The following is a 144179-nucleotide window of genomic DNA, read 5'->3' on the forward strand; positions in this document are numbered from 1 at the left end:
TCAGTTCTTGCAGAGTGAACTCACTTTATTCAAGTGCAGGGGATGGAATCATGTCCCCTACTAAAGACATGTACGAATCATAACCCTTATTCCTGTGGGTGTGAACCCATCTGTAAATAGTATCTTTGAATATGCTATTAGTTAAGGTGTGGTCAGACCGAATGAGGGTGAGTCTTTGTCCAATGTGGCTGAAGTCCTTAGAAGGAGATGACTGAGCAAGAGGAGTAAAATCAGCCAGTAGGAACCAGAAGAGGCTACACAAGGAGAGTCAGATCACATGTGACAGGATTGGCAGAAAGCCACCTCCAGAATGCTATAGATTTTGGGGAAAGTATGGCATTGCTGACACCTTGATTTTGGACTGATAGCCACCAAAAGTGTGAGCCAATAAATTCCTATTGTTTAAGCCAACTAGCATTTGATATTTGTCATAGCAGCCCTGGTAAAATAAGACACTGAATTAGAATGATTCTATCATTTCTGAAAATATGATTATTGACCTGATTTTAGTAGCCAGATTTTGACAGTTTCACCTAAATACAGGGTATCCTTAACTTACAAACAAGTTATAAGTTCATTGTTTGGAACTCAGAATGCATTTTCCTTTAGAAGAGTTACAAATATGCTTTAAGTAATGGCTTCAGCATTATGAGAAAAAGTTCAAAGTAAGATGAACGATTAGAGTATCTACCATGTGTGAAAAAGCCCTGTTAAGAACTTTCAATTATTACATTTAATCTTTGCAACATTTGTTAGGGTAGTTGTTACTCCAGGTTATACAGATGGAGCAACTGGAGTTCAAAGTGATTAAGTACCTTGCCCAATGTTATGGAAATAAATATCAGGACTGTGAGTCAGATCCAGGTAAGTTTAATTTGTAAGCACATGCACTTCCATTTTTACTAGATTGTAGTCCCTAGAAGTCTGTTTAAATAGGGGAAAGGTGCACACATAGATGTGTATTGGTATGCTTTAGGTATTATGCTATTTGCCTCTTCCTCAAGTAATCTTGATACTTGATACTTTACCATTTCTTGTTGGTTTAGTACAACATTTCCCACACCCTTGGAAATGTCCCTTCATTAAACTTTCTTTGATCACACTTTTGAATGTGCCATTTATTTCCTACTGGACTCCCAACTTATCCAGAAATGAAGCCAGGATTGCTTCCAAAAATGTATGCTCAAAATCCCTCAAAATGGGATTCTGTGATTGGGTTGTTGATATATTAGATGAGGACACAGATAATCCCCTTGTTATGGTGCAATGGCTCACAGGAAATCTACGGCAAGTGGTAGCATAACAATTGCTCAAATTATCAACAGCTGTTGCCGGGGATGAGTGCAGGTAAAGGGCAAGGCTTTGGGAACTCCTGACTGTGGCAGTAGTTGTTATGGTGACAGGTGATTTAGATTTTATAGGTTGTGATTACATAGGCTGTACCATGAGGTAGCTACCTATTAAACCATTGACAGCATAAACAGAGAAAAGGACAAATTACCAATTTTGAATGCTCAACTCTGGGCATAGTTGGAAAATCAAACAGGCTCTTTGGCAGCTTTTGTTTGTTTGCTTGTTTTAGCTTTTTTATTGTATAATATAACATAATATAAAACAAAGAAAGAACAAAGCAGTAATTTTCAAAGCACTTTTCAACAAGTAGTTATAAAACAGATCTCAGAGTTTGTCATGGGCTACCATTCTATCAGCTCAGATTTTTCCTACTAGCTGCTCCAGAACACTGGAGGCTAGAAGGAATGCATATATTTAATCATCACTATCGACTTTTTTTTTTCCTTTTTGTGAAAAATAACATATATACAACAAAGCAACAAATTTCAAAGCACATCACAACAACTAGTTGTAGAACAGATTTCAGAGTCTGGCATGGACCACAACCCCACAATCTCAGGTCTCCACCACCAGCTGCTCTAAGATACTGGCAACTAAAAGAAATATGATACAATGACTCAGCAATCACACTTCTCTGTAACTCCACCACCATCCCTGATCCCTCTCTCACTCCCTAGGGGCACTTGGGCCATACCCATTCCAACCTTCTCAGGCTGGAAGGGGCTGTCAACAATATGGGATAGGGGGATGAAACCAGTCGATGCTCTGGAGAGGCTGGCCCCCCAGCATTTCAGGACTTATCTGGAACAGTGACTACTGTGGAGGTTATAGGCCTCTGGAAACTCTGCAGAATTCCATATATTGCCCTAGGTATTCCCCAGGATTGGCTGGAATGGTTTTGGTTAGGGTTTGGCAAGTCATGGTAGGTAGCAATGTCTATCTGCAGTTTCTGTAAGAGTGACCTCCAGAGTAGCCTCTCCACTCTACTTGAAATCTCTCAGCCACTGTTACCTTATTTGTTACACTTCTTTTCCTCATTTTGGTCAGGATGGCATTGTTGATCCCATGGTGCCAGGGGTGTTTGGCAGCTTTTAAAGAGACTTTTACTTTCTGTAGCTGCAGGGAAAATATGGTTAGAGATCCAAGTTTGAGGCTGCAGACAGGTATGTCCATTCCCCTGTTACAAAGATTTCTAGGGCCGTGCAACTGAGTTGAGAAAGAAGGTGCATGTGCTGATGATTCAAACATACCTGGGACTGACTCTCAACTCTGACACTTATAATCAACATGGCATTGTGTTAATTTCTTAAACATTCTTGAAGACAGGTTATTGCATCAAAATGTGAAACACTACTTGGTCTCCTTGTTATTAGGGTGATGTTGGCTTCATAGAATGAGGTTGCTTTCCCTCCTTTTCAATATTTTTTGAAGAGCTTGAGCAGGATTGGTATTAATTGTTTCTTGAATGCTTGGTAGAATTCACATGTGAAGCCATTTACTCCTGGCTGTTTCTATTTTGGGAGTTTCTCGATGACTGATTCGATCATTTTTCTTGTGCTTGGTTTGTTTAGGTCATCTATATCTTCTCTAGTCAGTGTTGGTTGTTCATGCCTTTCTAGGAAATTGTCCATTTCATCTACTTTGTCTAGTTTATTAGCATATAGTTACTCATAGTATCCTCTCATTACCTCTTTATTTCTGCAGGGTCAGTGGTTACGTCCCCTCTTCCATTTCTGATATTATTTATTTGTATCCTCTCTCACTTTTTTTTGTCAACCTAGCTAAGGGTCCATCAATTTTTTAAAACTTTTTAATTGTATAATATAACATACATGCAAAGCAAAGAAAGAAGAAAGCAATAGTTTTCAAGCATTCTTCAACAAGTAGTTATAGGACAGATCCCAGAGTTTGTCATAGGCCACCGTACCATCATCTCCAGATTTTTTCCTTCTAGCTGCTCCAGAATATTGGAGGCTAGAAAGAATATATATATATTTTTATCATCACTTTTCTTCTTTTTTTGGTGAAAAAAAACATATATACTAAAAAGCCTTAAATTTCAAAGCACAGCACAATAATTAGTTGTAGAACAGATTTCAGAGTTTGGTAGGAGTTACCGTTCTACAATTTTAGGGTTTTACTCCTAGCTGCTCTAAGATACTGGAGACTAAAGGAAATATCAATACAATGATTTGGCAATCATATGTCTTTGTTAAACCCTATCTTCTCTGTGTAACTCCATCACTACCTTTGATCTTTCTATCCCATTCTTTAGGGTTATTTGAGCTATGGCCATTCTAAAATTTTCATGTTGGAAGGGGCTGTCAATAATATGGGGTAGGGAGATGGATCTAGCAGATGCTCTGGAAAGGCTGGGCCCTTTAGGTTTCAGGATTTATCTGGTCCAGGGACCCATCTGGAGGTTGTAGGTTTCTGGAAAGTTACCCTAGTGCATGCAAACTTTGTAGAATAATATATATTGCCCTAGGTGTTCTTTAAGATTGGCTGGAATGGTTTTGGTTGGGGTTTGGCAAGTCATGATAGGTAGCGCTGTCTAACTGAAGCTTGCATTAAGAGTGACCTCCAGAGTAGCCTCTCGATTCTCTTTGAATTCTCCCAGCCACTGATACTTTATTAGTTATACTTCTTTCCCTTCTTTTGGTTAGGATGGAATTGTTGATCCCATGGTGCCAGAACCAGAGTAATCTCTGGGAATTATCTCCCATGTTGCCAGGGAAATCTTCACCCCTGGATGTCATGTCCCATGTAGTGGGGAGGACAATGATTTCACTTGCAGAGTTGGGCTTAGAGAGAGAGATGCCACATTTGACCAACGAAAGAGGTCCTTCAGAAGTAGCTCTTAGGTATACCTATAGAAAGGCTAAGCTTCTCCACTACCTATATAAGCTTCATAAGAGTAAACCTCAAGATCAAGGGTTTGTCTTATTGATCTGGGTGTCCCTAATGTTTGACACAGTATCAAGGGATTCCCTGGTGGTAAAGTTTAATAGTTCTATATATTTTCTCCCATCCCTCAAGAGACTTTGTCAATATTTTTTGATTATCTGCCTAATATATTTTAGGATGAATCCAGGGATTACATTAAGCTATACAGGATTAAAGACCCTCATTCTTATTCTGGGTACCTGTGCTTCAGTTGTTCAATGAACTATCCAGATAGGTTGAATTAGATTATGTGTTACAAAAAATTTCAGTTCCAGCCCAAATAAACCTTTCTTTCTTTGGTCTCAAAGAGTAGGTGTGGTTCTAAAATATAGACAATGTCTTCCTTACCCCTGTGTTCTGAATTACTTTAATCCCAACCAGATTGGTTTCATTCTTTTTGTTTGTTTGTTTTGTTTTGTTTGGCATGAGCAGGCACCGGGAATCGAACCCAGGTCTCCAGCATGGCAGACGAGAACTCTGCCACTGAGCCACCATTGCCCACCTGGCTTCATTCTTATCTCTGAATACCAGGTTATAGATATATAAAATGGCCTCTCATAATCTAGAAATAATAATTACCCCTTTGGACTAAATGTGTCTGCTATAAGGGCTTACAATCTAGGCCCCTGTTTTCTTAAAAGCATTTACAATAATTGTTCTAAATTTCCAGCTTATTTTGCCTTACCGAATGTCTCAGAGGTTCATTCACATCATGGAATGCCTCACGATGTCATTTCTTTTTGTAGCAGCACAATATTAGATCATATGTATGCACCATCATTCACCAATCTACTTCTCAGTCAGTGTATCCTTCAGCCATCTGCATTCATTAAGCATCATGATAATTTCATTGTTCCCAAGAGAAAGATAACCAATAAACATACCCTCATCAAATAGGAAATCTAAACCTCCTCTTAACTCTTGTCACTCTCCCATTATTTACCCCTGCTGCTGCTGTGGTACTGCTGATGCTTTCCTATTAAACACAGCCCATAGCATCCAATAGCAATCCTTCTTTGTCTCTTTTAATTGTTTTACATTTGAAGTCTAATTTGTCTGATGTTAGTATAGCCACTCCTGTTCTTTTCTGGCTGTTTTTTGCATGAAATATCTTTTCCCAATCTTTCACTTTCAAAGCACTTTTTCCTTGGGTCTAAAGTGAGTCTTCAGTAGATAGCATATAGATGGTTCTTACTTTTTAATCCATTCTGCCAGCCTATATCTTTTGATTAGGGAGTTTAATCCACTAACATTTAATGTTATTACTGTAAGGGCAGTACTTTCTTCTATCATTTTGTCTTTTGGATTTTATATATCATGTCTATTTTTTTTTCTCTTTTTACCTTAACTGATAGTTTTCATTTCTACACTCTTCCAGACTTCTCTCTCCTGCCTTTTCATATCTGCCTGTAGTGCTCCTTTTAGTATTTTATGTAAAGCTGGTCTCTTAGTAATAAATTCTCTCAGTGATTGTTTGTCTGAAAACATTTTAATCTCCCCTTCCTTTTTTGAAGGACACTTTTGCTGGGAATAGAATTCTTGGTTGGAAGTTTTTCTCTTTCAGAATCTTAAATATGTCCTACAGCTGCCTTCTCATCTCCATGGTTTCTACTGAGAAATCCACACATAGTCTTATTGAACTTCCATTATATGTTATGGACTGCTTTTCTCTTGCTGCTTTCAAAATTCTTTATCTTTGACATTGACCGTCTGATTAGCAAATGTCTTGGAGTATGTCTGTTTGAATCTATTCTGTTTGGGGTATGCTGCACTTCTTGGATCTGTAATTTTATGTCTCTCATAAAAGATGGGAAATTTTCAGTGATTTCTTTCCTTCATTAATCTTTATTCTCCTTTTCCCTTTGCTTCTCCTTCTTTGTGTGCTTTATGTTGTCATCTAATTCCCTGAAACCATGCTCATATTTTTCCATTCTTTCCCCTGTATTTTCTTCTGTGCACTGGATTTCAGATTTTCAGTCTTCTAGTTCACTAATCCCTTCTTCTGCTCTTCATATCCATTGTTGTCAGTTTCCATTTTTCTTTTCATGTCTTCTATTGTGCCTTTCATTCCCATAAGTTCTGTGATTTGTTTTTTCAAACTTTCAAGTTCTTCATGTTTGTACAACATCTTATTTATGTTCTCTCTCAACTCATTGATTTGATTTTTGATAAGTTTTGCATGTCTGTTTGAACATCCTGAATTAGTTGTTTCAACTCTTGTATCTCATTTGAAGTGTTGTCTTATTCTTTTGACTGGGCCATATGTTCAATTTTGCTAGTATGATTCATTATTTTTTGTTGGCTTGCAGGCCTTTGATTTCCTTCCTTTGTTTATTCTGGAGGTTATTTTCATTCTTTTACCTAGGGATCTCTTGCTGGATGGTTTTGTCTTCTATCTGTTCTTTGACATTCTGTTTAACTTATTCTAAGACTCAAATTTTTCAGTTCTTATTTTTCTGTTTCTTGCCCTACCTGTATGGAGCTTTTCTTTTTTTTGAGGAGGGTCTCCTCAGATATTATAGATCCCAGTCAGATTTTCTCAGATCAGACAGGCCCATGTCTCAGTAGGAAAGAGTAGCTAACATCAGTTTTCTCTGAGGGTGAGACTCAGAAGGTTGTCAAAGTTTCCCATGAAGCCTCTAGACTCTGCTTTTCTTGTTCTGCAGAGCTTGTGGTGCTTCATCCACCTGAGGCTTCCCACCAGTTTAAAGTGATGCAGTGCCTTTAATTTCAGCAGACTCTCCCTTTCAGGGGTGCGGTTGAGACAGAGGCTGCAGTGGTAGGTGGGTCTTCATTGTTTCTGTTTTCCAGCCTCTAGGGAACATGAATTCCTTAAAAGAGGGATTTCACTTGAGCTGGACTCTGTGCCCCTTTTCTTGAGGGAAGATATGCCCCTCAGAGAATTAACCCCTTTCACATGACTTTGTGTCTCAAGACATGTCTTAGATCCTGTCTGTGGAGGTGCTGGAGCCTGAAAGTGCTTGCAGTTCCATCTAATGAGCTGTTTAGAAGTAAAAAAAAAAAAAAAAAAGAAAGTAAAAAAGCCTTTTCAGAGCCAGACTGCCCCTGAGGTTTGCCAGTCAAGAGCTCGAGTTGGTACATGGCTCTATGTGTCTCCAGGCTCTATATGCCCCTTTTCTTGGGATCCAGCCCTTTTCCAGTATTTTGTGCTGTCCAACTCAAAAAGCCTCTATGTCTTTCTCTTTTTTTTTGTCAGCCCCACCCCCTCTCTCTGCTGGGGTAAAAACTCCTGGTTCCTTTAGTGCTTATTGCAGGTTTATCTGCGCTGGGGGCCTGTTTTCAATAGTCAGAATTTGTTGATTAATTCTGCAATTGAAACTTTGTTGTGCTAATCCCTTGCTACTAGTAAAGTCTGTGTTTTAGTTTGCTAAAGCTGCCAGAATACAACACACCAGAGATGAATAAATTGGTGGGGTTTTTTTTGAATACTTTATTTTTGCTTCTCATAGATATTTGCTTCACTCTTTTTTTTTTTCCTTTTTGCAAAAAACAACATATATACAGAAAAGCAAAAATTTCAAAGCACATCACAACAATTAGTTGTAGAACAGATTTCAGAGTTTGGTATGCATTACAATTCCACAATTTTAGGTTTTTATTTCTAGCTGCTCTAAGATATTGGAGACTAAAAGAAATATCAATATAATGATTTAGCAATCATACTCATTTGTTAAACCCTGCCTTCTCTGTATAACTCCACCATCAACTTTGATCTTTCTTCCACTTTTGGCGGGTATATGGCCTATGGCCATTCTAACTTTTTCACATTGGAAGGGACTGTGGATAATATGAGATGGGGGATGGAACTAGTTGATGTTCTGGAAAGGCTGGCCCCTCTGTATTTCAGGACTTATCTGGTCCAGGGACTCATCTGGAGGTTGTGGGTTTCTGGAAAGTTACCCTAGTTCCTGGAACATGTGTAGAATCTTATATAATGCTCTAAGTGTTCTTTAGGATTGGCAGGAATGATTTTGGTTGGGGCTTGGCAAGTTATGGTAGGTAGCAATGCCTAACTGAAGCTTGCATAAGAGTGACCTCCAGAATAGCCTTTTGACTCTGTTTGAACTCTCTCAGACACTGATACCTTATTTGTTACTCTTCTTTTCCTCCTTTTGGTCATGATGGTATTGTTGTGGATCGGCTTTTGGGGAATTTATTTAGTTACAAATTTATAGTACTTCGGAGGAAAGGCAGGTAGGTAGCTTTCATCTGAGTTTCTGTGTCACATAGGAAAGCACACAGCCATGACCACTGACCTTCTGTCCTGGATTCTGGGTTCCAATGGCTTTCCCTGAGGCGATTCCTCTCTGCATCACCAAAGGACTGGGCTGAGCTGCGAGTGCTGAGATGACGTATGCTGAGCTGCAGAGCTCTCTTCTGACCTCTCTCTTTTAAGCTTCTAGCTAATTAAATTAAATCTCACTCATTGTGGAAGGTACTCCCCTTAGCCGACCACAAATGTAATCAGCCATAGGTTAATTTCAAGTACTGAATACTTAAGTCCACACCAACAGAACAATGGGGCATCATCACCTGGCTAAATTTGACACCTGAACCTAACTATCACAGTCTGTTTCCTTTCTCCTTGGGAAACCAGCCTGCTGTGCCTGTGGAGGAGGGGCACCAGCATCTGCAGCTTGGGGACTTACAGTTCTGTGTAGCATCTCAGCCGTCCCACCTGGTTCAGACTGGTGTACGCTGTGTTTCCAGTCATTGATTTCCCCCCAGAAGTTGTTCTGTACTGTTCCTTGCTATTTACGAGCTGCTCCAGAGAATGAACTAAATCCCATCCTCACTATGCTGCCATCTTGCACTGACTTAATCTCTTTGGAAGAGGCCTGGGTCCATGAGGTATAGGATGGGACTTTTGGAGAGACACAGAAGAAACTGAAACTTTGAACCTCCAAATTCTCTGATCCTTCATTGCTTGTGGAAGAAGCTCCTTTTTCTCCCTCCCCCATATCTAAATCTTTCCATGATTTCATCTCTCCAATTGCCTAACAAAAGGGATGCCAGATCTCCTCAGAACACCCCTCCCAACACCCATCATTCCTTTCAGGCTTCAAAAGAGAGTTAGATCCCGGCATATCACAGCATAATCCATGCACCAAAGACTCTTTCTAATTTGTAGTAGCAAAAACCAGGGATGAATAAATGGGAGTGGGTTTTAAGAGCATTAGCTCAAAGAACAAAAAGCTATATTAGGTTAGACTGAATTTATCAATGAGTACATGCACCTGGGATTTGGGATTTAGCATGTCTGTTCAATCTCTTTGGAACTGTCATTAAAACTCAGCAAGGTGGGTTTATTGAAGCCTGGACTCAAAAATAGTTCAGTTAGGAATGCCAGTCATCCTGGCATATTGTAAAGGAGGACGTTTGAAGATTTGGGGTGGCAGGAATGTTGAAATGGGCATATTGCGTGCAAACTTCTCCACTTCTCCTTAATCATAGTCTCATATGGGTCTTGGGGACAGATCTTTTTCAAGGCATTAAGAACAGTGCATTGGTGAGGGAAACAATAGAATTCTTGAAAACCTCTGCATTGGCTGTTCTTTGCAGTCTGGAGATGAAGATGGGTGGAGGAATTGTTACCTTATAGTATTGAGATGCCTGATAACAAAAGGTATAGTGGAACTTGGAGTTGTCCAGGCCAGGTGGCATTATATAATATCTGAAACACAGTGGGAGGAGTACTGGTCACCAGAAGTCACAGAGATGAAGTGCTCATAAGAGTGTTTTCATTTGTAGGGATCTGTGACAAAATGTAATTGATTAAATTCCTAGGAATGACATTTATGGGGCAGCTTATACAAGTTGCTTGACACATATAAATAAAAAATATTCTGGATCTGGTGTACAGAAACCCGATGCAAACTTACTTTGATAAGGAGTCTTGGCCTCTTTCCTGGTTGCTAAATCTAAGCCAACTTCTAGATCCTGAGCCTACTGAATGAAGAAGGATGGCCAAGTTTTTTAGTGGAAAGACCTTGCAACTTGCTGACAAGTGTATAATCTGATTCTTCCTTTAAGGCTTCCCCAGTGGGTTCTGTGTTCATTTACCAGATTGAATGTGAACTGGGAAAGGAAAATCCCCAGATTTTCTAGAAGTTATTAGATACTGGCTCTGATCTGATGAACCTCTATACACCTGAAATGCTGCCACCACCATAGTTTATCATACAGAGTGAGGGGTTATGGAAATTAGATGGTAGATGGTTTCTTGGCTTTACTTCATTTAAGAGTAAGTCCAGTGAGACCATGGTCCATATATTTATTTCTTTAGTCTAAAAATATACAGCTGCATATATTATGACTGGCAGAATCCCCACATTGGTTTCCTGACTTATGGATAATGGATTTTATGGTAGAAATGGCTAAGCAAAAGTTCACGTCATTGAGAAATCCCTTTACTCTCTACTTTGGTAACAACCCAGAAAAAGTGCCACATCCCTTAGGGAATTGCAGAGATTAATGCCACCAATAAGGACGCGAAAAGTATGTAGGGTGGTGATTCTTACCATATCCCCATTTAATTTTCACATTGGTTGGTGAAAAACCAGATGGCTCATAAAAATGACCTGACTATAAATTAAGTCAGATTGTAAAACTATTCTCAGCTGCAGTTTTCAGATGTGTTGTCTTTACTAGATACAATTAACAGCACTTTCTTTTCATTTCCCATCAACAAATATGATCAGAAATAGGTTCCATTCATAGGGCAAGGGCAGCAATACATCTGTATCACCTTACCTCAAGGCTATGTCAACTCTTTCCCTTCTTGTCACAACATGGTTCCAAGAGACTTTTTAAGTCTCTTGTTATTCCACATAATAGCATCTATCTTGTTATATTGGTGACATAATGATAACTAAACCTGGTGATCAGTATCTGGTGTTCTAAATGACTTAGTATGTTAGAGTTAGAGATAAAGCCCATGAGAGCTCAAGTATATGCCAGGTTAATGAAGTTTCTAGGTGTCCAAAATTCTGAGCATGCCTTTATAGTTCTTCTAAAGTGAGAGGCATGTAACTACATCCCGTACCACCCACCATGAAGAAGGACAATGCTTAGTGGACTTCCTTGGCTTTGAAAACAGCATAACTACTTTTGGCTCTGCTACTATGATCCATTAACTGAGTAATTTGTTAGTGTTGAGTGTGAGTCATAGTAAAAGACTTCTATGCCCCGGGTTCAGGTTGCAGTGCAAGTTGCTCTGTCACTTGTGACTTAGGATAGAGCATCCAGTGATATCTGAAGTATCTGTGGCAAACAGGGCTATTGAAGTATGAAGCCTTTGGCAAGCCCCATTAGAGCATCATAGTTTAGACTATTCTACAGGTAATGATAGCTATGCCTTCTTCTACAGGTAATGATTCTCCCTTTGAACACCTCTGCCTTATAACTGGGCCATAGTGGAGACTAAATGCCTGACTATGGGAAATCAAGTGACCATGTGCCCTTAGTTGCACATAGTGAACATGATACATTTGACCCATGATCCATAAAGCTGGGTATGTTCAACAGTAATACACCAAGTGAAAATGGTTTATAAAATATTGGATTGAACAAAAGCCAAGAAGTTCAGATTCTTTCAACAGCCACTCCTGATGCATTGCCTCCTCTATCTCAATTCACATTATGGCTTTTTGTGGAGTTCCTGGAACCATGTGTCTGGGGAAAAAATCTTGGGCTTGATTTATCTCTGTTTTATGCTGGCAAAAGCCAGAAGTAGGTATTCATTGCATTGCAGTCCCATCTGGGGTGGTCTGTCAAGCCATGGTGAAGGGAAATTTTCTAAAGGGTAGAATTTAAGTGTTACATTTGGTTGTTTACTTAGGTCACTGGAAAATAGTCTAGGGCATTGTATTAGTTAGGGTTCTCTAGAGAAACAGAATCAACAGGGAATACTCGCAAATACAAAATTTATAAAAGTACCTCATGTAACTGTGGAAACTCAGAGTCCAAAATCCACATGGCAGGCTGTGAAGCCGATGATTCCAATGGAGGGTCTGGGCGAATTCCACAGGAGAGGCTCACTAGCTGAGACAGGAAGACCTGTCTCTTCTGAACCTCCTTAAAAGGCCTCCAGTGATCAGATTAAGCATTACTCATTGCAGAAGACACTCCCCTTTGGCTGATTACAAATGTAATCAGCTGTGGATGTAGCTGACATGATCATGATTTAATTCTACGAAATTAAATCAGGCCAGCACAGGTCAGCACTTGCCCAACCAGAGAAACAGGTACCACCACTTGGCCAAGGTGACACATGAACCTAACCATGACAAGCATATATTTACTTCTCCACAGATAGTGGCTAACAAGTTAACAAGTTGGTCAGGGACTTGAAAGGAATATGATTTAAAGATTGATGACAAGGTAACAAGATTGTTGACAGATATATGAGGATAGATTTCTCATAATGGGCACAGAATATTCTTTTACCATACAGATAAAAACACAGAGCATTTCACTGTGGAGAGGTACTTGATAATTAGGTGGACAACATGAAATCACAGCCAAACTGGTGGTTGCTCATTGGGCCTCTCATACAAAGTTGCCATGAAGCATGGATGAGGTGCAGCAACATGAATTTCCCCTCATCAGGATTGATCTGGCCTCTACCACTGCTCAATACTTAACCTGTCAAAGCAGAGGCCAACACTGGGCTCTTGATATAACATAATTTCCTAGGGGGACAGACCTGCCACATCATATTGGAGCCCTTTCACCATTTTCCCCACAGATATTTTATTCTTTTCCCTTAATGCTCCTGCAAGCATCACCATTCTGAGACTTACAGAATGCTTTATTTCCCCCTATTTTATCCCACTGAAATCATTGAATGGAAACTAAAGTATAGGAATGTGTTCATACTAAATTCACTGGTCTTACTAAATGTCCCTCAATTATAGAATTGTGAAATGAACTACTGCAGGCCCAGTTGCAATTACAAGAAGACATTGAGACAATGAACTGTGAGGTATATGCCTTAAACCAGAAGCCAAAGTATGGTACCATCTCTCCTACAGCCAGATCCACGGGTCTAGAAATCAAGAGTGGAATAGACCCTTTTCACTATTTTATCTAGTAAGCACCTAAGGGATTTTTGCTTTCTGTTTCCACAAGGTTAGGGTTGGTAGGTTTTGGAGATTCTGGGATCTGAAGATATGGAAGTGAAGATAACAAAGCCTCTTCTTACAACCTTACATAACAAGTCTTTTCAACTGGGGCCACACTTGCCTTATTCGGTACACTTTTTGGTAGGAGCTTAATAAATAATTATTAAATTATTAAGGGCAAGGGTTGGAGAAGTTATAAAAATATAGGCAAATTACAGGTAAATAGCATTTCCTTACAATTTGCTCAATGCAACACTGACCTATTGTCTTCCCCAGAAGGGTTTCATTGTGTATACTCAATCAGGCTTTGCTGGGTTTCTCTCAATTTCAGGTCAAATATCTGAAAGGTTTCTCTCAATTTCAGGTTAAATATCTGAAACCATAAGAATATCAGTCTAGTTGTGTGTTGACTCAGAATGTGTCTCATGGCCTTCTCAAGAAAAAAAATCTCTCATCTCTTGCTCCATGACTCGATACTTCTGCTTGGGCAAGTTCTGTTGAGACCACTGCTCCTTAGTCTTCCAGTTCTTAGTTCCTTCTCAAACCTCTGTTCAATAGGACTCCCATTCTCTGAGGCGCTCCACTAGAATCATTTCATTCTTTCCCTTGGTTCATCGCTTAGGTTTTAAATCTCATCTCCTGTCCCCCACTTCCTAAATTATTGTCTGTTTTGTATCTCCATCAGCCTGCCCCACCACATTGCTGTCATCAGTCTACTGGGAATTCTGTTGATGGACAGATGGATGATGTGTCAACAGACTCATTTTGTTAAATGGAGAGTGAAAGCAACCTAAAACAGCAGAGTAAGGATGGAAGCTGAAATCATTTGTTCCTGGTACAGCTTGTTCCCGGTAGATCTCTGCTATGGTATTTCCTCCTCATACTGTTTATTTCAGCTCAAGGTCAAATAAGAAAAATGTACATGCTGAAACTCAATAGTTATGCCTTCTCATCGTTGAGGGGCTGGTGTGTAGTCAGGACTTTCAGGCCTTTGTAATTTTGGGTGAAAACTCACCATGACAGGAGGCAGGAGCGGAAAGACCCATGAGGGAAAAATCTTGCTCACGGTAGAGCTGAAATCAAAGGAATGCTTCAGGCTGTGAAAAATGGCTTCCCGTTCCCTGGCTTCAGACCATAAGCACTCACGCCTTGGAAAAGGTAATCTGGAAAAAGTGAGGTGCAGGGAGGATGGAGATTTTCACATTGCAGTAGAGGATATCCATAGTTTCTTTTCAGGTTTAATTGCACGTGGGTGGTGTACGTTAGAAGTGCTCGTAAATTGTCTACCTGATATTGAATTCGGCCCCCTCCAGATGTGTCCGCCTGAGCTGAGTTGAAGCCAGTGGAATGGGCCAAAATACACTAGAGCTGTAGCCAAACTGATGACAGAGGGCTTGAAAAGCTCGCTAGAGAAACTTGTGAACCCAGTTACTGGAGCAATAGATTTCTTGTCCTAAGCCTCTACACAGATGCTAATTTTCCTCTTTGGGGTGGGATATAAAATGAGAGGCCTTGATGGAGTAACTTACTTTCTTCTCTAGTTGAAAAAGTAGCACTGGAGAACTTAAAAAAATATTCAGAAACTTTAGGTAAAACTCATCACTCAGAATTCCATAGAATATTCAGATGGTCTATTGTAAGGTATATCTCCTTTTTTTTCTATCTTTTTTATAAGAATGGAAACATTATCAGAACAGCATTATTAATTTGCAAAGTAGATTGAAATCAGCTGATTTCCAACTTCTATAAAAATAGTAACGAGGGAAAAAGAAAGCACTTTCAACCCCCACAGAAAAGTAAAACAATCTCATGCTTATATTCTCCTGGGGGAGATAGATGTTAAATTAATAACTGTATTTATTACATTATCTGATAATAAATGTTAAGGAGAAAAATAAACAAGAAGTATGACTTCTTGTTTTCGTTCTTGCCTAGAGACGGCTTCACTTAGAATGTGACATTTAAATAAAGACCTGAAGCAGATGAGGTAGCAGAAAAAGCAATTCAGGCAGTGAGAACAGAAAATGCTAAGGCTCTGAAGTGGGAACATTCCTGGTATATTTGAGAAGTAGACAGAAAAAGGCCTCTATGGCTGGATTGAATAGTAGGTTTTAAGGTCAGAACCATCAGGTGTGTGTGTGTGTGTGTGTGTGTGTGTGTGTGTGTAGCAGTGATATAGTGCTAAATGTTTAATAACTGGCTTCTTTGGGGGGAGGGGAGCCCTGATTTGTATCATTTGCCAATTTTTTTGGTGTACTCTCATCATAACCATTTTTTTCATTTTTTAATAGTTTTATTTGCACATCATTCAATCCAACCTAAGTATATAGATATGCCTTCACCACCACAATCTATCTGAAGACATCTCTTTTCCTTCCACAAAGAATCCGTGCCCCTCCCCCACACCCCCTATGCCCCCCCACCTGTTGACATTTAGTTTTGGCAAATGCTTTTGTTACATTCAGTGAAAGTGTATCACAATGTTACTGTTGACTATAGACTCTAGGTTGCATTGATTGTACTTTTTTCTGTATACCATCCATTTTCAACACTTTGCAATGTTGATATTCATTTGTTCTCCCTCATGCAAAAACATTTTGTTATTTGTACCTTTAATCACCATCATTGTCCACTGTAGGCATTCCTAAGTTATACTGTCTCAGTCTTTATCCTCTGTTTTCCCTTCTGGTTTCACATGCACTCCCAGCCTTTCTTCCTCATCCATACTCATATTCAGCTTTGTTCAGGGGACTTATATTATCTATAATCAGGTAATATTGTGCGATCCATTTCTAAATTTTTACAGTTAGTCCTGTTAAACAATCTGTATTCCTTCAGCACTAAACACCCAGTCTCTACCCCATTTCTATCTCCTGATAACCTGTGTTCCTAACTTTAACTCTCAAAGTTCACTCATTAATGTTTCTTTATGTGAGTGAGACCATACGGTATTTGTCCTTTTGTTTCTTGCTAATTTCACTTAGCATAATGTCCTCAAGTTTCATCCATATTGTTACATGCTTCATGACTTCATTCTGTCTTACAGCTGCATAATATTCCATCGTGTGTATCTACCACAGCATGTTTAGCCACTTATCCATTGATGGATATTTAGACTATGTCCATCTCTTGGCATTTGTAAATAATGCTGCTATAAACATCAGTTTGCATATGTCCATTTATGTCCTTGCCTTCAGTTCCTCTGAATATATACCTAATAATGGGGTTGCTGGGTCATATGGCAATTCTATACTTAGCTTCCTGAGGAACTGTCAAACTGCCTTCCAGAGTGGTTGTATCATTGTATATTCCCACCAACAGTGGGTAAGTGTGCCTCTTTCTCCACATTCTCTCTCCAGCACTTAAAAATTTTCTTTTTATATTAGCCATTCTAGTGGATGTGAGATGATACCTCATTGTGGTTTTGATTTGCATTTCCCTAACAGGCAATGAAGTTGAGCATCTTTTCATGTGCCCTTGGGCCATTTGTATTTCTTCTTCTGAGAAGTGTCTGTTCATGTCTTTTGCCCATTTTTTAATTGGCAAAAAGGTTGTTTGCCTTTTTGTTGTTGAGTTGAAGAATCTTTTTATATATTCTGGATACTAAACTTTATCTGATATGTGGTTTCCAAATATTGTCTACCATTGTGAAGGCTTCCTTTTTACTTTCCTGGCAAAGTTCTTTGATGCACAAAAGTGTTTAATTTTTAGGAGTTCCCGTTTACCTATTTCTTTTTTCAATGTTTGACTTTGAATTTGTTCTAGCTTGCTAGCTGCTGGAGTGCAATATACCAGAAACTGAATGGCTTTTAAAAAGGGAATTTAATAAATTGCTAGTTTACAGTTCTAAGGCTGGGAAAATGTCCCAATTAAAACAAGTCTACAGAAATGTCCAATCAAAGGTATCCAGGGAAAGATACCTTGGTTCAAGAAGGTTGATGAAGTTAAAGGTTTCTCTCAAGTGGAAGGGCACATGGCAAACACAGTCAGAGTCTCTCTCATCTGGAAAGGCACATGGTAAACACAGTCAGGGTTCCTCTGTCATCTGGAAGGGCACATAGAGAACACGGCATCATCTGCTAGTTTCTTCCCCTGGTTTCCTGTTTCATGAAGCTCCCCGGGAGGCATTTTCCTTCTTCATCTCCAAAGGTCGTGGGCTGGTGGACACTACTTCTCATGGCTATATCGTTCTGCTTTGCTCTTTCTGAATCTCCTTCCTTCTCCAAAATGTTTCCTCTTTTATAGGGCTCCAGAAACTTCTCAAGACCCACCCAAATGGGTGGAGACATGTCGTCATATAATCCAATTTAACAACCACTCTTGATTAAATCACATCTCCAGGGAGATGACTGATTACAGTTTCAAACATACAGTATCGAATAGGGATTATTCTACCTTTATGAAAAGGGATTTTGATTAAAACATGGCTTTTCTAAGGGACATACATCCTTTCAAACCAGCACAGGGTGTAAGGTCTAGGAAACTGCCTCCTATTACTAGATTTATAAGATATTTCCCTACATTTTCTTCTAAAATTTTAATGTCTTAGCTCTAATGTTTAGGTCTTTGAACGATTTTTAGTTCATTTTTGTACAGGGTGTGAGATATAGATCCTCTTTCATTCTTTTGCATATGGATATCCAGTTCTCCAAGCAGCATTTATTGAAGAGGCTGCACTGTCCCAGGTGGGTTGGCTAGACCACCTGATCCAACATCAATTGTCCATAGATGAGAGAGTCTATTTCTGAACATTCAATTCATTTCTGTTGGTTAGTATATCTATCTTTATACTGGTACCGTGCTGCTTTGACCACTATAGCTTCATAATATGCTTTAAAGTCAGGCAGTGTGAGACCTCCCTCTTCATTTTTCTTTCTCAAGATATTTTTAGCTAATTGGGGTACCCTGCTCTTCCAAATAAGTTGGGTTGTTGGTTTTTCTATTTCTGCAAATTAAGTTTTTGGGATTTTAGTTGGTATTGCATTGAATGTATAAATCAATTTGGGCATAATTGACATTTTAACTATATTTAGTTTTCTAATCCATGAACAATGTATGCTGTTCCATTTATTTAGATTTTCCATGATTTCTTTTTAGCAATTTCTTGTAGCTTTCTGTGTATAGGTCTTTTGTATCATTAGTCAAATTTATTCCAAAATATTTATTGTTTTGGTTGCTATTATAAATGGATTTTTTTTCTTAATTTCCTCCTTGGATTGCTCATAAATAGTGTATAGAAACATTACTGATTTTGGAGTGTTGAGTTTGTACCCTGGCACTTTGTTGTACTCATTTATTAGCTCTAGTAGCTTTGGTGTGGATTTTTCAGGATTTTCAATACAGAATCCTACCATCTGCAAACAGTGAGAGTTTTTACTTCTTCCTTTCCAATTTGGATGCATTTTATTGCTTTTTCTTGTCTAATTGCTCTGGCTAGAACTTCCAGCACAATGTTGAATAAGAATGGTGACAGTAAGCATCCTTGTCTTGTTAATTAATTCTGCAAGTGGAGCTTGGCTGAGCTTAGCCTTTGCTGCTAGTAAAGTCTGTTTCCTTTCCACTTGGGGAACCAGCTTGCCATGCCTGTGGGGTAGCCTCCATGGCTTGGAGGACTTACAGTTCTGTGTGGGGTCTCAGACAGTCCACCTGGTCCAGACTGGTGCATGCTGTGTGTTTAGTCACTGATGTGGCCCCAGCAGTTGTTCTGTACTGTTCCTGGCTATTTACTAGCTACTCTGGAGGATGAACTAAATTCCACACCCCACTAAGCTGCCATCTTGCTCCCTCTCTCGATTTCTTCTTTTTGTTTGCCCAATAGCATCTTTTTTCCCCCAATGTCTTCTTTATATCCTCTCTCAACTTGTTGATTTGATTTTTGGTCAGATTTTCCATGTCTGCTTGAACATCCTGAGTTAGCTGTTTCTTAGTTTATTGTTTTCACTCTTTTATCTGGGATTGTCTTGCTGGATGGCTTTGTTCTCCATCTATTCTTTGACATTCAGTTCAATTTGTTCTAGACTTTATCATAAGTTCTGTTTAACTGATCAGAATTTTTCAGTTCTTGTTTTTGTTTCTTGCCCTGCCTACATGGAGCCTTTTTTTTTTCAGAAGGGTCTCCTCAGATAGTATAGACCCCAGTCTAATTTTCCCAGGTCAGACAGGCCCATGTTTCAAGAGGAGAAGAGTAGTCAGCATCAGTTTTCCCTGAGGGTGAGACCCAACAAATTTCAGACATTCCTGTGACGCCTGTAGACTCTGTGCTTTTTCCTATCCTGCCGAGTTTGTGGCACTTGCTGCCCTCAGCTTCTCACCAACTTAAAGTGATGCAGTGCCTGTAATTTTGGCAGACTTCCTGCCGAGGAAATGGTTGAGACAGAGGTGAGGGAGTATGATGTCTTTAATTGCTTCAGTTTTCAAGTCCCTGTGGCCTGAATTCCTTGAAGGAGGGATTGAGCTGGGCCCTTACCCTTTTTCTTGGGGGAAGATACACTCTTTAGGGGATTAATTCCTTTCACCTGACTACTTTGTCTCTCAGATAAGCTTAATTCCACGCTTGCCTGGGCCAGGGCTAGAGTCTGAGAGTGCTTCCAGTTCTATCTAATAAGCTGTGTAAGGAGTCAAAAATTGCAAAAAAAAAAAAAGCTCAGGTTTGTCAATCAAGAGCTAAAGTTGGTTCTATGTATCTCCAAGTTCTATGTGCCCCCTTTTCTTGGGGTCCAACCTTTTCCCATTATTTTGTGCTGTCCTACTCAAAAAGCTTCCAGTTTTTTTTTTCTGTTAGCTCCACCCCCTCTCTGCTGGGGCAAAAACCCCTAGTCTCTTTAGGGCTATTCCAAGTTTATCTGTGCTCGGAGCTTGTTTTCATTAGTCAGAATTTGTTAATGAATTCTGCAATTGGAGGTTGGTTGAGTTAAGCCTTTGCTGCTTGAAAAGTCTGTTTCTTTTCCCCTTGGGGAACCAGTTTCCATGCCTGTGGGGAAGGGGTACTGGCCTCCGTGGCTTGGGGAACTTACAGTTCTGTGTGGGATCTCAAGTGTTCCACCTGGTCCAGACTGGTGTACGCTGGGTGTCCAGTCACTGATGTTTCCCCTGGCGGTTGTTCTGAACTGTTCCTGGCTATTTACTAGCTGTTCTCCCTCCATAACCAATTTGAAGCAACCAACCTGATGTTATTGAACAGTATTGGAAAAAAATGCATGGTGGTAAACAGTTATATACCAAACAGTTATAATAACTATGAATAACCTTAAGAACATAAATAATAGTAAAATCTATAAAATTAATTAGGGATGAATTATGAGTCTTTATTATATTTGTTTTTAATGTATGTATTTAATAGTATGTTTATATAATTTAGTTTTAATAATGGCTGTTTGCCAATCAGCTTACAACGTATCTGAAAATCAGCTCTTGTGAGCTGGTATGAATTGACAACACACCTCTGGGGGGACAGGCGTAGATTGAATGAGGCTTCTTCGTTTGTTGCATCTGTCTGAGATGGGAAGGCATTGATGGTTTTGAGCAAAAAGAGTCATGATCTGACCATTAGCTCAATAGGATCATTCTGGCTGCTATGCTAACACAGATTGTAGGAAGGCAAGGATGGAAGAAAGGAGAACTTCTAGAAGGCTATTGAAAGAATATAGGCAAAAATACTGGTGGCATAGGCCAGGTAGCAGTGGAGGCAGTGAGAAGCTATGGATTTCTTTGCTGACTTGAAAAGGGAAGTCAAGATGATTCCAAGATTTTGAGACTGAGCAGTTAGAAGAAAGGAGCTAGAATTTACTAAGATGTAGAGACATGAGCAGAGCAGGATTTGGGGGAAGATCAGGAACTCAATTTTGAATGTGTTAAGATGTTAAGATGTGAAGTAGGTAGCTGATATAAGAACCTGGGATTCAGGTCTTGGGTAGAGATAGAAATTAGGAAGTTATTGGTCTAGTATTTACAGACATGCATCTACATAAAATCTTCAAGGGAGTAAGTGTAGATAGAAAAGTAAGGAAGTCCAGAGACTGGGTCCTGAGGACATTTAACATATAAAGGCACAAGACAAAAAGGACCCAGCAAAATATTCTGAAAAGAGCTGACCAGTGTCATAGAAGGACATCAGGAGAGTAGCATGATGTCCTGGGAGACAAATAGAGAAAAGACTTCAAAGAGAAAAGTGTGATCAACTATGTTAAATGCTGCTGAGAGATTAAGTAAGGAACCAAATAGTTTTTAGCAATTGGCAGGTTGTTAGTGATATTGGTAATAACTCTTTAGATGGAGTAGTGGGGATGACTAATTAATTGTCATGGATTAAAGAAAAAACAGGAAAAGAGAAATTGAAGGCAGTAGATATAGACAATTCTTCTGAGGAGTTCTGTTTTTTTTGTTGTTGTTCCCCTTATTATTTATTTTTATTCCATATGTTCTACTCTTCTGTTGATAAAGTAGATAAAAGGAGCATCAGACATAAGGTTTTCACATTCACAGAGTCTCATTGTGAAAGCTATATCATCGTTCAATCATCATCAAGAAACATGGCTACTGGAACACAGCTCTACATTTTCAGGCAGTTCCCTCCAGCCTCTCCGCTACATCTTGAACCACAAGGTGATATCTACTTAATGCATAAGAATAACCTCCAGGTTAACCTCTTGACTCTGTTTGGGATCTCTCAGCTATTGACACAGTCTCATTTCACTCTTCCCTCTTTGGTCGAGAAGGTTCTCTCAATCCCTTGATGTTAATTCTCAGCTCATTCTAGGGTTTTTCTCAGTCCCTTGATGCTGAGTCTCAGCTCATTCCAGGATCTCTGTCCCACTTTGCCAGGAAGTTCTGTTTTTAAAGGCAAGTAGAGAAAAGGAGCTATTTCTAGAGAGAGGTGGGATGAAGAGAGTTTTATTTATTTTTTTAATGGAAGCACAATCATTAGGGAAGTCACAGTACTCTATTAAGTGGCCGTCGTCCAGACCTCACGTACCCCCTACCTCCTTCTCTGGGGAAGTCACAAACACAAGTTAAGTCGACTTTTCACTACCCCACCTCTTTTCTACTGTGTGCCATTCCACAACCTGGGGGAGATGTGGAATCTAGTGAAAAAGTCCTGCGAGATGAGAGCTTAAACCCAGAAACCAGGAGTTAGCAGCCCCAGATGCTTATCAGAAAAGAAATTCTCCATGACAGACCCCTCCTCCCCACCACCACCCAGGTGGGTAACAGTCACACTCAAATAGTGTAGATTTGTCTTTCTTCTCTGGTGGGAAGTGGGGAGGCTGAACTACCAACCTGGAGCAGTTTTTGGCCACCTCAAGGGACCAGCCATGATGGAACTTCCTCCCCTGCTCTTTTGGACCATGTAAGTGACAAGGAGAACTTCCATTTCTGGACTCTTTTTTCTGAACAATAAAGATATTGTTTAGAACAAGTTTCTGTTGTGACCTTAACCTGCATCCTTAGGACACACGATTGTAGTAACTTGTTCCACAATCATTGTTGGTTGATAGAAAAGATCCAGCAGAGAAGGGGAAAAAAAGTGATGCAAAAGAAGTAAGAGAAGCTTGGGAGTATTGAATCTGAGTAGGTGAGAAAGGGCGGATCCTGTACACAAGAGGAAAACTGCACCTTCTAGTTCATCGATTGTTGCTGAAGAGAAAGCAGAGGTAAGGCACAGATAGACAGATAAGATGGTGGAAGCTTATAGATTTCACTTTCTAAGTAAAATAAGAAGCAAGATTAATGGTTGGTAGTACAATTGAGGAGGGAGTATGGGAGATTTGAGGAGGGAGAAGAGACATGATGGTAATATACCAGAGTGGAAAAATGGGTGGACCAGAGAAAGGCAAGACAACATTAAGGTCTGTGATGGTTAATTTTATTTGCCAACTCAGCTAGGTCATGGTGTCCAGTTGTTTGGTCATGGAAGCCCCGGCCTGCTTGTTGTTCACAGATGGTTATAAGTCAGTTGATTTCATCTAGACTGATAACATCTGCAATCAACAAAGGATATTGCCTTCAACAATGAGGGGAATCTCCCCAATCATTTCAGCAGTCAAAAAGAAGATTTTTCTATCTCTACTCAGCCAGCCAGCTTCTTCTGGGGAATTCAGCTTCATCAAGTTTCCAACTTGATAAATTTCCAAATTCTGTAGGAATTTGTACAGATTTGTCAATCTGCACAGTTATGTGAGCCAATTCCCATAACAACTTTCATATATATATATATATATATACATATATATCTTGCCAGTTCTGCTTCTCTGGAGAACCCTGACAAATAGAAAAATCTTTTGCTATTAAGGATTTTGAGGACAGAGTTCTCTAACACATTGTTGTTGGGAATGTGAAGAAGTGTTGCAGCTTTATAAAAACATCTCTTAAAATGGTGTCTACTACACATACTCTCAAAAACTCCTACTGAAATGGTTTTTACTGTCAAGTTCTACCAAACCTTTAAATAACACAGAGTTCCTACCTTATGAAAAGTGTTCCAGACAATAGGAAAACATGGAACTCTCCCCAACTTGGTTTATAAGGTCAAAATAACATTGATACCAAAACCTGACAAGGACAGCAAAAGGAAGGAAGAAAACCTGTGCACCAACCTCTCTTTTGAATACAGATACAGAAAATAAAAATTCTAAAATATTTTCTTACTGTTTCTCGCACTCTATGTCATGGGAAATACTGAATTTTTTTTATCCCACCATAAGGGCGGTATATGATTTTATGCCCAACGGAAGATTGAGGGAATGTTGTACAAAGACTGGGCTCTCTGGCATCCACACAACATGTCCTGAGGATGAAGGGCTTGTTGCTGGCAGCCACAGTGCATGGGTGCTGGCCATAGAAACCACAGATACTGCCGATGGGCCAAGTCTCTCTTCAAGAAGACTTGGAAGTGGATCAGGTTGAGGGGCTTCTCACTACCGCTGTGACTAAGAACCCCATGCTGCATGGAAACAACCTGGGGTACATAACAGTTTTAAACCAGTGCATCAATTTCTGAAAAATTCTCAGCCATTATCTTTTTAAATATTGTCACTCCCCCATTGTTATCAGTTTCTCCCTCTCAACTCTAAATAGGTATTGATTAGGTGTGCTGGTTTGAAATGTGCTGGTTTGAAAGGAAGTATGCCCCCTAAGAAAAGTCATGTTTTAATATAAATCCCATTTCTTAAAGGTAGAATAGTCTCTATTCAATGCTGTGTATTTGGGACTGTGATGGGATCATCTCCCTGGTTGATGAGATTTAGTTAAGAACGGTTGTTAAACTGGATTAGGGGATGATATGTCTCCACCCATCTGAGTGGGTCTTGATTAGTTTCTGAAGTCCTATAAAAGAGGAAACATTTTGGAGAATGAGAGACTCAGAGAGAGCAGAGAATGCTGCAGCACCACGAAGCAGAGAGTCCACCAGCCAGCGACCTTTGGAGATGAAGAAGGAAAACGCCTCCCGGGGAGCTTCATGAAACAGGAAGCCAGGAGACAAAGCTAGCAGATGATACCGTATTCGCCATGTGCCTGTCCAGCCGAGAGAGGAGCCCTGACTGCGTTCACCATGTGCCTTTCCAGATGAGAGAGAAACCCTGAACTTCATCGGCCTGCTTGAACCAAGGTATCTTTCCCCGGATGCCTTTGATTGGACATTTCTATAGACTTGTTTTAATTGGGACATTTTCTCGGCCTTAGATCTGTAAACTAGCAACTCATTAAATTCCCCTTGTTAAAAGCCATTCCGTTTCTGGTATATTGCATTCCAGCAGCTAGCAAACTAGAACATTAGGTCTGGTCATTTTCTATATCACAAGAGAGGACGTGCAAGACAGAAGCCAGTCTTTTTATAACCTAATATTGGAAGTGACATCCCATCACTTTTGCCATATTCTATTCATCAGAAGCAAGACACTAGATTCAAGCTATGCTCAATAACAAAAGATTACACAATAAGGTGGGATCTGTTTTGGTTTGCAGAAGCTGCTAGAATGCAGTATACCAGAAACGGAATGGCTTTTAAAGGGGGGAATTCATTAAGTTGCAAGTTTACAGTTCTAAGTCTGTGAAAATGTCCAAACTAAGGCATCCAGAAAAGATACCCTGATACAAGAAAGGCCGATGGGTCCAGAACACCTCTGTCAGCTGTAAAGGCACATGATGATGTCTGCTAGCTTTCTCTCCTGGCTTTTCATTTCATAAGAATTCCCTGGGGGTGTACTCCTTCTGCAGCTCCAAAAATCTCTGGCGGGATGACTCTCTCTGCTCTGTTGTCTTTAAAACTTTTTCCAAAATGGTTCCCTCTTAAAGGACTCCAGTAAGCAACCCCACCTTGAATGGGTGTAAACACATCTCCATGGAAACCAACTAACCAAAAGTTACCAACCACAATAGGGTGGGTCACATCTCCATGGCAACAATAAAAAAGATCCCGCCCAGCAAAATTGAATGAGTATTAAAGGACATGGTTTTTCTGGGGTACGTAATAGCTTCAAACTGGCACAGGATCCTTTGGGGACTATTTTAGAAGTCTGCTTATAATAGATTTCAGTTTTTTCTTCTGTGTGTGTGGTAGTTAGATTCAGTTGTCAACTTAGCCAGGTGAAGGCACCTAGTTCTGTTGTTGTGGACATGAGCCAATGGCACGTGAACCTCATCTGTTGCTGATTACATCTGCAGTCGGCTAGGAGGCGTGCCTGCTGCAATGAAAGATGTTTGACTGAATTGGCTTGTGCTTAAATGAGAGAGCTCAATGCAGCACAGCCCAAGCAGCTCAGCACACCTCATCTCAGCACTTGCAGCTCAGCCCAGGCCTTTGGAGATGCAGAAAGGAATCACCCCGGGGGAAAGTTGTTGAAACCCAGAGGTCTGGAGAGAAAGCCAGCAGAGACCATCCTGTGCCTTCCCACGTAAGAAAGAACCTCAGTTGAAAGTTAGCTGCCTTTCCTCTGAAGAACTAACAAAACGAATCCCCTTTTATTGAAAGCCAATCTGTCTCTGGTGTGTTGCATTCCAGCAGCTAGCAAACCAGAACAGTGTTTTTTTCCTCATGATCCTATAACATTTGTTTCAAAAACTTATAGTTGATCTGTCTGTGAATCTCATCCTGGGTAATATTTGTCTCATATATTGATTGAGAGATATAAATATATGTGTGTGGATATTATCTATCTAACTGGAGAAGGAGATGAGAGACATAAGGAAATCGTTGAACAGTTTTGTGCTCAAAAATAATTCTAATCAAAGAACAACTTTAGTGTTTATTTCTTTGTATAGAGTTCTTAGATATCTGAGGTAATATACATTTGAACACTGAAATCTATTCAAACTGGGTTTCTGAATTCTCTATTTTTGGAAGCTTTTCCATTCAAAAGTCAGGCAAAACCCAATTAGGTTTTTGTGTACTTGTGTACATGAAAGTCCATCCTTTCACAGAGAATATACATTTTGGGGGATGTCTCAGTTACACTTCCGCACCTCTTGGCAATCAAAGTCCCATTTCCACCCTCAAGTGGGTTTTAAAACTCAAGCTCAGGGTCAGAAAGATGGACACCAAACACCCAGCATTAAAGATTTTCTGGTATTCTATTCTTTCTTTATTTCTGGTTTCGGGGAATTTCTTTTGTTTCTTAACATCTCAGGTATGCAATTAGAAGAAGGTTCATAGAATTTTATCCAGTAATTTTAGATGTGTGTTGTAGAAAGTTTTTTCGTCTTTATCACATTGCCAGAATACTGAGGTGTAGCTTGTTGCCTTCCCTTTATTTTGTTTATTAAATTATTTTTGAAATAAACATGCACGTATGCACATAAAACATGCACAAATGATTGATAGGGAGTCCTACCAAACATTTGAGAATGCAGTTAGAAACCCCAGTATGAAAAACACTGCTTTAAGGAATGACTGGTTCCCAGAGGACTCTCACAGATCATTCTGTCTGCTCATATCTGAGACCGATCTCTGCATTATAAAACCATACTGTTATTTTTAGCATCCTTATAAATTTATGGTTATCAGTATCAACTCATGATTTAACTCCATTGGCAGGGCTATTATGTTTCCTTATAGTTTGCTTTTCCTTTCCTTACAACCATTGCAATCTTTCCCCATTCACTTTAGATCTCTGACTTCCTGGTCCTACTGTCCCTGTCCTATCAACACATGACCTTGCCTACTTCAGTGAGAGAAGCTGTCAGAAGGAATCTCCATCAAATTTCTTTTCCTCCTTGTTGCAAGTACCACACCCTCCTTTTCTCCTGTTGCAGAGGAAGAGTCGTCTTCTCTAAGGTATCCCTCCATCTTGCCCTCCACTCCTATATTCAGACATTGTACTATGAGCTGTCATCTCTCTTTCCTGTATTTCTAACTTTTCTTTTTCTATTGACCCCTCCCCATCAGAGTATAAACATTCTCAGGCCTCTTCCACCTTAAAAAATCCCTTCCTCAACACCACGTCTTTTACAAATGTCTCTCCCTAGTTAGGTTCCAGATCCCCTTCACAGTCAAACTGCTGGAGTGAACAAGTTAACAGTTCCTTACCGCTTACAACCTGTGAAACATATGCTAATATGAACTCTGTTTCATTCTGCTAAAAGTGCTCAGGTCGGTTACAAATGACCCACACTGTTGCTGAAGTTAATGGATACTTTTCAGTTTCTTCAGCTTTTTGGTAATATTTGTCACCACTGAGTACTCCTTTTTCAAAATAATTTCTTTGCTTGTCTTTTGTGACTCTACATCTCTCTCCCCACCCTGTCTCTCTTTCTTTCTTTCCATTCTCCATCCTTACCTGACCATTAAATATTGGAGCTATTTAGGGCCCTTTCTAGATCCTCCTGTACTTTTACTGTACACTTTAAACCTGGGTAACTTGAAATTTTAATTTATAGCCCAAATGGGATGCTTTTGAGAATGAAAGGAGCACTAAAATATTAATATTATATGATCATTTCAAATCTTTATTCACTGACATACATATATATATATATAATGGATTTATAATTATATTTAAAGACTATTTTCAAAGATAAAAGTTCTAAAGAATAAAATCTTCTTTAAATTTTCCAAACATTAAAAAATGACATCAGCACAATAATTATTCTTCCTTTATAATTATATTCACAATTGCATGTTTCTTAGCTATACCTACCTCTAGTGCTTTATTACTGGCATTTTTTTTTAATAAATGTATTCTTAGCAATATGATCTCAATCTTTTTTAAAGTAAAATCACTTAAAATCTTTAAAGCTGTGTTTTGTGACTAATAAACTCTAAATTAACGTTATTGATGCCTACAATAGACTTTTCTCTGAAGATTATAATAATTTTAATAAAAAAATTTTCTCTTTTCCCAAGTGCTCTGGTACCGGGTAAGCTCAAGAGAAAATTCTGCAAAATAGAAGATATTCCTAACTTTTAACATTTTCTATTGAAATTTGTAAATACTTTAACTGAATACTCCATTCAGGATACTTTTCTTTTACAAACATTTTATATTAAAAGATCTGTCAAATATGTCTTCTCCAATTATGATGCTTTTGAGTGTGGAGCTAAATTTAGATGCTGTAAAATTGTAGGCTATTTTAACTTTGTTTCATTCATTATTGAATATAAATTTATTCACTTAAAAATGAGAACTCCAGCCAAATATCTTTTCATGAGTTGAGATATTACAAAAGGCACTATGAAATTTCAATGATAGAATTTGTACATCATTTGAGGTCTCATTACTAAATTTGTTAAATTCCTTTTTCTCTTTGGAGGAATGATGAACCCTTGTTAATAAGGATTTATAGTTAAAATTTTGTTTTTGTGTGTGAAGTTTTTGGGTCTCCTAATTTCTATTAAGTATTTCAAAATAAGTTTGAATGCTGAAATTTAGAGATAGCAGTTAGAAAAAATTTAATATCACTGCAGGATACTAAGATGATTTCAAAATGGTTTTCCAAAGGCTCAAATATTTCTAAAATCTGATTGGAATTAGGAAGTAAAAATTGCATTCTATTATGCTCAATTTTTTTCATATTCATCATTGGTTTTGTTATGAAATATGTTTTATTCTTGTTACTCTGAACATACACAAATATTCATATGTTTAATATTGCAGCTTGTTTTGGACTCAACTATGAAGTGTGTGTGTATCACAATTAATTCTACATACATTTTTGCTTCTTAGGCTTTTTCCTTTAGTAAGAGCATTGTTTTACCGTGATGCTGTACTCCAGTAAAATTTGTATGCATATTAACAAAAACAAATGATTTTTTTCTTTAGTATTGAACTTTTAAACTGAATTTATAATAGCATTTTCATTATATATGTCAGATATTTTACCTTGGTTGAATGAAGTTCGATGAATTGGATGAAAACTATCCAATATTATTTGAACTAATCACATTTCAATTTGAAGCATCCAATACTATTATAATTAAAATTTAATAGTTTGTAAATTCTTCTAATGGAACCAATTGCCATTTAATTTTCCATACGTACCTAAGAAAACTGAGAAGTTTTCCATATGTACCTAAGAAAACTTGAAACTGAAAATGAATGAAATAAATTTTAAAAATAGTCATTTGATGTAAATGAGAAGTTATGGTTCCTGGAGTAATGTCAAAGACACCTTTGGACCCGCACATGTTAAATTAACTCTCCAGGCACAAGTTTTAAAATAACTGCAAACTCTTCGGCAGATACATCTTTTCCTATTTTCCTGTGGCCACTAGTATCATTAAGGCCCCTGATAGTGCTTTGGATGTTACATGTTGACGACCCTTTCATGCAAGATACCTATTCATCATCGACTTATGAAATAGATGTTTAGTGCTTAAATTTTTTAAACGCGTTTTTTAGCTCATTTCGACTGAAAGTCTTTATTAAAAAATAAATTTTATAAAACAATAAAATAGTTTTAGACTTACATCATACTGTAAATACAGATATCACTTTAGCAAGCCTTAGTCTAACAGACTCACCCTACAGTAATTTCCCCATGCAGAGTCTCCCCAACCCCTTAGATTAGGTTATGGCCTTCCATTAGGCACTTTAATTTTAAACTACTTTCTCCCTTTATCACATCATCACATGTGAATTAAAGATCTCTAAAGTACATGGTTGGGAGTAGGATGAAGGAGGAAGCATGTTTGTCTGTCATTCAATCCCCATGCCTGGCTCATACTGTGCTTAATAAATGATTAGCGGATAACTGCAAAGACATTCTCTAACTTTAATTTTCATAGAGTAAGCTGTGTCTTAGCCATCTTCAAATTCTTCATTTTAAATAGCCTACCTCTGGACAATGAGTTCAATTCCCAGACCATGCATCACTCCCCCTGCCCCCAAAGTCTATTTCTGAAAATCACCAAAATATGAAGGCTTGAACACTTGTCATTTGCTGCTTTGTGTCTGTATTGAGTTAAAGAATCCGCAAACTCAGAGTGAATTGAGGTTTCCTTAGAGGAATCCACGTTTCATTTTGACTGGATGAGGACTGGTGTTTTTGGTCCTATTTCAGTGAGGCCTTCTTCTTTCTTGGGGTCTTTTTTCAAATCTAGGATCTTGGCTCAGACTAGTTGGGACTTTGGGTCTGGATTTCTAGTGCATACCCTTTCACTTAGGCAGGATTCCATCTAAATTGGTTCAGATTAAATATTTCTAAAATGCATGTAGCATAAGAAAACCTTTTCTAATATCCTCCATCAAAGTGTATACTTGCTGCAAGAGTAGACTTTCTAATATTTGATCATAATTCTTCAGTTCCAGTTTGGATCCACTTCTCTTGTTTTCAGAAGTGGAGAATTAGTTGGCCCTTTTCCTCTATCCAAAGGCTCTTCCTAAACGTGTGAATAACTCATAAATCAACCTTTAGCCTTCTGGATGGTAAAGCCAAAAAAGTACCTCAGGGAATAAGCTCTATTCCTTAAGATGGCTTTTCTACTGAGAAGCCAAGCTCTGCAAGATTGAAAATGCACCATGCTTAGGGAATTTGAAGTCTTCTTTCCATGAAAAAATGCACACAAAAAACAACTGCATTCTAAGTCATGCTTTAGTTATGTGCTGGACGACTGAGAAGTGTTGTTCTCATGGAAGTTACTTAGTATAGAAAAGATTTTATAGCTATATTATAATTTGTGGTAGACAGAGATATTTCCTAAGGGCTCTCTAAGACTGCAATAATAGATGGAAGTCTGATATCCTGGCGACTCTGAAGGGCGTGAGCTTCATTTTCAAAATTCACAGGCTTCTTTGTAATTTTGCCTCCAGAATTATTTTTATTGGCTTCTACGGAATTCTACCTGTAGGGGACTGGGGGAATGGGTCAGGGTCAGGGGCAGGAGAAGGGAGGGGACGACTTGAAGCCACATCTATAACTATCTTTTTCTGTTTGTCTGATGTCTTGTCTCTTTTCTCTCTCAAATTTAATAAAATTCAACAGTCCCCAGACGCCCTGGACACAAGGTGGAACCTAAACAAAACATTTTCTGTGTGCAGGAAACTACCAAAACATCTCCCAGGAGTCCAGTAAAGAGCATTTAGTGAAAAAGTAAAGTAAATGGACCCATACTGAGATGTTGATGGTGTCTGTGCTGATGAAAGGCTCAGAGAAAGGGGAGTAGTTTCATCCCAATCAGGATTCTGCTTCAAAGGTTTGTCTTCTTATATACAAAGCAGCCAGTGGCTAGCCTGGTGCTAGTCTGCTTCTCCCAAACCTGGGTGAATGTAGCAACCTGGAGGTGTTGGCATATCAAAGAACCTCCCTGGACTTCAGCTTCTTCAACAGTAAGAAGAGAGGATTGGACCAACATGCTTTTCAAAACTAACTTCTTAGGGCTGTCATGCGCCGGTAAACTCTATATACAAGAAGTGAAGAGGAGATAAAAGTATATAGAATGGATCATGAAGAGGTGAATTTCAGCTATAGTTTCTGGATTCTATTAATTACCTAATGCTTTTTTTAATTCATATTGATATCATTGGATTTAGAAATCACCAGTGCTGATTAACTTGAATAGTACATGGGAGGAGGGTGCAGACTGAATTATACGTGTTAAAGCCTTTACCTTCTTCTTGCATAGTATTGGTACCTGATGTGAGATAATAGTCTGGCTTGAGCCATTCATAGCATCTGTAACTATGGTCTTGAGTCTAGAAGGATTCCACCTTTGAGTGTTAGATCTGTGATAATGCTACTAGCTGGGAGCTGGATCATTCAGAGAGGAGGGTATTTATACAGAGACAGATTTTATGGTGTTATTCTCCATATCTAGTATGTAGTTCATGTATATTGGAGTATGCACATGTGCATTTTGTAACTTGAGTCCACCTTGGAGAGAATAGGTCTGCACACACTCTCATACATACACAATTATATGAGCAGATTTACTTGCACAGGCCCATCAGACATGCTGGAGATGTGGAGGGAAGGCCCTTGGGACATGAAATGGTTTTGAAGACATGGTTGGAATACCAATGGAAAAATAGAAATGGGATGAGTGGAATATTGCACAGACACTAGTCTTCTCTAATTTTGGGGTCAAAGGACTTTGTCTGGGCAGGGGGCACAGCTTTATTGCCCTTTCTGGTTCTTCTTTTCTGTTGTACATCATCATTCAGCTTGAGGCATGGCACTGACTTTACAGAATCCATTACTGTCTTAGGAAAATAAATATATAAGTGGTATACATGCAGTCAAATTATAGGTACACAACCACGTTGGAATCCAACTTCATCCATGAGCAGTGCTAACAGATTAACAGACTTCATCTTGCATTTGATGCCCTAGTCTCTCTCCTCCATACTGGATATGCTAGGTGATTCCATATCATAACTCATAAATCTCACTCAGAAGCTTAAAATATCAAGTTATATGTACTGGTTTGAAAGGATTATGTGCCCTAGAAAAACAGTGTTTTAATCCTGATCCAACCTTGTGGGAGCAAGCATTTCTTTGAATCCCTATTCAATAATGTAGGCTGGAGTCTTTTGATTAGATTATCTCCACACAGATGTGACACAATTGATGGTGGGTATTAACCTTTGATTAGAGGGAGATGTGACTCCACCCATTCCAGGTGGGTCTTGATTAGTTCACTGGAATCCTTTAAAAGAAGAGATGTTTTGGAGAGAGAGCAGCAGAGCCATGAGAACCACGAGTGCCCAGACAGCCAGAGACATTTGGAGATGAAGAAGGAAAATGCATCCGGGGGAGCTTCATGAAATAAGAAGCTTGGAGAGAGAGTTAGCAGACGTCGCCAAGTCCGCCATGTTTGCCATGTGCCTTTCCAGTTGCGAGAGAAACCCTGAACTTCATTGGCCTTTCTTGATTGAAGGTAACCTCTTATTGGTGCCTTAATTTGGACATTGTTATAGCCTTGTTTTAAATGGGACATTTTCACAGCCTTGGAACTGTTAACTTGCAACTTATTAAACTTCCATTTTAAAAGCTGTTCTGTTTCTAGTATATCACATTCTGGCAGCTAGCAAACTAGAACACCATACTTCTTGCTCATAGTATATGTCCGTCACAGAATGGCAAGAGGAATGTTCATTGTGGCCACTTGGGATCCAGCTGATGGAAACTAAGCTAACTATCGCCTTCCATGGTCACAAAGTCAGGCAAAAGAGAACCTGGTAAACTATATTCTGGCTCAGAAAGCTTCTCCTGGAGATAACACACATCACTTGAACTTATATGCTTTGGTTTTAGCATGTCACATGGCCAAAGCTAATGTTGAAGGCTCAAGTGTACTCTTCTCCCAGGTTTGGGGAACAAATATTGGCAAACAATAATACTTTACTGCTTTCTCTCCATGGTGAACTCATCTCTCTAATCTACCTCTTCTCTCTCTGTTCAGGAACTACTCTTACCCTCCAAGCTGATTGTTCTTCTCTTAAGAGCCTACATCTTGAATCTCCCAAACTTCCTGATTTTTAGTCTCTTCTCCAAGAGACAAGAAATATGGCATTCCATCTTTGAGAGTATCATAATTGAAAATTTATCCCATCCTTTGCAAACTATTTCCATTCTAACTAACATTAGAATGTCTGGCAACCTTAGAGTTTATTTTTCAGATAACATGTTGAATGAATGCAGTGATTTTGGATGGTTCTTACCAAAAAAAGACATTCTTTTAATAAGCACAAGAATAAATTTATTTAAGGGGTATGTCAACAGAACTCCTGATTAGCTGTTTGATCCTGGAAAGGCACCTCATCTCTCTGGTAATATTTCCCATTAGTGGGATGAGGGATTAGAACTATATTTCCTAGAGTCTTCCGGGTCTGCGATTTATGATTCTATTATTTCTGTCTCAGTCTCCCAGAAATCATATAAGCTTCTGCCATGTATTGGAAATAGTAACAGTTTATACACTTTTGTGTATGAAAAGTTGAAGCTCATTATTGAGAATGCTCTGTGGAGATTAGATAGAATTACCTTTTGCAGGTATGGAAGCATCTGGCTCCAGATGCTTGAGTGGAACGGTGAGGGAAAAAACAAAACAAAACACGCAATTATATGGTACACACGCAGGAGAGAGCTAATGAATTAGCTGGGAATACAGTTGAGAAGAAACACACCCACCCAAATTTTTCTGTGTTTGACACAGGTCAAATTATCTTTATCGTGGACTCCTATGGTTAAAACTGAGAGACAGTGACCAAAATGATTTGATTTTAGCATCTTTGTAGCTACATGGCTTAACTTACATTTATTTTTTCTTCCTTCTTCCTTTAGCATACCAGACATAACAATTCAAGGAATGATGATAAGGACTCCTACATGGACTGTTTCTTATGATCCTCCTCTGACATCACCAGTTTCCTTCCTAGGACATTAGTCTTGGTGTACCTCTAAATGGCAAGAAGCTGAAATGGAAAACGCTTTGGAATCAAATTGTGGATCCTCTGATTAAACAAGTGAATAAGGTCAGTGTGGTTTCTAACTTTCATTCACTTGTCCTCTCACTCAACAAGAATTCATTGAGAACCTCCTGTGTACCAGGCACTGTGATGGGACTGGAGACAAACATCAGTCAGAAGCAGGAGAATTAGCCCCTGCCCTGGATGCTTTCACCTTCTTATCAGGGTATATAAAAAGAGGACATGTCCCTGATAGCGATGCATGGTCAGTGCTTGACGGTAGAGGAGGGGATGGTTTATTTCTTGGGTGAATCAAGAAAAGCTACAGAGAGAAGGTGTTTTGAGTTGGGTCTTAAAGTGCATGGGTCTGGCCAACAGAGACTCAAGAAGGACATTCCAGGCAGAGGGAACAACTCAGGCAAAGGAACAAAAGTGAATAGATCCTCTTAGTTTGCAAGCCTGCTGTGACAAATACTGCAAAATGGGTTGACTTAAGCAGTGAGGATTTACTGGCCCATGGTTTCAGAGGCCGGAAGTCCAACATGGAGGTATTGATGATGCTGCACTTTCTCCCCGAAGCCTGCAGCATTCTGGGGCTGCCTCGCCTCCATCCGTGGAGTTCCGTAGCTTGCATCTCTGCCTCCCTCTTCTCCTTTCCACTAACTTCTGGCTTCTTCCTCTGACATCTCATTGTAAGGCCTCCAGTAATGTGGATTAAGGCCCACCCTGATTCAGTCTGACCTTAACAGGATCTTAGCAGGTCCTATTTACCAATTAGTCAACATCTTAACTGATAATACATCTTCACTGGGTCCTGTCTGCCAATGGGTTCCCACCCACAAGAACATGGATTAAGTAATGAATTTGTCTTTTAATGGGGTACATTATCCAACCTACCCGTAGACCTAATTGTTTGGGGAATGTTGATTCCTACCTACGGGAAGCAGCTCTAAGGTATTGATAACCCATTTTTCCAAAGATGTCCTTTTAATTTCTTCTATATCTGAAAACAAGCGGGGAGAAAGTGTGGTGATGATCAGGTCAGGAAAGGGAGGCTTGAGTGCCGTAAGGGAACGTCCAGCCCAGGGAATGACCAGAATGGGACTGTGATGTGCCCTCTGGGAGCTGTGGAACTAATGGACAGAAGCCCAGGCCTGCTCGCTGTCAAATACTCAGGATCAGAAAAATTGTTCTGCCAGTGGCCATCTGTGTGATCTCAGGCATAACAACTCCTCTGAACCTCAGTCTCCTCCTCTATACAATGGAATGATAGTACCCACCCCATGGGGTTGCTGGGAGGAGTAACTGAGTCACACATGCAAATCTCTTTGACTGGTTCCTGGCACATATTAAGCACTGCCAGGTTTTGTTGATGTTGCTATAATTGTCAATTTAACAGTCCTTAAATTATATTCCCCCATTGTTACTGAGTGGTGACTTCATTTTCTTGCAGTGATTTTTCTGTTACAGTCCCAAACATTGTCATTTGGAAAGGAATAATAGGATCAGAGAAGGCTCTAATTAACTTCCTATGAACTGATTTGTTTTGGAAGAAAATAATTTTATTCTGATTAGTTCACATATAACAATATCACAGCAGCTGATTTAAGGAGGCCACACAAACACTTGTCCAGCCCCAACTCAATACCATCTCAGTGTCTTTTCTACAGTAGGAACACCCTCTTTCTTTGTGATTCTGAAGCAAGGAAGCAATAAATTAATGGTAGAGGAGAGGTTTAACTGGTGGTTTTACACTTTCTACTTTCACTATCAGTTACAGTTTTCTGCTCAATTAGCTTGGTCATGAGAGCAGATTTTCCATTTCTTCATTTTGAACTCCTTAATTAGGCTAATCCATTTGCAAATCTGCACAGCTTCAGCACCTCACTGAAACCCTCATAAAGCCTAAGGTCACTCCGATTCTGGGCGCACTCCAAAAACTTTCATCTCCTCGTGGCAAGGGCCAAACTGCTGCTGCTGCAGCTGCTGGTGGGACGTAGGGAGGCTCCCTGAGGCTCCTGGAATGTGACGTCCAGCCTTGAGGGCTCAGCATTTCTCCCTCCGCTGAAGATCACGGTGATGGCTTGACCCAGCGTGCGCCCAACTGCGGAGCCCACAGCCGCGCGGGCTGCAGTGCCTGCCACCTGGGCCATCGGACCTGGCTGCCGGGCGCAGCAGCAGGGGAGCCAACTGCAGGTGGTAGGGCTGCTGCTGGCGGCTGCGCTGCTGGAGCGGGCCTCCGGCGTGGGAAGCGGCTCTGGCTTCCACGCGGCATCACAACTACAGGACAGCTGGACTTCTAGAAGGATGCAAGTCAGGGGAAGGAGCCAGGCGGCTTCTGTGCAGAAAGACTCAACTAGTTCTTCTTTTGAGTATTTAACTATGAGCAAGGCCCAATGGTAGCTTCCTGAAACAGTGCATTATAAAGAAGAGAACTCTGGAAACTTGATGTTTTTTATCTTGGATCTACTTAAGAGTAGCCGTGTGGCTTTTTTGAGCTTCAGTTTACACGTAGTTTTCAGAGGCTAATACGACTTCTAACGTGTTGCAGTGGAGATGTGTTTTATGTGTGCTCTGGGCCAGGCATGGAGGATGCTGTGGTGCTAAGCTTGATAGCCTACCCACTTAAAAAAATATTTACTGGCCTACTATGGATCAAGGGGAAATCAAGGCTTGGAGAGATTTTGGAATTTTCTCCAGCTGCTTGTAAACACCACTCAAAATCATCGACTACCAAAAAGAATCTGCTTTTTTTTTTCCCTTTTGAAGCTAGAGGAGCACATTTTACATTCCTGTGGGTCCTCTCTTCTAATCTAAGTTTTTTTTTCCCCGGTAGCATTTTTAAGACTTCCCTGGTGTTTGGGTCAGATTTTTGGTATCATCTGAAGACTTCACCAGTGTGTTTTTTATTCCTTCTTCTGGGGACTGAGAAGAAATGGCCAATTCAAATGAAAGTCGTCACCCCCTGCTGCGTCCCTGCTTGCCTACCCAGCTGCTATCACATTTCACCACCCTGTGGTTTCTGTGCTTTCCTCAGTTCGCATCTTATTAAACCACACTCATGGCTTAGCTTCAGGGCTGGGAATGGAAATTATTCTCCTTGAGAAGCCTGATGCTGTTATTGTTAAGTAGCTGCAGACGTCCATTTGAAGGTCCATGACAATAATTGTGCACATTGTTTTCGCCTTTATTTCTTGAAGAGCCATACTTAGAAATTTCTACCAGCTGATTTATCTATCATCAGACTGTGAGGATCCCAATAGCCTATCTTTTCTCCTTCCAATCCAAGGAAAGCTGTATTTGAATTGTATTCAAATTCACTCACTGTGAGACATAAAATGAAACTCAGTTTCCCCATCTATGAAAGGGGGATTTATAATACTTACCTCTACAAGGCTAATATGAAAATCAGACAAACGATGTGGAATTATTTTATGATGTGCCACAATAATAGAAAAAAGTAATTCAGACTTAATAAGACAAGGTATTATTAATAACCTCTGACTAGTGACCTCTTAATCCCCTCCTCAACTCTCCTTCTGTCTGCCCTCTCTACCCTCATGACTCTCTAGACTTTTTTTGATATATGGGCCCTTGTGTTAATTCTAGCATCTGGCAGGAATTTGAGACCGGGGTTTTCTAAAATTCTGGTTGTCCCCACTTTTCATCTTAAACTCCTATCAGATCCCCGCTAAAGGCAAGTAGTACCAAACCGAAGACTCCGAGGATCAGGGGTTGTAAGTGATTTGAAGCAGAGACTTATCTGCAGAGTTGGGTAAATCAAGACCAGCAAGGCAACCGACCACTCAGGGCTTAAGTGGGAGCCATGCCAGAGGGAAAGTCCTGCCTTTGTTAGCACTGCGAATAAAGCAGGGCCAGTCTGAAGATAAAGAGAGGTGGAGAAGAGGGAGAGAGTTCATCTGATTGAAGAAGGCAGCTGGGTACTGAGTGTCACCTGCAGCTCATTTTAGTGCTTTCTAATACATCATTTTCCCTTTGTCTTTGAAAGTATCTCCTGGGGAGAGGCCCTTTGGCAAGTAGGGAAGCTAGCTAGGCATGCATGCTTCTCATCTTTTCCTCCATCCTCATCCTAATTGGAAACAAACAACTCAAAGCTGGTTGACTTTTTGGCTGATCCAATTTGTTTCAAACTCCACTTTCAGCCAATTCTTCATAGGCAAATTCTTCCAGGAAAGCTGAAACTATTCCATGGAAACTGTTGAGGAGATATGGCTTATGGATGGAGATAGTAGAGGTTACTGTCTTATAGAGTCTAAGCTCTAGAAAGGTTTCAAGAGGTCGTTTTACAGATGAGGAAACCAAGGCCAGAATGCTGAGTTGAGTTACCCAGAGCTTCACTTCCAAGGGTCCCGCCTTACTAACTCCTTTTCTAGAGGAGGAGAGGAATACAAAAGACTCACTGCCTCAGGAAAAGAAAGGGAGTGACTGAGACAGAATCTGCTAGGCTGAGCCAATCTTGTCAAAGGTTAGGTTGGAAGAGTGGGAGTGAAAAATGCCAAGACAAGTCAGATTTCTTAGAAATGGAGACACTACAGAGTAAAAATCGAGCTAGGACTTGGAATAAACAAGTCAAAACCAAGAGCCAATACTAGGTGGGGACAGAGTGACAGCTGAGAGTGATTTAGGGACAGAATGGTGAAAAACAAGCTGTCTTCAAGTTAATAAAATCAAACAGGAGTTACGTAAAGTAAACACAATACCTGGATTCTGTAATGGCTCCTCATTGTCTGGCACGAGAGACCTTCATGATCTACTCCCATTTATTTCCCTGTTTTCCCCTAGTATCCTTGATCCAACCAAGTAGAACCAATCCAGCTCCTATCCTGTCCTGTGTTCAGTCTCCAGGGCTTTTCTCAGGCTGTTCTCTCTGCTTGTAATGTGGTTTCCCCTCCTGTCCCTCTTCTCAAATCCAGGCAAATTCTATATATCTTTCAAAGTCCTGTTCCATCCCTACCATCTTCATGAAGCTTCTATGTGTCCCCGAATCTGTACTCAGCTCCCTCTTCTCTGGCCTCCAGTGGCAGCAGATACCCACACTGTTGGAGGTATTTATGCATAGGCGTTGTAGCATCATCTCCTCCTTCTTCCTGGAAAGTCCACAAGTAATTTGTTTTTGTACCCTCACAGGCCTTACCTGTGTGTTTCACACTTGGTAGCTGCTCAGAAATTATTTGCAGAAAGATTGGGCATAGATGAGAATACATAATATTGGAGCCAATGTATTTGGCTGTAGCCAGACTTACAGGAGCATCATGTCCCTAAGTAAAGGAAAAACATAGGGAAATTGGGAACATTCAGAGGAGAGCCACACAGATGATAAATACATTTAAAAATAGGCTAAAGGAGGTCAATCTAAAGAAAAATAAAACTTGGGACTTTTCCAGAGAAGTGAGGCACATTCATTGGTCTTTCTCCAGGCCCATAAAGGGCTTTTACCCAGAGAATTGACAGCAGCTGCTTTTCATCCCTGACCAAGACAGATTAGTAAGAAATTAACTTAAACAGAGGCATTATTGAGACCACGAACAGGGAAAATATTTCTGAGAAGGTGATTAAATTCTCAGATGAATCACCAAAGGGATTTGTAGACTTTAGGTCTCCAAAAGACTATTAAAAAACAGATTCTTGTGTGTCAAGGCTAGTTTAGAGGCTTCCTCTGGAATGCCATTGAATGAACTTGACAATCTGTTCTCTCACACCTTCAGGAACTGGCCAGGTGTCTGCCTTTCAAGGACCCAGCAGTCAGTTCCAGGTTGGTCCAGAAGGTGGCGGTCATGCCCAGTGAGAGCCCATAGCCAGAACTATCCAGAGCAGTTCACTGCCAGCTCAACTGAGAGAGTAAGTCTACGAGGTTTGGAAGTGCACAGATACCCAGGCACGGTGTGCGGAAGTCTAGTAAGCACCCTCCACGGGGATCCCAGGAAGCTTCCACCGAGGTGAGTTTTCTTACATTCTCCACTTCTGTCCCATCAGTGCTTCTGGGTATTATGAACAAAACGTGGGCTTGGCATCTTGGAAAAATCCTCCCTTCTAGATATGGCCTCACGGCCTGTCATTGCCATGAATTCTCGAGGGTCTGTGCACAGAGAACCAGTGGTGTTCTAAAACTCTTTCTGATCTGCCTCTACAAACCCTAGCGTGGGGAATAATGCATCACCCAAAACAAAGCCAAACAAAATAAAAAAGAATGGGTGGAAAGAAACAATGACAGATAATTCTGAAGCTATTTGACTTAAGGAACACACATACACAGTGCAGCCTGCCTGCTGCATTCATTACGCTCCTTCTGAGGCATCCTGCCCTGGTCCGTGAAGTTTCCTTGTGCTGAGGCTGTGAATTCGATGGCTCTGCTGCCACCCAACAGACCAAGCACTGGTGACTCAGCCTGAGACAACCTCTAGGGGCTGGACCGGTGGGCAGATCCCACCTGGGAAGGTGGTCTGGTCTAATGATTGTTCCAAATTAAAAGCGACAACCAATCAGATAGATCTTCTACCAGGGAAGGAATATGAGGGACATTCACACAATAAGGCAATGGGGAGTTGCTCCTGGACCCCTAAGGCTGTTATTGAAAAGTTATCCTGAATAAATAAGGCCCACTCCAGTCATGGAATTGTTGGGTCACAGAGTGCCAAACACTGCTGAGAAAGCTTCCTTTGTGTCCCCGCTTCCCTCATCCCATATTTAGTGTCTTCCCATCACCTCCGTGGTCCAAGCACATCTCTTCTGTGCAACTTGTAAGTGTGTAATAAACGGTGTGACATTGTCCTTGCCCCACACCCTCCACTCCCCACCCTTCCCCCTTCCCCCTGCTGTCTTTTGAATTTCATTTTATTTTTGCATCCCCAGAAGAGAGAGGTCAACCAGAATTCTAGGCGTCTGGAGCCCCAGAAATTATGACCATGCTTTGTTGGCAGGTAGAGATGCATGGGGGCCCTGGGGTGAAGGAAGAATTGCAGCAGTTTTCACATGGCCCTGACAATGCAGTAGACACCAAGCCAACATGTGGGGTCTGGCTGAGCTTGAATCCCTGCTCTAGTCCTTGTGAAATGAATAATCTCTTTAAGGGCCTCTTTCCTCATTTGCAAAACAGGGCTAGTAATACCTACCTTAGAAGGTTGTAGTAAGAATTAAATAAGATTATGTATATAAACACTTAGAAAAAAAATGCCTATCTGGCATAATGAATGGTTAATAAATGATAATTCTTGTACTATGGAATCACTCCGTCTCCTCCATTGGACTATGAGATCCTATTAACATTTATGTCTCTATTTCCCAGTAAGTGATCAGTTAGTGTGCTTTGAATGAATGTGGGAAACGAAGGTAGGAAACTGAGAAATTTGTGAGACATTTTGACCAAGTTTGGGTGAAATTATCTTTTGCTTTCTTGCTTTTCAATAGCACCTACTCTCAGCCCCCATGTGCATCCTAAGGTAAGTTACCTTTTTTTTTTTTTTAATGTCTCTACAACCCTATTCCATTCTGATACTCTTTGGATGAGGAATCATAACTTATCCTGCATTGGTTTAATTATTATATATTGAAATCCCACTACGTTGAATCAACTGAAAGAAATGGTGGTATTATTACCAACTAAAGGGAGAAGGATGGCCTGGATGTCTTTCAATAAAAAAGCAAGGAGTTTGGAACTTGGGGGCTGAACGTACGATATTGGTAGATGGGAGGACGGAGTGGGAAGATGGGATGCAACCAGGGGTGGATATCTTCAATATCCTATGCTTTGAAAATGTGGTGCTTTCTTTGGACCTATTTCAGATGTCAAAAGCAGCAGGGATGTCAGGACACAGCAGACCGTGGATTATGGCTGACTCTAATGACCATGTTCACTGTGTTCATTGTTCTGGATGTTAATATACACAGTAAATGATAGTCCTTTAATTAAAGGTTGGAAGTGCCCCATACTAAGGCAGCTGGGTGACATCATCACTGACCACTGAAAGGAAACCCAAGACATCTACTTGCTGGCCAGTAAATTATGGCCCTGAAGACCATTTAACTATTTGTGTATGTGGGTATGGTGAGTGAGAGCAGGCTCAGCAGCTGACCTCACCCTATTGGCAGTTCTTGATTTTACTGGGAGAAGAGAGGCATCATTCTGAAACTAGAAAAGTCCATTGAAATCTCAGTTAATCACATCATAAATCAAGTATTGTCTTAGTGGGGGTATTAGTCACAGTTCTCTAGGGATACACAACCAACAAGCGATATCTGTAAATATGAGACTGTATACAAGTGTCTCATGCAGCTTTGGAGGTCTTCGTTGATGAATTCCCCTGGAGAAGCTGGCTGGATGAAGTGGAGATGAAAGTTCTCTCTTCTGTGTGTTTTGACATTGTTACCTCTCTCCTAAAATCTCCAAGAGACTGGATTAAACCCAACTGATGGGATTCTCTCATTGCAGAAGATACTCCCCTTAGTTGATGGTAGATGGAATCAGATATAGATGCAATCAACTGACTGATAATTTCATACACCAGCCTTTTGGTTTATTAACCGGCCATGAAATGTCCAAACAGTAATGTTTAGGCGAGTGCTTGCTTGACCAGGTATCAGGGCACCATTACCTGGCCAAGTTAACACCTGAATCCAAATAACAGTCCACTCCTTGTCAACTTGGCAGCTACACACATCGCCTTAAACCATACTGAATCTCTAAATAGAACACAATAACAGACATATTTTTCACCTAACAATACTCAACTGTCTGTGCAATGGAAACACACTAAATCTCTCCAACATATAGTGCAAATCCTTGGGTAACATTCACTTTTAAGCTTGATATCCTATAACTTAAATACTATAACATGAACAATACAACTTATATCATATGATAAGGGGATAAAAGAGATAAGAATGTGAAGGTATTTGCTTTATGAACAAATACAAACATACTCTTAGCAAAGCAAGGAAGGGCTATTCATACTTTAAATTATTACATTATTACAGTCCTTGTTTCTGTAACTGATCATGTGGTTTTACTTCATATTTATTACTACCTTCTCCCACTACTCATTCCACGTTCCCTTTACTCTCAGCAAGCACTGCGGCTGGCTGTGGTTCTTTGCCTGAAGTTTCTGGGCCATTGGTAGTCCTGCCTGGGGATTGGGTTTTTGCAGTTTTCCATTGACTTTAATCATAGGGCATGGTAGTACTAATGGACGCCCTAGGGGGTCTGCTGTACTCCAGGAAAATTCTTCTTTACCTCCATTGTGTAGTTGCAGTCCTATTTCTTCTTCTTCTTCTTTTTTTTTTTTTTTAATTTTTTTTATTAATCAAAAAAAAGAAAAGAAATTAACGCAACATTTAGAAATCATTCCATTCTACAAATGCACTCAGTAATTCTTAGTATCATCACATAGATGTATGATCATCATTTCTTAGTATATTTGCATCGATTTAGGAAAAGAACTAGCAAAACAGCAGAAAAAGATATAGAATGTTAATATAGAGAAGAGAATTAAAATAATAATACTAATAAAATACATATATATATATATAAATAGGAAAAAGAAAAAAACAAAAACAAAAGATACCAACACACAAACAAACAAAAAACCATATTTCAGGTGCAGCTTCATTCAGTGTTCCAACCTAGTTACATTACACCTAGGTATTATTGTGCTGTCCATTTTTGAGTTTTTGTATCTAGTCCTGTTGCACAGTCTGTATCCCTTCAGCTCCAATTACCCATTATCTTACCCTGTTTCTAACTCCTGCTGGTCTCTGTTACCAATGATATATTCCAAGCTGATTCTCGAATGTCGGTTCACATCAGTGGGACCTTACAGTATTTGTCCTTTAGTTTTGGGCTAGACTCACTCAGCATAATGTTCTCTAGGTCCATCCATGTTACTACATGCTTCATAAGTTTAGTCTGTCTTAAAGCTGCATAATATTCCATCGTAGGTATACACCACAGTTTGTTTAGCCACTCATCTGTTGATGGACATTTTGGCTGTTTCCATCTCTTTGCAATTGTAGATAATGCTGCTATAAACACTGGTGTGCAAATGTCCGTCTGTGTCTTTGCCCTTAAGTCCTTTGAGTAGATACCTAGCAGTGGTATTGCTGGGTCGTAATCCATTCTGCCATTCTACGTCTTTTGATTGGGAAATTCAGTCCATTAACTTTTAGTATTATTACTGTTTGGATAATATTTTCCTCTACCATTTTGGCTTTTGTATTATATATATCATATCTGATTTTCCTTCTTTCTACACTTTACTCCACACCTCTCTTTTCTGTCTTTTCGTATCTGACTTTAGTGCTCCCTTTAGTATTTCTTGCAGAGCTGGTCTCTTGGTCACAAATTCTCTCAGTGACTTTTTGTCTATAAATGTTTTAATTTCTCCTTCATTTTTGAAGGACAATTTTGCTGGATATAGGAGTCTTGGTTGGCAGTTTTTCTCTTTTAGTAATTTAAATATATCATCCCACTGTCTTCTAGCTTCCATGGTTTCTGCTGAGAAATCTACACATAGTCTTATTGGGTTTCCCTTGTATGTGACAGATTGTTTTTCTCTTGCTGCTTTCAAGATCCTCTCTTTCTCTTTGACCTCTGACATTCTAACTAGTAAGTGTCTTGGAGAACGCCTATTTGGGTCTATTCTCTTTGGGGTGTGCTGCACTTCTTGGATCTGCAAATTTAGGTCTTTCATAAGAGTTGGGAAATTTTCAGTGATAATTTCTTCCATTAGTTTTTCTCCTCCTTTTCCCTTCTCTTCTCCTTCTGGGATGCCCACAACACGTATATTTGTGCGCTTCATATTGTCATTCAGTTCCCTGATCCCCTGCTCAAGTTTTTCCATTCTTTTCCCTATAGTTTCTGTTTCTTTTTGGAATTCAGATGTTCCATCCTCCAGTTCACTAATTGTAGCTTCTGTCTCTTTAGATCTACCATTGTAGGTATCCATTGTTTTTTCCATTTTTTCTTCTTTGTCCTTCACTCCCATAAGTTCTGTGATTTGTTTTTTCAGATTTTCTATTCCTTCTTTTTGTTCAGCCCATGTCTTCTTCATGTCCTCCCTCAATTTATTGATTTGGTTTTTGAAGACTTCTTCCATTTCTGTTCGTATATTCAGCATTAGTTGTCTCAGCTCCTGTATCTCATTTGAACTATTGGTTTGTTCCTTTGACTGGGCCATATCTTCAATTTTCCGAGCGTCATCCATTATTTTCTGCTGGTGTCTGGGCATTTGATCAGATTTCCCTGAGTGTGGGACCCAGCTGGTTGAAAGGTTTTTCTGTGAAATCTCTGGGCTCTGTTTTTCTTTTCCTGCCCAGTAGGTGGCGCTCGTGGCGCTCGTCTGTCTGCACGGTAGTCGGCCCGGGAAACCGCGCGTGAAGGCGGGGGTCGCTGGCCGCAGCGGCTTGGGAGAGTGCCGGTCCTAATTGCCCAGCTGGCCCGAAACGCCAAGCGTGACGGGAGGGCCCCGCTATCCAACGTTCCCAGTCAGACCGGGGAGCCACGTGCGTGGAGGGGACCCCTGTCGCCAGCCGCCCCAGCTGGGAAAATGCGCGCCCCTCGAGTATCTCACCACAGCGGATTCTCCCTGCCTGTTCAGCTGTTCCAGAGTGGGGTACGCTGTCTTTTTGGTCTCTGTCGTGACTCCGGGAGCTGTTTCGTATTGTTTCTGTTTCTTTAGTTGCTTTTCTGGAGGAGGAACTAAGACCCGCGCGTCTTACTAAGCCGCCATCTTCTCCGGAAGTCCCTATTTCTTCTTGATAGTCAGGATCAATCACCCCAGACAGAACAGTAATCTCTATCCTTGCCTGTTGATGCAGAGGCATGAGAAGCCTAAATTGGCCGGGTGGCCATCTTAACTTCTAGTTCAATGGCATCATCATCAGGTCTCCTGGTGGGAACACTCTGCCTTTTGGAACTAAGACCTGTAGACCAGTAGAGCTTAAGATTGCAGGGGCAGAAAGCAAAATGGATCACTAGGGGTGATAGTGAGTGGTGCCATTCCCATTTCTACCCCTTGATACCTGAAGCCATGGATCCTGGCTATGGGAGAAACAGCACCATACAGTGAACTCTGACTCAGAGCATACACAGCCTTCTGGAGAACACTGCCTCAGCTCTGCAAGGTATTGCCACCTAGTCGGTACCATAATCGGGTCTTCAGAAGGTCATTCCGCCATTCTATAAACTCAGCTGCCTCTGGATGGTGGGGAACACGGTAAGATCAGAGAATTCCATGAGAATGTGTCCATTCTCACACTTCATTTGCTGTGAAGTGGGCTCCTTAATCAGAAGCCATGCTGTGTGGCATACTGTGATGGTGGATAAGGCATTCTGTAAGTCCACAGATGGTATTTTTGACAGAAGCATTGCATATAGGGAAGGGAAACTCATATCCAGAGTATGTGTCTATTCCTTTAGAACAAATCATTGCCCCTTCCATGATGGAAGTGGTCCAGTGTAATCAACCTGCCACCAGGTAGCAGGCTGATCACCTTGGGGAATGGTGTCATACTGGGGACTGAGTGTAGGTCTTTGCTGCTGGAAGATTGGGCACTCAGCAGTGGCTGTTGCCAGGTTGCATTGGTGAGTGGAAGTTCATTTTGCTGAGCCCATGCATAACTTCTATGGGTAATGAGTCCATTGGGTAATGGCAGAAGTAGCTTGGGAAAGAGGCAGACTGGTATCCACAGAATAGGTCTTCTTATCCACTTAATTGTTAAAACCTTCCTCTGCTGAAGTCACCCTCTAGAGACATTCACATTCATGTTCTTTGCCCACTCAGAGAGGTCTATCCACATACCTCTTTCCCAGACCTCTTTGTCACCAATATTCCAATCATGTTCCTTCCAAGTCCCTGACCATCCAGCCAAACCACTAACAGTAGCCCATGAGTCAGTATACCAGTGCACCTCTGGCCAGTTCTCCTCCCAAGAAAAATGAATAACCAGGTGCACTATTCAAAGTTCTGCCACTGAGAGGATTTCCCCTCACCACCGTCCTTCAGGGACATCCCCAAAAAGGGCAACAGTGCTGCAGCTGTCCACTTTCAGGTGGTCACTGCATATTATGCAGAACCAACTGTAAACCAGGCTGAGTTTTTTCTTTCTCAGCCAACTGACTTAAGAAATTCCCCAAGAGGCCACAGCTCTTGTCTGGAGAAGAGAAAGTAATGTGGTAGGAGTTGGGGCCATAGGCATTTTGGTCACTTCCTCATGCTTCTCACTTATGCCTTCAGGACCTGCTCGAGCCCTTTCTCATATATACCATTTCTATTTTATGATGGAGTGCAGTTGTACACACCTAACTTTATGGTCAGACAACACCCAGTTCATGACAGGCAACCAGGTTTCATGGTAACTTGATGGCCCATGGTTAAGCGTTCAGTCTCAACTAAGGCCCAGTAGCAGGCAAAAAGCTGTTTGTCAAAAGGAGAGCAGTTATCTGCAGAGGATGGCAAGGTTTTACTCCAAAATCCTAAGGTCCTGCATTGTGTTTCTCTTATAGGGGCCTGCCAAAGGCTCCAGATAGCCTCTCTATTTGCCACTGACACTTCCAGCACTATTGTATCTGCTAGATCATATGGCCCCAGCAGAAAAGCAGCTTGCACAGCAACCTGTACCTGTCTCAGTCCCCATTCAAAAGTAGCAGCTTTTCTGGTTACTCAGAAAATGGACCAGAGTAGCACACCCAAATGAGGAATATGTTGTCTCCAAAATCCCAAGAGACCACCTATGTGTTTTGTCTCTTCTTGGTCATAGGAGGGGCCAGATGCAACAGCTTATCCTTCATCTTAGAAGGGGTATCACAACATGCCCCATATCACTGGATATGTAGAAGTTTCACTGAGGTGGAAGGCTCCTGTATTTTTGTTGGGTTTATTTCCTATCCCCAGACATGCAAATGCCTTACTAATAAGTCTAGAGTAGTTGCTGCTCCTTGCTTACTAGGTCCAATCAACATAATATCATCAATATAATGGACCAGTGTGACATCTTGTAGGAGAGAGAAATGAGCAGGATGCCTGCAGACAAGATTGTGACATAGGGCTGGAGAGTTGCTAAACCCCTAGGTAGGGTATTGAAGGTATACTATTGGCCATGACAGCTGAAAATGAACAGTTTCTGGTGGTCCTTTACTGATAGCTATTAAGAAAAATGTATTTACCAAATCAATAGCTGCATACCAGGTACCAGGGCATATGTTGATTGGCTCAAGCAATTATACACAACTAGAACAGCTTGGTCACCACCTGGTTAAATTTTTAATAATCCTCTGTCATCTTCCAAGACCCATCTTTTTTTTGCATATGCCAGATAGGATATGGTGTATGGAGTTGAATGGAGATGTAATAGGAATCACCACCCCTGCATCCTTCATGACCTTAAGAGAGGCACTAATCTCTGCAATCCCTTCAGGAATCCTGCATTGCTTCTGATTTACTATTTTGCTAGGTAGGGGCTGTTCTAGTGGCTTCTAATTGGCCTTTCCTACCATAATAACCCTCAATCCACAAGTCAGGGAACTAAGGTGGGGATTCTGTCAGTTGTTGAGTATGTCTATTCCAATTATGCATTCCAGGACTGGGGAAATGACCACAGAATGGGTCTGGGACCCATTGGTCTAACTGTGAGATGGACCTGAGCTAAAACTCCATTGATCCCCTGACCTCCATAAGCCTCTACTCTGACTGGTAGAGCAGAGTGATGTTTTGGGTCTTCTGGAGTTAATGTCACTTCTGAGCCCGTGTCTCATAATCCCTCAGATACCTGAACATTTCCTTTTCCCCAGTACACTGTTACCCTGGTAAAAGGCCATAGGTCTCCATAAAAAGCTCTGGGAGGAAGACTAATGGTATAGACTGTGGGGAGTGTAACAGGGTCTTTCCCCAAGGGCACTGGCTTTCATCTCATTTGAGGTGTTCTGGGTCTGTGAACTGTCTCAAGTCTGAGGATTGATTAAGGGGCCATGACTCTTTGTTTTTGTAATTCAAGTTAGACTTCTGTTCGTTTGGCCTAGAATTCTTCTGCATATACAGATCAAAGAAGAATTCAGTAGACTGCCCATCTATTTCATTACTAGGTCACCCATGCTCTATTAGCCAATGCCACAAGTCTCTGTGAGTCAGATTATTTTGATTTCTGCTTTGGGTCTACTGTTCATTGTGGTAGTCATGCCCACCTGTCTTTGGCAATTATGTGCTGCCACATGGCTTCTGCCAACTCAGGAGCCAGTCATCCCCATTGTATGAAGGGTTTCAGCTCAGTGACAGCAGTTCCCACAGTAAAATCTGACCTACAGAGAAGAGCGACTACGGAGCTCTTCAGGAACGATGGAGCTAGTCTCACAAATTTATTCCTTACAATCCTGGTAAATGGTGTGTCCTCTGGACATTCATGGGGTGTGTGAGCAGGTCTTCCATGATAAATCCACTCTACCGTTCCATTCTCTCTAAGCCATCCGATCCTCTCCTCTACATTATGCCAGTTCTGACATTTCAACCTCGGGTAATGTTGGTCACTTTCTAATCCATGTTTCAGCCACCATCCAAACAAACTGTTGACACCTGTTTTAGTTTGCTAAAGCTCTTGGAATGCAATACATCAGAAATGGACTGGCTTTTATAATAGGGATTTATTTAATTAAAAAGGAAGCTGGCTCCCCTCTGCCTTTTTGTCACATGAGAAGGTGCATGGTGATGTCCGCTAGCCTTCCTTCGTGGCTTCTGGGTTCAGATGGCTTTCCATGGGGCGATTCCTTTCTGCATCTGCAAACATCTGGGTCTGAGCTGCTGAGCTTTTTTTTGACCTCTCCTTCTAAGCCTCACTTATTGAGAAAGGTACTCCCCTTAGACTACTGCAGAGGTAATACACCATAGATGAAATTCAATGCTGATGATTTAAGTTCACAGCAACAGAACAACTGGGCACCATCACCTGGCAAGTTGACACCTGAAACTAACTACTACAACACCCTTTCTAATCCCTGGAGCTATAACACTGAATGCAGAATCTCTGCTTAGTGGGTCCATATTAATAAATTCAGCCTGATCCAAGTTTATATTCCTTCCACCATTATCCCACACCCTTAATATCCATTCCCACACATATTCCCCAGATTTATGTCTATATAAATTGGAAAACTCATGCAGTTCTGTAGGAGTATGCATACTTCCTCATGGGTCACCTTTTATACCTCATCTTTCAGGGCCTGTTTTGACTTCAGTTTAGTTATAGGTTCTGAAGAAAAGGTCCTGGTGGAGATGGGTCATGAAAAAAATTAGAAGTCCTTCAATCCAATCACCTCATGGTATTACACTGCAGTTTCATCTGGTGAAACAGGGTTAATTTCTCCTGACAGAGGAGTGAAGGCTGTTTCCCCAGGGGAGGAGGTTACATGTTTAGCAGGGTCTGAAGGGTTAATCACTTTAGGTGGAGGTTGGATGGCAGACTCCTCAGGGCAGATTGTAGGTCCGGAAACTGTTTCCTCAAGGTAAATTGGAGGTTGGGTAGCTGTCTCAGTGTAGGCTGGAGACTGGGTGGCTGATTTCTCAGGGCAGGCTGGAAGTGGGGGCAGAGGGCTGTTTCCTCAGGACAGACCATTGCAGGTTTATCTAACAAAGACTCAGAAGAATCCAGGATCCAGGGTTCCAGTGTCCTCCCCACACTGCCATCATTATCAACCCATATGTCCCCATCCCAATTTTCAGGACCCCATTCTTTTCTTCAACTGATTGGATTAAACCCAACTGATTGGATTCTCTCATTGTAGAATAACTCCTTGTAGCTGTTGGTAGAAATAATCAACTGACTGATGATTTCACAAACCAGCCTTCTGGTTTATTCACCAGCCACAAAATGTCTGTGCAGTAATGGCTAGGCCAGTGCTTGTTTGACCAGACAACAGGGTACCATCCCTGGCCAAGTTGACACATGAACCCAACCATAACAGTGCGTATATGAACCCATTAGTGGAGAAAGAGGTTGGTTTTATTCCTTGCTTTTTAAGCAATTTGAAGGAGCATTCTTCAGTTTAATTGAGTAAACAATTAATAATGCCTCAGTAGTAGTGGTTTAATAAAAATAATAACTTAAAATTATTAAGACCACAGCTTCTGAGTGATGAGAAATCTTGATAAGCTGAAACACCATTTCTACAAGATGACATATTAGTTTCTTACTGATACTATAACAAATAACCAAGAATTTGGTGGCTGAAGTAACAAATTTATTATCTTACAGTTCTGGAGGTTAAAATGGGTCTTATTAGGCTAAAACCAAGGTGTCAGCAGGGCTGCATTCTTTCTGGAGATTCCAGGGGATAATCTATTTCCTTGATTTTTCCAGCTTCTAGAAGATGGCTGCATTGCTTGGTTTGTGACCCCTTCTACAATTGTGTCACTGTGACCTCTGCTTCTGTTGTGACATCTTCTCTGATTCTCCTGTCACCCTCTTTTATTAACAAACACTCTTGTGATTGCATTGGGCCCACCAAGATAACCCAGGATGATTTTCCTATTTCTAGGTCTAAGTTTGATTAGCAATTTAATTCCATTGCAGCCGTAATTCCCTCTTGTTGTGTAACATAATGTATTCATAGATACCAGGGATTAGGACATGAAATCTAGATTGAAAGGTAAGGACTATTGATGGGAAAGTGCAACAATGACAAAAGGCTGCTCTATAAATCCTAAGAGTAAATTCAGGGAGGCATTATTGCTTCTTGACTAGGAACATAAGCTTTAGACTCAGAAAGAAAAGGGTTCAATCCTAACTCTGCTGCTTGCTGGCTGTGGGATTTTAGAGTCCTCAATAATGCCAATTAGTGTCCTTTACTGTAAAATTAAAATAATATGTGCCACATAAGATTGTTAAATACTTGTGACTGTTTAATAAATGGAAATTACACACTGAGAAGCATTCTGTTTCTCTATTTGACTTCTTGAGAGGCATGGCAAGGATGACCTATGTTATCCCTTAAGTCTGGTACTACAATCAAGGTACTGAAAATTAAGGGTGTAAGACTTTCATTTAAAAGAAAGGAAAGTCATCACTTCATGTTGGCTTGGAAAAAAAAAAAAAAAAGAGTTGCTTAATTGATTTCACCTTGACGTAGTTAACCATCACCTGTAGACAGGTGTGTTTGGTACTGTGCTGGGTGCTGGGGAGGGAATGAGCTACGGTCCCTGGTCTCCAGGCTAGCATGGTAGCCAGCCATACAGATGTCATAGCTGATAGCTCAGAAAGCCTTAAAGGAAAAGAAATTGAGGAGAGAGAGACAAAAGAGAGAGATTACTGGGGCAGTAGGAGAAGATTTCAGAAGAGGTAAGACTTAAGTTAGTCCTTCCAGGAAGGCAAAGATATAGAGAAACTAGGAAAAATAGCAAGAGTATTTTAGGTAGCACAATTCAAGGAGCAGTGACATGAATAAATATGCCATGTAGGGGTGACATGTTAAGGGATGAGGCAGCCGTTTTAGGTAGATAAGTAGTAGAGCAGGAATCTGCAAAGATAGATAGGACTAGACTGCCAAGGGCCTCAGTAGACTTAACCTCCTTTATCTTATTCAACTTTGTGTGGCATTTGGTGTCTCTAAGTACCATTTTTTTGGTCCTTACCTGAAATAAAGTATTTAGACCTAATTCTCTGGACAGAGAGGGATCACAGATAGAAAGGACAGGTGAAACTGGCAAAATGGCATTTTTGTATGAAGTCAATGGTGGGTAAAAATGGCTACAACAGGCAAATACTAGAAGCAGAGACCAATCAAGACACCATTTTTGATGTTCAGGAGAGGAAAGAAAGGCCTGATGACAGAATCGATGGAAAGAAAAATATGCAATACTAAATAGAAATTTTAGATATGAAAACAAAATTTAGAAATGATCTCAGTGTATCTGGAAGTCTCATGTAGGCGGGTTTGCAGAGTGGTAATAGCTTAGCTTATAGCTGAACAACAGTTACATTGATTCCTGATGTCCAAGAACAAAATTGGGTGTCCAAAAACAGAAGGATAGGTGTATCAGTTACTCTTACTGTGTAACCAATTAACCTCAAAATCAGTGGCTTAAAAGCACCATATATTTAGCTTACATTTCTGTGGGACTGGATGGGTCTTCTGATTCTGACTGGGTGTCTATGGTCAGCTACCAAGTCAACTGGGGGCTGGCTGGCCTCAGATGCCTCCATTGGTCATCTCAGTTGTTTCATGTAGTCTCTCATTATTTAGCAATATAGTTTAGGATCATCTCCATGATGGAGTCAGAGTTCCAAATAAGCTATCAGAAACTTCTTGAAGCCTATGCTTGGAACTGGATATTCACCAGATTCCATTAGCCAAAGCAACTCACACCGTAGAGCCTAGATTCAAAGAGTGGTGACACGGACCCTGCCTCGTAATGGGAAGAGCTACAAAGTCACATTGTGAAGGGTGTGACAATTGAGGCAATTTTTGTCATCAATCCAGCAAGTCACATTTGGGATGTTCTGCTACAAAATCTACCATGTTGCTTTGTTTCCATTCCAACTTGCCCAAGAATTCTGTGACTCCTCTTGGGTGATATGCCAAACATTCTTTGAAGGGAATTGCATGTTCCAGGCATGTCTCAGTAGTACATTTCAGTTAAATTTTGTATCTCCACTGTGCTTCTTGATGGCTTGGAGCACATCTCTGGCTTCTCCTGATTAGTCCCATAAATGCTGTAAAGAACTAGAAACATAGAAAGCATTTAAATACTTCTGTCTCATAATTAGATACAAATTTGCATAGGGATTTTAAAGGTAAATAATGTCACCATGACCCACAGGGAAAATAGAATGACAGGAAGGAAATATGCTTATTGGACCTTCGCTTTCTGATGGGAAAATGCACCCTGCCATCCCACTGATGCTCCTTAAAGGAAAAGTCCACTTTCTGTGCAACCACCTGACTATGGTTGCTGCATTTCCTCAGCAATCCAATACATTGAGCTTGGTGCATCATGACCCAAAATTTGGAGAGGAAAGTAGAACAACAGTGCTCGCTTCTGTACCTACAGGTGTTTGGAAATGAAAGAATTTTGAATTGCAGGGATCCTGATTGATTCCTACAGGGAACAGCTGGGGGTGTAATTAGTGCATTGTCTCTTTACCCTATCTGCAGTTTCACTAAGAGAAGTGGACATTGCTGCAGGTGAACAAGCTATGGAATAGGGAGCGGGTGGTACCCTTAGGTTATGAACCAGTTGCCAGGGCAAAAGACCCCTGCCACTGGGAGCCAGGAGCCAGGAGACTTCTTCTTCCTGAGACTTAGCTCTGCTGGATAGGGATAGATGTTGTTATTGAAAGCTGGGAAAAAGGAAGAGCAAGGAGGGCAATGGGCAGCTGGGGTAGTCCAGGGTATAGCAGCCTGACAATGGGCTGGGTAAGTTTGGCCCAACCCAAGTGGCCCAGGCCCAGGAAGAGGAGTTAGGAACTTGGAGTGCAGGGCATGCTGGTCTCTCTTGTGCCTGTTTCCTTTCTCCTCTCACTACCACCAGTGAGTTGGAGCCATACCATTCTGTGCTGCAACAACACCTTCCTTACTTTCCTTCTTAAAGCCTTGAAATGGGAACTACTGAGTGATTGACCGAGGTCAGTTAAACAAGCAAAGAAGGGAAAAAGTCCATTTTTGTGTGATTTTCGAATATCACTGACAGTGCACTGCGCATGAATTGAATCCTAAATGCATTTCTAATATTCCAGCTCCACGCCTGTGCTTAGATCATCCTCCCTGCATAGCTCTCTTTTTCCTGTCTTCTGGCCCAAATTTTACAAGATACTTAAGCTTTTGTATGTTGATGGTGACTTCTCTAACTATACTAGAATTGATAAGCTTTCTGTTTTCTGAATCTCATATGCCTAATAATCTGCACTATTTATCAGACACATGATATATGTCACTTAGTATGGACACTTTATCTTTTTTGTGTTTGGAGCCAGCATTCCATGCCTTTTAAAAGGCCAAGGTCAAAAAAAAAAAAGAAAAATCCAAGGCAATGCCTTTTACTTCCTTCTATCTATGACAGCACTTAGCTCACTATCTTGCATGCAGTAGGATTTTGATAAAAGTTTGTTGTTTATAGCACTTCAAATACCATTCTCCTTTCCATATTTACTATTGTGAATATCTCTCATATTTTGATCATCCAATATCCATTCCACCTTCCTAATAGCATCCTGATTTCCACTGGGGCTAATTTCCTCTCACTTACTGTGTGTCTTGTTGTTGGATTTCCATTAGGAATCCAAAAGTACAAGAAACTTCTTCTTGCCCATCCCCCAGTTTGATCCTAGTATGTGATGTAAGTTTAGCCAAGTAGCTGTTCTGTCCCAGGTCTCTGAAACTTGAAGGATAGGGTTGGCGGACACTCACTACAGTCATCCTTTGACTGAACTTGACTGCTCATACTATGTGAGGATCTCTCTTCCTCCTGTCCCATGCCTTTTGGAACTGCCATCATTATGATATATTTGCAGGCCTCATTCTCCAATCTCCCGTCAGTCAGGAGAGGCGACCAAATTCTTCCATGAAGATCTTTTAGCTTCAGGTAGCTAGAAGACTTGAATGTCTGTTTTGTTTATGCTGCTTAAAACCAAGGTATCCTAATTCATGCCTTATTTGGTAATTATCAACCCTCCTCTGGAATATTACAGCAGCCTTCTTTCTGGGCTCCTTATCTTCAATTTTACCTCCTTCAATAAGTTTTCTACATTCTTTCCAAAGTGTTATATGTAAGATAAAATGTTTAAATTGCTGACTTAATCTTGCTTTTAAAATAAAACATCAACTCCTAACTATAGCATATAAAAGGTTTTCTCTATTCCTGTTTCCACCCTATCTGCCTTTTACCTTATTCTCCAGCTCTACCAGAAACCTGTGGTTCTCAAAACACATCTATTATTAGCTGCCTCTATGCCTCTGTTCATCTGTCAGGAACGCCAGGCTCTGCTTCCTTGGCTAGCTAATATTTGCTAATCCCTTGAATCTTAGTTGAGGCAGGATATTTTCCTGGATGTTCCTCTTTGGAAATTTACCCCAACAATGAACTCTGGCTTACAAACAGACTCAGGGGTCAAGGTACTGGATTTGAATCCTGGCTCTGTCATTTAGTTATTATGTGACCATAAACAATTACTTAATGGCTCTGTTCCTCAGTTTCCTCTTCCAGAAGGTAGGGAACTGTGTTAGTTAGATTCAGTTGTCAACTTGGCCAGGTGAGCATACCTAGTTCTGTTGCTGCAGGCACAAGCCAATGGTACGTGAACCTCATCTGTTGCTAATTACATCTGCAGTTGGCTAGGAGGCGTGTCTGCTGCAATGAGTGATGTTTGACTTAATTGGCTGGTGCTTAAATGAGAGAACGCAATGTAGCACAGCTAGCAGCTTGGCATTCCTCATCTCAGCACTTGCAGCTCAGCCCAGGCCTTTGGAGATGCAGAAAGAAGTCACCCCGGGGAAAGTTGTTGGAACCCAGGGGCCTGGAGAGAAGACCAGCAGAGACCATCCTGTGCCTTCCATGTAAGAAAGAACCTCAGTGGAAAGTTAGCTGCCTTTCCTCTGAAGAACCAACAAAATAAATCCCCTTTTATTAAAAGCCAATCTGTCTCTGATGTGTTGCATTCCGGCAGCTAGCAAACTAGAACAGGAACATTTCCATTAACATCTATTTCATATTATTATTGAGTGCAATGAATAAATTAATATATGTAAAGTGCTTAAAATAGTACCTGGCACATGGGAAAGACTCAGGAGATGCTAGCTATTGCTTTTCTTTTTTAATTGTGAAAAATATATGCAAAAAAGCAATCAATTTCAAGGCATACCACAACAATTAGAAACAGATTTCGGAGTTCGGTATGGGTTACAGTTCTACAATTTAAGGTTTTTCCTTCTAGCTGCTCCAAGACAGTGGGGACTAAAAGAAATATCAATATAATGATTCAACAATCAAACTTAATTGTTAAACCCTACCTTCTCTGTTATAATTCCTCTTTCTCCTTTGATCTTTCTCCCAATATTTAGGGATATTTGGGCTATGCCCACTGGAACTTTTTCATGTTGGAAAGGGCTACCAATAATATGGGATAGGGGCATGGCACTAGCTAATGTTCTCGAGAGGCTGGCCCCTCTGGTTTTCAGGGCTTATCTGGCCTAGGAACCCATCTGGAGATTGTAGGTTTCTGGAAAATAACCATATGCAGTAACCCTTGTAGAATCTCAGATAAAGCCATAGGTGTTCTTTATCATTGGCAAGAATGGTTTTGATTAGGGTTTGGCAAACCACGATAAATAATAATATCTAGCTGAAGATTGCATAACGGTAACCTCCAGAGAAGCCTCTCAACTCAATTTGAACTCTCTCAGCCACTAATACCTTGTTACATTTCTTTTCTCCTTTTTGGCCAGGATGGCATTGTCAATCTCAAAGTGCCAGGGCCAGGCTCATCCCTGGGATTCATATTGCACATTGCCAGGGATACTTTTACCCCTGGATGTCACATCCCTTGTAGGGGGGAGGGTAAGGATTTCACTTGCAGAGTTGGGCTTAGAGAGGGAAAGGCCACATCTGAGCAATAAAAGAGGTCCTCTGGAACTTACTCTTAGGCATAACTATAGGTAGGCTTAGCTTCTCCATTACACGAGAGTAAGCCTCAAGATCGAGGGCTTAGCCTATTGACTTGGGAGTCCCTAATGTTTGAGGCAGTATCAGGGGTTTCCCTGGTGGTAAACTTTAATATTTTTTCTTCCATTCCTCAAGAGCTATTGCTTTGATGATAGATCCCTCCCCCCACATAGTTAGTGTTTCTGTAAGGAGCAAGAGTTGGCTCATGCCCTAAAGTTTGTAAAGAGACTAGAACAGAGGGTGGCACAAAACGTACTATATAATTGTTTGCTAAACAAGATACACAAAAACCTTACATAGCATACTGGTTGTGACATTATTTTAGTACTTACCAGATTGGGAATTATCTGCTTATTTGTGTCTCTCTCCTTTGTCAGGCCACAGTGATGAGCTTACTTTGTCTTCTGGTGGAGGACTCCAGGTGAGACAGAAAAATCCCTTGCTATGATCTTTTAAACTCTTTGTGGCTCATTCTGTATCATTTTTGATCTATTGCAATTGAGTGGGAGAATCCAGGATATTTAGGGAAATAACTGTATCTGTGCTCAGAAACAAGACTTTGATTTTGATAGCAACAGTTAAGCTAAGAACTCAAGTACTTTTCCTATCTATTCTTTTTCTTTTCTAGGTAAAGAGACCCTGTCTCTTTAAAGGGAAGCAAGTTAGTGCAGGCTACCTCCCAACCCCCAGCTTTCTTGGACTTGAGGCAAAAGATTTTTATAAAATGGATTTCTCCAGGATAACTGTTTTGGATATCTGCTGTACTTTCATATATCGTGAAAATCAGAGAGGAGAAATGCCTGCCATGCAGGCAGCAGTAACCAGGGCCGGACTCTGATTCCTCTTTCTCATTTTCCTGACTCTGTGCGTGTGCAGTGGAAAGGACATGATGTTTGGCCCTAGACTTGGGCTTGAATCACAGTTTAGCATGTGACCTTGCCAGTTCCTTAAACCTGTTTCATCATATGTAAAATGGAAAACATTTTACCTCCTGGGGTGGTTGTGAGGAGTCTATGGGACAAAGCAATTGCAGCCTTTGCAGCATGCCAGTTCACAGTAGATGCTGGTTCTTTTCCCTGAACCCTCCTTCTTCAGTTGAGCTTACTGTTCCTTCATGCATCTTGATAATTCTTGAATGAGCTTAAATGTCCTGGAGCTTCTCTAGGTTTGAAGATTGGATGGAGCATCAGGGTATTGTCTGCACTCTTTATGGATTAACAACTGTGCATGTCATTGTAGAGAGACCAGAGGGACCTAGAGGAAGAATCTGGCATGTTCTATTGAAACAAAAATATTTTCACTTGTGATATGCTAAGAAAAGCTATGCTGGTGGGAGAACAGCACTCTTTTCTATGAGGCATTTAATCTCTTAGGCAAGCATTCTTTAAAAATACGGCTGTAATTCAGAACCAGTTGCCAGTTTCTCAGTTCTGTCCTCTGAAAACTCAGCAGTTAAGAAATGACAGGAGGTGCACTCTGCATACTGAGTAAAAGTAAATGTCTCTACCGAGAGCCATGTCCTTCCACCCTCATTTTCCATGGCGCCTTCTCAAACTCTTCATATTTGAAATGGCCTATGTGTTACTGTTGCCAAAGATTGAAAGCAATGTAAGCTCATTATATACAGGAAGTTTGCTGAACAGAAGTGCTTTTCACTAGCAGCCGAAGGGGGCCATTTACTTTCTGCATCAGCGATAGCTTGATGGGACTCAAGAATCACTGTGCTAGACTCTAACATGGACTCACACAAGGAAGCACATAATTAAGGGGGATTTAGATTGCAAGGTAGGGTGGAAATATCTTCTGGTTGATATGCTAAACCAGCTAAAAAGACATCATCTCTGTTTTACAGTGGATTGCCACCCAAAATGCACAATAGGATATACAAATACCAGGACAGTCACAGAAGCGCTATTAATTGAGACCTCAGAATTCCAAATGTCAACTGAATAAGAGAGAACATCCCTCACAAGGGTGATTTGCTCTGGTAATAAATTTGTGTTTTGGCAGCATTTACCATCAGCCAGTAGGACAAGGTAGTAAAGGGAAAGGACAGATCCTGTGGGGGAGAAGAGGAGGAGGGCATTGTTGTATCACATGCCACCACCAAAGATTTCTTTGTAGCAGTGAAGCTTTGCTTTCTATGCTTTCCTTTCAAGGAGTGTTTTTGTTGTTGTTGTTTTTAGAATACTCTTGTCTGAGATCTTACTAGTTGTTCACAGGAGCTGCAAAATTGTCCTTTCTTCTGTTTCTTTACAACTCCCCTGGTTGCTCCCCATGGAAAGAAGCCCCAGATCTCAGCTGTGAAGTGCTTAGAGTTCCAAAGTTCCAACTCCACTAAATCTTCTGTCTCACATCATCTCAGCAGCACAAGCATGGGGGCCTTTCTAAGGAAGGCTGAAGCCAATGGCTCTCATAACTGCAGATCCTTGCTTCTTGAGCAGAGAAGGCCAGCAGGGACTCAGGCCAGTCCCCTCGGTGGTCACAGAGCATCAGGCATTCCAAGTTTAGGCTTGTGCTTCAGACAGCAGTCTAGGGTGGAAATTGCGTGTGTGCTAATTGTGAAATGAAATAAGAGTCTTCCTCTGTCCTTGGGAATAAGAATGCCATTGTTTGGCTTGTGTGACCTAGACCTGGCTCTGAGTGCCTTTGGAAGCCACTAATAATCAGGACTGTTAAGTGGCAGGAAAACGATGACATGGACTTCCCCAAACTTGGCCACCATCTCAGATGGGACATTCCAGAGGAAGACGGGAAAGCTCCAATGTTAACTCTTTTTCTGCTTACCTATCTAGGGAGGTGTGGATTGTAGCGTAACTCCTGGGTTCAGGGACGTTCGTTCCTTTTCTGTACTACCTCAGGGAAGATCTCTAGGCCCCAAATTACCCAATTCCATTTTATAAAATGCAATGTAAACGTTTCTATTTGGCATTTGTTTTACTTAGGTTGAACTTGAGGACTGGAGTGGGAAATGATGACTTTTGGCTGCTAGACAACCTGGATTAAAACAACAAGAAGAGAAGCAACAACATCAACAGAATTTCCCTTGAGTTTGTCGAAAGTCTGTGTTTTCTGCCACATCAAATTCATCTACATACCAAAATAATGTCTCTGACTTTTTTCAGGAGAGTTTAGGGGTGTTTGCCTCAATCTGAACATCAGTTCACCCACCATCTTTATTCCAGACATCTGCCCCTAAGCCAGTGATGTGTCCTCGGGCTGGCTGACTATCTAGTCTATGGCTGTGAAACTGAGTTTTGCTCCACATAGAGATCTATGTTTTCCATCTTACTAAGATGAAAGCATGAAATAATAGAAAGAGGTGGGGTTTAAGGCAGAATCCGGGGCTTTCACACCCAGTACTACTGCTTAATTCTGTGCATCAATTTTCTAATTGTAAAAAGGAAACAAAAGTTCATATTTCTCACCCTCATTTGAAAGAATCAGATGAGGTAATACATTAAATGTGTTTTGTTCATTGAAACGTCCTATACAAGTGTCACTGATCAATACCACCTTGTTCTACACAGTTTGATGAACTGGAGCATTTAACTCCTGTTAATACAGACATGCCAGATGGAAAGATAGATCTAAATTTTAAAGTGTTGGAGAATGAGTTAGCCTTAAGCATCCTTTCACATGACCTGCTCTTTATTTGGACATTTCTGAGGGCCAAAATGGTTGCCATATTACTAGAAAGTCATACAGTAAATGTCCTTGGTGCTGAATGACAAAAGAATTGAAATATTATTTCCTGACAAATTTCACATTGTTTTTTTTTTTTTGTTCATGTTTTCCCTAGCTTGGCCTTTCTATTGAAGTTGCCTTGATTTCCCATTAGGAAACCATGGAGACAGATATCCCTCCCACAATATGGAAAGATACTTATCTTTTAGGGTTTTTGTAAGGTTTATAAAGAGATACTTTCGTAAAGAAGATCCAATAAAACTTTCCCTAGTAGGCATGTCATAAATGTTAGCCCTCACTTTTATTGCTATTATTGCATTTATACTGTTGTCACTGGGTGAATCATAACTCATGATGGCCACATTTTCCCTTTGACCAGCCATTGGTTAAATGAATCTTCAAGTGCTATTGGAAGTAGGAGTGTGTGAGGTATCTAAAAAACTGGACATGATTTTAAGTTGTATAGCAGTAAGCTGATATGTCTAGGAATGTTTTTCTCTTCCTTTGGATGACTGAGAAGCTGTAAAGGTGGGAAAGCAAAGATGAAACATCACCAGGGTTCATCATACTCTGCTTCCAAGCCACTTGTTCTTGGTAAATGATTCTCATTCTTTAAAATAATCATTTCTCAAATTGAGATGGGGCTGACCTTTCATACCGGCACTGGGCACGTGTGCTGTTATACCAGGCTGTCGTGTTTTAACTTTAGGGCACAGACCAACTCTTGGTGTTTAGAGAAACAGTGATTATGGGAGGATAATGGCTAATATTTTTTAAGCCCTTCTCATTTGCCATCCATGTACTGTTCTAAGCATTTGATAAACATAAACTCATTTAATCCTTCCTCAAATTCTGTGCTATAATTAATATCATTTTCCAGATGAGGAAATTGAGGCATAGATTTGTTAGCTAACCTGCCAATGTCACCAGATAATAAGTGGTAGGACCAGGATTAGAATACGAGTACCCTCACTCTTAAACATCACCTGCTGAAGAAAGAGCTAAGTTAGAGAGGCCCATAGAGTGTAGATTTGTGGCAGTGCAACTTTAAGCAGGAAATATCCTCCTTATAAAATGTGGTGGTATATTGAGGCAACACTGAACTGAGAAATTCTTTAAGCATGGACCTGAATCTTCTCTCCAGGGTCTTTTGTGCAACCTTTTTGTGGACAAAGATAAATCTTTACTCCCCACAGCTGCCATCTTTTGTCTCAGGCTTGTGTTTGGGTTATTTGCTCGATAATACTTATGGATACAGTGCTTTTGCATGGATTTTGTCCTTGCTCCAACTCTGTGAAATCAGAATTCTTATGAGACAGATTTTTTGGGTGAGGAGAGTCTCAGAAGGTGGAAAGAATTTTCCAAGGTCAAGTGACAGCCAGTAAGTGACAGACCTGGAGCTTGAACCCAGATGTCAAGCTTTATACCCTGTTCTGTGGGGAACAGTTCCTAGTCAACCCTGGGGAATCAGGAAATCCTGGGAGAAGGAAATGCTACCTCTTAGGTCAGATTAATATTAACAGTTTTGGTAGAGGAAGAAGAGGGAAAGGAGTGGCAGAGAGATGGGGACACTGTCAGAAGACGTGTGCCATCCAAAGACATGCTGTGGAAAGCAGTCACCTCTGATGGACGAAGGCCAGTTCTCAATGCCCCCTGCACATATCAGGCCTGCCTTAGCACTCTTCTCTTGGTTTATTCCCGATGGCCTTTTAGCTGTTAGTGTTACCACTTCAGGAAAGTCTGACCTTACTAGGTTCTCGTAGGTGCTCCCACTCCGTGTTCCAAGAGCATACTGTGCTTTCAACTTCCGTAGCATCACTGCATTCTTTCCTCCATCTAACAACTGTTCACCCAACCCCCATGTGTTGGGAACTATTTTAGATGCCAGAAATAACAGCAGTTGAAAAGACTACATCTCTGGTGTCACAAGAGTTTATATTTGATTGGAGGAGACACCGAATAAACAGAATATAATATGCCAGAAGATGATAAGTGATAGGAAGAAACAGAGCAGAATAAAGGAGCTGATAGTGATAGAGGAAAGGGCATTCTGCTTTATGAAGGGGTCAGAGAAGGACTGAATGAACTAGTGACCTACAGGCATCCGGCGGAGAGAAGCTTTGCTGGTCTGGAAACTGCAAGCCCAGCGGGCGCTGCCTGGCATCCCATGCGATGCGGTTGTTACTGCTTAACCATGCTACTGTTTAACAGTGTGCAAGATGGCAACAGTGACAACTAATCTGCCAGAGAGGCAGGGGCCTCAGTGTCCTCCCTACCAGGGTCTCCCTGACACCTAGCACAATTTTGGACACATGGAAATCCAGCCATTATGAAGTAGTTGAATGAATGAATCTGAAGAATGTGAATAGATTTATTACACATGCTATAGTGAAACCTGGGGCCTGTGGCATTTCTGGAGTTATCTAAGATACTACTGTTTGGATTCCAAGACTTCTCCTTCTCTTTACTGTTTTTCCCCTTCTTTTCATTGGTTTTCTGTCTTTCCTTTCTTTTTACATAGATAGATTAAAAATATCATAAACAGGTGTTTTCTAGCCTACAGAGTTTTGAAGTGTGTTATCTGTGATCTGTGTTAGCTCAAATTCATAGATACATACCCGCGATTTACCAATCTTTAAAGTTTATTATTCTTATTTTGCAAAGTTACAAAAAATTTGCACGAATGGTACAAAGCTTTTTTCCCCTGAACAATTTGAGAGTAAATTGTTGACGTAATCTTTCGACACTTTAGTGTGTATTTCCTACAAACAAGGGCATTCTCGTCCAAAACCACAAAGCAAACCTCAGAATCGGCCTCCAAACCCCCTGCACCTACCTACGTGGAAGTCCCTGGCTCCACCCGGCGCCTTCCTGAGAGGGACACTCCCCTCGCCCTGTTTGCACTCTGAGGCCAGGCAGCCACTGCTCACCCACCCTGCTTAGCCCCAGTTAAAGACTTCACAGGAAGCAGCCAATCTAACAATTTAGAAGTCATTTTTAAATAGCAAATTGACAAGCGCTGCCGTCTCACGGGTTTCCTCAAATTGCCCCTCCTAAGTACCTAGGCCAGCCTTTTTACAACTGGTGGCTGTTAGTTTCCTTTTGCTGCCGTAATAAATCACCACAAGCTTGGTGGCTTAAAACAATGCAAATGTATTGTTTTACAGTTCTTGAGATGAGAAGCCCAAAATGGGCTCACTGGGCTAAAATCAAGGCATCTGTGGGGCTGCATTCCTTCTGGACACTCTAGGGGGAGATTCTGTTTCTTTGCTTTTTCCATCTTCTAGAGGCCACCTGTGATTCTGTGGCTCATGGAACACTTTCTCCAGCAATGCCAGCAATGGTGCATTGAGTCCTTCTCCCGTTGCGTCGGTCTGACCTCCTCTTCTGGAGGCAAATACCCCTCCGTCTCCCTCTTCTACTTTTAAGAACTCATGTCATTTTATTGGGTCCATCTAGATCATCCAGGATCATCTCCCTGTCTGAAGATCAATTAGCAATTAATTCCATCTGCCCTCTTAATTCCCCTTTGCCATGTGTATTAGGTTTCTAGGTCTGCTGCAACAAATGACCACAAATGAGGTGGTTTAAAACAATGGCAATTTATCTCTTGCAGTTCTGGAGGTCAGAAATCCAAAATTAAGGTGTCATCAGGACTATGGCTCTCTCTGCGGGCTCTAGAATCTTCCCCTGCCTTTTTTAAGCTTCTGGTGGTTGCCAGCAATTCTTCAACAAGCAACACTTGACTTGCAGGTGCATCACTCCAATCTGTGCCTCTGTCTATGCATGACCTTCCTCCGTGTGTGTCTCCTCCATCTCCAAACTTCCTCTCCTTAAAGAGCTACCAGTCGTTGGGTTTTAGGACCCACCCTAATCCAGGATGACCTCAGCTTAACTTGATTGTGTCTACAAAGGCCTTATTTCCAAATAAGTTTGCACACGCAGGTACCTGGGCTTAGGACTTCAACATATCTCATTGGGGGACGCAATTCACAGGTTTCAAGGATCAGATGTGGACAATGTGGGGTGGGGGCGGGTGAATGGGGCAGGGTATCGTTTCACTGCCCACAGTGGCATTCTACCACTGCCTTTGTTTTCTTCAGGTGGCAACTCAGTCTGCGCAGCCTTCATCCTGCTTTGCCTCTTTTTTCCTGTTACATTCTTGTTCTTGAAGGACCAGATCCTGAGTCATCTCTTACAAAGAGTCTTTCCCCACTCAGTTCACACATCTCCAGTTTCATTTTGCTCTGGGCTTTGTCAGTTTGTCTCACATTTACTTATTTGGTGTTTTGTTCCCTGGTTATGTTTCCTTCCCTAACTAGATTATATTATTTCACATGTAACTGCCACAAGAACCGAGCATGTGAGATATGCTCAGCTAATATTTGCCTTTGAGGTTAACATGAGGTTCTACACTGTGGGTCTCTATGTCAGTTGTCATACAACCTGCGTGAGGGAGAAATGGTAGGGATGTGAACCTGAGGCTTATGTCTTCAATGAATATCTTGATCCGGGAATCTTTATTTTCTTGCTTTGTTCATAGAATGGTACATTGTCAGTCTGACCATGTTATTTCTTGACTCAAAAGTCTTCCAGGCTCCTTATTGCCCATATTTCAATTCAAGGATTTTGGGTATGGCTTAAAAAAGTCTCACAGGTTCTTGAGTTTCATCTCCTGTTCCTACCTCCCTCACAATCCATGCCTCAGTAATGCTGCATTGTTTGTGATTGCCCCACAGTGCAAACCATTTTATGCTTCTGGAATTTAGCATGCTGCTTTTACAGCTAGATACAATTGTCCCCTCTTTTCTAGCCTGCTTCACATCTACTTATCCTTCAAGATTCAGATCAGTTATTGTTTTTTAGAGACTTTTTTGAGCTTCCAGACAAAGATAAGGGTGTGTTTTCTGTGCTTATATGATGTCCCTTGCTTATTTCACCATTGCTTTTAATGTATCATTTATTTATTCATTCACTCATTTATCAAATTTATTTATTTATTTTCTTTTTCATCAAATTTATTTTTAAGCACCTACTGTATGCCAGGCATTGTCCTAGATGCAAAGAACATAGAATTGACAAAAGCCAGACCACTTCCTTTATGAAGGAAGTAGATATCAGAAAATATTTCCAGAATTAAATTCATAATAACAAATGTAAAAGGTGCTATGAAATGGAATCACAGCAATACCAAGTTGAATGAGTGAGGTCAAGAAAGCTTTTGTTTTTTTTTGCTATGGAAGTGTCATTAAATTGTACTTGGATGGCTTAGCTGGTGACTTATCTACATGAAGAGAGAAGGGAAAGAGTGATTCTCGAAATCCTTGGCTTACACACCTGTTGCCTCATTTAGAGTTTAAGTGGTTGGAGGTGAGGCATTGGACATATCCATTGTTGTATCCCCAGAACACAGTGTGGTGCCTGGGACATTTATCAAGGTTTGTTGAATGGAACTAAGCTGTTTAATTATTGTCCAATGCTCTAGAACTGACCAGTGAATACTACAAAGCCTGGTTATTTGTAGCCCCTGCCACAAGGGAGGAGGAATTCCCATCAGTTCTTTACTTCCTGTAGACCTCTTGGGTCTTCTTTATTCAAATTGTGGCTTTCTCTCTCCATTCTTACTACACTAGATTTCTCAGAAGATCTTCCAAAATGCTTCCCACAATTACTATGGGATAACAGTAAATAGTCTGCAATTTCCAAGGGCTCAGTACTGTTTAGTCCTAAAAAATAGCCATATATTGACCTTTTGCCACCCAAAAGTGATGTGATGGAATCTGGAGAGCCCAACCTGAGAATAAAGCTCCTTGCAGACCTGGGTTTCAAGAGCCAGTCTGAATTCATTTTGCTGGTTGTGTATGATGATGGTGAAAAAGAATGGAACCTGATTTTTCTTCAGGTCAGTGCTCAAGTTTCTGCTGCAAGCTTATCTGTCCAGGACAACAAAACTCTCAGTCCCATTCAGAGAAAAATTCCTATCGTCAGAGTTTACCCAGGAAGCTAGGAGAAGGGGTAAACAAATTTGCCTGTCTTAGCTCAGCATCCATGTTATTTTTTATTTGCTTCTGAAATTCTTGAATATTTCACCCATGGAATCTTAGAGTTGGAGACAAAGAAGTTCGAATTCATTGTCCTTATCTTTGATAGGGCTGAATAGAAAAGAATAAAGATGTACTATTCTTTTTTTTTTAAATAATGGAGAAAGAGACATTTATAAGGAGCACAATTAAAAGCCTAATAAATTAAAGTAAGAAAGTTCTTGCTTATTTCTAAAGTGTTTGTAGATAAAAGTTAATTTCTGTTGGCTAGTCCTCAAGGAAAATATATAATTCTGGGTACCACCTTTAAAGTCATAACTCTCTTTGTAGCCTTCAAGACAGTTCCCCTCACCAGGGAAAACTCTCCTCATTCTTTAAACATTTTCTCCAACACTCCACTTAGTGGTCTTTCATCTTACTCCCTAAATGAGAAGAAAAAAAATAGGCTAAACTTCAAGACTGACCATAGGCCCAGTTGCGAATGAATTGCAGAGTTGAGTATATGAGTCTCTGAAGTTCTAAATAAATTTCTAACTTGGTTATTTTAGGTTGGCATGATTAATTCTGCCTTGCAGCCATAGACTGGTACAAAAACTTCTGGAGAAATAGGCACAATGACTTGCACACGTTGGAATAACACCAATCTTGTTCTTCCAACAGTACCTAGTCTCAAATTCTTTTCTCTAGGAGGAAAAAGGCATAAGCCTTCCCAGTTGGCAGTGCTAGGTCAGTTTTACACAAGAAAACTGACGTAGAAGATGGATGGGTCACTCTTAAGTGATGGATCCACAATAAAGGTTCCAGGAGCAAAATAATAATTGCACTTGAAAGTAAGACATTGCCAATTTATTGATCTGCCATCTAACGTTTTAGTGGTTTGGTTATTTTCGTTACTTGAATCTTCATTACTTTTCCACTTTGGATACAAAGGACTCTTACGTGGCAATAAAAATGTTTCATGGTAGCAAAAGTAGAAATGAAAAGAGTGTAGAAATTATTGAAACAGAGCAGATCCAAAATCTTTTAAATGCATCAAAGCAGTTTGACCAGTAAGGAAAAATAGATGGAGATGGACCTTGTATTTGGAAAAGGGTAGGAATGGAACGTATTCTTTTGTGAGGCGGTTTGATTTAGGATATGTAGTAACTCTAAAGTTCATTCTAAACCTGTTAAAAGAGTTTTTGTCTGCATAAGAGTTTAGTTGTCACTGTAAAGTTACTGAGTTTCATCTTATATTGACACATAATGCTTGATATTCACCCCCTATACTTCAAGTGACTGAAGTGAAAGGCAGTGGAAGCAAGTTTTCCAGTTTCAGTCCTTCATTTTGCCTCTGAGTGCATTGCTTTAACTAATACCATCATGTAACTCCATGAACTAGATTTCATGTCATTAACTTTTTGCAATACGTGGAGGTAAAATAGGGATATGGAAATAACTCAAAAGTTAATGGCTCACGTGAGGGTGGAAAAGATCTGACAACACACACTGGGAAGAAACAGATTGCACATGCCAATGGTTAGTGACAAGAGAGAGTTCTCTAACAGGCACATTCCTGCTCACGCATACAAGGGGCGTGTTGCTGATGCCCCTGCACATCCTTCCCGGATCCGGCATTCAATGCATCTCCCATTCGAAGGCCTATACTCCCCCAAATACAGAATACAGCTTGTAAAGGAAGACCATGCCAGTTAAATGCCAGATTTTGATGAAGAAGATAATTAACTGGATGAATTATGCAGCACTTAAGTGGATTTCTTTAACTGTGGTGGGGGAAGAGAGGGAGAACGTGGGTAAGTAAGAGACACCATCAGCATTTGTGCAAGACCCACAAAATTATGAATTTCTAACTGACATATTTAATTGTCCCAGCTTTCATGAACTGCTCAGGTATTCACTGGCAGTAACTTTGTTCTTAATGTGCCAATCAAATCTGGGATCTGGGAGTCATAGCAAAACAGTATGACTATTAATATGTAGCTAACTGTGTAGGAAATTAGGACCTGGGAAAACACAACGACAAAGCAAAATTCGATTCTGTTCGTTCTTGAGTCACCATTCTTCCTTCAATTTATGGCATCTTCCTCCTGCATGGAATTATGCAAATGTTACTAGGTGGGATGCTACAAAGACATTGTGAATTCTCAAGTATTGGCAGGGATGGTAGAGGCAATCACTGGCCTCCTGTCTTTAATGAGAAACAGAAGATACCTCTGTGAGCAGACACCTGCCTGCTCAATGTTTTTTTTCTATCATGGTGCTGTATCTTCACAATTGATATTCTGAGGCCGCATCACCTTTGTGGTCAGTGGTGTGAGTTTTACAGGACAGTTGGCAAAGAAATCCTCCTAGACATTCAATTACCCAAACAGCAAGGATCCAAAAGGACTGCCCAGAGTTCTAAGGGTAATCCTTACCTCGATGGTTCTATTTGGGAGACAGCCTCTCCTATGACTCAACAAAGCAAGTTATAAATAGATCGTTTCATAAAAGAGATTTAGATTCCAGTCCATTGCCTTGTTTGAGAAGTAAACAATAATTTGATGAGTTAAGGAAATCATAGGGCAAATGGAGTGTGGTCCAACTGGGTGATTACTTTTCCCATACAGATTGACCTGCTTTTCCTTGCCATGAATTTATTTATTTTTAAAATTGACTTACTCACAAGCTTCTTTTTTCACCTTAATAATTGCCTCAATCCAAAAGGCCATTTCAATGGAAGATATCTATATAAAAGTAGCAGCAGAGGAAAACTGAAAATGCACTATTTCCTTCTGCTGATTCATTTTTCTGTATTTAGTTTGTCTGTAGATAACTGCAAGAATCCTTAAGTGGCCTAATTTAGAAAGAATCAGCCCAGCCCCAGCAGAAGGCAACACATAATTTAGAGATCTACTGTATGTCAAGAAATGTTTCCTGCTGAATTGGATTCCATTGACTTGGATGAGAAAAAGTTAACATGGCTTGTGAATCTGGCTGGGAAGCTGTAAACAGTGGGAAACACCATGTGATGTGGAATCAATGCTTCCAACTCGGGGGCATTAGCTCATATGGTGCCAGAGAGGTGAGGGAAGGGTAAGGTCCTATGTTCTAGTTTGCTAGCTGCCAGAATGCAATATACCAGAAACGGAATGGCTTTTAACAAGGGGAATTTAATGAGTTGCAAGTTCACAGTTCTCAGGCCAAGAAAATGTCCCAATTACAACAAGTCTATAGAAATGTCCAGTCACAGGCATCCAGGGAAAGATACCTTGATTCAAGAAGGCCGATGAAGTTCAGGGTTTCTCTCTCAAGTGAGAAGGCATGTGGCGAACATAGTCAGGGCTTTTCTCTCAGCTGGGGGCACAGGGTGAACATGGCGTTGTCATCTGCTAGTGTTCTCTCCTGGGTTCTGGTTTCATGAAGCTCCCCGGGAAGCGTTTTCCTTCTTCATCTCCAAAGGTTGCCGGCTCGTGGACTCTCTGCATCTCATGGCTACATCGTTCTGCTCTCTGAATCTCTCTTTCTCCAAAATATTTCCTCTTTTATAGGACTCCAATAAACCAATCAAGACCCCCCCCAAATGGGTGGAGACATGTCATCCCCTAATCCAGTTTAACAAACATTCTTTGAAATGGGATTTATATTAAAACATGGCTTTTCTTAGGGGGTATGCTTCCTTTCAAACCAGCACATCCTATTAAAAAAAAAAACTTTCTGAGTTTCTGGAAGAGCATTCACACAGGCTGTTGGCTCACTAATTTCATTAAAAGCACTGAGTTGTGCTAGCACCAGCAAATGCCAAGGGAACACGGGAGCCAGGCAGAAGAGCACAGAAAGCTAAAAGGGTGCTCAGGAGAGAGTTTGGTCCCCGGTTCCAACTCCTTCCGTTGGGGGAAATACCCACCATGAGGGGGTATAGCCAGCTGGAGGAATGCTAGGGAAAAATGAAGGTATTAGGCAGCCACTTGAAGCCAAGTTTCATGACATTATAACCCAAAGTAGACAGAGGTGGGACATTTCTTCCCTGAAGAATAAATGAAGCTAATTCAGAGAAGGCACTAGAGGACAGGGTTGGCCTAGGTTTTGTGGACGGCATATTCTGCTCTATTCTTAAATGCTATAGTTAAGTGTGTCAGAACCTAGAATGCCATTAATTCACCGGTGAGTGATATCGGAGAAGCATTAGAAATTGAACTGAATGCTCTAAATGATTTTAAAGAACGAAAACTGAGCATGTTTTAACAAGCAGTATTCTTCGAGGGTCTAGCATAGCACCTCACACAAATAAATGTGCATGGTAGGTGCTCAATAAATACTTTTGTGGCCAATCACTGAATAGAAACTAGGCACCACTTTAGGGGATGATTTCTCTCTTTAGGAGATGGATTTCTCCCTCTAAAAGAAGATGAGGAGAAAGAGGAAGCAAAATGCCAGATCTAGGTTAGTTCATTCATTCATTCAACACATTTATTAAGAGCCCATATACACCCAGTACTATCTAGGCACAGAGGATAAAGAGATGAACAAATTAAAGCCCCTGAGCTTGTGGAATATGTATTCTAGTGAGTGAGATGAGTAATAAAAAACACTGATTAAGAACTAGGAAGAAAATTGAAGCTGAGTAAGGAGATAATGAGCGCTTAGCGTGGGGTGGCATTTTCACAGGATGATCAAGACAGGCTTCCAAGAGGAGGTGGTATTTGAGAAAAGGTTAGTCAAAAGGAAGGGATGGGCCTTTGAGAATGGGGGAATGGTTCCAGGCAGAGGAGATAGCAAGGTAAAGGCCAAGTGGTAGGACTGAGCTTGGCATGTTCTAGGATCTACAAGAACCTCGGGCTGGCTGAGTGGAGTGCAGGAGGAGGAGCCCGCAGGAGACAAAGCAGGAAGACATTCAGGAGCCAATCCCCTCTTAGCCAGGGTGGCTAAGTAATCTGTGAGGTCCAGTGTAAATGAAAATGGAGGTCCCTTATTCAGAAAGGGGGGGGGGGTGTAACTTCAAAGTTCTAATATAAAAAACATTGTTCTTTCTCAATCTCTCTCGGGGCCTATCCTAGTGTTTCCATTCCTTATTTATATCACGCTTCCTTGGGCAAGGGGAGTAAAAGTCCTTAAGGCACCTGCTAAGGTCCCCTGGATGCTGGGTTCCGCCCCCCCCCCCCCCAGCCCTTGGGGCACCAATGTAGCCCACCCCATGCCGGGCTTGGTGCAGAGAAATCAGTCTCTTCCCATGCCGCCCTTTTTCCCTCCTCCATCTGCAGCCCCAAATGATTGATGCCCCCCAAGAGATTGTAACTGTTGTGCTGGGACACGCTCGCTTGGGTTAGGCGTGCACCAGAGGTTTGCCCCGTCGCATCCTCCGAGTCGCTTGTAGCTGTGCTTGCGGCCAGGGCCTGGTGGCCGCCGCGGTGCCCCACCGGTGCGCGCACCCGACAGCTGCATTACCGCTCTGAACCTAGGTCCCCGCTGGTGGCACAAGGTTCCCCCCCCTCCCCATCCCCGCCGACGTGACCTAGTTACTGCCTGAGTGGTGCAAAGCCTCAGCCACTGCAGGGTAGAGGCAGGAAGGGGGAAGCGAGTTGGGGCCTGGGGCACCAGGGAGAGGGTGGGGAGGGTAGTGGGGAGGGTAGTGGGGAGGAGCCGGCAGCCAAAATCCCGCGTTAGGAGTGGCGGAGGCAGGATTGCTCCTGAGCCAAACCTCCAAATCCCGTCACCTCCTCGTCCCATCGGACTTCACTTCGGAAACACAAGATCAAGGATTTCGGAAACACAAGATCACAAGGATTTCGGAAACACAAGATCAAGGATAAAAGTATTAAGAATTTCAAGTCCGCAACCGCAGGACGTTAAATGCCAAGTGCAGGACCCTTCTGAACCAGGTATCTCCGTGCAGTGCACTGGTCACAGGCTCACGGAGCTGGCCCTCGGTACAGACTATGTAAAGTCACCTAGAAATATTCTAAATGGGACAGACAGGTTGGGAATGGGTGGTTGTGGGGAGCGGCAGAGGAAATGCTCTGACTTTTCTTTTTCTCTCCATCAAGTTTATTTATTTACGTGTTTTATTGCAGAAGTTGTAGGTTTACAGAAAGATCATGCAGAGAATAGTGTTCCCATCCTCCATCCCCAGTTTTAACATCTTGCATTAGTGTGGTACTTTTGTTATAATTGATGAGAGAATATTATTGTAATTCTGCTGCTAACTACAGTGCAGCTTACATTAGGGTTCACAGTGTTGTACCACCCTCTTTTGTTTTTAAATTTTTATTCTAGTTTTTAAGGAGATTGTTTAAGCAGCTCTTTTAAGAAAGAAAGGCCAGGGGGAAGGGTTCAGTGGTGGCTCGACTATAAGTGACACAGGTAGAGGTAGAGAGAAGTGGTCATATTTTGGATGTTTTTTGTAGGAGTGACTTCTAAGTTAGTTTTAAGGACACTCTTTTGGATAAAGCTGTTAGTCATGAGGAGCATTTATTATCGACTTGAGGGTAGGAACCCCTGCCAAATACTTCCATATGTGCCACAATGATGGAACACGATCAAATACATTCCAGAGTTCAAAACAATAGTAAATAATTTTAGGGCATCAAGAACACAATTATTTTAAAATTACAAACTTACGATAGTTTTATTAAGAGACATTTTATGAAACAAATGACTAGGATCCCAAATGAGACATCTAAAGCAATACCCTAATATGAAGGTAATAAGTGAACTTTAAAAAGGAAAAGCATCCTGACTTTAAAAAGGAAAAATACCCAGATCCTGGCCCAAGGGCTCAGGGAAAAAGTGATCTGGCTGGATGTTAACGAGCATAGACGGTACCCAGATCTTCAGTCTTCTGTTAAAAACGCTGAGAGCTGGAAGTGGGGAAAAATGTGTTTAGTAGTTTGGGTGTAGGGCACCTTCATCCTAAAGTCTCAGACTTACCCCAGCTATGCCTCTGGGCCCTGGTGAAGCTGCTGCTGGGCTGCTAGATCTCCCCGGCATACATACCACCCCAGAAAGCCGAGACAAGCCCTCTGTCAGCAACCTGCCCCTCCCTGGAGGAGTCCTCTTCTCTACCTGATTCTGACTTTCATGTAAGGATATGCCTCCTGCTTGCCTTCCCTGTCTTCCTCATGCTGAAAGTGACCAACTGAACAGAGAAAGTGCCTTTTCTGGGGCACGATAATAATCAGTTTGTATTTATGAAGGTGCTTTTTGTTAAAAAATAATGTATCGATAAATCTTCACCCACATGCATCCTATCATACATGGTGTACAATCAATGGCTCACAATATCATCACGTAATTGTGTATTTATCACTATGATCATTTTTTGGAATATTTGCATCATTCCAGAAAAAGAAACAAAAAAGAAAAAAAAACTCACACATATCATACCCCTTACCCCTCCCTCTCATTGACCACTAGTATTTCCATCCACCCAATTTACTTTACCCTTTGTCCCCCATTATTTATTTATTTTTTATTCATATTTTTCACTCATCTGTCCATATCCTAGGTAAAAGGAGGAACATACACAAGGCTTTCACAATCCCACAGTCACTGCAGAAGTTACATCTTTATATAATTGTTTTCAATAATCAAGGCTACTGAAACACAGCTCAACAGTTTCAGGTACTTCCCTCTAGCCGCTCCAATACATAAACTAAAAAAGGGATATCTATATAATGCATAAGCATAACCTCCAGGATAACCTCTCAACTCTGTTTGAAATCTCTCAGCCACTGAAAATTTATTTTGTCTAATTTCTCTCATCCCCTTTTTGGTCAAGAAGACTTTCTTAATCTCTTGATGCTGGGTCCCAGCTCATTCTGGGATTTCTGTCCCACACTGCCAGGGAGATTTACACCTGTGCGAGTCATGTCCCAAGTAGGGGAGAGGGCAGTGAGTTCACCTGCTGAGTTGGCTTAGAAAGAAAGGCCACATCTGAGCAACAAAAAAGGTTCTCTGGGAATGACTCTTAGGCCTACTTTTAGGTAGGCTTAGCCTATCCTTTGCAAGAATAAGTTTCATAGGGGTGAACCCCAAGATCGAGGGCATGGCTTATTGATTTGGCTGTCCCCACTGCTTGTGAGAATATCAGAAATTCTCCAAAAGAGGAAGCTGAATATTTCCTCCTTTCTCCCAAGTCTCCCAAGGAGACCTTGCAAATACTTCTTTATTCTCTGCTCAGATTACTCCAGGATATATTGGGGTATCACATTAACCTGCAGAAACCAACAGGATCTCATGCCCTCTTCAAGATTCCATTTACTTATGGTGTTCAACTAAATCGACCATAAAAGTTAAATTAGGAAATGCACTACCCAAAATTTAAATATTGCACCAAATAAACATTCCCATTAATATTAACTATTTTGAAATAATGGCATATCTTGGTCAATTTACTCAATTTACTTGGAGGTGGCAAATTCTCCCAGTAGACAAGAGAGGAGTGGGGACAAATATTGGAGAGAGATTAAGTCACCTTTTAGAATCTCAAGTTGGGAAAGTCACTATATAGTTTCTCATGAGGAAAAAGTAAAAATTCTTTTTAAAAAAGTTTGTATGTTTCAATTTATTTCCCTAAAAAATCAAAACTATAAAGTAAGAACTGTGTTTTCTGTTCTCAAGTCAAGGATACGGCTGAGATATGAATGGTGCATTGTGGCATCAGCGAGAGTTTCCAGCTCTGTTTCTTCTCTTTGCAAGAAAACATTTGAAGTGTTCCAAAAGGCCTGCAACACATTCTGTGGACTGAATTCTGTCAAGTCCTATGCTTGTCATTTTTAATTTTGCTTTGGAGAACTGTAATGCGGTCCTGCAAATGCACTATTTCTTTTCTCAAATGTAAAATCCCCGGTTCTGCACTTTGGGTCTTTTAAAAACTTGACTTTATTGGATTATTATTTTATTCCCTGGTTTCAGTATAGTGAGTTTCCATAAGGCTTATTTTCCTTGTGATGCTCTGGAGGAAAGGCAGTATGGGAGCTGGCTGCGGTCTGTGGCCACAGTCAAAAGTGTACAAGATGGCCCATTGTCTGAGTGCCTAGGTAACTCCAAACCCAAGGCTTGCCCTGTCAGTTCGTGAGAGCTCAGAGATGTGTTTGGCATCACAGTCTCATATCTTTCCATCGAGCTCAGGGGTGTTTCCATGGCAAAGGAGCTGTGTCATTAACTGCCAGGGTGTTGCATTTTAACATTTTGATATAGGTGAAAAAGCTTGGAAGCACTTTGAATTTTTACAGGAATTATCCACTGGTTATTTTAGAGTATATAAGTGAGCATCTCTGAAACGAACCATTGTGACTTGTATGATATAACTTCGTCATAACATTGAGAAGATGGCTCTCTAATTGCCAAATATGAAAGGCTCAGAAAGGTTTTGGCAATGTCATCCCTATCAATATATCTTATCTTGCACATCAGAATAAGAATAACATTGGCTACTTAAGACCAGTCATTTGGGAGGTAGAATCCCACCTTTCTGTCAACATCAAGAGATTACAGATGATGCTAATTCAATAAGAAATTCTGGAGAAGGTAAATCAAAAGTGCCCAAAAGACCTTTAGATATGGGTTGGAAGAAAGGGAGGGACAGAAATTCCTTGAGATTTGCTTATTGTCAGAGTGTTGATAAAGAAATTTAAAATGATTAGAAAGAACTCAGTTTTCTATTTACACATCTGAAGCCATACCCTAAGCCTATAGGTTTAAAATAGGCATTTGCATAAATGCATTTAGTATATTTTGTTCATCAGCAGAATCCATAAACAGAACTCCATGAAATAAGACCTTTAGAACTTCCTTTCAGAACTATAATTTTTCTCCTGCCAGAAGTTTATTACTCATTTATTCCTTCTCTGATTTAGGTCCTCACGGTACTGAGTTGGGACTATGACGTTGATCACTGGATGATATTTTCTCAATTGCTTTGCCAAGGAAGATGATTTGCTGTCTCTGGAAGAGAAGTGATAGAGGAATTGCAGGCTCTGTTGTATTTTATTATTAAGTTATACTGGTTAATTATTCCATATAAGTGGAATGTGATGGATACCAGGTGATTATTTTAGCATATGTGAGATCATATGGACCTGGGACAAGGCATACACATGTATAAATAAGAAAATAGGAAAAATATAGAAAGCAGTTAGGGTATTTATTTAATTGCATTAAAGTAGACTTGAAAAACTGTCCAGAGAGAGCAGAGTAATCAGGGTCAAAAAGAAGAGATGTTTCAATTTCTTTATCTGCTTTAAAAAATTTTGTGCCCCCCACTGCATTTTGGTGCCCCCTACTACATTGTATCTCTTATGACAACTGTCATATTTTACACTGAATTAGAGTTATTTATACTTACACTATCAGAGTATAACTTCCTAAGGGCAGGTACCATGTCATATTTATTTTTGTATTCTCCAATACTGAGCATGTTGTCTGAGAAATAGTAGGAACTCAATAAATGTTTGTCGAATGAATGATGCAAGAATGAAATGGAAATCTATAAAAAATGAAAGTAGTTCAATAACTGCACTCTCTCAAATATTTTTTACATGAAAGGATGTATTTGTTGAAGCTAATATTTTCCTGGATTATTACAACCATTTTTGTGATAAAGAATAAGATTGTTTTGTTAGTACTTACAGATTTATGTTATTTTTTTCTGCTGCCCTGGAGAATATGTATGTAGCAGATATGAATTTTTACAACCACAAAACTTAGGCGTGCAAACAACGTAGCTTTATTCTCCAGGAAGGAACTTAATTTCTTCAGCTTCCTTTAATTCCATGATAGAAATTGAATCTTAATTTGAGGGTGATAACCAATGGTTTGTTGTTATTGTTGCATCAGGTTTTATTAGTTAAAATAAAGGCTTTATGAACCTCTTGAGAATGGTGTTCCATTCCAGCCACCTCTTCCAGGCATTGGTTGGTATTGAGTCCTGGGGGCCTTGCCAGAGAGAGTGCACAGTGAGAGGGACATCTGGTTGTCAGCCATCACAGTCTCTTGAATCTGGCACCCATCCTTTTTGGCATTGCTGTGAGGTCCATGTTCACACTGGTCTCTGATGTCCCAGCCACGAGGAGCCCTTCCTGGAGGGTTCTCCTGGGCTTTTGGGTGCTCTCTGCGCTGCCCTGGGACAGTGGGAGGCTTGGGCACTCTTTCGGGCCCCCTTTGTTTAGGTTCCTCTGGCCTCTACTGCTTTACTGCTGCCATCCTTCCCGGAGGGGTTCGGGGGAGCTCTAGGACCTTGTTTACTGGACCCTCCTATGAAGGTAACAGAGCTCCTTTCTCCACTGGGTTGTCAAATCTGTGTTGTCTTGGGAAGGTGGCAATGTGCAGACCCATTTAAACAGGGATGCTCTCAGCTCTAAGTGCTGTTTCCTTTTCATTTCTTTTGTCCTTCTCCATTCGGAGCAATCTTTATCCAGACTACAGCAAGAAAATGAGCTCTTACTTTATCATGCCTTCTATATAAATCTATCCAATATGTGCTTTAGGCTGAAGATTTCAAAGTCTGTTTTGAAATTTAAAAGCTGAGAATTGACTCTTTTGTTATTCTGAGACTGTACTGTCATAGCTGATGTCTGAAAGATGGGTAAGGGGCATGTGGCATAAAGGAAATATAGAGAAAGAAGAACATATAGGTAAATAGTCAAGTGTTACCCTGGTAGATGTTCCAGATGCACGTGCACTTGTATAGCGTGGAGTTCAACAGCATGTGTTAACACAATCTGTCTCTGTACAGCCACGTACCCAGAACACAATTTCTGTCCATATGGTCTTAATTTCACGTGGTTATAGATGTTTTACAGCTCAGAAGGTCTTTAGGGTTTAGCTCATCCATACTGTTGTCTTTTCCTTTTAAAAGAGAACACGGGGTGGGCAATTAAAAAAGAGAATATGAAACTGAAGAATAGAAAGGGTAAGTAACTTGTACAAGATCACATACGTGTTTACAGGCAGAGTCTGCAGTAGGACCTGGGTCCCTAAATTGCCACTGATGGAATCTTTCCACTTTTTCTTTGATTCTTGGAAGGGAACAATGAAAGAGCTTATATTTCAGCACCTTCCCTCATTGCTTTCTTCCTTGGGAGGGCTCCAGGTTGAAAGCACACTGAGCTTAGATAAAAAAACCAGTATGTGAAGAAAGACTCTTCAGGTCCATGGGATGGCCTCCGTGCATGAATAGTTCAGAAAGAGAACCTTTTGGTTGAGAAGAGTGGGAAGATACTCAAAGAACTACCAAATTAAATCTTTAAAACAAGGTGAATTATTCTCTTTGGGCTGCTCTGCGACTCTAGTAAAAGCTACAGACCTCTCCCCATAGAAAGGTATGTTTACACAAAATTTTGGAAACGTATTTAGGTTTTCTGCAGATCTCCTAAAAACTCAACCCCTGAACCTAAGTTGATGGCCCAACTATAGAGGTAAGACCTCTTGAGGTAGAAGATAATGCCTAGGAAAACACAAGGAAGGTGACTTTTCTCAAATGCCAACCCTGGTAGTTATAGGAGAGGGAGTAGAAAGGGTTGACTTAAAGATTAGCTTAGAGGGTAGGGAACAGCAATTTTTGGATTTTAAATATTTTAGGAGTGTGAGTGTCGACAGCAAACTGCACTCACCCTTTAATCAAGGTCAGCTCTGGAGGGGCAAAGGGTATAAATCGGTCCGCTGAGAGCAAGGCTAATGAGGGCTGAAAGTGAACAAGGCTGTGCAATTAAATAAAAACAATCCTGTTGGCTCTAGGGTTCTACTGGGGCTAATAAGCCCCTTGGGAAGCTATACTTTTGGAAGAACACAGTTGTAACCTTCCTGAATTTGGAATAAAAGAAGGAAAACTGCTAATTTCCAAGTTCTCTGGTCCATGGAGACTTTATCCAGTAGAAGCAACAACAACAAAAATACCTAATTAAGAAGCAAGGTCTTGGAATTTATATTCCTCATTACTTTGAGTCTCACAGTCCCTCCATGGAAGGAAAAGGGCATTAGGGTGGGGGTGGAGATGCAATGGTTGAGGGTGAGTCTCCCCATTCAGTAAGTAATCAGTACAAATTGATTTAGCACTTATGCTAAATCATAGCATATATGACAAATGCTAAGCTCTATGTTGGGAATAAATGGTAAAATGATGGACATGGTCCCTGACTTTTTTCTTTTGGGGCCCATGGTCCGGGAATCGAACCCGGGTCTCCCACATCAAAGGCGAGTATTCTACCACTGAACCACCCATGCACCCAATCCCTGACTTTTTGAAACATAAAATCCAGAAAGAATTGTCACTGATAATTAGTGAGATACATAGCTTGTACAGGGGAACCCCTTGGTGAAGAGTTTCTAACTTAAGTTTGTGGGAGGCTTCTTGGAAGAAATGGAGTCTTAAAGATGGGTTGAAGTTGAAGCCAGGAGAAAAGGGAATACTGGAATGTTCCAGGCAGAGGAAAATGCTGTATGATGGTTCTGGTGCTTCAGAGAACTTGAGTAAGGGAGAAGGTGAGGGTGAGGGACGGAGTGGTAAGTAGTTGCAGCAGATAGTGGAACAGGACGTGGCTTTGTAGGATACTCAAAGAGGGTGGTATTAACCTGAAAGCAAGGCAAACATTGAAGGGTTTTATGCCCAGGAATGATGCACTGAACCATTCAGACTGGGATGACAGCACCAAGGAGGGAGAACTTTGCAGCTACCTCATGTTAATACGCTCTTTGCACATTCTCAAGATTCTCAGACCCTCAGAGAAAGCAGAAATTCCTAATACTCTTACTCCCAGGTGTCTGTTCAGGCACACACACGGGTAGATGTTACCTCACAACTTTGGATAGACACTTCAGAAATAAGCCAACCCTTGCACAGTTCTGTTTCTCATCCTTTTATGGGCATCCTGGTGCCATTAGTCTGTTGCTACTGAGGATGGTATTGCTGCTTGGTGGTCTTTTTTTTTTTTTTATTAATTAAAAAAAATTAACTAACACAACATTAGAAATCAGTCCATTCTACATATGCAATCAGTAATTCTTAATATCATCACATAGGTGTATGGTCATCATTTCTCAGTACATATGCATCGATTTAGAGAAAGAAATAGCACGACAACAGAAAAAGAAATAAAGTGATAACACAGAGAAAACACAAATAAAAATAAAAAGTACAAAAATATATAAGAGAAAGAAAAAGAAACAAAAAAAAACTATAGATCAGATGCAGCTTCATTCAGCGTTCCAACATAATTACATTACAGTTAGGCAGTATTGTGCTGACCATTTTTTTTTTTTTTTTTTAGACATCATACCATTCTACATATGCAATCAGTAATTCTTAACATCATCACATAGATGCATGATCATCGTTTCTTAGTACATTTGCATCGGTTTAGAAGAACTAGCAGTATAACAGAAAAAAATATAGAATGTTAATATAGAGAAAAAAAATAAAAGTAATAATAATAAGAACAAAACAAACAAAACAAAACAAAACAAGAACCTATCGCTCGGATGCAGCTTCGTTCAGTATTTTAACATGATTACTTTACAATTAGGTATTATTGTGCTGTCCATTTTTGAGTTTTTGTATCTAGTCCTATTGCACAGTCTGTATTCCATCAGCTCCAATTACCCATTATCTTACCCTGTTTCTAACTCCTGCTGAGCTCTGTTACCAATGACATATTCCAAGTTTATTCTCGAGTGTCGATTCACATCATTGGGACCATACAGTATTTGTCTTTTAGTTTTTGGCTAGACTCACTCAGCATAATGTTCTCTAGGTCCATCCACGTTATTACATGCTTCATAAGTTTATTCTGTCTTAGAACTGCAAATATTCCATCGTATGTATATACCACAGTTTGTTTAGCCACTCGTCTGTTGATGGACATTTTGGCTGTTTCCATCTCTTTACAATTGTAAATAACGCTGCTATAAACATTGGTGTGCAAATGTCCGTTTGAGTTTTTGCCCTTAATTCCTTTGAGTAGATTCCCAGCAATGGTATTGCTGGGTCGTATGGCAATTCTATATTCAGTTTTTGAGGAACCGCCAAACTGCTTTCCACAGTGGTTGCACCATTTGGCATTCCCACCAACAGTGGATAAGTGTGCCTCTTTCACCGCATCCTCTCCAGCACTTGTCATTTTCTGTTTTGTTGATAATGGCCATTCTGGTGGGTGTGAGATGATATCTCATTGTGGTTTTGATTTGCATTTCTCTAATGGCCAGGGACATTGAGCATCTCTTCATGTGTCTTTTGGCCATTTGTATTTCCTCCTCTGAGAGGTGTCTATTCAAGTCTTTTTCCCATTTTGTAATTGGGTTGGCTATCTTTTTGTTGTTGAGTTGAACAATCTCTTTATAAATTCTGGATACTAGACCTTTATCTGATATGTCGTTTCCAAATATTGATTCCCATTGTGTAGGCTGTCTTTCTACTTTCTTGATGAAGTTCTTTGATGCACAAAAGTGTTTAATTTTGAGAAGTTCCCATTTATTTATTTCCTTCTTCAGTGCTCTTGCTTTAGGTGTAAGGTCCATAAAACCACCTCCAATTGTAAGATTCATAAGATATCTCCCTACATTTTCCTCTAACTGTTCTATGGTCTTAGACCTAATGTTTAGATCTTTGATCCATTTTGAGTTAACTTTTGTGTAGGGTGTGAGATATGGGTCTTCTTTCATTCTTTTGCATATGGATATCCAGTTCTCTAGGCACCATTTATTGAAGAGACTGTTCTGTCCCAGGTGAGTTGGCTTGACTGCCTTATCAAAGATCAAATGTCCATAGATGAGAGGGTCTATACCTGAGCACTCTATTCGATTCCATTGGTCGATATATCTATCTTTATGCCAATACCATGCTGTTTTGACCACTGTGGCTTCATAATATGCCTTAAAGTCAGGCAGTGCAAGACCTCCAGCTTCGTTTTTTTTCCTCAAGATGTTTTTAGCAATTCGGGGCACCCTGCCCTTCCAGATAAATTTGCTTATTGGTTTTTCTATTTCTGAAAAATAAGTTGTTGGGATTTTGATTGGTATTGCATTGAATCTGTAAATCAATTTAGGTAGGATTGACATCTTAACTATATTTAGTCTTCCAATCCATGAACACGGTATGCCCTTCCATCTGTTTAGGTCTTCTGTGATTTCTTTTAGCAGTTTTTTGTAGTTTTCTTTATATAGGTTTTTTGTCTCTTTAGTTAAATTTATTCCTAGGTATTTTATTCTTTTAGTTGCAATTGTAAATGGGATTCGTTTCTTGATTTCCCCCTCCGCTTGTTCATTGCTAGTGTATAGAAATGCTACAGATTTTTGAATGTTGATCTTGTAACCTGCTACTTTGCTGTACTCATTTATTAGCTCTAGTAGTTTTGTTGTGGATTTTTCCGGGTTTTCGATGTATATTATCATATCATCTGCAAACAGTGATAGTTTTACTTCTTCCTTTCCAATTTTTTTTTTTTTTTTTTTTTTTTTTTTTTTAAGGAAAGACAGAGAGAAGGAAGGAAGGATAGAAGGAAGGAAGGAAGGAAGAAAGGGAAACATCTCCAAACATTTTCTTGCTTTATTGTATTTTGTTTTTCCGTTTTTGTTACATGGGCTGGGGCCGGGAATCGAACCGAGGTCCTCCGGCATAGCAGGCAAGCACTTTGCCCGCTGAGCCACCGCGGCCCGCCCCCTTTCCAATTTTGATGCCTTGTATTTCTTTTTCTTGTCTAATTGCTCTGGCTAGAACCTCCAACACAATGTTGAATAATAGTGGTGATAGTGGACATCCTTGTCTTGTTCCTGATCTTAGGGGGAATGTTTTCAATTTTTCCCCATTAAGGATGATATTAGCTGTGGGTTTTTCATATATTCCCTCTATCATTTTAAGGAAGTTCCCTTGTATTCCTATCCTTTGAAGTGTTTTCAACAGGAAAGGATGTTGAATCTTGTCAAATGCCTTCTCTGCATCAATTGAGATGATCATGTGATTTTTCTGCTTTGATTTGTTGATATGGTGTATTACATTAATTGATTTTCTTATGTTGAACCATCCTTGCATACCTGGGATGAATCCTACTTGGTCATGATGAATAATTCTTTTAATGTGTTGTTGGATACGATTTGCTAGAATTTTATTGAGGATTTTTGCATCTATATTCATTAGAGAGATCGGCCTGTAGTTTTCTTTTCTTGTAATATCTTTGCCTGGTTTTGGTATGAGGGTAATGTTGGCGTCATAGAATGAATTAGGTAGTTTTCCCTCCACTTTGATTTTTTTGAAGAGTTTGAGGAGAGTTGGTACTCATTCTTTCTGGAATGTTTGATAGAATTCACATGTGAAGCCGTCTGGTCCTGGACTTTTCTTTTTAGGAAGCTTTTGAATTACTGCTTCAATTTCTTTACTTGTGATTGGTTTGTTGAGGTCATCTATGTCTTCTTGAGTCAAAGTTGGTTGTTCATGTCTTTCCAGGAACCCGTCCATTTCCTCTAAATTGTTGTATTTATTAGCGTAAAGTTGTTCATAGTATCCTGTTATTACCTCCTTTATTTCTGTGAGGTCAGTAGTTATGTCTCCTCTTCCATTTCTGATCTTATTTATTTGCATCCTCTCTCTTCTTCTTTTGGTTAATCTTGCTAAGGGCCCATCAATCTTATTGATTTTCTCATAGAACCAACTTCTGGTCTTATTGATTTTCTCTATTGTTTTCATGTTTTCAATTTCATTTATTTGTGCTCTAATCTTTGTTATTTCTTTCCTTTTGCTTGCTTTGGGGTTAGCTTGCTGTTCTTTCTCCAGTTCTTCCAAATGGATAGTTAATTCCTGAATTTTTGCCTTTTCTTCTTTTCTGATATAGGCATTTAGAGCAATAAATTTCCCTCTTAGCACTGCCTTTGCTGCGTCCCATAAGTTTTGATATGTTGTGTTTTCATTTTCATTTGCCTCGAGGTATTTGCTAATTTCTCTTGCAATTTCTTCTTTGACCCAGTCGTTGTTTAGGAGTGTGTTGTTGAGCCTCCACGTATTTGTGAATTTTCTGGCACTCTGCCTATTATTGATTTCCAACATCATTCCTTTATGGTTCGAGAAAGTGTTGTGTAAGATTTCAATCTTTTTAAATTTGTTAAGACTTGCTTTGTGACCCAGCATATGGTCTATCTTTGAGAATGATCCATGAGCACTTGAGAAAAAGGTGTATCCTGCTGTTGTGGGATGTAATGTCCTATAAATATCTATTAAGTCTAGTTCATTTATAGTAATATTCAGATTCTCTATTTCTTTGTTGATCCTCTGTCTAGATGTTCTGTCCATTGATGAGAGTGGTGAATTGAAGTCTCCAACTATTATGGTATATGAGTCTATTTCCCTTTTCAGTGTTTGCAGTATATTCCTCACGTATTTTGGGGCATTCTGATTCGGTGCGTAAATATTTATGATTGTTATGTCTTCTTGTTTAATTGTTCCTTTTATTAGTATATAGTGTCCTTCTTTGTCTCTTTTAACTGTTTTACATTTGAAGTCTAATTTGTTGGATATTAGTATAGCCACTCCTGCTCTTTTCTGGTTGTTATTTGCATGAAATATCTTTTCCCAACCTTTCACTTTCAACCTATGTTTATCTTTGGGTCTAAGATGTGTTTCCTGTAGACAGCATATAGAAGGATCCTGTTTTTTAATCCATTCTGCCAATCTATGTCTTTTGATTGGGGAATTCAGTCCATTGACATTTAGTGTTATTACTGTTTGGATAATATTTTCCTCTAACATTTTGCCTTTTGTATTATATATATCATATCTGATTTTCCTTCTTTCTACACTCTTTTCCATATCTCTCTCTTCTGTTTTTTTGTATCTGACTCTAGTGCTCCCTTTAGTATTTCTTGCAGAGCTGGTCTCTTGGTCACAAATTCTTTCAGTGACTTTTTGTCTGAGAATGTTTTAATTTCTCCCTCATTTTTGAAGGATAATTTTGCTGGATATAGGAGTCTTGGTTGGCAGTTTTTCTCTTTTAGTAATTTAAATATATCATCCCACTGTCTTCTAGCTTCCATGGTTTCTGCTGAGAAATCTACACATAGTCTTATTGGGTTTCCCTTGTATGTAATGGATTGTTTTTCTCTTGCTGCTTTCAAGATCTTCTCTTTCTCTTTGACCTCTGACATTCTAACTAGTAAGTGTCTTGGAGAACGCCTATTTGGGTCTAATCTCTTTGGGGTGCGCTGCACTTCTTGGATCTGTAATTTTAGGTCTTTCATAAGAGTTGGGAAATTTTCAGTGATAATTTCTTCCATTAGTTTTTCTCCTCCTTTTCCCTTCTCTTCTCCTTCTGGGACACCCACAACACGTATATTTGTGCGGTTCATATTGTCCTTGAGTTCCCTGATACCCTGTTCAAATTTTTCCATTCTTTTCCCTATAGTTTCTGTTTCTTTTTGGAATTCAGATGTTCCATCCTCCAAATCACTAATTCTATCTTCTGTCTCTTAAATCTATCATTGTAGCTATCCATTATTTTTTCTATGTTTGCTACTTTATCCTTCACTTCCATAAGTTCTGCGATTTGTTTTTTCAGTTTTTCTATTTCTTCTTTATGTTCAGCCCATGTCCTCTTCATGTCCTCCCTCAATTTGTCGATTTCATTTTTGAAGAGGTTTTCCATTTCTGTTCGTATATTCAGCATTAGTTGTCTCAGCTCTTGTGTCTCATTTGAGCTATTGGTTTGTTCCTTTGACTGAGCCATATTCTCAATCTTTTGAGCGTGGACAGTTATCTTCTGCTGCTGGCATCTGGGCATTTATTCAGATTTCTCTTGGTGTTGGACCCAGCAAGGTTGTAAGATTTTTCTGTGAAATCTCTGGGATCTGTTTTTCTTATCTTGCCCAGTACATGGCGCACGTGGCACATGTGGCACACGTTTGTCTCAAGTGTTTGGAATGGGTCTCCCCCAGTCACCGATCTCCGTGGCCTGGGGATTTCGGATCCAATTCTCTCCGTTGGTTCAGGGGCCGCGCGTGGTGGGGGCGTCAGCTGCCGCGGGTTGAGGGGACCCTGTGGCTGGTTGCGGGCTGCAGCGTGCCTGGGGGATTCCCCACCGGGCCAGGAAGCCTCCCGTGGGGGGGGGGCTACCGCGGCTTGGATAGCCCTCCTATCCGAGACTCGTATCCGCAGACTCGAAGCAGAGACTCGAAGCCGCCCGCAAAAGAGGGGTGCCGCCTGCCTCGGCTTGGGAAACTTGCTTCTCCAATACTCTCAGCCGGCCCGGAAAGGAGGGAGGGAGTAGCTCGGACCACCGCAGCTGCCGCTGATCGGGAAATCACGCGCCGCTCGGGGGTCTAACCGCAGCCGAGTCTCGCAGTCAGTCTAGCCAGCCCAGACTTTGGATAGCCCTCTGATCTGAGATTCGTAGCCGCGGACTCAAAGCCGAGACTCGAAGCCGCCCGCAAAAGAAGGGCGCCGCCTGCCTCGGCTTGGGAAACTTGCTTCTCCGATACTCTCAGCCAGCCCGGGAAGGAGGGAGGGATTAGCTCGGACCGCCGCAGCTGCGGCTGCTCAGGGGTCTCACCGCAGCCAAGTCTCGCAGTCAGACTTGCCAGCCCAGACTTTGGATAGCCCTCTGATCCAAGACTTGTAGTCGCGGACTCGAAGCCGAGACTCGAAGCCGCCCGCAAAAGTGTGGCGCCGGCCACCTTGGCTGGGAAGCTTGTCTCTCCGCGTCCCTCAGCCAGCCCGGGAAGGAGGGAGGGATTAGCTCGGACCGCCGCAGCTGCGGCTGCTCGGGAAATCGCCCGCTGCTCGGGGATCTCACTCACCGCAGCCGAGTTTCGCAGTCAGACTAACCAGCCCAGACTGGGTTACGCTGTGTGTCCATTCCCTGCTGTAGCCCCGGGAGCTGTTCTGTACTGTTTCTGTTCACCTATTAGTTGATTTGGAGTCGGAGGATCTAAGACGCTTGTACCTTACTAAGACGCCATCTTGGATCTCCCCGCTTGGTGGTCTTTTAATAAAACGATTGTACTTCATCCCAAGAAGGGCAGGGAATTATGGCAGATTTAACTGGTAGCTATTTCTCTTCTTCCTTTCATTCACTACCCTACCCCCAGCCACCCTCATAGGAGGAGAGGCTTGTTATATGATAAAGAAGAGGCTGTGCATGCATGTGGCTCAGCCTCTACTTGACCCTCTCTGTTTGGGGCCTTCTCAGGACCCCATTGCTCGGCTCGGGTATTGCCTCTGCAGTTGGGGTCGCTTTACTTTGGAGTGTAGGTTCCATTTACTGGAACCAGTTAAGGAGCCATAAAGGAAACTGGTGATTTAGTTTCTATCCTTCTGATTCCTGTAATCAGCTCTCATTTGGCTCTGAATTCAAGAGGAGAAGAAACAAAAGTTATCACTTAACCAGCAAGGAACCTTACCAAGACATTATCCCCAACTTCTCCTTATCTATATTGGATTGTTTTCTCTCTTGCCTTGTTCCCTCCAGAAGGCTTGTGGGGAGGACTCACCCTTATTGATTTTATTTCATCTGCTGACCCTTAGGAGAAGATAGTGTGCATAATAGGAGGAATCTGGAAAGCAATGAAGTTTAAGATACTTTCCCTCCCACGCTCACTGTAGCTACCACTTAATTTATATCTCTTCCTCCAGGAAAGAAATGAGAGAGTATTAGTGGGCTTAAGGGTGATTGTGGTTTTGACATCCATCGACAGCATTTAGAGAGCTGATAGGAAGATTGGAAGGTGATACAGGGTGGAGGGAAAAAGCTGGAGAGCTTTTCCCTTCTCCAATGTCATCTAGTGTTTAGGGAATTATTTTGGGGAGTATTATTTTCCTCATTCCTGGCTCCATCTTATTTGTCTAATTTTATTTTCCCTTTCTCTTATTTTTGAAAATAAGAGAATTTTGTAAATTTACTTAATCTAACTTTGCTGTATGCATATTTACAAATTTCTTAAATCATTTTAGTAACAAAGCAGGGAATAAATAAGTAAAATACTCTCCAAATATTTAAGCCCCTTCAGATCTGTTTGGCTATATAATCTGGTTTGACAGGTAGATTTTTCATAATTTAGAAACACTCTAGGTGCATGCAATCCATAAAATCATGGTGAAGTTCAATAGAAATAATTCTGTAAAACTTGGTATCACTGTCATCTTCTACTAAGACCAATTTTTCAGATCTGCTTTTATTTTCAATTCATATTTAAATTAATTCACATTTTAAAACATCTGCTTTGTTCTTAGAACTTCTCCAGAGACCATTCTCTGGTGGTCCTTGAATGTCAAGGTTCAACCTAATTAGTATCTATTCCTAAATATCTCTGGGCAAGGTCTGAATACAATTTATCAATTGCTTCAGTGCCTCTTTGAAGTGTTTCTCTAGAGTTTGAAATGTAATATTGGACTGTCATGTTTTGCTTGAGGGAGGGGTGGGGCAAGTCGATCCTTCTAAGCACCTTCCATGACTTTCAAATACCAGTCAACGAAAGAGTCTGAGAAAGAATTACGGCAAAGGGAGGGAAGGGCGAAGCAGGGGTGGGGAAGGAGAGAGATGTGGGTGGGATGGGGAAGATCTCACTGAATTGAGAAACCTACACCTCTTCAAAGGCATCTGCCCTTCTATACTTAAAAACCATTCAATCTGACAGTGCTATCTTTTTTGGAGGCTAGCTCTACCTGTTCTAACAGTTGTTCTGTGACTTTACCTTCAGCAAGCATTTATTTGGTGGCTGATGAGTTAAGTACTAACCCCATTTCTTCCCAGAGTTCTGGCCTTGGTTCTAATTCCTTCCTAGAGTGTTTAAGAAAAAGAAATTTATAGCTCAACTCTATGATCAGATATTTCAGTTTACTGCTTCTCCAGTTCACTGACCATCTTTTAAATACACAGTTGCCTCTTTTAGTGCCAAACTCAGAGTCTCATGTCTACAAATGTTTGGTGAATTTTCTTTTCAACTTTCTGAGTACATTTTCCATACAGTCCAGAACACAACAGAACAGATCAAATGAGCATTCTATTCCTTGGTCATTCTTATGCTCCCATCTCTACTCTTGTTTACTTTCCCTTATGGCTTGCACATGTGTGTGCACACAACACGTGTATGCTTGCATGTATCTGCTGAGTTGGCAGACTGGCAGGTCCAGGAAGTATTGGGAAGAAGAAACTACCACTTGGTAATAACAGATTTTGTAAGAAAATTTTCTCTTCTTTAAGGGTAAAAGGAGGAATCATGTTCCATCGTAAAAGAATGGTACATATAATTATCACCCAGCTGTAAATAAAAATACCCTCTGTGGTTAGGAGGAGTGTCACAGACCTGAAACTCCAAAAGAAATAACCCAGTGGTATCAGAAGCCCTTTGCCTTCAAGAACGACTGCCTGGGGGCCATGGGAACTAAAGCACAGCCTTAGGTGGTCATGACCACTTTCTCTGCTGACTCTGAGTATCTGGATCGATAGTCCCAGAGAGTAACTTTTCTATCCGTCTGTCACCCAGAAGCATGGGCTGTCATCAAGAAGCAGGGGGATGTACTCTATGACCTTTCCAGGTCCCTTTCAGTCGATGCTATGTTGAGCTATTCCTGAAATTGCCATTGATGTTGCATCCCTTCCATCTTCAGTTCCCATAGTCCCCAGCAGGAGTAGGATGGTGCTGACGCCATGTTCTTGTCACTTGGAAATATTAGGTGTGTAAAACTGCCCTCTGCCCCGCCATGTGCATTCTTTCTGTAACACCAGCCCCATGTGTTGTGGGGTTCCATGTGCAAGGAGAGAATGGGCACCAACAACTACTGTTCTTTTGACAATTCAATACAAAGCAATTATGACCACTTGACCTGTTTTGAGAACTAAAAAATTGAGAGAGACCATTATGAAGAGGGGAAGTTCCTTCTGCAAGAAGATCATTCATTCAACACATTTATTAAGTGCTTCCTATGTACCAGACAGTGGTACAGCTGCTAAAGAGTTGAGCAGTAAAAAAAATAAAAAAATAAATAAAAAATACATGCTGTCCTCATAGCTCTTACATTCCAGTGAAAGAAGAGAGACAATAAACAATTAATAAAATATATCAGATAGTCATAAATGCTGTGATGGTCTTTTTGGTGCATCAGCTTAACCAGACTATAGTTCCTAGTTACCCAATTAAACTTTAATCTAGATGTTATTGTAAAGATACCTTGTAGATACAGTCCATAATCAATTGACTTTAAGAAAGATTATCCCAGATAATCTGGGTGGGCCTAATTCAACCCATTGAAAGGCTTTAAAAGCTGGGCTGGTACTCCTCAGGAGAAGATATTTCTCCTGTGGACAGTTGCTTCAGCCCACACCTGTAAGTTCCAGCCTGCTCTTCCTCAGAGTCTGCACTATGGATTTTGACTTGCTTCGCCAGCCCCAAGAATCATGTAGCCAATTCCTTGCAATCAACCTCTTCCTATGAATCTCCCAGTAGTTCTGTTTCTCTGGTTGAAACCTGACCTTTTTTTTTTTATCTACAAGGAACAATGTTTATTGAACAAATCTATGTACAATACATAAATTTCTTGAAAAGAAACACTATTGTTGATTTATTGCAATCCAGTGGCTCAGTTTTAATTTGTACTCTTATAAAATGCAAAGTAAAATAATTTAATTTTCAGCAAGGAAGCATATATTTTCTTCCTTGCTGAATCTGTAATATCTTTCATATATTAACAATCTTTCATATATCTAACATATATTAACAATTCTATGCAGCATATGCAGCATTTAGTCATTCTGAAAAGGTGGTTTATAGTGCCAAATAAATTTAAAAAATAAACACTGTCATCCCTTTAGGTTTTTCATCCATACAACAGTATTAAACTAAACATGAAAGGAGTACAGCTGAACCTTTGGTGTGATTTGGAAAAAACCTGACTTTTAAAAGTGCTATGAGGAAAAATGAAAACAGGAAAGGAGGATAAGCTGATACGTGACATAAATATAGAGGCTCAATTAAAGTTGACTACATAACTGCTGTCACTGAGTTATAAAGAGCTAGGATAATACAGTGAAAGTTGTGATTACTCTGCTGGTGTAGAAAAATTTGCTTTGGAAAGAAAGAATCAGCTCAAATCCTGCAGGATATTAACCAGGTTACTATGTTTTTCTGAGCCTTTAAATTTTTTTGAATATCCAAAATAGTAATATCAACTTCATATGGTTATTATGAAAATAAGATAAGACTTAAATATAAAGCAACTAGCACCATGCCTGGTATGCAATAAACTTTATTTCCTCCTCTTTTACTTTTTTACCTATTTCTCATTATTACCAGCAAACTTTTCTTATGTGTGAATATGATGGTAATTCAGCATTGTGTTTTGATCATATGTATTTCTACACACCTGTGGAAATATATACTTCAGGGAGACAGGTAGAGCAGTAGCTCGTTGGTATTACCCTGATTGAAGGGCTCGACAAGTCACTGAACTGGGAATCAGAAACGGATGGAGGAGAGTTAGGTTTATCTGAAAAACCAGTCTATTCTGTTTGTCCCTATCTTCTGTGAAATTTCTCCTACCTCTCTCTTAAGTCTGCAGAGGAATATTGGGCACATTCTAGCTTTTCTTTAAATATCTTCAAAATACTCAAAGTGATGCATTAATGAATGAGTGCTGGTCTTTCAAGGATTCTACTAAGGTCTCCTTGTGAATGGCTTCTCGTTGTTAAAGAACTTCTGACCAGTTAGCAAGCAGGGAGAGGAGAGATGGGGAGGGACCCTCTGCTATAAGATATATTTTGAGCTGCAGTTTCTGGGTAAGGGAAATTACTATCTGTCATTTTTGTACACATCCGGCAGTGAGAAAAAACATAGGAGAGCATTACTCTGCTTGAAATAGTCCCTATTACTGTGCACACCCGTTCTCTGGTTAACTGAACAGGAAAACATATTCCCAGGGTTATTTTGCCCTTGAGCAGGGTGGTGCAGTACTCATCCCTGTAGTTCATTTGGACCAGGATGACCTTTAGCTTTCGGAGGTGCACAAGATGGTAAGTGACCTCTATGGGCGTCTTAAATGAAAAGAGGCATCCGAATTAGTAAAGGTTCCAGTTCAGTAACATCATTGAATAGCAATAATATTCTTAAAATAAACGAAGGCTAGAGTGAATCTTAAGTGATTCACTCATGAAGAAAGTGGGGTTTTTTTGAGCACCTACTAAGAGCTAACCATATGTCTAGGTACCAGGGAATCAAGACCTAGATACTTGCACTTGGGTAGGTAAACTAGAACTGTGGTACTGTGCCAGTTTGAAAGGACATGTACCCTAGAAAAGCCAGGCTTAAATCCTGATCGAACCTTGTGGGAGCAGCCTTTTCTTTTAATCCCTATTTAGCACTGCATGTTGAAGACTTGATTAGATTATCACCACAGGCGATGTGATTCACCCAATTGTGGGTATTAACCTTTCATTAGAGGGAGATGTGACTGCACCTGTTCCAGGTGAGTCTTACTGGAATCTTTCAAAAGAGGAAGCATTTTGGAGACAGCAGCAGAGCCACGAAAAGCAGAGAGCCTACACAGCCAGAGACCTTTGGAGGTGAAGAAGGAAAATGCCTTCATGAAGGGGAGCTTCATGAAACAAGAAGTAGGGATAGAAAGCTAGCAGACTTCGCCATACGCCCTTGTAACAGAGAGAGAAACCCTGAGCATCATCGGCCTTCTTGAACCAAGGTATCTTTCCCGGGATGCCTTAGATTGAACAATTCTATATCCTTGCTTTCACTGGGACATTTTCATGGCCTTAGAATTGTAAACTTACAACTTATTAAATTTCCCTTTTTAGAAGCTGTTCCATTTCCGGTATATTGCATTCTGACAGCTAGCAAACTACAACAACTACTAACTACAGAGCCTGGTACACAGTAAGAGTTCAAAAAATACTTGTTGAATGGATGCAAGGACAGAATGAAATTTACAGCAAATATGATTTGATTATCAGCATCAGGATCCTGAATCTGTGCTCCAAAGTCCCCTCATTAGGGTCAGGATTTCATCCAGGGCTTTGGATAGAAGTAGAAATCAAGCGACCCTATTATGGAGAGAGGTGGAGTTTGTAGGAAAGGCTCATCTTGACTGGTATGACAGCTGGCCCACTCTTTGGTCTAAAAGGCATCACTGTTACCACTCTACCTGGCTATACTTCAGAATTATTACCAGTGGGATCAGCCAATCTGAAGGAAGCTCAAGATTGTAGGAGCTATTTAATTTTTTAAAATATTTTTATTGATAAATCTTATCATACAAACATTCCATACATGATGTACAATCAATGGCTCACAATATCATCACATAATTGTGTATTCATCACCATGATCATTTTTTAGAACATTTGTATCACTCCAGAAAAATAGAAAAAATAAAAAACTCATAATACCGTACCCCTTCCCCCTTCTTCTCATTGATCACTAGTATAATTTATTTTAACCTTCGTCCCCCCAATATTTATTTGTTTTTATCCATATGTTTTTACTTATCTGTCTATACCCTAGACAAAAGGAGCATCAGACATAAGGTTTTCACAATCACACAGTCACATCGTAAAAGCTATATCATTATATAATTGTCTTCAAGATTCAAGGTCACTGGAACACAACTCAACAATTTCAGTTACTTCCCTCCAGCTACTCCAATACACCCTAAACTAAAAAGAGATATCTATATAATGCGTAAGAATAACCTCCAGGATAACCTCTCAACTCTGAAATCTCTCCGCTACAAATAAATTTTGTCTCATTTCTCTCATCTCTCTTTTGGTCAAGAAAACTTTCTCAATCTCTTGATACCAGGTCCCGGCTCATCCCAGAATTTATGTCCCACGTTGTCAGGGAGATTTACACCCCTGGGAGTCATGTCCCACGTAGTGGGGGAGGGCAGTGAGTTCACTTGCTGCGTCAGCTTAGAGAGAGAAGCCACATCTAAGCAAAAAAAAAATTCTCTGGGAGGTGATTCTTAGGTTTAATTTTAAGTAGGCTTAGCCTATCCTTTGCAGGAATAAGTTTCATAGGCGTGAATTCCAAGAACAAGGACTCAGCCTATTGATTTGGTTGTCTCCATTGCTTGCAAGAATATCAGAAATTCTCCAAATGGGGAAGTTGAATATTTCCTCCTTTCTCCAAAGTGCCCAAAGAGGATCTTGCAAATATTTCTTTATTCACTGCCCAAATTACTCTGGGATATATCAGGGCATCATACTAATCTGGACAAACCAATAAAGCTCATGCCCTATTCAAGATTCCATACATTTATGGTGTTCAACTAAACTGACCATACAAGTTAAATTAGGAAATGCACTACCCAAAATATAAATTTTGCACCAAATGAACATCTCTCCCTTTGGTCTCACACAGAAGTTGAAGTTTTACAATATGGACGATATCATCCTTTACCCTGTGTTCTGATTTACCTTAGTCCTATTCAGATCAGCTTCATTCATTCTACTGGAAGTCAGATCCCTTTTTCAACTATTTAAATAGTTCCCATGTGGGGTACAGCTGACTTTATAGCTTCAGAGATCTAATTTTGAGTCTCACAAGTAGTAGCTATTTCCAATATCATCTTCTATTTTTATTTCCACATTATAATATAAACCTAGATGAACTAGAGAATATTTTAGGAAGGATTTTGGGCAAAGTTAGAGTCTGCAGAAGCCGAATTTAGTCTCTGTATTAATTTTGGAAATTGGGCCACCTTCCCCCTTTCTCCTACCCATTGTTGAGAAATCTGTTCAACTCTGGGTCAGGAGAATACACACATGTGCACAAACGTGCGTGCACACATGCACACATACACAAATATATACTTTTGAGATCTATCAGATTAATAAGTGGGGTTGATCTTGGATAGACTTAATAGGGTGAGCTTGGTAACTAGCTGACCCCAAAGGTGAACACTGAAGCCAGGGTGGAGACTGTGAGAGTTCTGCCATTGTTTACGCTGCCTGTTGGTGTGGAGAGCTCCAGGTCAATGGATATTAAATAAAACAAAAAGAATTAAAAACTTGAAGGTGACTTCTGCACCAGAGGAGGGCTGGGAGAGAGTCACAGCAAGTTCTCACAGCAAGCAGGCTAGGAGAGAAAGAATGATACCTTCACCACCATCATTGTTTGACGGCTTCCTGTGTGCCAAGCCCTGTGCTGTATGCTTCACATACACTCTCCTAGTTTTTCTTTCCTGGGAAGTGTTTATTTTTGTCCTCATTTTCCAGATGGGGAAACTGAGGTGCAGTAAGATCAGTTAACTTATCTAGGAAGGGTAACTATCCATGGAATGTACTCAAATACATGTATTTTTAATGAATAAATGAACGAATAGCTGTTAAATGGCAGATCTGGGATTTGTGCTCAGGCTGACTCCGGCAACAGGCCCCTTGCTACTATTTTTCCTCAGTTGCTTTATTTTTACTGACAGCAAGGAGGCCACTGCAGTAGTGTGTAGCAGTTCTGTTTCTGAGCAGGGGAATGCCTGTCTTCTCCCTTCAGTAAGCCCAGCTGCCAGATTACACTGGTGGAGTTATGTGAGTGTCCCAGGAGTAACCAGCTGCCTACTGGTATCGAAGAGAAGGAATGCTGTTTTGCTGTTTCCCTCTGACTGATGCTGAAATTGAAACTGGGAAGGACTCCAAGTACAACTTATCCTGCAGGGGCAGGGGGCACCTTCACAGGATCACTGAGAACCTGCTGAGAACACGCTGACATCATTACTCTGATGGATTAGGAATACCTTCTCATCCAAGGCCAGCGGCCACGTATCCTGGGCACATTCTATGGTCAGTCTGGATCAGCTTCTTCCATTAAGTGGTCCCACCTCAGGAATCCAAGGGCCATCCCAAGTGGCAAAGCAGAATCATTTGTCCACACAGCAGAAACAGAAAAATTGGGAGACGAAGTGTGCTTTAAACACATTCTTCCTAAGAGTCTTTGGTAGAGGAACACTGTGGTTCCAGGAACAGAGAGTGCATTCACTGGCCTTCACCCTGTGGTTGAGGACACTGCAGGCTTGGAGCCTGGGTCAAGTTTTTTCTTGCATATTAATTGATTAGGCTGTGAGGTCAAGAGTAAATCTTTCAGGGAGATCATGCTCTGCAGTCGGGACAGAGTGTAGAAATGAAGAAGTAAACCTTTGATTGGCTCCTCCTCATTCCTCTAGAAAGTATATTCTGTGGAAAGAGGGATTGATTGTCTTTTTATGGTTTCAATATAACGTAGTCCCTGATTTGGGAAATCAGAGCACCTGAGACTGGTGAACAATTTCTCTGGATTAAGGATGGATACAGATCTGCCTGAAAAGGAATCATCTCTCTTTAGAGGGGATTTGGAAGACTGAGAAAGCATCAGCTTCTCCTTGGGGGCCATGGAAAAGCCTGCTTCAACCAATAACCAAAGAAGAGAGGTCAAGACGCTAAGGGACTCTGACCCAGGAATTTCCCAGCAACAACAAGGGGCCTAAGGCAAGGGGCACTATTGTTTCAAAACTGCATACGTGATCTAATTTGGGGCATATATGTGATTTCAAGAAGTATACTGACCATCCATCTGTCCCTTACGCTCACGGCCAGGAAGGGAAAAGCAAATTCAGCACTGCTTTCCCTGTTTTACCTCTTGGTTGTGTTGTCTATACTTCCCGAGACATTGATGGAAATTCTTGTAATGACTGGGAAAATAACATCCACTGATGTTCAAATATCCATTTGTCCAAATATCAATGGTACAATGCTTGCCTGCTATGCAGAAATCCCAGTCCATGAATCCCCTCATCCCCCCCTAAAAAAAACAATGCTAACAAAATTCCCTCTGATATACATATAGCATATCTGCCCCATGTGTGCTTATGTATAGACGTAGAAATACTCATATGTAGGGAGACATATAAAAAAAATTTGAGGCAGGGGCCAAGATGGCGGCTTAGTAAGGTACGTGCGTCTTACTTCCTCCTCCAGAGCAACTACTAGGTGAGCAGAAACAGTGCAGAACAGCTCCCGGGGCCATGGCAGGGAATGGACACACAGCGTACCCCAGTCTGGACTGGCTAGTCTGACTGCGAGACTCTTCTACAGTGAGATCCCCAAGCGGCGCGCGATTCCCCGAGCAGTGGCAGCTGTGGCGGCCGGAGCTCCTCCCTCCCTCCTTCCCGGGCCGGCTGAGAGTCTCGGAGAGGCAAGTTTCCCAAGTCGCGGCGGCCGGCGCCCCTCTTTTGCGGGCGGCTTCCTGGACCGGCTACGAGTCTCAGATCAGAGGGCTACCCAAGCTGTGGTGGCCCTCCCCCACAGGCGGCTTCCTGGTCCAGTGGTGAATTCCCTGAGCCGCTGCGACCGACACCCCTCCAGGGAGAGGAGGGAATTTCTGACAGTGGCAGGGACTGGGTCCAACCAAACACCAATAGGGGAATTAATAAAGGAGCCACAGGGTCCCCACAAGCCACGGAGGCTGACGCTGCCACCACGCGCGGCCCCCCGGACCAACTGAGAGAATTGGATCGGACATTCCCAGGCCGCGGAGAACGGTGACCAGGGGGATCCCTTCCAAACACGTGAGACAAACGTGTGCCACAAGCGCCACCTACTGGGCAGGATAAGAAAAACAGAACCCAGAGATTTCACAGAAAAATCTTACAACCTTGTTGGGTCTGACACCCAGGAAATCTGACTAAATGCCCAGATGCCAGCAGAAGATAACGGTCCACACTCAGAAGATTGAGAATATGGCCCAGTCAAAGGAACAAACCAACAGTTCAAATGAGACACAGGAGCTGAGACAACTAATGCTGAATATACGAACAGAAATGGAAAACCTCTTCAAAAACGAAATCGATAAATTGAGGGAGGACATGAAGAAGACATGGGCTGATCAAATAGAAGAAATAGAAAAACTGAAAAAGCAAATCACAGAACTTATGGAAGTTAAGGATAAAGTAGAAAAGACGGAAAAAACAATGGATACCTACAATGATAGATTTAAAGAGACAGAAGATAGAATTAGTGATTTGGAGGATGGAACATCTGAATTCCAAAAAGAAACAGAAACTATAGGGAAAAGAATGGAAAAATTTGAACAGGGTATCAGGGAACTCAAGGACAATATGAAGCGCACAAATATACGTGTTGTGGGTGTCCCAGAAGGAGAAGAGAAGGGAAAAGGAGGAGAAAAACTAATGGAAGAAATTATCACTGAAAATTTCCCAACTCTTATGAAAGACCTAAAATTACAGATCCAAGAAGTGCAGTGCACCCCAAAGAGAATAGACCCAAATAGGCGTTCTCCAAGACACTTACTAGTTAGAATGTCAGAGGTCAAAGAGAAAGAGAGGATCTTGAAAGCAGCAAGAGAAAAACAATCCATCACATACAAGGGAAACCCAATAAGACTATGTGTAGATTTCTCAGCAGAAACCATGGAAGCTAGAAGACAGTGGGATGATATATTTAAATTACTAAAAGAGAAAAACTGCCAACCAAGACTCCTATATCCAGCAAAATTGTCCTTCAAAAATGAGGGAGAAATTAAAACATTCTCAGACAAAAAGTCACTGAGAGAATTTGTGACCAAGAGACCAGCTCTGCAAGAAATACTAAAGGGAGCACGAGAGTCAGATACGAAAAGACAGAAGAGAGAGGTATGAAGAGTGTAGAAAGAAGGAAAATCAGATATGATATATATAATACAAAAGGCAAAATGTTAGAGGAAAATATTATCCAAACAGTAATAACAATAAATGTTAATGGACTGAATTCCCCAATCAAAAGACATAGATTGGCAGAATGGATTAAAAAACAGGATCCTTCTATATGCTGTCTACAGGAAACACATCTTAGACCCAAAGATAAACATAGGTTGAAAGTGAAAGGTTGGGAAAAGATATTTCATGCAAACAACAACCAGAAAACAGCAGGAGTGGCTATACTAATACCCAACAAGTTAGACTTCAAATGCAAAACAGTTAAAAGAGACAAAGAAGGACACTATCTACTAATAAAAGGAACAATTAAACAAGAAGACATAACAATCATAAATATTTACGCTCTGAACCAGAATGTCCCAAAATACATGAGGAATACACTGCAAACACTGAAAAGGGAAATAGACTCATATACCATAATTGTTGGAGACTTCAATTCACCACTCTCATCAATGGACAGAACATCTAGACAGAGGATCAATAAAGAAATAGAGAATCTGAATATTACTTTAAATGAGCTAGACTTAACAGACATTTATAGGACATTACATCCCACAACAGCAGGATACACCTTTTTCTCAAGGGCTCATGGATCATTCTCAAAGATAGATCATATGCTGGGTCACAAAGCAAGTCTCAACAAATTTAAAAAGATTGAAATCATACACAACACTTTCTCGGATCATAAAGGAATGAAGTTGGAAATCAACAATAGGCGGAGTGCCAGAAAATTCACAAATACGTGGAGGCTCAACAACACACTCTTAAACAACGAGTGGGTCAAAGAAGAAATTGCAATAGAAATTAGCAAATACCTCGAGGCAAATGAAAATGAAAACACAACATATCAAAACTTATGGGACGCAGCAAAAGCAGTGCTAAGAGGGAAATTTATTGCCCTAAATGCCTATATCAGAAAAGAAGAAAAGGCAAAAATTCAGGAATTAACTGTCCACTTGGAAGAACTGGAGAAAGAACAGCAAACTAATCCCAAAGCAAGCAAAAGGAAAGAAATAACAAAGATTAGAGCACAAATAAATGAAATTGAAAACATGAAAACAATAGAGAAAATCAGTAAGACCAGAAGTTGGTTCTATGAGAAAATCAATAAGACTGATGGGCCCTTAGCAAGATTAACCAAAAGAAGAAGAGAGAGGATGCAAATAAATAAGATCAGAAATGGAAGAGGAGACATAACTACTGACCTCACAGAAATAAAGGAGGTAATAGCAGGATACTATGAACAACTTTATGCTAATAAATACAACAATTTAGATGAAATGGACAGGTTCCTGGAAAGACATGAACAACCAACTTTGACTCAAGAAGACATAGATGACCTCAACAAACCAATCACAAGTAAAGAAACTGAATTAGTCATTCAAAAGCTTCCTAAAAAGAAAAGTCCAGGACCAGACGGCTTCACATGTGAATTCTATCAAACATTCTAGAAAGAATTAGTACCAACTCTCCTCAAACTCTTCAAAAAAATCGAAGTGGAGGGAAAACTACCTAATTCATTCTATGAGGCCAACATCACCCTCATACCAAAACCAGGCAAAGATATTACAAAAAAAGAAAACTACAGGCCAATCTCTAATGAATATAGATGCAAAAATCCTCAGTAAAATTCTAGCAAATCGTATCCAACAACACATTAAAAGAATTATACATCATGACCAAGTAGGATTCATCCCAGGTATGCAAGGATGGTTCAACATAAGAAAATCAATTAATGTAATACACCATATCAACAAATCAAAGCAGAAAAATCACATGATCATCTCAATTGATGCAGAGAAGGCATTTGACAAGATTCAACATCCTTTCCTGTTGAAAACACTTCAAAAGATAGGAATACAAGGGAACTTCCTTAAAATGATAGAGGGAATATATGAAAAACCCACAGCTAATATCATCCTCAATGGAGAATAATTGAAAACTTTCCCCCTAAGATCAGGAACAAGACAAGGATGTCCACTATCACCACTATTATTCAACATTGTGTTGGAGGTTCTAGCCAGAGCAATTAGACAAGAAAAAGAAATACAAGGCATCAAAATTGGAAAGGAAGAAGTAAAACTATCAGTCTTTGCAGACGATAAGATACTATATGTCGAAAACCCGGAAAAATCCACAACAAAACTACTAGAGCTAATAAATGAGTACAGCAAAGTAGCAGGTTACAAGATCAACATTCAAAAATCTGTAGCATTTCTATACACTAGTAATGAACAAGCTGAGGGGGAAATCAAGAAACGAATCCCATTTACAATTGCAACTAAAAGAATGAAATACCTAGGAATAAATTTAACTAAAGAGACAAAAAACATATATAAAGAAAACTACAAAAAACTCTTACAAGAAATCACAGAAGACCTAAATAGATGGAAGGGCATACCGTGTTCATGGATTGGAAGACTAAATATAGTTAAGATGTCAATCCTACCTAAATTGATTTACAGATTCAATGCAATACCAATCAAAATCCCAACAACTTATTTTTCAGAAATAGAAAAACCAATAAGCAAATTTATCTGGAAGGGCAGGGTGCCCCGAGTTGCTAAAAACATCTTGAGGAAAAAAAACGAAGCTGGAGGTCTTGTACTGCCTGACTTTAAGGCATATTATGAAGCCACAGTGGTCAAAACAGCATGGTATTGGCATAAAGATAGATATATCGACCAATGGAATCGAATAGAGTGCTCAGATATAGACCCTCTCATCTATGGACATCTGATCTTTGATAAGGCAGTCAAGCCAACTCACCTGGGACAGAACAGTCTCTTCAGTAAATGGTGCCTAGAGAACTGGATATCCATATGCAAAAGAATGAAAGAAGACCCATATCTCACACCCTATACAAAAGTTAACTCAAAATGGATCAAAGATCTAAACATTAGGTCTAAGACCATAAAACAGTTAGAGGATAATTTAGGGAGATATCTTATGAAACTTACAATTGGAGGCGGTTTTATGGACCTTAAACCTAAAGCAAGAGCACAGAAGAAGGAAATAAATAAATGGAACTCCTCAAAATTAAACACTTTTTTGCATCAAAGAACTTCATCAAGAAAGTAGAAAGACAGCCTATACAATGGGAGACAATATTTGGAAATGACATATCAGATAAAGGTCTAGTATCCAGAATTTATGAAGAGATTGTTCAACTCAACAACAAAAAGACAGCCAATCCAATTACAAAATGGGAAAAAGACTTGAACAGACACCTATCAGAAGAGGAAATACAAATGGCCAAAAGGCACATGAAGAGATGCTCAATGTCCCTGGCCATTAGAGAAATGCAAATCAAAACCACAATGAGATATCATCTCACACCCGCCAGAATGGCCATTATCAACAAAACAGAAAATGACAAGTGCTGGAGAGGATGCGGTGAAGGAGGCACACTTATCCACTGTTGGTGGGAATGTCAAATGGTGCAACCACTGTGGAAGGCAGTTTGGCGGTTCCTCAAAAAGCTGAATATAGAACTGCCATACGACCCAGCAATACCATTGCTGGGAATCTACTGAAAGGAATTAAGGGCAAAAACTCAAATGGACATTTGCACACCAATGTTTATAGCAGTGTTATTTACAATTGTAAAGAGAATGGAAACAGCCAAAATGTCCATCAACAGACGAGTGGCTAAACAAACTGTGGTATATACATACGATGGAATATTATGCAGCTTTAAGACAGGATAAACTTATCAAGCATGTAATAACATGGATGGACCTAGAGAACATTATGCTGAGTGAGTCTAGCCAAAAACTAAAGGACAAATACTGTATGGTCCCAATGATGTGAATCAACATTTGAGAATAAACTTGGAATATGTCATTGATAACAGAGTCCAGCAGGAATTAGAAACAGGGTAAGATAATGGGTAATTGGAGCTGAAGGGATACAGACTGTGCAACAGGACTAGATACAAAAACTCAAAAATGGACAGCACAATAATACCTAACTGTAAAGTAATCATGTTAAAACACTGAATGAAGCTGCATCCGAGCTATAGGTTTTGTTTTGTTTTGTTTTGTTTTTACTATTATTACTTTTATTTTTCTCTCTATATTAACATTCTATATCTTTTTTGGTTGTGTTGCTAGTTCTTCTAAACCGATGCAAATGTACTAAGAAATGATGATCATGCATCTATGTGATGATGTTAAGAATTACTGATTGCATATGTAGAATGGTATGTTTTCTAAATGTTGGGTTAATTTCTTTTTTTCTGTTAATTAATAAAAAAAAAATTTGAAGCTTTGCTTACATTCTACTGACTCCCACATCTGATCTATTTCATCCACTCACAAGGCCTTTATATTCAGATGCCTTTCAGATTTAAATTCCTAGTCTGACCTCAAAATATCTGGGCCTGAATGAATCACCCATACCTCAAGCCTGATGTGCCCAAACTCATGATCACCATCTCTCAGAACACACTTCTCCCATGTTCCCTATCTCAGTAAATGATACCACTTACTTACAATTCAAGTCTCAAATGAACCACTCTGGAGTCTTCCTTGTCCCTTATTCCCATAACCAATCAACCACTGAGCTATGATCAATTTTATGCCATTATATCTTGATCTGCATCCTCACACCCAATCCTGACCCCTGCCTGAATTCAGCCCTTTATTATGTTTTTGCTGGTGTTGGTGGTGGTTCTGGCCTACTATCGTGGTTTCCCAAATGGTTGCACTCTAGTTCTTCCCCCACATGGCAAGTCAGAACGAGTTTTCTTAAACCCAGATCTCAAGTCTCTCCTCTGTATTCTGATTTGCTACTTAGCATGGCATTTGAAGTCCATTATGCTCTCGTCAATTTGCTTATTTCTCAGATTATTTTTTCCCACTTCCCAATGTGTTCCCATGGTGCATACCTTTACGTGCCATCCTATTCACCCTTCCCCCATGGATGGTTTCCCAGTACCTCCATGACTTTCCATTTGTGGTCCCTTTCCCCAGAATTCTTTCCTTTCCCTTTTCTGACTGGTACACATCCATTCATGCTTGAAGAACGACCTCATCTGTAGCCTTTCTGATCCTTGTCTCCAGGTGCAATGAGATGTGTTCTCCTCCATATCCCTGTAGGATTTATGCTAGACCACAATTACATGCCTTGGAAAAGCAAAGAATTATGAAAAAATATGACATTCTCATCACTGCCTAGCTCCCCTCCCCCACTCTCCACCAGATTTTGAAATACTGAAGGCAAGTTTACCTTAATTATCTTATATGTACTACATGTTCAAGAAATGCATGCTAAATGAGTGCAGGAATGAAGAAATGGTCTTCAATGACCAGTTTGAAAAGAGCAGCTTTTTCTTTTTAAAATTTTAACATGATATCTTGAAAACATCCTGACCAAACAACACTTTGAATTTTTTTTTTTTACTTTATTCTTTAGAGCAGTATTAGGTTTGCAGAAAATTTGCAGAAAAAGTATAGAGAATTTCCGTAAATTCCATCTCCATTCTTCCCCTCCCATCTTAGTTTCCACTATTATTGACATCTTGCATTAGCATGGTACATTTGTCACCATTGGTAAATCAACATTGACACGTAAAAATTATTAGCTAAAGTCCATAGTTTAACTTAGGGTTCACTCTGTGTGATACGGTTCTAGGGATTTTGACAAATACGCATTGTCATATCCACTATTCCTGTATCATGCAGAATAGTTTCATTGCCCTAGAAATGTCTTGTGCCCCACATATTCCCCTCTCTTCCCTTGCTGAACCCCTGAACATCACTGATTTTTTTTTTTTAACTGGCTCTACAGTTTTGCCTTTTTCAGAATGTCATGTTGTTGGAATCATATGCTACGTAGCATCTCCAGGTTGACTTTTTTCACTTAACAATACATTTTCAGGTTCCTCCATATCTTTTCATGGCTTGATAGTTCATTTCCTTTTTGTCACTCATTGTATGAATGTACCCCAGTTTATCCACTCACCTATTAAAGGGCATCTTGCTTGTTTCAAATTATTGGCACTTTTGAACACAGCTGGTAAACTTCCTTATGTAAGTTTTTGTGTGGACATTAGTTTTCAACTCATTTGGATAAATACCTGGGAGTGTAATTGCTGGATAATATGATAAGCCTCTGTTTATCTTTGCAAGAAATTGCCAAACTGTTTTCTAAAGTGGCTGTACCATTTTGCACTCCTGCCAGTAATGAATAAGCATTCCTGTTGATCCAAATCCTCACCAGCATTTGCTGTCAGTATTTTGTATTTTGGCCATTCTAATAGATGTGTAGTGTTATCACATTGTTTTAATTTGCTACTCCCTAATGACATATAATGTTGAACATATTTTCATATACTTATTTGCCATTTGTATATCATCTTTGATGAGGTGGCTTTTCAGATCTTTTGCTCATTTCAAAATTGAGTTGTTTGTTTTCTTATTGTAGAGTTGTAAGAATTTTTTGTGTGTTTTGGATACTTGTCCTTTATCAGATATGTGTTCTGGAAATCATTTCTTCCATCTGTGACTTGTACTTTCATTCTAATAACAGAGTCTTTTGCAAAGTAGAGTTCTTAATTTTTTTTATTAATTAAAAAAAATTAACTAACACAACATTTAGAAATCATTCCATTCTACATATACAATCAGTAATTCTTAATATCATCACATAGATGTATGATCATCATTTCTTAGTACATTTGCATCAATTTAGAAAAAGAAATAGCAAGACAACAGAAAAAGAAATGAAATGATAATAGAAAAAAATAAAAATAAAACAAACAAACAAAAAAACACAAAACTAAACAAAACTAAAAAAACTATAGCTTAGATGCAGCTTCATTCAGTGTTTTAACATAATTACATTACAATTAGGTAGTATTGTGGTATCCATTTTGAGTTTTTGTATCCAGTCCTGTTGCACAGTCTGTATCCCTTCAGCTCCAATTACCCATTATCTTACCCTATTTCTGAGAGTTCTTAATTTTAATGAGGGTAAAAACAAGAAACTTAATTTCAATGAGAATAAAAAAATAAGAAAAAATAATAAAAATAAAAAAATAAGAAAAAAATTAACTTATTTTTTTCTTTTATGACCGTGTCTTAGTGTTGTATCAAAAATTCATTGCCAAACCTAAGATCAACTAAGTTTTCTCCTGTGCTGTCTTCTAGAAGTTTTCAATTTTGTGTTTTACATTTAGGCCTGAGTCAAATTTTGTGATAGGTGTAAGATGTGTATCTAGGTAATTATTATTACTTTTTTTTGCATGTGGATATCAAGTTAACACTATGAGCCTTTGCTCTTTCTGCCATGATTTCTACTTCAAAACCAACCCTTTGACCCAATTGTTGAAAAATTTAGAATCAGAGTCTTTCATAGCTACATCAGGGCACAAGTGTACTGAACGTTTAGTGAGAAAGGGTTTCTCTTATAAGAGCAAAGGGTCCACTTTTTGAAAAAATGTTAATTGGATTGCCACCCCCCCAAAATAATCTTCCAGCCTGAGTTCCTCTTTATTGCAGAAAACAGTATTCAAAAAGAGGATATCACTGAGAGTAAAGAGATAGGGAAACACCAACCTCTGCCACAGCCACATCTTCATCACAGTAGCTTGTTGGAGAGATTCCAGAAAGGAAGAAGCTATACTGAGTGATTTGCTTAATGATAAGGGCTAAATATATTGAAACATGCAATTACATCCTTTCCTTTGGTCTGTTCTTTGGGAGTCTGGAAACAGGTGGCCCCTTATAGCATTCCTATAACTTCAAAACTGGAGGGGAATTATTTTAAGTATTAAAGATCTAGAAAGTTGCTTTACCTGCAGGCTGGTCATAATAATAAACGTCTTCAAGAAGAATGGAATATTTTGTAACTAAAGCCACTCCATTTGGAGTGCAGTGTTATTGCATGGACTTGGCAGAGAAGTTAAGTCAAAATGGTCTCCCTCTGAGTCAGTTCTCTCCTCAACTCTTCAGTAAAGGCATGGGAGCAAAAGGCTTTGATTCTCTTTGTGCCTCAAGGAAAAAACAAAATGAGGAAAGGGCCCCTAGCTGAGCAGAAAAAAAACAGAAATGAAGGAAAGGAAACAATGGTCACCCATAGTTGAGTTAGTCCCATGTAACCGCAAGGGCTGAGTCAAGCCAAAAGAAGGGAACTACTCTTTTTCTCATTTCTATCTCTCTTCCCCTCTCTCTCTCCCTTTCTCCCTCTCTCCCTCTCTTTCGATGTCTGTAAATTCTGTCAGAAAACAATCTTCTCTTTGGTGCCGGCTACGCTTCTTCTGTTTGTTTTCTCTCATGGCTTCCTCCTCTTTTGCTGCTTATGCCTTTTCTTCCTAAATACTTTCCACTCACTCAGGCCAAGCTCTTACTGATGGCTTCATTTATATGAATGTGGTAATTAGCTTTAAATCTGGTTAGAAAACTTTCCCTCCAAGGTGGGGTGTACTCTCAGCTGCCTGCAGATTAGCCAAGAGTCTGCTACAAGGAATGTTTCCCAGTTTGAGAAGACAAAATAAAAAAGATTTGGCTCAGTTTTCGATTCTGAAGGATATAGCTGGCCTGGGTGACTCCAAAGGTTTGCATTTTCTGGCCATTGTCTTCATAACAAAAGTACATTTTCGCCACCTGAACTTAGCTGACTTCAGTTTGCTATTAAGACAGCTTATGGAGCCTTAGCAATGACAAAGAGTGCATCTGTGTTTACTCAGGTGAGAGAGAAGCCTGCACTCTGGAATATCCCATCCCAGGTCATCCATTATAAGAGGTCACAGGAAATCTTGCCATGACTGAGCATCTGCAAACCCAGGCACTTCAATGGGAGACCCACTATGTGGCCCTAAGGTGACCAAACATTCCTGGTTTGAAGGAATTGAAGAGTATTGCATTTCACATTCTTTTATTTATATAAAAAAAAATTCTCAAATCAATCTCCTTTATTTCCCCAGTAGCTGCCAACACAGAAATACCTCAGTGATTCCCTAATGGAAGCAATTCTGAATCACTTGATACATGAATGAACTATCGATTTTAAGGGAATTTTAAGTATCAATACTTTCATATGATAAAAACAAAATATTTTTAAAAATCATAAAATAATTGTTTTGTTTTACAATCTTTTACCAAGGAACTTTTCATCCAGCTCAAGGATATACCTTGAGTGTTAGGTCTTGTGGATGCCCTCATATGAATCTTACAGGTGACTTCACACTGGAGGGTTCAGAACTCCTACAGACCATAAATTGGCAAGAATATCACCCTTCAGTGCTGTAGGGTAGGATGATTCACGGGGGAGACAGAGGCAATGCATTTGAATCAGCTCTTTGCTTAGAGCCTAAAAAGCTTCATCATCTGCTGCAGCATTTGGATATGAATGTCCAGTTGTGCCACCAATTTGGTTTTCTGAAGAGCGAAGGAAATTTTCAGGAGGGGGGACTATCAGAATCTGGGCAGTCAAACCCTTTCCCCCACAGTCAGCCTTCCTAAGAAATCCAACCACTTATGTTCAATCTTAAGAATCCTGACACATTGGCCCAGAATGGTAGATTTAGGTGGTTAAAGATAGTGATTAAATTACTGGAATATGCTAGTGTTCAGGACCCTTGAAAACACAGTATTTTTCTTCATTGGCATTACGATCATGAGCAATATTTTATGTCATTCCTCATTTCAAAAATGTGTGTGGGTATCTTTCTCCTCAACAGCTGAGCATTTAAGTGTGGAAAAAGCAGTGTTTATATTTGGCATTCATTTCTTTGCACAGTGTTCTCAGCATAAGTACATTCAGTAGCTGAAAGTTGATAGTACTGAATGTTTTACCATTTCCGGCAATATTAAATGATGATCAGGAAATTTATTTTTTTGGCCAACAATTTTTCTCTGTGACTAGGCAATACGCAGGCTGTCATTCAGGTGATAGTTCTCTTATTCAATAGCCATATCATTTCTTGCCTTCTACAAATAGTTCCTCTGTCCTCAGTTCTTATCCCAACAAACGTCTTCAGAGTACACCATTGCACATAGAACAAGTCAATTAAGTGAGAAAAGTTACAATGCCGAAGCCCACGTTTTCAATGATTGAAAATGCAGAAATTTTCCAGCACTTCTTCCTCACATGAGAACTTATAGGTGTTAAAAGCTGATTCATACCATACATGAAGTCAGTATTTTGATGTAATTCTACTCCACAGTATGTATTAATAATTGTTCTTCCACTGTGTAATGCCATGGATATTAGCAACATTTGAGTCATTGAAAAATAACTTTGCCAATAGCATGTTCTGATTTATTTCTGAACATAATAATAGACACTATCTTTGCGGCTGGTTTTGCATCTTTTTTTTTTTTTTTTTTTTTTTTACCAAGAGTGTGAGTCTATTTATTTTTGTTATTAGATGCACAACTGTGAATAACATATCCGTAATTTTATTTTGTTCCATGCTTTTAGTGACTTCATTATTCAATTTTGAAACTAGAGATTATTTCTTTTCTATTTTTTCTGAAAAAACTCCATTGATTCTGTAGAGAAATTGTGCTTTATTTGAAAAGTTTTACAAAAGGTTTAATGGTTTCACATACATTGTTTGACTAGGACTCAGACTGAAGATGCAAATGGGAAAATGGGTCACCAATCCACTAAAATTAGGAGTCTGGAAATTCACTGTCAGTTTTCTTTCTATATTATTCTTACTTGACTGCTTGTGCTAAATCATCACCTTCATAAATTAATTTGTCTAACAGCTTCATTCTTCTATTTACAACATCCTTTTCATTATTTTGTTTTTAAAAAATAATTCTGAATTATAATATGTTCCACATTTTATCCCTATTTTTATACTTCAGTGAACCACATTTAAGTCATTAGTCCATTGATTTTGTGTGTGAATTGAAGATATAACAATATAATAGTGACGTAAAACAGAAAACACACCCACATAAACAATGTAGGTTTACAAAGCTACAGAAAGAGAAGCTGCTCTCAAAAATTTGAGGAGAAAGAAGATAAGAAATGGACTTCCAGGAGAGTGGGAGAATGATTGGAATGTAGTGTGATCGGTGCGGATTTGAGGTTCATGGTTGCAAATATAAAGACCATTTGCTAAAGGCTTTGGTTTGCACAGTTAAAAAAAAAAAAAAAAAGAAACAAAATTTCCATTTCTAACAGATGATATGATTATCCTGGTAGAAAACTCAAAATAAATTACAGCATCAATACTCAAATGTCAACTGCCTTTCTATATACATTACGAGCAAATAGCTGGAAAATGTAATCTTAAATAGGATCTCATTAAAAATATATAAAGTATCCTGCAATAAATCGAACAAAAAAGTACAGGTTTTTAAATATAAAAATATAAAAATTATTGAATGATTTAAGAACACTTACATAAAGGGAATGATATGGCATGTTCACAAATAAGATGGATCGGTTTCATAAAGAACTTAATTCACCCCCAAATTGATGTATAAATTTAATGTAGTTCTAATTAAGACTTTATAAGAATATGTTGTCAGTGGGGAGGCAGGAGACAGACCCTATCAGAAATGAAGATGTATTTTCATGCAATAATAATAATAACAATAATAGGGGGTGTGGTATTGGTCTAGGGATGGACAAATAGATTAACGGAATAGAAGAGAGAATCTAGTAAGAGACTCATGCATTTATGGAGTCCTGATTTGTAGTATGTCAGTGGAGAAAGCACAATTCAAAAAATAAAATGGTGCCGAGACAACTAGTTTCCAGTTATCCAGCTGAAAAGAAAATTAAAATTAATTTCTTACCTTATACCATACACAAAAACATCCATACATATTAAAGACGTAAATGCAAAAGGCAATTTAAATATGTATTTAGCAAATAGAGAAGACAGTCCTTTTGACATTAATATAGGAAAAATTGTCCTATATCAGATACATAGTACACTAAAAGGGAACTATTTGAATTCACGAAAATTAAAACCTTCTAGATGATAATGTGTCTGAGTTTCAGCATTCATTACAGTTAAATCGGAAGCCTAAGATAGGAAGAATTGAAATGGGCTGTAAGTCTAGCTAGAAACTATTCTACTCAACATAGTTATGGATACAATAGAGGTGTTTCTCTGCCTCCTTTTAGTAAGATCAAATGATTAGTGTTCCAAAAGTCATTGTATTAGATATAGAGGACAGCTACAGAAAGAAATATAAATGTAGCTTGGTAGCAGTCAAGAAAGAGATGTAGAGAATCCAAATTAAGGAAGCTAAACCTAGACCATGAGTACCAGCAGCTAACTCCTAAGGGACGATGGCTTTCAAGGAACGGCCAAAGGAAAATGGATAGATGACAGGCTGGATGTGCTGGATGGAAAATAAATCCAGAAGGGACGGGTCAGCCATCAGTTCAAACCCTCTTCCTCTGCATTTCCAAGTTTTCACAGCCAACACCCCTGAACACACACCACCCAAAAGGTCAATTCAAGATAGTTCCTGCAATAATTATATTCTAGAAGAAGCATACTGGGTGATCGATGGAGTTTTAGCTCAGATCTGTCTTACAGTGGGTCCAGTGGGGCCCCAGACCCATTCGGTAGTTATTTTCCCAGTTCCCGAATGCATATTGGCTAAGCAACTGGCAGAATCCCTACACTGGCTCTCTAACTCCCACAGTGAGGGCTATTATGGTGGGAAAAGCCAAGTGGAAGCACTAGAACTGCCGCTACCTTGTAAAATAGTAAATCAGAAGCAATACCTTTCCAAGTGTCTATGCAGAGGTTTGCCTCTCTTCGAATGCAACCTTGGGGGACTTTGGGGAGATCACCTTTTACTCGGCTCCACCCTCTCCAAATGTGGGGGCTCCACCTGGGCTCTCTGCCTTCTCTGGGGCACACTTCAACCCCTCCCTGGGCAGCCAGTCTCTCCCCAAACCCCAAGGAATGTGCTTCACTTTCTCCAAGGTCTGAGGCAGGTCAACTCTTTCACTGCAAGGAGGTGGAAGGCCCATCCTCTGCCTTCGGGGCAAACTCACCCTCTCCACAGGCGTGGGTGGGTCCGCTCTCCTGGCCTGAGGCTTCTTGGCTTCAGGCCTCAGCCACCAGGGCTTTGCCTCTGAAATTATTTTTCCTCCAGTGTGTCCCTTCAATTTGTCCCAGTCCCCAAGTCCAGACTGGCAGTGGCTCTGTTTATACAGGTCCCACAGCACTCTTGTTGGCTTTCCATGCAGTAGCCTTGGATCATGCCCATCAGACAGAAGGAATTTCCACAAATCCTTCCTGGATAACTCCATGTCCAATCCTGGCTTTCAACGAAATTGCAGGCTGGTTCCACATTTGATTAAATCCCCACACAGGGCACTATTCTCTGGGGTCTCCCTTTCTGGAGGCTCAACATTTTCCAGAACTTCAATGTCTGGTTTCTTTGTACCCAAGAGCTCAGTTCTCAGCTTATCTCTTTCCTGTCGCATTCCACTATAAGCTGCAAGGAGAAACCAGGCTGCACTTTCCACATTTAATTTGGAAATCTCTTCTGCTAAATATCCAAGTTCATGGCTTCTAAAATCTGCCTTCCAGTCAAAACCACTAGTCAATTTTGTCAGATTATCTGCCATTTCAAAACAAGGATTGCCTTCCTTCCAGTCTGCAATAGCACATGCCTCATTTCTTCCTAGAACCTGGTCAGAGGTATCTTTAGAGTCTACATTTCTCTCTTCAAAGCATTCTAGGCCTTCTCTATCAGGCTTCTCGCAACTCCTCCAGATTCTTCCCTTTATCCATTTAAGAAGTCGTTCCAACATGTTTGGTATTTGCAAACCACAGCAGCACCCCACCCTCGGTACCAAAATCTGTTCTAGTTTGCTAGCTGCCAGAATGCAATATAGCAGAAGTGGAATGGCTTTTAAAAAGGAGAATTTAATAAGTTGCTAGTTTGCAGTTCTGAGGTCAAGAAAATGTCCCAATTAAAACAAGTCTATAGAAACGTCCAATCAAGGCATCCAGGGAACCTTGGTTTAAGAAGGCCGATGAAGTTCAGGGTTTCTCTCTCAAGTGAGAAGGCACATGGTGAACACAGTCAGGGCTTCTCTCTCAGCTAGAAGGGCACATGGCGAACACGGCATCATCTGCTAGCTTTCTCTTCCTACTTCAGTCGGCGAGCCTCTCCTGTGGAGTTCATCCAGACCCTCCATCGGAATCGTCAGCTTCACAGCCTACCCTACCGATTTTGGACTCTACATCCCCACGGTTACATGAGACACTTTTATAAATTTTATATTTACGAATATTTCCAGTTGATTCTGTTTCTCTGGAGAACTGTAACTAATACAAGGCAGAAAAAAGTTAACAACCTCAATTCCACCATCTCTCTGGATTTAGACTTAAACCACCCACTTAGCCATGACTTATGGGTTTATAGTTGGTTTCTCCTGCACTCCTCACACCCAGTACCCAGCTAGCCCCACTCTAATTGTAATCACCTCTAAAGTGAATATCACCCTTTCCCCTTCCCACCATCCTGATTGGCTTCCTGGACTGGTAGCCAAAGTCTCCTTGTCATACCTGGAAGCCTGCTGCCCTACCTACTCATCCTCATCCTCTGTCTTGGGCTGACACCTGCCTCTTGCCTTAGCTACCAGCAAACAACTCAGACCTTCTGAACTATTCCCCATTATCACTAGCAGAGGAATATTCTATTATGGGGAGCACTTGCTGTGAGGGGAGATATATTTAAGCTAAAAAAGAAGTCTATCTCTCTGTCTGAGACAAATGTCCCAAGACAGGAGTGATAGCATTCTTAGTTTCCAATACCTTTCCTATCCTTGTCCCAGAGCTTCCCACTGCCTGCTAAAAGTGAACCAATTCCAGATATGAGAGATTTGCCTGGATAAAGTCCCCTTCTGATTCAGCCATCAAGAATTATGCCATACTTCAGAGCTGACTCAACTGGATGTCTTCAGTGTGGTAGTGACTCACATTATCTCTTTGCAAGCTAGCTGCCAGCTCTTCAGGACCAGTTATGAGAGGGGAAAATTTATTTCCCAAAAGCTCTGATAAGTGTTCACATGGCCAGCTTCCCTTGTTGTTTTCCCAAGTACTCAGGTCACTGGGAGCCAGGAAATCCAGCTGGGGCCATTTCAATGAGTTGTGCCCCCAGGGAAACTGATGGTGTGGAAAGGTTAAAGGATATTATGGAAACTGAATTTTCGTGGATCGATCACCCTGAATCTGTACCAAGGGTCTGATATTTGCCAAAATGTAAATTACTCTCCAGCCTCAGAGCCAAGGGCAATGTCTTAAGAACCTGGGGTGGCACTTAATGAATTAAGTGAAGAAAGCAAAGTTGGATTGCTTACCATGAGCTGGAGTCTTCTCCATTAGTCCTTTTACTACGGGGGTCATGAACTTCATGTTAACCCAACAAGCCAAGCCCCATATTGCATCAACCCACATAAGTCTGCTTTCTCTAGGTAACACTCTAGTATCTCCTCCTTCCTCCTCTCCAGACTTACCAGTCCTGGGTCTCCTTCATTCAGCTGATTAATTTCAACATACAGTTTTGGTCACCTACTTCCACATGCCATAATATAATCCAAGTTACAAAACAATAAATAAGTGCCTGCCCATGCAAGGAGACAAAATCAAAAACAAAAGCAAAACAAAGAAACAGACAAAAGACATCCCTTTTTCTCAGGAACTAAAATAGTTCCATTTCCCAAGGACCCTGTGAGAGTTTACCTAATACAGAAATCTATATTAATGTATTAATTAATAATTCAGGATCTATTTATTCCACAAATATTTTGTGTGTTTCTATACTATACCCCAGGGGTTCAGTTTGGGAAACATTAAATCTGTGAAGTGCTGTGGGGAGCAGAGGTATATAGATATCTAGAAACTATCTGGAAATCCAAATAGAGACTTTAAGAGAAAGTCCGGTCTGGGTATGAACAAGGACAAAGCTACCCTGGAGGAGAGAAGGCTGAGAAGTACACTCTGGGAGTGTCCAACACTTAAAGTATACAAAGCGCAAGTGAATTCGGAGAAGATGACGGAGAAAGAATGTCAGTTACGTATGAGAATTAAGTGCTGTTTACAGAACACAGGGGAGGCAGCATGTTTCTCAGTCGTTAGTATCCTCAGTTAATAACACGTGGTGATTTTAACAATGCCCCCTAATCATCAAAGGCATATAGGAACTTACTGCCCTCAAATTACATCCCATAGGCACGAAACCACCCAATCTATCTAAAAGTGAGCTGAGTCTGCATGCTGTCCTTCTTAACGGGGATGCGACCGAGAGTTGAGGATTCAGCAACCGGCCAAATGGACTCATCCAGGAAAGTGCATTAAGATCGAGGGAAGGGTTGACTCCATGCCAGGATTCAGATTTCAGTTATTGGCTACAACTGTGTGCCACTTACCAGTGGAATGCTGCCCTGCCCTCTGCTCATGACCCAGGTCACAATTCACTGAAGTTTCACAGTACATTTCTGTGGATGTTTGGAAGCAGAAATGCAGATATATAGAAGAACTGCATAAGATTAAGAGATTCAGTATAGTGCAGGCTTCTCATTTTACCAAGGAGGCGTCTGAGTCCAAAAGATTATTAAATTGGGCAAGGCTGCAGATTCAGAGTGCCTGGGAACCTTAGGTCCTGCCACGGGCAGGTCCTTTATAGTCACTATGTCTCAGTGAATTCCTCTTTAAAGTGAAATAATAATCCCTATACCACAGGGTATTTATCATATAAATGAGATCATGAATGCAAAGCACTTCGAATAACCTCTGACAAATAGTGGCAAAACCGACACTCAGTGCTGATTCCATTGAGCTATGCTGCTTCCTCTATAAACAGAAGTTAGAAATGAATTTACTGAGTCCCTTTCACATGCATAAACCTATTGCTAAGCGTACGATTTATACACACACTTGTTCAGTATCACTTGGGCATCTGTTTGTCAGGGAGTGGTTGGGTGCTGATGAGCCCATGCTGAACAAGAACTGGTCTCTTCCCACTAGGGAGTGATAGAGCAGGCATTACAGCAGCTGCAAGACAGATAGATTTGCAGGGTCTAGAGGCAAAGAGATGAGATGGGAAATTCTTGCCATTGTCTAGGCATGTGGCATCAAGGACCTGAACCTCCATGGTGAGAGGAGGAAATAAAGGAAAGGATAAAGTAATGAGGTATGAACATAAGGCTGTTATTATAATGTATCTATGAAATACCTGTTCTTCTGTGCTACTGGTGAGTGATGTGTTTCCATAAAGCCAGCTGGTACTCAGTATTTACTGCTATCCTACAAAGCAGGGTACATATTAGGTGTTGTGTCCAGGTTCTTGCACATAATCAAGGGTGAGGCCCAGAGTTTCTGGTTAGGAACTACAGAAATGGGGTTTGAGACCATCTGCTTTGCCTCTTGACAAATTCATCGAGGGCATGACAGATGTTGTTTAGACGGTGAAATAGTGAGGAGGGTAAACCAATGTTCATAACCACATCATTCTTAATAGCCAAAAGTGGGGAGCAACCTGAATGCCCAGAACAGATGAATGGATAAACAGAATGTGGTATATATGTACAATGCAGTACTATTCAGTTGCAAAAAGGAATGAAGTTCTAATACAGTCTACAACATGGATGGACCTTGAAAACATTATGCCAAATGAAATAAGCCAGATGCAAAAAGAAAAAAAAATCAAACTATTGCTTGATTCCACATATATAAAATATCTAAAATGCACAAATTAATATGGGTGGAAAGTAGATTAGAAGTTACCGGGGGCCAGGGGAGGGGCAAATGGGAAGTTATTACTTAATGGGTACAGAAATTCTGTTTAGAGTTATGAAAAATTCTTGGTTATGAATGTTGGTGAATTAGCACAATACTGTAAATGTAAGTGTAATTAATACCACTGAAATGTACACTTAACAATGATTAAAATGGGAAATTTTGTGTTATATACATATGTTACCACAATTTTTCTTTTCTTTTCTTTTTTAAAGGGAAGAGAGTTGTGCAAATAGACGAATGTTTATCTTTTGCAGGAATGTGTGCTTGGCTCCAGGGACCGTGGCTGTCCACTGGAATCCACATTTGGTAAAGTCGCCAAGGGAAGGGGCTTCAGACCACACCCTGTTTTCCGCAGCCTCCTTGGGTCTGCTCCCCGGGCCGAGATTCCAGGCTGACGCACTGCCACGCTGACTGCGGCCGGCGACAGAAATGGTCACTGGTCCGTGAAGGTACCGCCCCTAAACACTGCCCACCCCCCTGTCCTGCCCCAGTTATGACCTAACCTTTCCCCCAGCCCTGCTCTCACTCCCCAACAAAGGGAGAATGGTCAGCAACTTTCAGAAAGTAAAACAAACACCGAAGCTTGCTAACATCGGACTCTGCTTCACAGCTAAATGGAGCATGAACTTCGAGCATCTGGAACAGAACTTCAATTCAACCCCCTCCGACAGGTGCTGGGCACAAAGACTGCACAGTATATTTTGCCCTGGAAAAGAGTCTCAATTATTTTTGTAAAAAAAAAAATTGCCTGGGAGAAACTTTCATCTTGTGCTTAGAGAAGCAAATGGAGAAGCCATGGTGCCCCTTTTCTTTCTTTACCTGCACTCCCATGAGAAGGTCCCACCCCACCTCAAAGCTCAGGGGAGAAGTGAGATGTCTTTTCCCCCTGACTTTAGTATATGTATTCAGGATGAGGCGCACAGGAATCTTTCCTGTCTACCTTAATCCACCCCTCTCTAAAAGGCCCACCATCATGGTGCACGTTGTTACATTAGTGGAAAGCATGGGCCTGAGAGCCCAGAGGTGACCTAGCAAGTCAATTCCCCTCTCAGGCCGCGCGATCAGCATTTGAACAATTCAGGGTTTGGGCTTAGGCCCAAATTCCTGTGCCCTAACATTCTGTATGGGGGTGGCATCATTCAAACCAGGAGAAATGTGATAGCACGAGGTAGCTACTAATAATTATCCTGGCATAACCTGTGCTGGGGAAGCCAGGTCCTACAGCTACTACAGCCCTCAGCACACCCCACTGGGGGCTGCCCAGAGAGCTCCTCTGGCCTGGTCATCAGCTTACAACTTGGCTCCTCAGAGCTCAGTAAAAGAGGAAGAGGTTACATGCTCAGGAAGGGAAGTTTCCTTCCCTCCACTCTCTAGCTCCTCCTCACACAAACTTTCCGTCTCTGCCCTCACACCCCATCCTGGGCTAGCCACATTCTAAGTTCAATTGGCTGCACAGCACAGTGTCTGTTGGGTTTCAGACTGCATGGGTTCAAATGCTGATGTTATAATTTACCACTTGACCTTGGGCAAGTTATCGAAACTCTCCAAAGTAAGTCTTTGGAACTTATTTTTTTTTTTACTTCAGTCCATAGTAAGAAACTTGTTTGCCTTGGTACTCTAGCATACATGCATATACACACATGTAACCGAGAAATTGGGATTCAAGATTATGGTTGCTGAATCATTATTTAGATATTCCTTTTTGGTTTCTGGCACATTTCTGGTATATAGAGGGGAAATATTACAAATCTTTGAACTGTAATCCAGCTGTCTTGATCTTTATCTTGTGCCCTTTTCATTGTAAAAACCTTGTGACTGAATCTCACTTGTACCCATTTTATTTGTTTTTTTGACTTTGAAGTCTTGGGATCCCTAAATACAACCCCTAATATTTATTAATAAAGGTTTTGGGCCAGCCTAGAACTAACCCACCCCAAGTCCAAAGTTATCTTGAAAACCAAGACTGGCTCTACCTGAAATGGGCCTGCCTGGCATGCGTAGTAGCTTAGACTTTAGCCTACCAGTCACCTGTACCTCATTATAATGCTAAAAATCATATCCATCATCGTTTTAAGGCTGCCATTTTCTTACGTATGTTCTGTGACTAAGCATGTCATCAGTCTGTGCCTGCTCAACTATTAGACCTCCTCTGATCACATCATCAGCTCATCGTGCTCATCCTAAAGCCTGCCCATCTTTTGATACTAGAAAGCTATCAGAATTATTGCAGTTCAGGGAGACAAATTGTGGGGCCCATTACTTATCTAATATCCTGCTTCTTGCCTGGTGATAAACTTTTTCTCTCTTTGAAAGCCTAGTGTCTGAAGAATTGGTCATTTGAGCGAAAGAATTCATCGTCTTTGTCTGGGCATACACACATACACACATATATATAAATTGAAGCAAAAATTTAATGGCATAGTATTTGTTCTTGACATGTTCTAAGCACTTAGTATTTATTCTATTGCTTTTGTTCTCTCTCTCTCTCTTTATTTATTTATTTTTTTTGCATGGGCAGACACTGGGAATCAAACCCTGGTCTGCGGCATGGCTGGTGAGAAGTCTGCCTGGTGATCCAAGCGTGGGGGGTGGGGGTAGGGGTGACCCACCCCCTTTCTCTCTCTCTGTCTCTATTTTTTTTACATGGGCAGGCACCGGGAATCAAACCCGGGTCCTCTGGCATGGCAGGCAAACATTCTTGCCTGCTGAGCCACCGTGGCCCACCCTCTATATTTTTAATAAATGCTAGTCATGAGCCATAAAACTGATTTCCTAGTCTACCAAATGGTTGAGACCCATAATTAGCAAAGCTCTGCTCTAAGTTTTAACGTCCACATGTAAAATGAAGACAATATAACTACTTTCTTCATAGAGTCCTTATGAGGATTAATAAACTGATCATACAAAAGTACTTGGCGTTGGTATAATAACTGTTTAGTGAATATTAGGCAAGGCATTGGCAGGAAATAAATCTTTTCATACATCAGGTCCAAGATGGAAACTCCCAGGAGTCACACCCCTGATGAACTTAAGCATGAACCGAGTGGCTTTCCCATTGGGTGTACATAACATCAAACAAGTCTGAATTTAGGCTACTGTTATGGATGTAGTCATGTGAGGATCTAGAGTCATGGGGTGCCTGAGGAGGGAGGGCCCAAAGGACGGGAAAGACCCAGGTTCCTATGGTGGTGTTTACTTGATGAACCAATCTTGAAACTACCATCTCAAGCTTTCTTTTTATTTAAAAATTAATGAAATCCCCTCTCCTTTAAACTTTTTTTTTGTGTGTGTACATAACAGCTGATAGTTTCTGTGATATCCTTTCCCTCCTCAGCAGGAAGTAGCTGCATATTTAAATTGCCTTTCAACTTTTGAGGATGAAAATTCTTTAAAACTCCCCTATGGAGTTCAGGGCTCTGAAACCACAAAGGTACCCACAGTAGAATATCTCTTTATGGTTCCTACATCTTCTTTTTTATTTTATTTTATTTTATCATTCCTGCAAGGCTTGTGAGAAAAAAGGAATGCTTTAGACTTCCCATTTAGCCAAGGCAAATGGCGCCACAGTACTACTTCAGGGAAAAAATGGGGGATTCAGAAGCCTTACCTACACTTTTCAATGGAAATGTAACTCCCTCAAATGCTAACAATCAATTGAACAATAGCTCCCTCAAATGCTAACAGTCAGTTGAACCTAAACCATGGAAAGGGGAGAAGCCTAGATACAATACCAGGCTCATGCCGGCCAGGGTTCAGCAGGTAGGAGAGAAAACAACTTATAAATTCTTCAATGTTGCTTGTCTTGGAAGGTAATTAGCTTACTGGCTGACTGACTACTAGTTAAAAGGTTCCAGGGAAATGGAAGGAAAATAACCAACAAGGTGTCATAACACTGAGGACAGAGCAAAATGTTATTTCCACCCTCCTGTGCCCATGGCTGTCATTTTCCAACCCCAGGGCAAGTTTGCTCATGATGATGAGAGGTATCTAAGGCTGGGGCTGGCGAGAATGTTGAACGAATGACGGGGCAGGACTTCAGCGTTCCATCTAAATCACTGGTGATCCCTGCCACGGATTCTAGCCAGCATCGTTCAAGTCGAATTGGTCCTTTCTTTCCCTTATGCTGCAAACTTTCCCCGGGTTTAGTTAAACTATGCCAGGTTGGTAATTCTGACAACTACAAACTGAATTTTGTACCTCTTTGGCTTCCAAATAACTAAGAAAGAGTGAGTTCAATAAAAATTTGCCAGATCAAAGTAAGCAATTTAATATTTCAGAATAGGAGTTCTAAGGCTAGGTCAAAGATAAATACTCAGTCCAGGGTCCTGCAGTGAACAAACTGTAATATTAAGTTTTCTTTTAAAAGGCATACTTAAGGGAGCTGTTAATAAATACAAGAAGGGGAGATGGAAACAAATATTTACCAATACCTGTTATCTTATCAGGTACTGCATTTACATTTTCTCATTTATTTCTTATACATTGTAGTTAAATTATCATCCTATTTTTTTGAAAAATGAAAATGATTAATAGCCTGCCTAAGATTATGAAGCAAGAAAACATCAGAATTAGGATTTAACCCTAAGCCATTCTTGTGCAAGAGTCTATGTTCTTTCAACCATACTACACTATCTTCCAGGAAGAGTAAAAGCTATATGAAAACAGTAAAGGAGTGGAGAGGAACAGAATATGGGAAGAATGAAAAAAACAAAACAAAACAACAACAACAAAAAAACAGTGAAAGTTGGAGAGAAAATGGATAAATATATACAATGGGAAGATGGGAAAAGAAAGACATGCAAAGAAAGAGAAGAAAGAATGGTTGCTAAGTGCCTTGGCATTTTAGGAAAATTTGATGATTCAGAATTTGAAATGCATAATAAATTCTTCTGGATGCCTGGAAGGAGCCAGATTTGTTGCAGTAGAGCTGTTCTTCCTAGCACCCCAAGTCTAACTGACTCAAAAGTTTCTTCAAGCTATTTGAAGCAAGAACTAGGTAGGAACCCAGGCTAACTATGATCTCACTCAGTGATAATGAAAACGGAGACTGAGTGGCGTTTCCCATAGTACCAAAGGGATGATCCCTTGACTTTGCAGTTACCAAAGAAGAAGCATTTTAAGACCAGTCCATACTAGATCTTATTCCTTCTCTGGTCTATGCCTTCCTTTGAGTCTTTTAGCTGCCATGAGCAGATGCTTAGGATAAGAAACAATGTCAAAAATTTGTTTACTAGCTGTCTTTAAAGCTCTCTTCTTTAAACTCCAAACCCACTCTTCATCTGCTACTTTGTGGTGCTGGGTCTCCGACTCTGCAAACCATATTTCTGTTCGGCCGCCTGGAACTCTACTAGATTCTGTCAGAAAGAGGCACAAGGGAGAGACTGGCAGAGAGGAAGGACAAGAAGGGTTCCTTCCTCTTTGCTAGGTCCTGTCGGCCCCACCCCAGACAGTTTATTTCAGACTCAACTCAGTCTCTCAGTGGTCTCAGCATCTCAGCCATAACCTTTCTTCAGAAGTCTGAGTCCCTGCCCTGAGGTCCCTCCTCTGAGTCCTGCAGGGCTTGTTCTAACAAGGCTATGCCCCTTCCAGGGTCTGTTTACCAGCTCTGTGGGGAGGCCCATCTTCAAATTCCATATCCCAATAATCATAACCTCTTCCCTTTGCTTCCCCTGGCCCTATGGATGGTGACTGCTTCCGGCAATTGCTACCTCTGTGATTTGGTAGTGTTCTCCCCTTTGCATCTACAGCCCTTCAATTCCTTATATTAAGGATTGTTTATTAGAAAAACTGATTGGGGTCTGTTTCCTGGACTGGTGTTTGCTTGATTCATTATCACTTTTTTACCCATCCAAGAAAACACTAAAGAATATTCCAATATTATGTGGCTTATAGCCTCTGGTGAAAGTGTGATTCCTTCAGGAGTACAAAGGAACCGTCCTGCAGTCTTTGGGGCAGACACGGTGGAATTTGTAGGCAGTCCACAGCCAAGCTTTGAGGTCATGCTCTGAAGAATTTTTAATGGGAGACGTGCTTTGGCTCCTTTCTTGACTTTCCTCATGTTGGAAATTGGGGGTCGAAGTTGTCATTAAATTTAAGCTCTTCTGTCTTACATGTGAAAGATTCAATGGTGAGCATGACAGTTTACTTCATTCAGGATGCTGAGGCAAAGGGATTACTGTTGTTCACAAATATTTGCAGTTTTCCTTCATCCAAGCGCGTGGTTGGATCACATTTCCCTGCTCCCTTGTGGTCAGGGTTGCCACGTGACTTATTTTTGCCTTTAAAACACACGCCAAGGCAATCTGTGCCATTTTGGGTGGAAGCATTAAGAGTAAGCACATGATTTGTCATCTGCCTTCCCTTTTTTTCCATTTATCAGTGGTAGCTTGAGAAGGAGCTTCCTTCATCTGGTTCCCTTAGTGAGAATAATCCAGAACAGATTCCCACTCCCCACCAGCCAATGTTTAGTGGCCACATACCCTGAGTGAGAAATTGTTGTTTTAAGCCACTAAGGTTTGAGGTTATTTATTGCCACAGGATGGCCCAGGTTTTACAGAGAAGAAGCCCTTCTCTAGTCTCCAGCAGAAATGTTAAACCGCAAGAAATCACACATACTTTCTGGACAAAGAAACTATTTATGGACATTTTTCAAATATTTCATGTTCTTTTCCCTGATTGCAGTATGTTCAATCTTATCTTCTGAGAAGGATACACAGAGATTTTCATCATCTCACGTGTATTGTTGAATGCTAGTCTTCCCAAGAAAATCAGAATTTGTCATATACAACTATTAAAGAGCCACAGATAAATCAAGGGATTTTCCTAAAGGTTTTTGTTTTGTTTCGTTTACCTAAAGGTTTTATATAGTAAATAGGGATAACTTGATTGAAATTTCGCTTGCCTGCCCCAGATTTTATGAAAGTTGAAATTTTGCTTTAGTGAAGTAATGAATTTATTCTTTGGATTACAGTATGTCAACTAAAGTGTCAGGAAATGCTATTCCGGAGCGATATAACTCAAAATTTATAATGGTCCTTGAAAGAAAAGGAAACTACAGATACAAACAAAATAAAATACAGTTAGAGAAACTTTGTGGACCACTTTCTATCTGACCACACACACACAATCCATCTCTCTTTCTGCCCTTAACCCCAGGCAACCACTAATCTGCCTTCTGGCTTTATGTGATATTTTACATCTTTGAGAATTTGTAAAATAAAGGTAAAATAAATTGCAAAATAAAATAAAATAAATGAAATTATATAGAATGTATTTTTTGTTTGTTTAACTTCTTTTAGCATAATGATTTTCAGTTCCATCCATTTTGTGTTATTAGTAGATCATTTCATTTTTATTAGAGTGGTATTTCATTGTATTGCTACATCATATTTGCTTTTCCATTAGTCCATTGATGGCCATTGGTGTTATTTCCAGTGGCTATTTCAAGTAAAGCTGCTATGAACGCTCGTGTGTAAGTTTTTTTGTAAACCACATTCTGATGCCAGCACAGATAAAAAATCTGATCCATAGCCTAAGCCCACAAAGATATATTCATTTTGACTACATACATTAAAGCCATCTGTTCTTCACTGTCCCTAACCACAATGTGTCTTCCTAAGAGAGGAGGATGCAAATATTGTCCACAAGCAGTCTAATTTGCAGCCTCCTCTTAGACAGAAAAGCAAGAATAAAGGAAGAAAGACTAAATGTTTCTTTCTTTACAATAGCCACATTAATATCCAAATAATACATTTTCATTGCTGAGAAATAGAAAATACAGACTGGCAAAAAGAAGGAAGTAAAAACTACTCACAACTCTTCCTCCCAGAGGTAATCTACTATTACTTTTCATTTCTCTCTCTCTCTATGTATATATCTATGTATATATATATATATGGCACGAATATGTTTCTTAATAAATCAAATGATTTTTATCAGACCCTGAGAAATGCAATTTTCAGGGTTTTGTGGGTGAATAGTGTGTCTCAGAGAAGTTGCCCAAGTCCAAATGTGGCTGCTAGGTAGCATGTCTACAGGGGGAAAAGTTATGTGTGCCTATTTCTGTAGGAGGGACTCCTAGTATTTGGGTTTCCTTGGGTGCTCTCTCAGACATGAGTGTCCCAATTAATTTCTTATCAAACTAAAACATTTACTAAGAACTGCAAAGAAAGATGGCAATGACTAGAGGCAATAGAAAACAGTACCTATGTGATAACTGAATGGAGATTATATGAATGTAGAGAAAATACACCTCACAAATTGAATCTAATATTATCCTTTTCCACCAAATGCACAATGAAATCAGTCTGCAAACACAGAAAAGGAAATGACAAAACAACAGATGGGTCACTTTTTCCATAGGAGAGAAAGAAAAAAGCACTTTTCCTTGCATTTTGTCACCCAGTTTCACAATGGGGACTCTCAGAATTTTGTTTTCTTAAAATCAACCATCTCCTCACAAGAGCCAGATGAACTTTAGCTGCAGCTCTGGCCAAATCTTCAAGGCAAATCATTCTGTTGACTAACTTTTTGAAAGACACCAATATAACAGGCTGAGTTGGCCCCCAGTGAGAATTCTGTCAAAGAATTTGGACTCTTCTGTGATTGAAAGAGAAAAATAACCTATTCTGAGAGGATTTTGTGTTTACAGATATTCTACTCATCTGTTCAGCATTTATGATGATGCTGAGCACATGAAGCTCACAGTAATCTGGACTGGAAGCAAATCTTATTGGCTCTTAGTAATTATAAATACTCTGTGTCTTACCTAGTCTATTTTTGCTTGCCCTTACCCACCCCCCAGTGCCCAAATCTTCAGCATCCACTGAAGGACATTTGCAGAAAAGGTGGGCTCTGTGTAGCAGCTTCAGGCTTCCTAAACCCAAGTACTCCTTGTCTCCGTTCTTCTCTTTTTCATTAAGTGTGAGATTTGCCTCTTGGAATATCAAGTGGAATTCCAGTCGTCCTCCAAGTAGGAGATCTGTGGCCATTTCTTCCTCGGTTCTAAACAGAAGGGAAAGCTGAATCATTTTTCATTAGTGTCAAGCTAAGTCTTGGCTTCTTGTCCTTACAACTCCTGTTCTAAAAGCTCAGAAGACTCGGCTATAGAGCTTTTTATGCTTAGAATCCTTTTCTCTCACTTCCACTCTCAGTTACCCCATTAACAGTTTTAAGACAAGGCTCATAGAACATAGAGACATTATTTTATGTTACTCATAACCATACTTCATTTCAAGAGAATTGTAGAAAGGCCTAGAAGAAAAGGGAGGGAGCATTGTTGAGTGTTAAATGAAAATAACTGGTTAAGAGCCAAATCAAACTTGGAAAGGCAAACAATAATGTCAGTACTACAAACTACGAACATGAACATGTTCATGTCAGTGGCAGAGAGGAGAAATCTGCTTTCATAAAATGAATTAGCCAGAGTAGGCTAACTGAGGTATCATACAATCCTAGATGAATGAGAGTAGAAGTTTTTTCTCATCATGAAACTCTTGGGTATTTGATGGGGATATTTGGTGACTGCGAGGGAGGTTGGGAAATGCAGTTTACTTGAATATAAAGGAGGAAAAGAAATGGGTTCTGATGACACATGAGAGGCTTAGCCACAGAGGATGAAGATACTTCTTGAGATGACTGTAGAAATTAAAGAATCACTGTAAGTTTACTCTTTACGCTGCACATCACTAGTCCCTATTCCCATTTCTCTTTTGACTTTTGTGTGTGAGTCTATACCTCAATCCACGCTTCTGTTTAGGGATGCAATTTCATCCTTCTCACAGAGCTACTTGCCTTTCATAGAAATCTTACTTCGTTGAGTTTCTCAGGGAAGGTACCACTCAGATACTTCACTATCATATTTTGCTACCGGAGACACAAAAGAACCAGAGGAACTGCTTCTTGTTTTTAGTGCCCTTGCACAATCTCTTTGACAAGTCAGGACTATCTTATAATAGTAGAGTATCAAGATTTGGGGACTTGATGTTCTGTGCATCGTGAACCCTTCATACCATTAAAGCTGTGATGTGTTACAATTTTCTTGGACAAAGATGTGTTATTAGTCCTTTGAGGATCTCCATATGCTTTTATTTGACACATACCCAGGCCCTGACAAACTCTTGCCTATGAGCCAATGAAGTAACCAAGTGAACCATCCTAACCTCTTCTTCCTTCCTACCAGATAAAATAAACTGGTTTAATAATGTTGGCTGGCTGGATTGTTATCCTTAAAGCCAAGGAATCCCATCCTTTGTCTCCCCATGAAGCCTAAAAATCTGGCAAAAGTCTTATCAAATTGGTAAAATGAGTTGGTTCAGGCCAACTGATACAGTGTGTGTGTGTGTGTGTGTGTGTGTGTGTGTGTGTGTGTACACATACTTGTATGTTTTGTCAGGGAGGGAGAAGACAGTCTGGTCTGCTTTTGATTTCCAATTTTCCAAGAAACACTTAGTTCTCACTGGAATTCTTAGACAAGTTCTGGGTGAAAAAAGAATAACAGAAGCTAAAATGTACCTCCCACCCACCACCCTTCCCTCCCTGAGGGTCAGGTAGGTGGGTATAAGATGACCGTCAGGCACAGGCAATGACCCCTGCACTGTTGCGCCAGCTGTGCTAATGAGTATTTCCTCAGGGTTCTTCAGATTTGCCATTGCAAGTAGGTGACTAAAGAGAATTCTTAAGCTTTGCATAGGCCTGGCTAAAGTTCTGTTGTTTGAAATTCTCTGACCTGCTCAGACAGAAAAAGCTTTTCTCTCTTTTCATGATTTATGAGATCCCAAATGCCACCACTAGCATTAGATGATTAAATTGGGACATTTATTTGAAGTACATCAACAGTGTTATATACTACCCCAGGGCCTCAGGTGGTCATTGCATGCCATTGCCATCATCACTTGGACGTCACTGCCAGGAAATATCAGAAAACTCCCAAGACAGTCTGTACTCCTGAGCTTTCCAGAGAGGCCTTGGCAGACGAGAGGTGTCTGCTTTGTCTGGATTGGTACTTGGTACTGGAAGTCTCTACCCACTGAAGCCCAGAGCTTCAGGATGGTGGAAAAGGCCTGGGGTGAGTGCCCCAAAGTAGCACTACTTAGAGCGGAGAACTGGTGCCTCTCAGATGTCCTGTGTCAAAGGTGACTGTGACTGCTCTGCCTCTCATTGATCAGATTAGCCAGGCAATCACTGGTGTTGAGTTGCAGACGTCTGGATTTTGCTTCCCCTGGCAGTAGCTCCAGGAATAGGAGAGAAAACAGCTTATAAATTCTTTAACGATTCTTGGAGCCAAGGGCTGCTCACAGACTGGATTTTCAAGCAATGTTATTTAAAAGGTTCCAGGGGATATGAAGGTAAATAGCTTGAAAAATAAGGGAAAGTTATTTCTTTCCTCCTCTGAGAACATTATACAGATTGAATTAACCCCTAGTTAATTCTTCTTGTGATGATCAGACACAGTAGAGAGTATTGTACTAGCACTCCTAGCTCTGACTTTTGTAAAGCCCCCATCTCATCAGTGATGTTTCCCATGTAGTTTCACTGCCTGTTTCTCTTTTGAAGAAATATTTGGAAATCAGACTTAAAGTTTTTTCATTAGCAATTCTTACACCAGCACTTTGCTTTATTGTGCTTCACAGAGATTATGCTTTTTAAAAATTGAAGGTTTGTGGCAAGCCTGCATGTGCAAAGCTGTGGTGCCAATTTTTCAATAGCATGCCCACATCGTGTCTCTGTGTCACATTTTGGTAATTCTCACAATATTTCAAACTTTTTCATTATTATTACTTTTGTGGTGGTGATCTTTGGTCTATGGCCTTTCACGTTATTTTTGTAATTGTTTTGGGGTGCCACAAATCACTTCCACTTAACGGCAAACTTAATCAGTAAGTGTTGTGGGTGACTGCTCCACTGATGAGCCGTTCCCCCATCTCTCTCCTTCTCCTCAGGCCTCCCTATTTCCTGGTTTCTTGAAATGGAAACTATTCCTGGTGAAGACACTTTGAACATTGTTGCAATGACTTACATCAGCTTAATTGATAAAGCAGTGGCAGGGTTTGAGAGGATTGACTCCAATTCTGAAAGAAGTTCTACTGTGGGTAAAAAGCTATGGAGAACACCTCATGCTACAGAGAAATCTTTCATGAAAGGAAGAATCAAACATTGTGGCAAACTTCATTGTTGTCTTATTTTAAGAGATTGCTACAGTCACCCCATCCTTCAGCAACCACCATCCCATGGGTGAGCAGCCATCAACCTCTGGGCAAGACCCTCTGCAGCAAAAAGATTATGACTTGCTGAAGGCTCAGATGATGGTTAGCATTTTATTTTAGCAATGAAGTATTTTTAAATTAAGGTATGTGCATTGTTTTTTTAGACATAATGCTATGCATATGTAATAGATTGCAGTGTAGTATAAAGATAACTTTTATATGCACAGGAAACCCACAAAATTGTGACTCGCTTTATTACAATATTTGCTTTATTGCAGTGATCTGGAACCGAACCCACAATATTTCCAAGGTGTGACTGTGTTAGTCATTGCAGATATCTGCATGTCAGCTATGAAATTTCCTCAAGGGATGTGTGGGGCTGTTTGAAGACAAATGGGCTAAGAGTAGTCTCCTCTGAAGATGTTCAAAGAGAGGCTCAGTGTCCACTCAAAAGGGATATTTCAGGGAAGATGCAAGCACAAGTTGGAAGTATGAATGAGATGATTTAAAGTCCCCTTTAACCCTAAGTCCTATTATTTATTTAGTCTAGACCTGTTAGAATGTTGAGAAACTAGTGCATTGTTTTTTAATGGGTGTCAAGGTAGATGCTGGGTAAAGCAATAATTTTGCTTCCCATATTCCCCCAGAAGAACCCTGTTATAACATTGTGCATCTTTTATTGGTATGGTGTGCAGAATCCTCTTTGATGGGACAGTTCTGATTTCAAACTTCCTGACTCTCAGTTAATGGGCACTTCTGCTGAACAGATGATCGGTTCTGATTTGAGATTTTGAGACTATTGGCATTTTTCAGGACAATTCGATTTCAGGGATGAAAAAAGCAGGCCATTATTGTAGAGACAAAGTAGGAGAGATGAAATGGCTGACGTATCGCATCCTTTTGAGTTTCCTCATCCTTTGAATAGTTCACACAAAAGAACCCCTCTTTCTTCGATGTCTTCATCTTTATAAAAAAAGTTCTGCTCGTTCTGGCAGAAATGCATCTCACATGTGGTTAATTGTGAGCTCAGCTGGAAAAGCAGTATTCACTTATCAGAATAGATAATATCTGTGGTACCCAAGTAAGATAGGGGTTCCTGGGTGACCAGGAGAGAACCCCACCTAGGAAATTCCAATGGACTCTGAGAAATCCCAGGCAAAGCACCTAGAAGATTTCTCTTTCCTCTTAAAGGTCTAAACTCCTGTATTAACACAGTATCTACACTTTCAATGACAGCTGTACAAGATAGTATAAGCAATTATGCCTCAAGTATAAGCACCTGATTGGATGTAACAGTAATAAGATTATTCATTGCAAAGCTGTTTGTTGGATAGTATATACTGGTATATACAAACCCTTTGTCATTTGAAAATATTACATGAATCAGTGGAGGGAACAAAGAAGCTTCTGGAGTGCTTGTAGTGTCCTGTGTCTTGTTCTGGATGCTAGTTACCTGGGTGTGTTCAGTTTTCAAAAATTGATAGAGATGGACACAAGAATTGTGTACTTCTCAGTATGTAATTTATGCCTCAATACAAAGTGTTAAAAAAAAAAAGACTATTCACTACTTCCTTCCAAGATTTGTGTGTGGGAGGGGTAGATAATTCATATCAATGGGAAAATAAATGTCTGTGGTGAACTCTTCCACTTAAAGAGTTCAGGAGAAGGGAAATGATGGAATGAGGGAGTGTACACAGAAGGCAGGCAGAAATTGTAAAGCCTCCGGCCAGCCTTCAGTGCTGCACAGAGATAAGCTCGAAAGTGCAGAGACTTTTGTTTAGCAAAGTAATGAATGTGTCTTTGAATGTGCAGAGGTAGATCCAATCTGAGGAGGGAGTAGACAACTGACTGCTCTGCCCTTCAAACGAAGGTAATCTAATTTAGGGAATAGCTAAGGTGAAGAGATCTAGAGAATAAGGAACAAGAGAGGATACCTGAGGGGAGTGATTGATTAAACTGTCAGTTGGTGGACTGGAGCCTGGGGAGTCAGTGCCCAAAGGACTGTTTTTTTTTCCTTTTAAATCCTTGTAGATGCAGTTCTATCAACCTTCAAAAATCCCTGAAAGAGACGGCATCCCCCAGGTAACTGACGTGGTCCTTTCTAGGAAAAAGATGAACTTGAGCCTCCAGGCTCAAATTGCAAGCTGAAATCACACATTGAACTTTGAGAAAACAATTGTTCCATCCAGGGTCCCATGGATTGACAGTAGGACTGGGACTGGTTTGAAAATAAGGTGTACAGACAACTTTGGACAGGTGTAAGAAACCTGGCTCTCTGGTCCCTCCCATCCTCCCCGAAAAACAGCAAATTTGTTTTGTAGGAAAGGTTGCTGGAGAATATGTATCATGTGCTGAATGACATATCCAAACAGGAGGTAGATTTTAAACGCTCTTTGGGGACAAAATTGCTAGAGCTTTCTATGAACACACTTTGGGTGGAGTGATCATGAATGTCGGTTTGCCTTAGACTGATCTGTAATAAAGGGCAAAAAAAGAAACTTGATGGTAATATTGCAGGTATTTATAGATTTTTTTTTACTCCTTTTTATATTTCTTCTTGTTCTGAGGAAATATGCGGTAAAGGAAGCCCTTTTAAACAGTCAGGCCTTCAAGTGGTAGAGAAACCTGTCACATATTAAATGTTTTATAGCTGAACTTTATTACACTCAAACTTCACAGAGACATTTATGAACCTCATTGCATTCTGATATGAAGTGAGCCCAAAAGGTATTTATGATTTTATGGGAATGGAACTTTGAATTGCATGGAACGTCGAATGCCAGAGTTCAAAGTGATTTCACAAATGTTAATTTCTCTAGGGATCTTTAGGATCTCAAAAAAAAATTCTGATGACTTCTACATCTTGCATCTAAGTTCTTTTTTTCAATTTTTGGAAAATGTGTACAGTTGCCTCAGTAAGAGGAATGTGGGGAGTTTGTGGTTTAGGCTGTATTCATGCCATAGTAAAAAGAGAGACCCTGTTTATGGCTAAAGGAGACATATTAGGAAAATATCATTTAATAGATAAACAGTCATACCCAGTTTGACATTTTTCTAACCCCTTCAAGGACACACATTCCTGAAGGTCTGTGAGTCAGTCTTTAGAATACATTTGGAAGATTAACTATTAGCTTGCCTTAGTAAGAGAATTTTCTGCAATACTGACCAATGGAAATTTCAGCCTTTCCAAGTCTCACTCATTCATGAATTCATTCCACGTTTACTTAATTCCTGTTTTGTATCAGAACACTATGCTAGGGACAGATGATAATCAGAGGAAAATCATGATTCTCAAGGAGCTTATGGTTTATTTCCAATGATTAAGTAAAGGAATATCCATAGCTAGTTGTATGATTATAGAAACATCTAATCTACTCAGGGTGTGGGTGTTGGGTGAATTCAGTGGTAACATCAGAATGATTTCTGGGAGGAGCAGAATCAGAATTGAATATTCAAGGATGAGTAGAATTAGGCAAAGAAACGTGAAGATTGTTATTCCTGCACATAACTAGTGTAGATGGGAGAAGAATATATAACAATTCTGAGATCAGATAGGAACAAGTTTAAAGACAAGTGAGAGTCAGAATGTGGGCCCACTTCCCAGTGGTATTAACCACACTAAACTCAGTCTTAAGATGTAATACTCTTATGATCTCATTGTGTTTATTTTCATCATCATTTAGTCTTAACATTTGCATGGAGCTTGTAGTTTATACTTTGCTTTCGTGTGTATTAACCTATTTAATCTTTGTGGCAGCCTTGTTATATAGATATTATCAGCTTCTAAATGAAGAAATGAATCAGAGACACCAAGTGACCTACCCAAGGTCACATAGCTAGAATATGACTTTACTGAGCTCCAAAAGAATGCCATTCAACTCATATTCTGAGTCTGTCTACTGTGCTAAAGGATCTTCTTTTTGTAATTTTAAAAACATTTTTCCCACAGGACCTTTTTAATAGTTTACTTTTATTGATTCATCATTATCTATCTATCTGTCTCTCTATTCTTCTACTCATTCAATACACATTTATTGAGAATATATTATATGCCAGGTGGGCATTGTTCTAGGTTGTGGGGATATAACAGTGAACAAAATAGGTAATTTCAGATAGTTTTTAAAAAAATATTTTTATTGAGAAATCTTCACACACATGGTCCATATATAGTGTGATGGTTAGATGCTGGTGTCAACTTGACCAAGTGACGATGCCCCATTATCTGGTCAGTCAAGAACTGACCTGACTACTGCTGTAAAGATATTTTGTGGCTGGTTGATAAACTGGAAGACTGGCATATTAAATTGTCCATCAGTTGATTGCATCTGTGGCTGATTTCACCTGTAATCAACTAAGGCAGGTCTCACACCAATTATATAATCCAATCAGTTGAACACTTTTAAGGGAGAAGAGAGATTCTTTCACTGCTTCTTTAGCCAGCGAGTTTCTTCTGTGGAGTTTGTCCAGACCCTTCAACAGAGCTGCCAGCTACACAACCTGCCCTGTGGATTTTGGATTCTTCCATTCCCACAGTTGCATGAGACACCTTCATAAATTTTATATTTACAGATATCTTCTGTTGGTTCTGTTTCTCTAGAGAAATCTGACCAATACAGCTTGGTACCAAGAGTGGGGTGGGTCTTGAGAAACAGAATCTTAAAAACAGGTTATTACAATTGTTTTTCTAGTCTGATTAGACTCAAAGGCACACTAATGACTCAGTTTCCAATAATCAAGATGGCATTGACAGTTCATGGGGTGAGTTGACAAAAGAGATACACAAAATGCTCATGGCCCCCACTCCTACACATTACCTTCTCTTTCCCAGACAAGAGCTGTGGCCTCTTGGGGAGTTCCTTACTGTCAGTTGACTGAGGAAGAGAACTCGGACCTGGTTTACAGATGGTTCTCCGTGATATATAGGTACTACCTGGAAGTGCACAGATGCAGCACTACAACCCCTCTCTGGGATGTTTTTAAAGGACAGTGGTGAGGGAAGTAAGTCCTCACAGTAGGTGGAATGCCGAGCAGTGCACCTGGTTGTTCATTTTGCTTGGAAGGAGAACTGGCCAGAGGTGCATTTGTGTACTGACTCATGGGCTGTTGCTAATGGTTTGGCTGGATGGTCAGAGACTTGGAAGGAGCATGATTGGAATATTGGTGACAGAGAGGTCTGGGGAAGAGGTAAGTGGATAGACCTTTCTGAGTGGGCACAAAACATGAAAATATTTGGGTTCCATGTGAATGTTCACCAGAGGGTGACCCCAGCAGAGGAAAGTTTTAATAATCAAGTGGAGAAGATGACTCATCCTGTGGATAAAAGTCATCCTCTTTGCTCAGCCACTCCTGCCACTGTCCAATGAGTTCATTAACAACATGGGCATGCTGGAGATGGAGATGGAGGTTATGCATGGGTTCAACAACATGGACTTCTACTCACCAAAGTCGACCTGGCAATGGCGACTGCCAGCAGCAGAGACCCACTGTCAGTCCCTGATATAGCACTAATTCCCGAGGTGATCTGCCTGTTACCTGGTGGCAGGTTGATTACATTGAACCACTTCCATCATGGAAGGAGCAGAGATATGTTATAACTGGAATCAACACATACTTCAGATAAGGATTTGCCTTCCCTGCATGCAATGCTTCTGCAAAAACTACTCTTCGTGGAGTTACAAAATGCCATGATGTCCACTGTCATGGTATTCCACACAGCACTGCTTCTCATCAAGGAACCCACTTCACAGCAAATGAAGTGCGGGAATGGACACATGCTCATGGAATTCTCTGGTCTTACCATGTTCCCCATCATCCAGAGGAAGCTGGTTGATAGAACAGTGGAATGGCCTTTTGAAGGCCCAAGTACTGTGCCAACTAGGTGGAAGCACCTTGCAAGGCTGGGACAGTGTTCTCCAGGAGGCTGTGTATGCTCTGAATTAGCATCCACTGTATGGTGCTGTTTCTCCCATAGCCAGGATTCACTGGTCCAGGAATCAAGGGGTTGGAAATGGGAGTGGCACCACTCACTATCACCCTTAGTGATTCATTAGAAAATTTTTTGCTTTCTGTCCCTGAAATCTTAAGCTCTGCTGGTCTATAGGTCTTAGTTCCAAAAGGAGGCGTGCTCCCACCAGGAGACGCAACAATGATTCCACCGAACTGGAAATTAAGACTGCTACCTGGCCACTTTAGGTTTCTCATGCCACTGAATCAACGGGCATAAAAGGGGATTACTATACTGTCTAGGGTGATAAATCCTGACCATCAAGGGGAAATAGGAGTGCACCTACACAACGGAGTAAAAAAGAGTTTTCCTGGGATACAGGAGATCCCTGAGGGCGCCTCTTATTACTACCTTGCCCTGTGATTAAAATCAATGGAAAACTGCAACAACCCAATCCAGGTAGGACTACCAATGGCCCCAAAACTGCAGGAATGAAAGTTTGGGTCACCCCATCAGGCAAAGAACCACAGCCAGTTGAAATGCTTGCTGAGGGTAAAAGGAACATGGAATGGGTAGTAGAAGGTAGTGATAAATAGGAACTATGACCATGTGACCAGTTACAGAAATGAGGACTGTGATTGTATGAATATTTCCTCCCTGCTTTGTTAGGAGTATGTATGCATTTGTACATAAGCAGATATCCGTATTAGTTTGTATTAGTTTCTTAAATGCTGCCAGAATGCACTAAACCAGAATTTGAATGGCTTCTATAGAGGGAATTTATTAAGTTACAAATTTACAGTTCTAAGACTATAAAAATGTCCACACTAAGGTATCCATTGAAAGATACCTTAATTCAAGGAAGGCCGATGGGTCCTGAACACATCTGTCAGCTGGAAAGTCATGTGAATAGTATCTTTTGGCCTTTTGCTCCTGGGCTCAATTGCCTTCAGCCTCTGTCCCTGTGTGGGTTCCTCACTTTGTTTCTCCCAGGCTGGCTTTCATTTCTTGGCTTCCCTTGGCTCTCTCCAGATTATAGCTTGCTTAATATCTCATGGTGATATGTGCTGGTCTCCAAGCCTCTCCAAACATCTGCGTCTCTGTGCTGTAAGTTTGGCATCTGTGTCAGCTCTGTTCTTTCCAAAATGTTTCCTCCTTTAAAGGACTCCAATAAACTAATCAAGACCCACTTGGAATGGGTGGAGTCACATCTCCATCTAATCAAAACCTCACACTTATAATAGGGCATTTCATGTCTCCATGGATATAATCTAATCAAAAAGTTTCCACTCACAATATTGAATCAGGATTAAAAGAAACATTGCCCCCACAAGATAGGATCAGGATTAAAATTTGGCTTTTCTGGGGTACCTAATAGCTTCAGACCAGCACATTCCACCTATGTGTCCTCCCTGTCCTACATTGCCACTGAGATTTATACTGCTGGGAGTCATGTCCCACGTAGGGAGAAGGGCAGTGAGTTCACCAGCTGAGTTGGCTAAGAGAGAGAGACCACATCTGAGCAACAGAAAAGGTTCTCTGGGGTGACTCTTAGGCATAATTATGAATAGGCTTAGCTTGTCCTGTGCAAGAATAAGTTTCACAGGGTTGAACCCTAGACTGAGGGCTCAGCCTGTTGAATTGGTTGTCCCTACTGCTTGTGAAAATATCAGGAACTCCCTAGTTGGGAATCTAGAAGTTGAATATTTTCTCTTTTCTCCTCAGTTCCCCAAGGAACTACCCAAATATTTTTTTATCCACTGCCCAAATTACTCTGGGATATATGGGGGCATCACACAAACTTGTATAAACCAACAAGATCTCATGCCCTGTTCAAGATTTCATACAAGTTAAATCAGATAATACGCTTCTAATTTAATATAATATAAATTTTGCACCAAATAAACATCCTTTCCTTTGGTCTCACACAGAAGTGGAAGTTTTAAAATATGGACCTTATCATTCTTTACGCTGTATTCTGATTTACCTTAGTCCTATCCAAATCATCATCATTCATATCACTAGTCAAAGTCTGATCACTTTTTCAACTTTTTTAACAGTTGCTTTAGGGGTACTGCTGACTTTCATAGCTTCAGAGCTCTAACTCTGAGTCTTAACTGTTACATAAATACCTGAAGTTTCAGGAAATGACCTCAGAATTTAGAAATAGCAGTTACAACTCTGGAATATATGTGACTGCTGTAAGAACTTACAATTTAGGACACTTTACAATAGGCCCCAACCTGATAACCCATGCTATCAACTTCAATTCTGATTTTGTATATTATAGTTAGTCCATACGAGTGAGGCATGATGATATTTGTCTTTTTGCTTCTGCCATTTCATTCAACACATTGTCCTTCGTTGCATGCATTGTCACTTAGGTGCATGCCTCACAACTTTATTCCTTTTTGCAGCTGCTCATTAGTCCATTGTATGGGAAAGGACTACAGTGTTGTATGAGAAGGGACAATTCCCTCTTTTATTCTTCAGTCATTGTACCCTTAGGCAACCACCATCCATTGTGAATCATGAACACTGCTACCATAAACACCAGTGTGCAAATGTCCATTTGTGTCCTTACTCTCAGTTCCTCCAGGTATGTATCTAGCAATGGGGTTGCAGGATCATATGGCAGTCCCACACCTAGCTTCCCATGGAACCATCACACTACCCTCCCAGGGGCTGCACCTCTTAGCTTCCCTACCAACAATGAATAGGTACATCTCTTTCTCCACATTTTCTCTAGCACTTGTTTCTCTGTTCATTTTTAAACAGTTTCATTCACATATCTTATAACCAGATTGTTTTTATTCCTATAAAAATAAACACCATAGTATGATAGTGACTGGAGAATGGGACTGCATTTGGTATAATTGCTTTTATTTCCTTGGTCCTCCAGTATTTATCAAGGATTTATTTCTATCTGGGTGCTCACATATGGATGCTATCCAGCAAAAATCTACTAAGTGCTTTCATGGACAAATCACCACATGACCCTTTTCCACTATTGCATCACTCTATTGGATAGAAAGGGAATTTCCATTTGTTGAGGGACCAGCAAATTCCAGGCTCTTTGTTAGACACTTTCTTTCTTTTTGTTTTTGTATGCTGTATGGCAGGGGTCACATTTCATTCTTTTTCCATGTGAGTAGCTGTTATTGCAGTACCATTTGTTGAATTGCTTGTTTGTTTGTTTGTGAAGTGCATGGGCTGGGAATTGAACCCAGGTCTACCACATGTCAGACGAGAATTCTATCACTGAATTACCCGTGCACCCCCTAGATATTTTAAGAGTCATGGATAGGATGCTGGTGGAGTCCACTAAAACATTAGGATTCTCTTCCAGTTGATTCTTTTGTTACTTGGCAAGTACACTGATCACTTTCTTTCTCCCAGAGGCAACATCCTAGGAGACAAGATCCTGGGATTACTGTACCCCAGCTGCTTAGGTGTTCTGTTCATAGCCATCCCTGCTGATAGCAGCCAGCACAAGGTAGCTGCCCTACAAAGGCTCCTTTATAAGCTGTTTCTCTGTAAGAGCCTAGTTTCTTTCCAAACTTTAAATGCTGTTGAGGTTGCCTTGCTAATTACTATTAAAAGATGACTCACTAAGGATGATCATAAAATGCTCAGCAGCCACAATCTGTCACAGGTAGGACACTTTTCAAGAATACTGTAGGGTCATACTGGGTCCCAAATATTATTGGCATCATAAACTTGACATCACACCGCCTTCCTTTCCACCAGAACTGATGCTCCAATATTAGAATAAGAGACCACAGCGCTGGGTCCTATTGGAATGTTCTGGGAACAGAACATTCTGGGAACAGAACAGTGTGAAGGTTCCAGTTTCGCTGGGGAGGAGGTCGCAGCTGCCCTGCTCTATTCCATCACAGCAATCTGGATGCCTTTTCTAATTAGCTGATTATAACTTGGAAGCTTTAACAACCATGCTTGAATGAATTAAAGATGGCATAGTAAAACATTCCAGGATGGATTTGACAGTTGGAGGACAGGAGGGCTGTGAGAGCTCTGGGGCAGTCGTGGACGAGTCCTTCCTGGTCATCCTTTTTTGTGCAGAGTTGGCCTTTGAGTCTGGGATAGACATCTTGGCTTTAAGAGTATGTCACTGCCTCAGCACATAGAACCTCTTCTCCTTTCTAGGTGGGTGACTTGGAGCTAGTTAGCCTTTATGAGCCAGTTTCTGCATCATTAAAATGGCATTGCAAAAAAAAAAAAAAAAAGGAATTGCAATCCTCATCATGAGATTGTTTTGAAGTTGAAATAGAATAACATGTGCTATAGGTTTGCTTCAACACCAGCAACTTACTGTGCAGATACACAAGAATGTGGGGTTTTTATGGGAAATGCTTCAGCGGCAGCCCAATCCCCTTGAGTCTGAGGGATTATGCATAAAAAGATCCAGCATAGTAACTCTGCTTCATTTGGAGCAACAGTTTGAGCTTAAGTGACCCATCATTTTCTGTTCACCTGGTATTTATAGTTTTCTAAATATAAGGTGTGATTTGGGTTTTGTTAATTTTATGTAGAACATCCTGATAAGGCAATATTCGAACCATGTTTGAACTGTAGGCCTTTCTTGTTTTTAGCATATATAGGCTTATATTAGATTATTTGATATGCTCCCCGATTCCTGTCTCAATCAGCGGTAGCAGGACTGGTTTCAGCCAAAGTCTGAGTTCGGGCCTTTTTTCTTTTTTTTAAAGGAAAGACAGAGAGAAGGAAGGAAGGATAGAAGGAAGGAAAGGAGGAAGAAAGGGAAACATCTTTTAAACATTTTCTTGTTTTATTGTATTTTGTTTCTCCGTTTTTGTTACATGGGCTGGGGCCGGGAATCGAACCGAGGTCCTCCGGCATAGCAGGCAAGCACTTTGCCCGCTGAGCCACCGCGGCCCGCCGGGGCCTTTTTTCTTGAAAGAAGCTTTAAGACAGTGTATGAGGATGACATAAAGGCATAATACATCATATCTATATATGTAGACTGGCTGTCCAGAACTAAAGTTCAGTTAATGACTTGGAGACTAAACTGTGGGGTACTAAGGAGTAAGTCACTGCAGAACAAAGTGGCAAGGAGCCAGGTCCCCCAAAGGACCCTGGTCTGACTACATCAGTCCAGCTGGCTCACCCACCTCTAAGGAGGAAGGCACTGCATTGGAGCATTGGGCCACACTTCTATGCAGACAGCACCAGGGGCAGGGCTTTTTGGCTCTGAAGCACAATCATCATTTATGTACAATGGATGCGTCTGATTAAGTACAATCTCAGGAAGATGGAAACTGTGGCTGGCTGGTCCCAAGTATTCATTATTAGGTCAAATGGTTTATTCAGTGACAGTTAAAATAGCTGATTTATAGACATAAAGAAATAGGATTGCTGGTCGTTCTTTCTACCGTTCCCTCAAACTGTCAGAATAAAGCACATGGTGAAATGGCTTCAACTGACTTTTTTTGAGAGGAATTTATAGCCGCATTTGAACAAAACAGGAAGTGCCAGGGGGTTAACCACAGAGCCTCGTAATTTATTTCTCTTACATCTTCAGGGAAAGGAAAGAACCTCACAAGTTGCAAAACCGGACACAAATATCCTTTTTTGGGTGGTGAGAAGTGAGATGGGGTCTGGTCCTTCTGGCTCCATATCTGGGAAACCAAGTTGAGTCCCGTTGCGGATGGTGTGTTTGGGTTCTTTTACTCAAGGCTGTGACTGTGTCCTCTGAGGAGAAAGCCCATGAGGACTGGTCAGTGATCCAAAGAGTCATATGTGTTTTGACCTTTTCTCATTTTCAGCCTCCCAGCTCTTGTCATTTTCCAAATCACAGTTTTAACAACCTCTTTCTTACCTCAAACCATTTTAAATGGACAGAACCCTTTAAAATATCTTGAAAAATCACAGGTTTGGTAAAAAAAAAAAATGAAATTGTTGGAAATTGGCTCCATCACAGAAGATCCTTATCTCCAAAAGTCTTTTGGGGTACATGATCTGGGCAGCAATGCAGCTTCCGATACCCCCTTATATGCAGCAGATGGGGGAAGTTTGCTATTTCTGGCTATTGGGTCCACAAAATATTCCAAAAATTTTCTGCTTCTTCCTGTCTTGAAATGATACAAGTACTGTCCTTGGATCATGAATGCATCGCGTTTCTATTTGATATTATTTTCTTGGAGACTTTCTTAGAAAAATAAGAGTCTTAAGAACACTTTTGGAATAATCTGTCTTGGTTTCTCATTTCACTGATAAATCTTAACACTGGTCTACTCTAGCATGTTAGTTTAGTGTTTCAGTGTGGTGATAAAGAACTTGTTATGTGGAATTAGGCAGCCTCAGGTTTGAATCTAAGATCCCTATATATTTACTGTCTGTCTTTGAGCAATTTCCTTCAGAATTCTTAGCCTCGTTTCTGACAGGAATAAAATGAGCATAATAACAGAATATTCTTCACAGGGCTGAGCATTATAAACATTCAGTTCGGGGTAGATAATTATGAGGACATAGTTAGAGGAGAGCTGCGCAGACATTCAGTGTGCTGTGAGAACTACAGGAGTTGATTCGTTATACGCAAGGTGTCAACTTGGGTCTCACTAAGCAAAAGATGGATCTTGGAATTGGGCTTCGGATAAAGGAATGATTGAATTTTTCTTCTGGAAAAAAAACGAATATTTTGCAGTTGAAAAAATATTTCATGGACTTCATTGAAACTTCTAACAGCTGGTATGAGCCAGTTCGGCTGAATGTCTGTTATTTGGGTCTGGATAGTGAGGGATGCCATACAAAGCTCTTCTGTGTCCAGGTTGAGTAACAGCCATATGATATTCCCAGACATACCTTCCCAAGCCACATGACACAGTGCCATGCCGAGCACGGAGGGTCTGTATATTTCTCTTTCCTGTTTTTACACATTCCATGTTGAATTCAAATGCAGAGTGAGCATTTGAATGACCTACGTGTTGAAAATTAAATCTGATGA

General features: G+C 40.4%; 1 long non-coding RNA gene and 1 other non-coding gene across 2 annotated transcripts; one reads left to right on the forward strand and one right to left on the reverse strand.

The window, feature by feature from the left end:
* Positions 1-25840: 25840 nt before the first annotated feature.
* On the forward strand, positions 25841-119487 carry LOC143655108 (uncharacterized). Its single transcript, XR_013162053.1, has 6 exons — positions 25841-25904; positions 35160-35350; positions 41011-41241; positions 42710-42741; positions 59313-59356; positions 119302-119487. It is a non-coding gene; the product is annotated as an uncharacterized LOC143655108 (long non-coding RNA).
* Positions 81788-81863, reverse strand: TRNAQ-UUG (transfer RNA glutamine (anticodon UUG)). Its single transcript has one exon. It is a non-coding gene; the product is annotated as a tRNA-Gln (tRNA).
* Positions 119488-144179: the final 24692 nt, after the last annotated feature.

The sequence above is a fragment of the Tamandua tetradactyla genome, chromosome 14 (genome assembly GCF_023851605.1).
Source record: "Tamandua tetradactyla isolate mTamTet1 chromosome 14, mTamTet1.pri, whole genome shotgun sequence".
Taxonomy (NCBI): domain Eukaryota; kingdom Metazoa; phylum Chordata; class Mammalia; order Pilosa; family Myrmecophagidae; genus Tamandua; species Tamandua tetradactyla.